The sequence below is a fragment of the Pyxicephalus adspersus genome, chromosome 2, assembly GCF_032062135.1.
Source record: "Pyxicephalus adspersus chromosome 2, UCB_Pads_2.0, whole genome shotgun sequence".
Lineage (NCBI taxonomy): Eukaryota > Metazoa > Chordata > Amphibia > Anura > Pyxicephalidae > Pyxicephalus > Pyxicephalus adspersus.
In genome coordinates, this window is record NC_092859.1 from 40,991,124 (window position 1) to 41,114,211 (window position 123,088).

Below are 123,088 nucleotides of genomic sequence, written 5' to 3' on the forward strand. Positions count from 1 at the left end.
TCTGACAACATTTGATTTTTAAGAAAGCAGAAAAATGAAACATTTGGCCAACGAATTCCAATACATTTTTCAATGCAGTAACTTGGATTTTAAAAGTACCAGGTTTTACCTACAATTGTAACCAGCTCATTCAAAAAATGTTTATAGGGGGATTGCATGACTTTTATATATGGCTAAAGGTATTGCATGTAATATGTATGGTTAACAATACTCTGTAAACCATGTAATAAACCAGGCATTTTAAATTTACAGCTATTATCTTGTATAGGAAACCTAAATAAAATGAATGGGGGGTGTAAAAATGTGCAAAGATTCAGTTTATGGTATGCTTATACTTTTGTCATATGGCAAAGAGGTAAATATAGCCAGGTAAACACAGGTAAGATAGATAAATAGGTAGAGAGGTTGAATGATACAGATGAATAGATAGATAGATAGATAGATAGATAGATAGATAGATAGATAGATAGATAGATAGATAATAGATAGTGAATAGATAGATAATAGACGGAAAATGGAATAGATTGCTAGAGAACACAGATATAGAAGAGGTCAGATAGAGCATTACTATATATGTAAATTCCAGATCTGATGTTCTCCATGAAGAGTTGGACAAGGGAGGGGGGCAGGAATTTGGCACGTGCTTGGCTACCCCTCACCTTGCTCTTCTCACCAGCTAACCCCACCCACATTGTTCCACCTTCAGAGACTCTCCGGCTCCTGGATATCAGGCTCTGGACCCTGCACACAAAGGCATCATCTCTAATACCTCTAGGACATCCTTTCATCCTCTGGTCTCATGTCACACCTCAGCCATGGGATCTGATCATTTGCTATTGTCCCAAGGTTAGCAGGAACTGAGAAGAGCCAAATAAAAGAAAAACAAAGAGAATCGCTTTCCCCTTAATCATAAAATGCAAAATACAAGTATCTCCCATCCCCTCTTTCCCTTTCTATTCACAATTCTCTTGTAAAAATATATAGCTTCTCCTTCCTAAACCTTTTTGCTTCTGTACTTTGCTGCGCAAAAACGCACAGACGCAGCGCTTTGCAGACGCAGGGCTGGCTGTGACCCCATTCTAGCACCTAGGTTGGAAACTAGAATCTAGTCGGGGACAATTAGCAGGAGGATTTCAGGCGACATTAAAGTTAATGCTCTGAAGTGCACAAGTGGCACTTTTTTATCAGTTAATAGTCAGGTCAAAGTACTGTGGTGTGAAATACACTGCTTTAACCCTTCCCAGCCTCCTCCAGAATCCTAGCAGAAAAAGGGAACCCATAGAGCTAAATGTAAATGACACACTTTATGTAACATATTTAGGCAATTCTTATTAAAACAATGAAGATTAATGTAGCCCAATGAATCACCCATAAGACACAATGCAATCAGCAGCAATGTGAAATGCAGAAAAGTGATCATTCAAGGGACCAATCATGTTCCTGAAAATATATTTCTTACCACTTAGAATAAAATCCATGTAATATTGTCACTCACCTATTAACATAAATCTGCCAGATTTTATACATAATACAAAGCATATCTATTTACCATGCACCAAGATCATGTAACAACATAAAAATACATTGTATAATACAGAATCATCAGATTAGCATAACAGATACATAAAGGTACAAAGATAGAAGGATAGATTAATATTCTTTATATCCAGGCATATATATGATAATGACAAACCACAAAACCTTATTATACAGGATTTGCAGATTTCTGCAAAGTAAAAAATGTTCATGGAATAAAGGAATAAAAAAATTCCATTTTCCTTCAATAATCATCTGCATTATGTGTTTTATAGATATCTTCACAAGTAGCTGAACTCTGAAGCTGAAAGACAATTTAATTTACTAAATAGTATGGATTGGTTACTTTGCAAATAAATAATTATTTCAAGATGTATTTTTTATTATTATTAATATTAATATTATTACACAGTATTTATATAGCGGCATCATATTACGCAGCGCTGCACAAAGTTCCATAGTCATGTCACTAGCTGTTTACATTCAATACCCAGTTTTATGCATTGTAAAAAATCAGGATGGCATGCAATTGGTTGTTCAAAGGGAGCACTGCTTAGAATTTAAGTGGTCTTTTCTCTGTTAGTATATAAACCCCAGTAAGTGAGGTTCCTGATGATGGGGTTGCAGGACAGGTTTTAAAAAATTCGCCTAATTTTATTGGTTTTCTCTAAGCCCCCAGATGTCTCCTGATGCTGAGTAATCCTCCTTTAGGGCCCATTCCCAGTATTATGCTAATACATATGCCATAGTAAACCAGCAATGCCAGGCAATGTACTGCTGTCATTTGCTGTGAACTTTAAAACTAAAAGCTATTTTTGGTGCAGAGTGCCACATTGGCATAACACATTCATTTGAAGACACTGCAAAATAATTCACAGAGGTGAATTGTACACAGCTCATAACACAGCTTTAGAATTTAGAAGCTAGATGGACATTCGGCAGGAATAACATTTATGTATGTTTTGAATAGTATTTTTAGGAATTAGTTTATTGTTATAGCATGCATACACCTAATAAACATATATATTTTATGATTTACAAAGTGTTAAACAACATAAACCTTTGGAAGTCACAGTGATAGGATTAATATGTTCTTTATTATCAATAAGCATTTCCCATGGTTACTTTTATCCTTGAACAAGTAGTCAAAACCCCACTAAACCTCCCCTACCCTATTGCCTGCACCTGTACAAAATGTCCCAAAGATAAACCTATATAGCTGGCAATGTATATAATATACTATTATTATTTTTCAAGTGTAACCTGATTCTGAGCATACCACTTTAAAAAACATTCTCTATTAGAATAAATTTTTATTGGTGCCATAAAACCCTTTAAATCAACATGTTGCAAAGGAAATTGTAATCATAAAGTCACTGCTCTATGGCATGCTCAGTAATAATTAATACTGCCGGGAAGTGTTTTTCTCATCAATAAGATAAAACCTGCATAGTTATCAAGCTGCCAAGAGGTAAGTGGCCGTCAGACACTTACATTTTGACCTCTGATCAGTAAGATCACTGTATCTCCTAAGAGGCAGATTAACCATGCACAATAGTATTGTAAAAGTATAAATGTTTTTTACCAATTCACTACAGAGAGAATTCAAACTTAATAATGCAGGTCAGTTCGTTCCTCTATGATTTTGGTGCAGCATTGCTACATATAAATTGTTCTCAACTTGGGGTGAACATCATGGTAGGTTCTCAGTTAGGTTCTCATCATAGGTGACTCATTTAAGAATGGGAAATTATCTCCCCATGCATTCATATGGACTCTTGGAACCACAAAGTAGCACCTAGAGGAAGGCATAAAACTCTAATAATATTAATAATAATATAAATATAAAGCAAGGCCCGATTTACTCAGGGAAAACAGTGCTATTGAAACAGGAGTTACAGGGGTCAAATTGTAACTAGGCCTTTGCTTTAGAGGGCTTTTATAGCATTTCTGCTGCCACTGTCTGCTACATTGGCAAGTCCACAAAAGCATAGTCGCCATGACAAATATGGAACCTTCTTGATGCCAGTTTCTGCTGCCATGCCACAGGAACGGATGAGATGCTTGCATTGGCAGCTGAAGTTTAAGTCCTGCCCTCCTGGAAGGTTGTGAGAAAATACAGCCATGACCCAGTGCCAAGTGCCATGACCCAGGAGCTCAAGATAGAAAGAGACATGCAATGCTGGCTAAGAGAAATGGTTTAGGAAGAGCAGCTCTGGGAGAGAAGCAAGAATTGTAAAGATGGGTGGGAGGGGTGACCCGACCTGACCAATGTTGGGGTGCTGTTCTTTAAGGCACAGACACTGGCCTAAGTGATCTGACCTAACTTGTGCTGTAGTGGGCAGAGAGCACAAACATAGATCAATAATGTAGAGGGGACAAATACCTTAAACACCAATGTAAAGAGGCATAGACAGTGACCCCCAATGTAAAGGGGTCATAGGCAATGACCACAAATATAAGGGGGCACAGAAAATGTCCATGTTGATTACCAATATATTAGGGCACGGTGATTACCAATGTAAAGGGGTCACGTACTCCTGACCACTGCACTCTGAAAGTTTTGCTGTGTAATTAAACAGTTTCGACCTCCTGCACTTCAACCTCCTAATTGTACAACTGTGGCACTATATAGGCTTTTTTACTTTATATAGCCCTGACTGGTGCACTGTATGTTCTACATAATGTTGACTGCAGTGCTTTTCATGCAGTATTCTATATAATGTAGCCCTGTATACCCCTGTTCCCCATACGCTATGTTGAACATTACATATAGTAGTCCTTTCTTTGTATCCCATATGCTATACAGTCCTGGCCTCTGCAATGGACATGTTGACTTGTCAAATTTTGCACTGGGGCTGCAGATTTGTATCTATTTCAGTGAGGGAAAATACATTCTCATACTCCCCCAAGCTGATAGAATACAGCCTGGAGCTATCATCTAAGTGTTATTTCTGGTTACCTTTGAAAGTCATTCTTCAGATTCCCATAGACTATAAATGACAGTCTCTTGTTTTTTGGCCACATGAAACAATGTTTTTGTGCCTATAACCACCCTCAGAAACTGACAGCCACAATTCATTGGGAATTAGAAATCAGATAGGAAAATTTCACTGCAAATCTCATGAGACGGGCAGTTAGAGGCCTAGTATGCAATGAAAAACTGTACACCTTTAATGAATTTATCTAATAAAATGATTGGATCTGTAGTGAATAGGTAGAAAAATATACTTTTGACCTGCACCTTGAATTCAAGTCAAACCTCTCTAAAGCATGCCCTTTTGTTGGCACACCTCTCTTGGGCATATGGCAGGTAGGTTGGTGGCAACATGTGATGTGCAGCAGTAGACTATGCAACTCCCCTTGCCCACCATGTGTACTCATTGAATCCCTGACAAATGGTGGGGGAGAAAAGCTTGTTAAAATATGGATGCCTAGGTACCCTTGCATACAGGGTAATGGGTAGGGACAGTTTTAGAAGATAAGGAAGTGCACTACCATTTTCTGGACAAACACCAGACAAAAGGTACATTTTTCCAATTACCCCTTCTACATGTTCCATATAACACAGCAAAACTTAACTTTTTGATTTCAGTTCCACTTTATTCTAGACAAAAAACATTATATCTTGGCACTAGTACAACTCTGACTCTAAGTCATATTCATTGGGCAGCTGTGTCTAAATCAGGTAGCCATCTTGTCTGGGAAAAGCTGGAAGGTTGGGTGTGTTTAGGATGTAGCAGGTGGGTCTGTTTGAAGTGGCTCATTTACATTAATGAGCCTCATCAACCTCTGGGTGACCTTTAAAAAAAGTACTGACCAGGAAGACCCAGGACAAGAAACCGCTCCTCTTTTACTAGACACAAGAGAGGAAAGGGGTAGTGGATGTTTCTGTGGGTTACAGGAACAACAAACACACAACAAAGCAATAAATGGGAAGTGAATCCTGTTGTTTAGAGTAGTGTGACGTTCTTTTTTTGTGCTAACTAGCTGGCTTCATGACATTAGGTTCATTTAAATAAGCTAGAATACAAGTCTGGTCCTATATGGTTGGATTTTTGCAATCAATGCAATTATTCCAGAAATGCTGGAATAAGGAAATATCCAAATCACTCGCAAATGAGTATCCACAAGCAATATTTCTTGTGACCAAACAACTATTGCTTTATTCAGTGGAGACAGTTTCTTTTGGAGGATCCATGTTATATGCAAACATCAGATAAGCAAGGTAGAAATTTGTTCAGGTCCTGGTAATTGTTTAAAGCTCTTTGTAGAAAATGGATTGGTTCCTTTATTGGGGGTTCTTGAGTTTCAAGGTGGGGGAAGTTTGAATAGGCATGGCAGTTTGCAACGAGGAAAAAGATCATTTTTATTGCCCATTGTGGTGAGTCTGTTTGTCTATGGCAACTTAAACATATACAGACCCAGCAGTCTACATAATTCAGCTACCACAGACTGCATATTCGCTAGCTGGTGGCCACAAATATATCATTACTTGTTAACATAGATAGATAGATGCCTCTTCAGTAATGATCTGACATGATATACATACCCATCTTTGAATATAAAGCTTTGTACACACATTTGCCCAATAATGACTATTGTAGGTGAGCAATAATTCATTTTAATATTTCTATCTATATATAGAATGTTTATAGTATAAAGCAAAGATGTAGCAACATTTTTTAAATACTAAAATCTGTGTATAACAGCAGTGTCCATGATAAAGTGTCTCCAAATAAACACGCAAGGCATTCACAATAGTTTACATGTCTATATTTAAATGGTTTAAAGTTTTAATAAAACACCACACAAGCAGATGACATTTTTCCTGCCTAGGCTTTCGTAAGCGAGATTCATATTACTGAGAGCTAAACTTCCAGATGAGCTTGCATTGTCTTTGGGACAGGAGGTGCCCAGGAAACAAATGTGAGTTCTGATAAACCCGTCTGTGTAAAAGTTTGGATTGGAAGGAGCAGTTGTTTCATATTGGAACAAATGGTCTGAACCTGCCCCCCTGCCCTGTCTGAACCACCATCTGCACATTTGGCAGTCGGTGGCTGATACCATTCAATGCCGCTCTCATTCATTTTCTTTGGGGCTGCCATTGAGGGAAGCTGCTTGTAGGGTCTGCCCTGGGGCAGTGGTTTATTGGCAAATAGCAAACACACAGTAACTCCTTTGCCAGCCTTTGTGCAAGGTGCCAGCTGCTGGGAGCCCTGCAGAATTGCTAAATCCTGGGACAGGTCTGACCCTGCCCTGACACTCCCAGGCCTAGATCTTCTGTGCAGGGGGTTTTAGCAGACTGATATTTCAGATGTTTTGATGTTTGTATTTCTAATCACTAACCAATACATTTTATTTAGAATGCTAAAGGGTAGAAACATTGTTGTTTTTTTTGTTGCTGGCTGTTTCCATATTGGAGAGATTGTTCTCTAATTTCTATCAGGACTGGCATTGCAAACTAATCTCTCAACTCTCATTTATAGTAGTGTAGGAATGAGCCAGAAATGCTAAAAATGCTTTATTTTCTACATGTGCCTTCTTGTCCCTATGACAACTACTTCTCCCATTTGGTCACAGAAAGTAGTAAAAATCAAAAAGTAATATTACCCATTCTCTATCGCCTATTCCTGTAATGAAAGCAAGACATACTTACCTAAATCTGTTATTCAGGTCCCTTGCCAACTGCAAGACTGAAGGGTCTGCAAATTAGGCACTTTTGAGGAGCCAAATTTCAACCGGTCCCCCACAGTCTCCTGGTTCTGATGTCAGCCCCGTAGACTCCTCTTCTGGACCTTGAAAGAACTGCGCCATTTGACAACCAATAGTAGGTGTCCACGTGATGCAGGTAGTGATGTAAGCATCTGAATGAGGAACCTTACTCTTGTATAGAGACAGAAGTGGTCCCACTACATTATCATGGCTTTATGTAAGTAAAATGGGCATATCTTTGAAAAAAACAGCAATCAGTTAGTAGGGGCTGTGGGATGAAGACCAGGTTTAAGGGTAACCAGCTTAACACAATTGGAATACTCATAAAGTAACTATTTTACCAGCCAAATGGTGTTTAGGCCTAAATTTTATGCAGTCCTGCCAGTATGTACAGTCAGATTGTTGGCTTGGTAACCAGCCTGTGATAGGACACCATAAAAGTAAACTTTTCTGCACCCATTGATCATCTCTTTTCGATACTGATGAAGCATCAGTAGGTATTTTTGCTCTGCCCTCCTTTTTGCATGATGCCTGTCAACACATAGGCATGCAAAAGAACCGACCATTCTGCTGTACAAGAGATTACAGAATGTTATACCTAATTCAAATTCTTTTGTTGAGACTATATTTAAAAATAGATTCAGTATTTCCTATTACTTGCACCAATTTTTTTTCTTTTATATCTGCCTGGAGCTATGTACTATAATTTATGATTACGTATATTTTATGGTCAGATCCTGGATTACATTTCTACCACACTGTGAAGACAGAGAGTGGCGTGTCTTTAGATAAAGAATGTGATGGAAAATTATCTATTTCTCTGTTCAGCAGTTCTAAATTTGTGGAGGACATGTAGAAGCCACATTTCTGAAGTCAGGCATATTTCTCGTTATAATGGAGCCGATGTGGAAATCAGCTCTGAGAACAAATACTTTTTTGTGGTCAACCCCAAATAAGAACTGACAGCCCTTCTAAATCAAAACACTGGACAGCAAGTCCTTTTTTTCTTGTAAAATGGGAAACTTGGTAAACATTAACAACACAAAAAAATGTGTCTATAGGAAGTAATTGAAAATGTAGAAAGATAACATAAGTAAGCAAGGGGGATGTTGTGAAGGCCATTGATCATTTCCAGGTGTCTTCCTGTCTGTAAAGAGCCTTGTTCATTAGGCTGTGTTTACTATAGAAGAAAAGATGAACCTGTGATACAATAGACCATAAAGATTCAGCTGATACACTTTAGTTTTTCTTGTGTTGTCCATTTTTTATGGTAGCTCATATAAGAAAACACTCGGCACCTTGTATTTGCTCCTGAAAAACACTGCGTCTTACTAGAGGGGAAGTGTGCAATATACTAGAGTCAACGAAACTGAAGACACCCATAGATGTAAGATAAATGAAACCGGACCTAGCCAAAAACACGCAGTATTTATTATCATTATTATTATAATTATTATTATTATTACACAATATTTATATAGTGCCAACATATTACGCAGCGCTTTACAAAATCCATACTCATGTCCCTAGCTGTCCCTCAAGGGGCTCACAATCTAATGTCCCTTCCTCATATCTCATATGTCATTAATACAGCATAAGGTTGATTTTGGAGGAAAGCCAATTACCCTAAGTGCATGTTTTTGGAATGTGGGGGGAAGTGGTAAGGTGGCATATAGGTTAGTTTTTGGTTTGGAGTTTGAATCGTATGATCTGCATGATATTTCATTCATTGCTGGAGAACCAGGCTGCTTTGTGTGATGGAGAAATGGTCCAATTCTCTTACCATTCTCTTACCCAATTCTCTTCCAGCTCAAGATATTTGTAGGGTTTAGATTTGTTTTAAAGGAATATGAAAATTTGATTCCTTCTGTAGTATGGTCATTTTATCAGTCTGTTGGAACTTGCCATGTTAGGAGAGGTGCCTATTATTTTGTTCTTTTTTGGGAAAAGGAAAAGAATGCCCTGTAGTGACCCCATCATTCAGAAGCATTAATTCTCAAACTCTTAGGAACCATTGAGTGGCCCAGTCCTCAGCTTCCAAAGTCTGAGGTATCAGACAACATCCTTATGCGTGCCTACATCTCTGTAGTAGTCAGATTCAGACATCCCCTCAATGGGTGTCTCCTTTTATGAAATGACATAATCCTTCCCACTGCTTGGCTGAGAGCCTTGCAAACAGTCACAGCAGTCTGTCCATTCAGGCCCTAGGAGGTCATATCCTCATGTAGCAGTCTGTGGCTAAATATCTTATCTGGCTCTATGTACACCAGTGACATGCCCCCTATGGCTTGTTGGACTAGCAGTCCATTGTGTGTCACAGCAGGGGGCAAGGACAACACAACAACAACTCCTGTGCATAATCTGCTAATCCCTGTAATGCAGACAACACACATTAACAAAACCATTAATTCAATTTCACTTCACAGTCTAGGAGATAGCTAGATAGACAATTCACACCAAGCAGTAAATGAGTGATACTGAGAATCTAGCTAGGCAATGTTAATGATATTTTTTATGTAAAGGAACAGTAAACCTGAATTACTTGAATGTGAATCTATGCTATACCTATAAAAGACAAAGCTATAGATTGTCCTAATTGCCCCCTACATCCACATCAACACATAATCCCTGTCATTTCATTATAGGGAAGCATGTGACTTATTGCCACCCTTCCCAATTAGAAGGTCTGGTACTACATGATTGCTCACTGGGGCATGAAGTCACATTAAGGCGGGTGCTTTAGCTCTGTGTATGCCAAGTTGCCAATCGGTGTATGCCAATTTGGCCCAAAACAGCCATAGAGATAGAACATCATTTAATGTCTATGGGTACTTTCAAGTTCATTGTAAAACCTAATTAATTTACTACAATCTTCTTTAGATCTACTAACAATTGTGTAAAACAAAGGGCCTGCCTAAACAGATACAAATAGAATTAATTGTAATTTTGGGAAATCTGAGGGTGACGATTCATGGTTCAATCTAATCATACAATCTCTGTACAGTCTCTGTTAGATTGACAGGTCAGACCAGGTAGTGGTCACACCAGTCACTAGGAGCAGTGGAAGTCACACAGCAGAGATCATTCCACATGAGGAAGTTATGAGCAATCACTTGGTAAAATATAGGCATTGTGTAATATGAGGTAAAGAACACAGAAAGTTTTCACAGATTTTTGGCAGGATGGTATGTTTTTGCATCCGACTAACATAAAAAACAAAACATTAACAATGGTATATTTAATAAACTAAAAAAGAATAAATAGGAAAAGTGCATTGTTAGGCCTTACACACAGTGTAATCTTGTATTATATGCATATTTCTCTACTTTTGCACACATTAGGAAGTTTTTACATTTACACTGGAGACAGGAACAATGAGTTCATTTACATGAAATATGTGTATCACACTTCTGAATGCTTTTGGCACCCAAAAATGAATGCCATTTTTGACATCAGGGTCCCATCAGGGCCTGCTGAGGCCTATTCCCAGACCAACTTTTCAATAAAGTACAGAAATAAAATTTAATTCTCTGACAATGATCTTTTGTGATAATTTCCACTGACATTAGAATGAAGGAGAGCTGTCACACAGCGCTGTTCAGTCCTATGGAGAGGGGAGAGGGGAGGATGTGTAGTAGACACCCTGCTGTGTCCTCCTCTATAGGAAATTACAGTGGTCATTCCCAGTTGGTTGTTTAGTGATCCACCATTGCAGATTGTTAAAATGACATTTGGGGGCTGCTGTAGATATGCTAGATTGCTGTCCAAGACAACCACAATCATTCTTCTTGGGCAATAGTTATCTAGTGTGTGTATGTAGCTTTAGGCATGCCATGCAAGGCTCCCATCTTGTGCCATGAGGGGCATTTTCAGAACTCAGAATAAATAACAATCTCAATGTAGGTAAATCCCTATATGTATAAGTGATGCATGAAAACATTAAAACATTTAGACCAGCAAGAAAAATATTAGGAGTCCTGTACAAAACAATCCATTTCTCAATTCCTATTGTTTGAGTTATAAAACGCAAATTGGAAAATGCCTGGAATTGTGTGAACAAGCCTGGACACACGTGCAATAATTATCATTTGAAAACGAACAATCAACAATTATTCTCGATTATTTTGAACGATCGTATCGTGCACAATTCTGTACATGCTGTAATGATACGATGGTTCAAACATAATCCACCAATAATGTTCACACTAAATACGTTCATTTGAACGATGCAGGAAGTGACATGTACAGGAGAAAAGGTATCACACAACAATCCATGATTACTGAACAACCGTACACACAATAGATTACAAACGATCAGATCAGCCGGCATGGTCGTTCGTTTCCAGCAGGATTCCTCATTTGTTGGCGTCATTGTGCACTTTTTTAGTTAACAATTATCGAATGATCTGTCGTGGATCGTTCGTTTTTTGCTGTATTTGTATTGAACAGAAAACCTTGAACTGGGTTGTCCTGTACAATCAGCAAGCAGCAGTTCAGCTTTATTCAACCTCCAGGATGGATTGAACATAGACAGTGTTTCCATAAAGGTAAACAGATAAATAAAGAAATCCTAAACTGTTCAGCATCTACTACACAAGTCCATCTCTACTAAAGGAAAGGATCCACAAAATAGCAGCGTGTACTTGCAAAGTTGCCATGACTCAGTCTCTTTCTGAGGACAAACATAGTGTTTTGTAACCGAAGATTAAAAAAAGGTTGTATGAGTAGCCAGCACTAGGGATGAGCGAAAATTTCCTTGAACTTCCTTTCGATGGTTCCGCTAAATTTAGGTGAACCGATTTTGCAAAACCATCAGAAGATTGGGGAAATTATAACAGGAAGATTCACAGGGGATTCACAGGATTCCCTGGGAATCCTCCTGTTTGCGATCCCCGGGGCACTAGAGGTTAATTACCTCTAGTGCCCCGGGGATCGCACATTCTTTTCAATGAATGCAGCCACAGCTGCAATCACTGAGAAGATGCCCAGCAAAGGAGAACCTCCTGACATTGTAATATAAGTATCTCCTACAAATGATACAAATGTTACAGATACAATGTATTATTTGTAAGAGATACTTATATTACAATGTCAGGAGGTTCTCCTGTGCTGGGCATCTTCTCAATGATTGCAGCTGTGGCTCAGATAGTTCAGAGGAAAGCCAACACTGTTCATTCACCTTTTCACCACCAAAAAGATTAAGATTAAATACAACAAGCACCCCAACTTGAGTCCATACCAGATGCCTGTATTCATTGGCGCTGCTGTGAATAGAAGGGACAACATTACGAGCCAATCAGCTGCATGCACATGTGTCGAAAGCAGAAGATATGTAAGGGATTTGAGGTGATTCAAGCTGGGCTACTGATACATAGATGAAGGTTTGGGCTGTTTTGTCTGGAAGACACTTTGACCACAAGGCTTGCTTTATAGAATTACATATTCCTTGGCATTAAAATGGTAGCATTTAATTAGACACAAGTGTTCTGCATTGAAATTTCCTGCTACAAATATCAATTCCTAAAAATTCCAGGTGGGCACAGTAAACTGGGGGATCTAAATAAATTGGAATTTGTTGATTAACAACACATGTTCAGTATCCTTTATTCTGCACCAATATAGATGGTTTCCTTCAAACAAAGCATGTTAGAAGGAAGGCTTCCTACACAGGGAGATGTGGATGTGTGACAACCATCTGCTTAGTAAGATAAACATTGCTGACAAACGTCTTCACATGTAGTCTCTCATGAATATTTATTGTAAGAAAACTCGGCATACTCAGCTCTAGCTTATTCTTCTTTTATAGATACATAAAGATTAAGACAATGATTTATTCCCAACATTTACAAAGGACAGACTTTTATAGAGTGCTTGATAAAGTACACATTATACAGAAGTGGCTCTTTCCAAAAAAGGGGTGTATGATCTAATCTTTGGCCTGAACCCTACAAGCAAAGGTGCTGATGGGTCATGAAGTACAGTATGGTTTCAGATTGTAGGAGGAGACCCATGAAAACACAAAGTGAAAATATATTCCGTTTAGTTGATAGCTTTAGTGGAAATTCAGCAAAGACCCCCAGTGCAGCGGGGTAAGAAAGCGAAGTAACAGTGCTGCTGTTTGGATCTTTCTGATCATCCAACATTTAGTTCTATTAGAACTGATAAATCTGGGGCGGCACAGATAGCTCAGTGAGTAGCAATTATTCCCCAAGCAAAATGGACAACAGAGAATAATAAAAAATGATAAACTAGTTACAAAAACTGTTCTGTGCATAGGCTGCTAAAGTGTTATATATATATATATATATATATATATATATATATATATATATACACATATATATATATATAAGTATATATATGCCAAAACTTTCCTTTTTTTGTAAAGGGTATGCAAAGGTTAAATATAGATACAAAAATTTTAAATATTTTAAGCCACATTTCCTTAGAGGAAATCATGACCTCTAGGGTTGTTTGTTAGGATTTTTTCCACATACATGCAGCACAACTAGGATGCTTTTCAGACCAAATCCCACGATGACCAGACAATTAAACATGTCCGTGCATTCCTCCAGGAATTAATGTTCCGGCCTGTGGTTTAACATTATATGGTGTAAAGTAATGAAGGTCACATGACTCATCATAGTGGCAGCATATTAGAAATTCCCTCATGTCCACATCTACAACCAATTAAATATTTTCATATGGTTGTCCTAAAATATGGCAATATATCTATATGAGAGGAAGCAATTTTGTAGCTTAATTGTAAACATTTCAGGATGTGTTTTATTTACATAGTCTGAGCAGTGACAAAGAATGTGACCCACCAAGTCTATCCTTCCATAGAAGGGGAAATGGTTAAGTTAAGTTAGGAAATTGAACATTTCTGAACTGTTCTGCTACAGGTAATACGCATGTGTAGTAAAACTGCCATAAATTGATAATGACCCAATAAAGATCTTTTTACATATGGGTGAACTGGCATGATTGTGCATTAAGTTGGCAAAAAGAGGAACCTATGAACATATCAGTCCCAAACAAATCAGTAGTGGTTGGCTGGGAAAATTCATGCTGATCAAATATCCCTCCCGCAAGTAGACTTAACCAGAGAATATTAGCCCATTTATAGATATTCTAAAGAGACCCTGCCATAAGTTTATATGTGCATTGAACATATGTTATTCATTCATACATCAACAAATGTAAAGCGGTCACTTAAGTATTTCCCCTGTGCTCCCCTCCTAGCAGCTACATAAAAGGTATTATGGGGAGGTGAGGAAAAGCTGCCTGCACAGAGCGCAATAATAATACATGTAATGACAGTCTTTATTGATCCTATATATTATGTGAGTTCATCTTAATTTCACAGACCTTTATTGCTAGCTTTTCTTATTTTTACATAAAAAGAGATGGGGACTTTCAGGCTTTCTACTGGCACCTCCAGTTTTCATGCCAAATTACTAAACCTTGAGAAATGTTTTCTGAATTTTTAGCTTCTTTCCTTTTCCCATCCCCCCCTTCTCTCCTGCTTTTAACCTCCTTTCTGATACATTTGGGTTTCCCATGGGCAGGTTAATGAGTGAAACTGCCCGCAAGAGAAAGTCCTGCGAGAGAGGAGGCCTTGAAGAAGTGGTGGCATTCTGATATGTGGCTGTGGTGTGGACCAGTCTCTGTTAAATAAATGTGACTATACATTATGTTCTAAGTTTAAATTCTAGCCCCCTTACACCACCTTGCAATGATACACCATTGTATCCTAAACATACACCCACTGTATTCCCATTATATCTCCCCTTTCACCACCTGCATTACCCTCTCCCACCTCCTTTATTCTCAATACATACACTAAATCAACTTTGCACCCTTTGTATCTCCCCATACACCACCTGACCTCCCCTGTATCCTCCCATATGCCCCCTGTATCCCTTCATACAGCCAATGTACCCCTCAATTACAGGCAAAGTCACAAAAGAGACCCAGGTTAGGACAATACATATGACAATGTGGGTGGGTGCCTATATTAGTCAGCTCTATGTGTAAACTGATGTAAATCTTTCAATCTCCAAAAAGTAAGTGAAGAGATATCTTTCCTTTGCTGTTTTAGGGCAGATAGGGGTTTTCCCTCTTCGCTATTCTAAACAAAAAAAAAAAAAACCTTAACCCTTGTAGCTGGTCCTCCTCTGCTCTGCAAGAGTTTATTGCTCAGTTTGCCTAGGGGGTGATGAATATACTTGGAGAAGAATATAAACTTATCTTATTCCCACAGATTCCTTCTATTCCTACAACCAGTCCCCCAAAGTGTCTTCCCTTCTCTGCCCGACCAATCCCAGCTATCTAATGTCACCCTTTGCAATGCAGAACCAGCAGTCCTGGATTGTATATAAGAAGGTCGAAGACCAGTCCATAACCCAGAAGCATTAGGCAATGGCATGGGATGACAGCTGCTCAAGGAATAAGGTAAGTATATGGTCTTATTCATCATCACCTACTAATAATTTTACTACTACATAGTATTTATATAGCGCAGACATATTATGCAGTGATGTACAAAGTCCATAGTCATGCCACTGGCTGTTCCTCATATCGGCTCACAATCTAATGTCCCTCCCATGGTAATATGTCCTTAACACAGTCTAAAGTTAATTTTGGGGGGAAGCCAATTAACCTAACTGCATGATTTGGAATAAGGGAGGAAACTGGAGTACCCAGAGGAACACCATGCAAACACGGGGAGAACATGCAAACTCCATGCAGATAGTGTCCTGGCTGAGATTCATACCTGGGACCTAGCACTGCAAAGAGCAGTTTGCTAACCTCTGAGCCACCATGCTGCCCATTACCTAGGCAAAAAGAGCACCAAGATCTAGTGATGAAAACACAGACTTGTGGCCTTGGACATGGAGATAATCTATGAAACAGGATCCTTCCACACTGATTTACAACTGCTAATACACAGACTCATTAGATTCTTGTTTTACATGCAGAACAAATCAATGACGAATCCATTTGTTAGATCTGTCTGCCAAGCCGTAATGAGATGAATCAGTTTTTCCGAGCAAACAAACTAAAGGAATAGCTTGAGTCACTGATCTCTTGGGGTAACTCTATGTTCAATCCACAAGAACTCTGTATTAAGCTTGTCAGCAGCTACAATTCCCCGCATTTGTTTCCAGCAATGCATCAGCAGTGAGTGCATGCCATGCATAACTTTCTTTTCCATCCTCTTTATCATCTTGTTTGTATAATAAACTGATTTGTTAAACTGCATACAATTGTATGATTGTCATTGCTCAAGTTAGAATGTTTGTGATTGTCCTAGGCAAAAATCTAACGTCTGTCCAGCTGTCCCATGTTGTCGCCTAGTAGCAACGTTTAGCAATCATTCATGTTGGATCACTTAACAACCGATAGGAAGGACCACTGCTGTTTCTGAATGAGAAGGATGCAGTGGGAGACCCAGAGCCAACATAAGGTGGGACTAGGGGTTTTCTGTACCAGGCCCCAATCAAAAGAGCTCAACTTCCCTTCTGCATAGAATAACCATTGCCGTCTCTACATTGCTTGTTCTTTCCTACTGATCACTTTCCAGGAAAAAACCCAGTGTCTGTAGATTAAATTGATGCAATCCTAATTCTTAATTATTTTAATTAGAATAAAATGTTTTTGCCATGAAAAACATTTTTTGATGTTTTACATGCAGTGCCATGGAGCTTTGATCTACAGTGCCATCTAGTGGCCAAATTAGGAACTGCATGTCTTGCTCATCCGTTCTTTCAGTTGCATAAAAATCAATCAAAAATATGAATCATTTGATTTAAAGAATTCTGCAATATACTGGTCTAAGTGGATTCCAGGGGACAAATTAGATCAGGGGTGTCAAACTCAAATACACAGAGGGTCGAAATTAAAAACTTAGACCAAGTTGCAGGGCAAACTTTAAATTTATTGGAAAAAATTGAGGAAGTTTGGATCTAAAACATTTTTATATGGAAACAAAGAGATTTTGCTCAACAATAAATCTGGAACAAGCCTATAATAGAGAAAGAGGCCTAAGAATTTTAAAGTTACATTTCAGTGGTAACGTTTTTGCACAAGCTAAGAATATTAATAACAATTTTATTCTATGCAAAACTGCATATTACTGCATGTTCTTCTCGTGTGTTCTTGTTTCTTCTTATAGAGATAATTGTTTTACTTTGCCAGAGAATGCAATGTCAAACCAAATGAATTGCTGCATTCACGTTGCATTTTCTGGCACAGTAAAACAATTATTATAGTAATAGCTCTATGATAATTCCTGATAATAATAATCCTGATAATTCCTGATTATTGAGCTTACCTGTCAGTATAAATTCCGTGGGGTCTACGCATAGGCTGCTGTTCAATAGACACGAGTGATGCCGCTACTACAATTCCCGGCATCACTTGCGTCTATAAAATGTGGGGCCACACATAGGCAGAGAGGCCACTGGTCTAGAGACACGAGTGATGCAGGGAATTCTTTACAACAGCAGCCTAATATGAATTGCAGCTGGCCCGCCATTACTACGGATTGCAGTAGAGGCGAGCCAGCTGCAATTCATATTAAAAATTCTTTTGGGGACCAAAAAAAAAGGCTGTGCCCGTGGGCCAGAGTTTGACACCCCTGAATTAGATGGTCAGGTTCTGATACATTCCTCCACAGGCCTTATTTGGCTTTATAACATGTTTTTAAATAATTCATTGACAAATTATAAATAATTGCGGGTTATGTTAGCTCTTAACCCCATCACTACCATTTCATATAAGCTTAAACATGTTAAAATAATTTCTAGGTTGTTACCAATCTTTTTAAATATGCAGGTTTTATAAGAGTAGCTGGTGATCTTGCCATGTTCAGACATTTCCTAGTATGGGGTGGCAGCTGTCTTTCATCTGTTCTTCTGCTTTCTCATCTGGTGGGAGACTACAACTACAAGCACCCAACATACATTACAAAGGTATGATTCAGTATTGTCACTTTTAGAAAGGCAATCTATAGTAATAATGTGCAGCTGTTGCTGGAGTGAACACACCCAGACAGGAATTGGCTGCAAGAGACTAGAGAAGATCGGCAGATCCATCAGCACTTACAGCACTGAGCAGATACTGCACTACAAATAGATAACCTGTCATGTCATATACACTTTTCTAGGCTGCCATTTCCTTATTTTTATACCAAAATAAGTTCATAAGAAAGCTGACAGATTTTTTTATTTTATTTACATTTTTTTCCTAATGAAAAAAATAAGATGCCCATCATCAAAATGTATAATTTTCAATGCAAGCTGTGTAAGTATTTAAATTTGACCTGGTTTCAGCCTTTTGTGGTTTTTGTACAGTGGGGTGTGGGAGGAAGAAGTAGCAACACCAGGAGCCCAAGAGTTCATGTATAGGGATGAGCGAGCAAAATTTTAAAATTAGATCTCGTGGTGAATCGGGCCATTCTCGCTTACCAAACATGTAAGCGAGAACGACCTGTGTAAATTCGTCCGCTGAGATTGAATTTTTTGGACCTGCAAGAGCAATCAGGGGAGCAGAGCTGACAGCTCCACTGCCCTGATTGCTCTTGCAGCCCTGTAGTATGTGTTCTTTGAAGGAGATTCTCTATCAAAGAACACAGAAGTCTCGCAGCCGTGTGAATCATCTTGTAAAGATTCCTATGGCTGCATTCATTGATGAGCACAGCCGCGGGATTTACAATAACAGGAGGAGTACCAAGGCTGCATTCATGAATGTAGCCATGAGAATCCTCCTGTGCGCGATCCCCGGGCACTAGAGGTTAAAAGAGGGCAAGCCCGGGGATTGCGCACAGGAGGATTCCCACAGCTGCATTCATGAATGCAGCCGCGGAACTCCTCCTGCCTTTCCGGGCACTAGAGGTTAAATAAGGGCTCGCCCACATTTAACTTCTAGGGCCCGGGGATCGCGCACAGGAGGATTCCCATGGCTGCATTGCAACCGCAGTACTCCTCCTGTAATGATTTCCTCGATCTTCCAATGGGTTCCCGAAATCAGTTTGCCTAACTTTCGTGGACCCATCGTAAGTTCCAGGAAATTTCCATGAGAAAGTCAGAGGCATTCTCCCTCATCCCTATTTATGTACTTATTGTACTTACTAGAAGCATGTTGGTAGAAAGAGAAAACAGAGTGACACTCAGATGTGTTCATTATTGTACAGTGCTGTTTACCATTTGAATGCCCTGTCACAGGCTAGGGGATTATATATACCGTGTTTCCCCGAAAATAAGACAGTGTCTTATATTTATTTTGCCTCTGAAAATCTCATTAGGGCTTATTTTCAGGGGATGTCTTATTTTTCTCACAAAAAAATCTATATTTATTCATGTACAAAAATCTGTAGTTACCAAAACCTGCAACCAATATTACTATAGAAAGATACCTCTTTGTTACCTGTGACCTGTCAAAATCACAGATTTCTTCTGTTATATACAAGAAGTCATGAATAAGAATTGACATAAATGAGTAATGAAAAAAACACAGCTTCATAAGCAAACAAGTGAAACATAACAAGAAAATGTGCTGACAATTAACATGTGACTCATAGAGTTACATGTTAAATCTGAGTAAAAGTAAAAAAAAAAAAAAAAAATCAATTAATAAATATGCATTGCTGCTAATGAATAAAATACCAGCAAGGACCTTTTGAAAAGAGAATCAACCAACCTCTTAGTGCTAGTGTCACACCAGAGTACTGTAGGTTAATTAACCCTGCGATTTCTTCACCCCTTGCTCCAGTGCTTTTGAAATCTCCTGCTCTCTCTCTGCTCCCTCCTTCCTCTTGGTATCCCTCCGTGTACCACGTGACCACACCCTCCGAAGAAGCCAATAGGGCTTACTTTCAGGGGAGGGCTTATATTTCACCCTTGCATGAGTAGCCTGCTAGGGCTTACTTTCGGGGTAGGTCTTATTTTCGGGGAAACACGGTGTATATATATATATATATATATATATATATATATATATATATATTTCATGTAATAGTACTACAATTTGTGATTGCTTTACACAAAACACACAATGATTACCTTTGTACACTTCTACAAGTTCATGGTACCCATTTTCTAACACACAGAAGTGTTCAAACCTGGAAAGGGAAAAAAGTTTTCCTATTAGTATTCTGATGTACCACCATTGGAAAAGCCTCCATACATCACTGCACAAATATAGAATATTACAACAAAACCAGCCAATAAGATTTGGTATGGAGTCCATAGGAGGTCTGTTACCTAATTATTACTAATAAGCCTGATAGTTGTACTGCACATCAGTATATGACAGCATGATTGCTCATCAGCTTGTTATATGAATTATTGAAGTATCCTGAACTTGTGTCTTATTTGTTGTGTCGATTCCTCTCTATAAAGATCATCCATTTGGACAGAATAGAGATGTTACCCCACTGACTGTGGTGTTACATTTGGATTGAGTACCTGTTTGTTCCCATACAAACCTGTTTGTTTTTTTCTACCTAGAAGGTTGGGGTTTCAGAACGTGACTACACATCCAACCATCCTCTAATATCCATTGACAGCTTTACAGTCTTGGAAGAGGAAGTCCAGATCAGGAACAGCAGCTGTGTATGATCTCTCTGCAATGTACAATGTTAATGTAGGTTTGGCATTTGTATTGTTTTGAATCTTAAAAAAGCCTGCAAATACCACTGCGGCTCATGAGAACATATTTTGCACATTGGCCAAAGAATGTGAAAGAGAAGAAACTTTTTTTGGCATTGTACTTTTGGAATAGTTTTTTAAAATGATCTTTTATTGTTATCTGTTGGACAATAGCAACAATATTCCAGTAACAGCATAGCCTTAATAGTTGTGCAGGCCTGCTGTCACAAAAAAGTGCTTTTCAAAACCAGAAAAGTCTACACTGGTGAATGGTACTGCACCAGCAAACTTCTCCATTGTAATCACAAACTTTTCAACTGAACTCATGGACTGCCACTACAACAGCACAATTTTCCACTGTATTGACACAAATCTCTGCTTTTTGTATGCTTTGTTTGTTCCCCAGGCTGCTCTGTACAATGTATTATCTATCCATACCACCAAAATTGCTTTTTTGGAATACAATTAGTCATCCTATTTATTGAGTGAGTGTGCTTGTATATAGTTACCATCACACAAGCAATTGTACTTTTCCAAAAACACCAGCTATTTAAAAAATCTGTGCATGCTTGACTTGTAAATCACTAATATTTAGGCAAATCAGTCTCCAGCGTACCCCTCTCTCATCATGTTGTTAAGATATACATGTATATATATACAGAATGACCTTTATCTGCAGTACAGGTACTACTACTTCTACAGGTGCCATTGCTATATTCTTGGGGACCACTGATCTACCTGCACATATACAGCTTGCACATGCTTGTTCCCGACCTGTATCTTGCTGTGAATATTGCTGTTGCAACCATTTCTGTAGTCCCTGAATGTCACCTGAATGCTAGGTAGCCAACAGAGAATAAATATCTGAAAATTGTCATGTGACCACCACGTGAGTGAGAAATTATCATCATCCCAAAGATCATCTTCATGCTGATATGAACAGAAATGTTGCAACATTCAAAGTAAACAGGGATTAAGGTTCCCCTTCCTCCCCTACCTGCAAACACACACAGGTGTGTCAGGTGACTGGCTGCATAGGAACCAAGCACTGAATTGTGTAGGAAGGGGAGAGAGTCGCATCTTTCTCCATTCACTTAAAAATAACATATAAAGCTGAACTGAGTGTCAGTGAAGTTAAGGTAAAGAAAGTGTAAGTAGGTGAGAGGGGCATCAAAATCAACCAGTAGGGTTTCTGAGAATTGAAAGTTATTGGAAATGTTAGGACTACTTTTACTGACCTCCTTCTAAGATAGTAGTTGTCTGGCCATCTGAAGTCACAAAAATTCCAATCAAAGAGTCAGAGTTAAGTCAGAGCCCCTATCTGCATATCTGTTATTAGTGATTCAGAAAGTTAGTGAATCAGCAAGACATCCAAACAATTTAAATGTTTAAAAATACAGCCACATTGGTTACTATATTTTCTAACAGGTTTCCTGGCCTGGGAACACAGGCCAGGGGTCTCTAGGGCCAGGTGGCCCCCCATGTCTGAGCTACTTGTCTCTATCATACTCAGAAACCCTGAGCCTCTCTTTATTATTCCATTGGATTTCAATGTCAGAATCTCTGTGCTGAGAGTTTTCAAAGTAAACCGTCTGGTGCAGGGAGCAATGTCCTACTCTACAGCAACATCCCTACAACACTAACCTACCCTGCAACACCAGTAATTATCCACCCTGCATCCCCAACATTTCCCTTTTAATGTACAGCACTGCGTACTATGTTGGCGCTATATAAATACAGTTTAATCATAATAATAACCTTCTCTAAAAGTTTTACCCTTACTTTACCCTCCTGTAAACTTAGCGCAACCCTGCCTGTAGTATTAACAATAACCCCATTCTCCCTACAACCCCAACCCTTACAATACCTGGCCAAAAAGAAAGACAACCGAGGATGAAAGAGCAACTGGGAGGAATGTACATTAAATAGGTCAAATTTTACAAATTATAAACTCCTAAAGTCCTATTCTGGATGACCTTACTTTGCAAGGCAGGACTTAGTTGTATTCCAAATAATGTCACTGGGGATGGAACTCTTTCATGGACAGATACATTTAATTGACAAACCATGCCTCGATTTATTGTTCCTCCACTGGGTAGTTCAGCAACTTTTGATAAAGTGGCATTGGCAGAAGCATAGACCTTACTTGTCTGGCTAGTAAATCATTTTATGTCTCCCTGCAGTTTCCCATTTTACAGTTTACTCTGGGGACTTTACTGTGCATTAGAAGGGAGTTGTTTTTAAATGTTTTTATGGGTGACAGTGTGTTGTATCTTGATAACTGCTGTGCAGTGACTTGTTTTAGAAACCTGGAAAATCTGTCATCATTTTATATTATTTCGACTACTGTCACCGGTAGAGAATTCAAGTTCCATCCTAACACAGGAAAAGTTCTTCCAGACTCACCCACAATGAGATCACTTTTATCAGCGACATCCACAATTTCTGTACCCCTCCCATGAAAATGAAATAATTCTGGGCAGAATGATTTAGCAGTCATGTGCTTTGTAGGTTGGCTGCCAGTGACTGATTTTTTATGTTAAAATCAACTGCATAATTTGTGGAATCACACTGCTGTATTATTTTATGGAGCATTTACTATGTTTCTTATTTGATGTAGTGGGTTTGTGCCTAGATAGTGGTTACCTCTTTTGAATTTTTGTATTTTTACCAAACCCTTAAACTGATATATAGATTTGTTGAAAGGAAGAATAGGGAAGGCAAGAATTTATTGGAAAGTGGTTTTCTTATATTTATATTGTGTTAGTTACAGTTTATAATATTTTCCAATATACTAGACAAAGTTCACCTAGTATTTGTAGTAGACGCTGCAAATATGACCCACAGAGTAAACTATGGGGAGAAAATAATATCAAGGCGACATAGGTTGATTGCAGAAAAACGAAAATTTAATTGTCCGGTCTGGAGAAAATACCAGCAGCGCTCCATGAGCCTCAGATCAGATCACCCTCTGAAAAAATACCTTCTTTTCCTTCTTCCACTCCTTGGTATCTAATACCAAGTTACCAGAGTTCCCCATGATTCCCTAACCCTCGCCTTATTATATACTATTCATCAACACCTTCCTGGGTCTTCAACAACTTAGGTCTTTCGCCACCAACCTCGAGGAAGCCACTTTTGGTGTCGGGATCTGAAAATATTTTTTTTTTGCATTTCTACAAACAGCCTTTTGCATATTCTTCTTTTCAACAAAACTATATTATGTTTCTTATTTGGTTAAATAAATGAATCTGTGTATATGAGGTTAATTACCTTCACTTTGTATAGATATCCTCCCACTTATTGTTTTGGGACAATGTGAAAGAAAATAAAGCGAGACAGACAGTAATACAAAAATGGACATGGTTTTTAATCCTGTTCTTCGCTATTCAAAGGTTTTGGCTATACACACAATTTAATGTAGAACTATGCTCACTGGTGGGTAGTGAGCGTCTGCCACAATCGATAGGTATGTACAACATACTTGCCCTATTCGGCTTGCTCCTTTCTGCTCCTTTAAAAGAGCACTCTAAACCCATCTTTTCAAACTTGCCTACATGTTTACTTCTGTCTCCTAAAACCCTCACTACTTCCCAATATCCCCCCCACTTCTTATTGTGTGCTGCTTCCCCCACCTCCTAGATTGTAAGCTCTTTGGGACAGGGTCCTCTCCTCCTCCTGTGTCACCATCTGTATCTGTTTGTCATTTGCATCCCCTTTTCAATGTACAGCGCTGCGTAATATGTTGGTGCTATCTAAATCCTGTTTATTATTTTGATAATAATAATAATAATAATAGTAATAATTGGTGGTTAGTAAGCTTCAGCCACAATTGGTAAGTATGTACAGCATGCTTGAGATGACAGGCTCCTTCCATCACCATGTACCAGAAGGCCGCCATCTTTCCCACCAACTGTCCACAGTGGACTTCCAGGTCCATGACAATCCTCCTCAGGCATTGGATGGCCATGAATGATGTAACTTGTCACAAGGCCCCCAAGCTCCACACTACTTGGTGCATGGGCACTTGCAGTGTGGGGCTAAAACGAAAAGTCGCAAAACATCATGCCTTTTTTTATCTGGTGACTTTAGTTTTTCAATTTAGGTTGGCTTTAATTGCAGAAAATCCACTAACAGGTCAAATAATAAGTATACCTAATCTCCTAAAAATAGTAATAATTAATAATAAATTTCTGGGGCTTTCCAGGTGTAACAGAAATTCCTAAAATCATAACCATGTTAATTATTCATTACAAAAATTCCACAAAGCTTGTTAAAAAACAAGAAATACCTTCAAGTCCATGTTTTCATACATAAACTGGCTCTACCACAACTTTCTCTCTCTTCCTTTATTCCTCTTATGTCTCCAAGTGGTTTTCCAGTTCACAACACAAAAGAAGAAATTCTGCCCAATAAAAAACTGTACTGTATGCGTTTTGTGGGATTTTTTCATCACTTCTGGAGTAAGGAGGTGATATTCCATAGAACAACACTATCAACTTATAGAATAAAAAGTTCAAAAAATATTAAATTTACTAAATTACCTTAACAGTAACTTTTGCAATAAATCAAAATAAATTAGCCAAAATATGAACAATCTGTAACCAATCTGAGTCATTTTTTTAAATGTTCCTTATAGTTAAAGATGAAATGCCACTTACTTGATTAAAAACAATAAGTATTGCATATTCCAACCCATGTTACATAGAGTAAATGGATGCTGATGAAAGAAAGAAACAAGCAATCACATATGGGAATGAAACAGACATCGGCTAATCATGATCATGTTCCTCGTTTAGGACAAATTAACCCTTTGTAAATTTGTAGCACATTGTCAGTTAGTAGCGGACCCAAAGTCAGCTGAAGTGAACAAGGAAGAGACAAACCCTCATGCCTCTATGTAACTGATACAAATATACAACTATGTATGTGGTTTCATAATGTATTTCATTTAGTTGATGCATGTTTCAGGTTTTGGCTATACATACACTTTAAAAGAGAACTGTATTTATTTGTGGTGGTGAGCTTCTGCCATAATAAGTATGTAAGTACATCACACTTTGCTGATTTTGGCACAGACTTATCTGGTCACACAGCACATTTTTTCTTTCTGAGGACCACTGACTCCAGGGCATCCCCTTACTGACCCTGGGGGAATGTTCCTCCCTCCCAATGATATATGGTTTTTATTGTTGCACTCTGAACACTGAAGTTCTAATGTGTATTGTTCTGACTTTTATGTACTGTGTACTTTAGTAGTTTGTTACATAGACCTGAATCCTGCACTATATAGTTTGTGTATTACAAATACACTTTATTGTGTATGTGTTGACAAAAGTAGTCAAAAGTGCTTATTTGCAACTAAATTTTTGTTGACCTCTACATGCCCTATATAAAACAATTTTTTAGCTATACATAAACTCAGATTTCAAAAAAAAAGATTTCAACAAAATATACTATCCAAGAATGTTTCTCAGGGCTTGAAAACATGAATATTGTGTCAGTTTTTATAATGTGCTTGTTTTTCTTGTAAATAGAAAGACAACCTTCCTTTCCAACAGGGCACTGAATATTTCTCATTTACACTCTGTACACATCGGTTACTTTGAAGCCTATATAACATATGGTATTAGGTCATAATAATGAAGCACAAGAACATATCACCCTGCCACACACACATACAGATATGGCTTCCTCCCAGCCTGCTTTCATCCATTTATATTTTAAACCACTCTTAGGCTTATCTGAACCCACCAACACATGTTCCTTGTTGGTGGCATCCTTAAACAGCAGAAGCATGCCTATTTCTCATCAATTGTATGGACTACTTTATGTAGTTTGAACATTTTACAGCTGGCGATCCCAGGGGGAACTGAATCACCCACGCACCCTCATTCATTTTCAATGGGCAACCACAGGTGAGGCGCTACAAGTCTAAACCGTGGCTGCATTCACAGGCACGAGGAAGCAGTAACCCCACTGCAACCTCACTGCCTGCCTAAACTAGGCCCAAACTAGGCTAGGTACACACGTGCAATAAATATTGTTGGAAAACGACCGATGTACACACACTAGATACGATCATTTGAACGATGCAGGAAGTGACGTGTACCAAAGAAAGTGTCCTGCAAAACAATCCACGATCACTGAACAACCGTACACACAATACATAGTGAACGATCATCGCCCAATCACATCCCCTGGGACGGTCGTTCATTTCCAGCGACATTCCTCCTAATGGGTGTTGTTGGCCAGTCGTTGTGCACTTTTTATTGCTAATGACTGGTCATTATTCGTTTGTTTCCAACGACAATTATTGCTCCTGTGTACAAAGCCTAAGCCCTAAGGAATTTCCTCTAATTGTGGAACGATTTCCAATAACTTTCTATTCTGTGTGCAGGAGTGGACGTGAAAGGGGGACAGAGACAGACTAAAAAAAAATATGAAGGAATTTCTAACATTTTCTAGTTCTGTTCAAAACTTAAAAATGTGTTTTTACACTTTAAAAGTAAAAAAATTCAAATTTAAATACATAAAGCAAAACAAACAAATGATATAAACGAATATATATATATATATATATATATTTATGGGTAATGCTTCAATATTCAGTTTCAATCCAGAAATTGATGGCCAGCATCATTTAATCAAATAGTCCCCAAACTACAGCCCACTGATTGGCATAGACTGGCACCTGCAATGGCCACAGGTGCTAGGTTTGCAACACAGAAGATGAATGTAACAGGCACCTACGCTCAGGAACTTCAGCATGATGGTGCCTGTATAGTCCCAGTTGTGACGCTAGCTTTATTAGTAGCACAGACATTGGAAGGTAAGTTCTAACACATATGCTGCAAAACAATTTTCGTATTTTGTATTCCCACTGACTGATAATGCACTAACTATACCTACACTAGCAAAGAATTAATTTCTCTGTCATTTTCTCAGCATGGTTCTTTTCAGCACACCACCTGATTGGCTGCTTTTACCTATTCTTTCTCTCACATCCTGGCCCTGCTCTTGATAGACTACAAGATTCTAAAATTCACATATTTATCTGTTTGCATTTTAAAAATACATTACATTTTGGGCTTTATTTTTAATTTATTCCCATCAATTTGAAATTTACTAAAAATAGTCAAATCTCTCTACTTTCTTACTTTAATTCCTATTAAAACAATGATTTGTTCTGCCACCTAGTGGTCAATCTTTAAAGTGCACCACTGTCACAATAGGAAATGCTATCTGTATAAATGAAAATTATGAACTAATCTAGAGAATAATTTTAAAAAAGAGCTCTTTGTATTACAGAGCTGCATTCATTTGTTTTTTTTACATCTGCCTACAGTGCTCATATTTCATGATCTTCAGTGTGGTTTCCCTTTAAAAAAAGAAAAACTAATGTTGCAGAAACTGGCTGCTTATCCTACTCTCATAGTTCAAGCAGGGTGAGAATCTTACCACCACCACTGTTAGATATTGTTTTGAGAAGATGAGAGGTCAAAACATTTCAAAGGGTTCTCCTTGGATCTCCAATAAATCAGAAAAGACCCAGGGAGGGGGGAGGGTTATGAAATAAATGCAGATTTTTTTATATACTTCAAAGTTTCGCCTCAGTCCTTATTTGGCCAAAATCTCCAGCTGAAGTCAAGAAGCGATTTCCTCCCAAACTGTTCAGAATATAGGCCTGGATTGATATAATCTGGCTGCTGGGTTTTTGTTTGTTCAGGGCTCAAGCATCTGTTTTGCAGCCTGTTAGAATTAGCAGAGGTTTCTCTGATTCCTATATAGTTTAGGGCCGATGGGAACCAACATTGGTGATTGTAAGCAATATTACTGACATCTGGTCATTCAAGTTAAAGCAAATGTGATTTTCCTCCTGATAATATGGCATCATATTACAATTTGATTTCCGAAGAACTGCCTCGTGTATCAAAGTGTTTAAAGAATTGTTTATTATGGCATGCAACTGGGAGGATTATTTAACTGTCCTTAGTCCTGGTAGATACTGTTGGATCCTCAAAGTGTTCATTCTGCCCAGTGTTCTTCTCCTGACCTTCTGGAATTTGACCTTGATTCTAACCATGTCTCCTCTTTTCCATCTGCCCTGACCCTGGTTTGTCCTGTCCATGTCACCTATCTGCCACCCCCCTTCCCCCTTCAACCTTGGCTAGTTTTTAACCACTCCACTCTTCTGCCTCCTGCACTGACCTTGGCTTGTCTTCAACCACTTTTCCTTTCCGACAATTTCTCTTGGCTTGTTTCTAAACATGTCTTCTGTCAGCCACCTAACCTGAAATTAGATTGTCCTTGACCATGTCTCCTATCTCCCACCTGTGCTGACCTTGATCTGTCCTCCATCATGTCTCCCATCTGCCACCTGCCCAGACCCTGGCTTGTCCTTGACCACATTTTCTGTTTACCTCCTGCCCTGCCCTTGGCTTGTCCCCATTCACACCCTCTATCTGCCACCTGACCTGACCTTGGCTTATTCCTTATTATGTCCCTTTTCTGCCACCTACCCTGACATTGGCTTGTCCTTGACCACGTCTCCTATCTCCTGTCTGTATTGGCATTGGCTTGTCCTCCCCCTCTTCTTCTGTTTGCCACTGGCCTAACCTTGGCTTGTCCTGGACTACATCTTCTGTCTGCCACCTCCTGGACCACATCTTCTGTCTGCCACCTTCCCTGACCTTGGTCTCTCCTGGACCACATCTTCTGTCTGCCACCTTCCCTGACCTTGGTCTGTCCTGGACCACATCTTCTGTCTGCCTCCTGGCCTGACCTTGGTCTGTCCTCAAAGACATCCTCTGTCTGCCACTTGTCCTGACTTGGCATGTTCATGACCACACTGTACATTCCCCCAAGCCTTCTAGCATCCAAGATCTAAGCCTCTAATAGTTTAGTTGTAAAATATCCCCATTTTGCCATCTCAGTCCTAATAATTGAGTATTCCCTTCTAGACAGCAGTATGTAAACTACTTCCTCTCCTCCTTACTCCAACAACTTCATGAGAAATTTCACCCCATAATCCCTGCAAAATTAAAAGTGTCCCATCAAAAAACAGTTGAAGTGTGAATAACATTAGAGGTCACATGACCCCTTTCCATTTTCTACTTTCTCCAGCTGTTTCTAACCAATGGTTGACACACGGTATACAAACAGATATTTAATGACAGCATTTAATAAGTCACGCCTAAAAACAAGAGAAGGGCAGATTATCTGTGATGTCAATGATAACCAGATTGCTTATTTCTCCACTTAAACTGAACATAAAGCCCAACACTAATTGTTTCTGTTTGGTTTGTTAAACACAGTCATGTGAAAAACTAAGTACACCATGAAATTGCACTAAATCTAGATAAAAGTGATCTGCTTTTTGAAAAAAAAATTTTTGTAAAAAAAATAGTAATAGTTGTAATAGTGTACTGAGGAAAATGTATGTACACCCTGGGCCTTGGGTCTTTTTAGGCTGTTCCTTGGTGGATTTGCAGTCATTTTTAATACACCTTCAACTTCTGATGATGACTTCTAATAGGTGACATGCAAAAGAACTCCAAACCATACCATTTCCACCACAATGCTTCACAGTTGAGGAGTATCAGTTCTTTTTCAGCTCCTGAAATGCTGTTTTCTGTTTGTGCCAACTACCCTTACAGTGGCCAAACAACTTCGACTTTGGTTCATTAGTTCATAAAAAAGTTTTAGAAGGTCAATTCTTTGCCTAAATGTTTAATAGAATCATTGCTTTTTATTCTTTTTAAATAGTAACAGCTTTTTGCACCCCTTCCAAGGGGTCAATATGGTACAGTCTATTTTTGATTGTTTATACATGCACTTTGACACCAACCATTACAAGAATTGCCTGCTGATCATGTAATCTTGGAAAGCTTTAAATGATGTTTTTTTGGGCTGCATTTGTTGGGTCAGCCAGCCCTGGACAAATTAGCAGTTGTTTTAAATTTATGCCATTTTTAGGTTTTTTTTCTTACACTGGAATGATTGATTTCAAGTAATTTGGCAAGATGGTAGAATAAAATATGTTCTCCTTGCATAGTTTGCCCCTCCCAGGAGTTTAATCATAAGCCTTTTTTTGCAGGGATGTGCTGCATAATGTTTTTGTGGGGTTTTTTACAATCGTGACTTGACATGTAGTAATAGAAGAATGTTTAATATAATCCAGAAGAATGTTCACCTGAACAGAACATTTATTTGTCATGTATGATCTGTAAATCTGCTTGTTCTAATAAAGTATAAGTCAGGGCAAAAAATAAGAATAAAAATATTGTCTGTATATCCCTCCACTATATACACATTTCTTATTGCTGCAAGTCATGACAGAACCAGTCCTGTCCTGGTCAGTTCTATTGTGACAGTGCTGATTTTCAATAGATACGTTTTATGAGCATTGTTACCCCATCATTGGAGTTGTTACTGCCAGAATCACTAGGTAAAAAAAAGGAAGAATAGGAGCATGAGAAAAAGAAAGAACTGTAACTATCATTACTAAAGACTGGTAAGTTGCAACACGTATTTTTGTTCTTGGGTTCATATCGATACATTAGTACAAAGGCCAGGTTCTACATCTTTTCCCCAAGTACTATTTGTTTGAAGATGCTATAGAAAACAGCTCTAACTGAAAGGGGAGGAGACATGCTGCAGTTCAACTTTCACTTACAGGTCATTTCTCCACCTTTCCCCATGAATGGACAGTGAAAAAGAAGCAGCTGACTGATGAACTCATCTGTCTATTACTTTGTTCTGGTTTCCTTTCACCATGCTTGTTGCACTGCAGCCTGGGCCAGATTTACATCTCAGAACCCCATAGGCACAGAACACAGTAAACCATGGCAGGATGGAGCCACAATAAGGTACATCCTAGACCTGTAATTCTCAACCAGGGTTCCCCCAAAGGTTGCTAGGGGTTCCTTGAGCAATGAGCAGGGAGAGGAGGGTGGTGTTACAAAAGCCTCACTGCCTTCCTCCATGCCCCCTTCAGCTGGAGGACAGACTAAGTATGAATTGACTTGATAAATGAAGAGACTAGACTTGGGACTCGACCTTGAAGAATTCTTGGTGACTTGAGACTTGACTTGGGACTTGGTGTCAATGAATTGGGATTCGACTTGGACTTGAAGGGTGATGACTTCCAACCTCTGACACACACACACAAATATATTTATTTCTAAATATACTACAATATTAAATGGAATACCAAGACTGAAACAGAAAATCTGTTACATGTAAAACTGTGACTATTTTCCCATTGCTGCTCCCTGAGTTGTCATACTCCACCCCCGAGGAGCATTAAGCTAGTAAACCCAAGTTCTGCTGAGCTTATCTCTGCATAAAAAATAGTTATATTTACTTAATTGATGTAGAGGACATGAAAATGTGAAAAAGCCTTTGGCTTTTTTTAAAGTTGAGCTAAACTTCACAAATAAACCCAATAGGTAGAGGTTTATGACAAGGGACAAGCAAATTGTATTTTGCAAAAAAAAAACTTTTCCCCCCACTTCTGGTGTCTTTTTGTTTTTGCTTACACATTATAACTTATAAAGTGTCTGATTCATAGCACCACCAAATACAGATGTAGATTCTAGGAAAAAGAAAACTCCTGCATATGATCAAAGACTTCCCAATTGCCAAAGAGGAGTGCAGTGGACCTAGAAAAGTCAGCAGTGAAGATGGTAGGTTTAGGGGAAGCAGCAGTGACCGGTTCCTTGACCTGACCACACTGCAGAACTCTTACAAAAAAGGTTGGTGGGTGCCATATTCAGCAAATTTGCTGTGCATTATGGAAAAGGTTCACCCTCACAAGACTAGTTTCACTCCACTTTATAGTGGAACTTAAAACGGAAAAGGAATTAATGTTTTTAGCAGAAAAAGTGTAAAATATCTATTTGCCCTGCTTTTTTACTTCTATGTTCACTGCTAAGCATCCAAGCATAGTGTTGCTTAATGGGGACATTGTAACTCTTGTCTGCATGAATGGGAGCTATATAGTCAGTGGCCATCCAATGGCTAAAAGGACCTATAAGGAGCAGCAGTGAGGATGGCATCGGCCACAGATTGCACATCAACTTTAACCTGCCCACCCCCCCAGAGAAGGGCACACAGGTAAATGTAGGTATGCTGTGCATACTTACACATGAGGGTAATAGCTCCACTGTAACATCCTCCTCTCTGGTATTCCACTAACCTGACTCTCTCCTCTACAATCTATTATGAATGCTGCAGCCAGACTCATCCATCCTTCCCTCCGCTCCTCTTCCGCTGCATCTCTTTGTAGATCTCTCATTGGCTTCCTTTTCACCTTAGAATCAAATTTAAGCTCCTGTGCTTTGCCTTCAAATCCCTCACAGTTATTGTCCCACTTCCATTTCTGACCTGGTACAAAAGTACTCCCCCAACCGCTCTCTCCGCTTCTCCAATGACCTACTAATAACTTCCTCACTCATAACCTCATCACACGTACGGATTCAAGACTTCTCTAGAGCTGCACCAGCTCTCTGGAATGTTCTTCCTCATCCTATTCGGCTTGCTCCTACTTTCTGCTCATTTAAAAGAGCACTCAAAACCCATTTTTTCAAACTTGCCTACCCATCTTCTGTCTTTTGAAACCCTCACTACTTCCCACCACTACATATCCCCCTCCTATTGTGTGTAAATTCCCCCACCTACTAGATTGTAAGCTCTTCGGGGCAGGGTCCTCTCCTCCTGTATCACTGTCTATATCTGTCTGTCATTTGCAGCCCCTATTTATTGTACAGCGCTGCGTAATATGTTGGCGCTATATAAATCCTATTTATTAATAATTATAATAATAAAAATAATAGCTCATCCACACATAATGAAATTTGTTTTCACCAAAAAGGACAAATTTCTAATTTTCCACACATCGTGACTTTTTAAAAATTGGTCATGTCTAATATTGGTCTTTATTTCCAGGTTGTCCATGTAAGGCTGACTTCTCTCTCATGTGCCTGTAGCTTTCACCTCTGCTTTTCATTTATCTCCCCTGTTAAGTATCACAATCCTCTTCCATCTCCTTTACAGTCTCAGGGTTATGTCTGGGTTTCTTCTCTCTAATCTCCCCTTCAGAAGAGTTTTGTTTTTCTGTCTCTCTGCATTCCATGTGTCCCTCTTATCTCTCCCACACTTTATGTCTCCCAAACTAAAACTTCTTGGCCTCAGAGGATATTGCTGCCTCTCTCCTGCTGGGGTTAACTGGTTTCTCTATTAAATGAATCCAGATGTACCACAAGCAGTGGTGAGACCGGATGTCACTGTTGTTTTATTCAGTGTGGCTTTTTTTTCTGAAGAATTAGGAAAAGAAAATCAGTTCTCACGAATTTGTGGAGCGTGTTCTCAGGATAGAAGGTCAGAACTGTAACACTTATAGGTTCCATATACATTATCATGGGAATCTGCACTGTGAGAACGATGTATGTTTGGCAACTCACAGGCGTGCTGTGGGTTTGCATTTTCTTTTATGTGTATAAATAGTGTGTATATATAGCAATGTAATCCATTTAAGCCTTCTGTGGCAGGGCCCTGTAAGGGTCAAATGGATCATTCCAAACTGGTGCCTTCTCTCTCTTTAAACCAAGTTCTCATCAGTTGCCCTACTTTTGGCCTTATACCACTATACAAACATACTAACAAACTACCAGAAAGTGCCCCTTTGCATTAAAACTTGCACCCAAACTCCAAATGAGTGCATGCCATTTAAAAAAAACAATATAAAGGAAAAAAAGTAGTATAAACACTTAGGCATCTGGACAGTCATTTTATTTTCATGGGTATTCTTTGTGGTGAGTATATCTAGGGATGCGGTAAGGGCATGGCCTTTGCCAACATACTTTGTGCATAAAGGTGCCTGTTTTCCTAATCTCACAACTCTGGGAGCTATGTCCAATAAAGTGAACACCAAGTAGATAAAGAAACACCAATTATGAAGTTGTGTATTTATTAAAAATATTTAAAGAGTTCTGAAAAGCAACTAAAGTAATCATTTCAGGTCCCTGTCAGCCTCATGTTAGGGAATGATCAGACTGGAAGGGTAAATGAGTTTACTCTTCAGAATAGATTTGCTAACTGTAAACACACTGGCATGCCCCCTATTGTGTGATACTCCCCCCACCTCTTAGATTGTAAGCTCTTTGGGGCAGGGTCCTCTCCTCCTTCTGTGTAACTGTCTGTATCTGTCTATCATTTGCAACCCTTATTTAATGTACAGCGCTATGTAATATGTTGGTGCCATATAAATACTTGTAATTAATATTAATAATGACAGAGTAGACTGATAACTCATCACCATTCTACTGCTCCTTCAATGGCCAATCACCAGTGAGAGGGGGTGTTTATGACCAATCTATGCCTCTCCTCCAGGACAAGTTACTGAGTTGGGTGACGCTGTCTTGCAGAGGTGTCTGAATCACAAGACTGGCAGCACAACGTTGCAAAACCTTTATATGATGAAGTAGTTTCTGTAGATGTATGCTATCAGCATTAGACTCCCACAGTTGTAACTATATGTCACTCTTCTACAACTTCTATGATTTGCTCATTGGGCCATAGAAGCTGGGCTTTTTAGCTTATTGACACCTAAACATAATAACATGATGGGAAGGAGTGAGTAATATTTGGATTTGTATATCCTCACAACTGCTGTTATGTTTTTCCTTCACTCTGTAAATATACCTATGTGTTCTACAATAAATGCCATATACAATTGTATACTAATTATTTTGTATATTTTCTTGTAAAGTGCTAAAAATATACATTGATCTTGTGAGCTGATAACATCCTGCACTCTCTGCACGCTTATCAGATACATTGTTCCCAGTTATCTCAGAAGACCACAGAACCCTATGTCAGAAAAAAAGAAGAGGAGGAGGTGTTTGCAGCAGTGCCATAGAGCAGGCATGTACAAAGTCCTGCCCCGGGGCCAATTGTGGCCCATGATCAGATTTCCACCGGGCTGCAGCCTCTGTCATCACAGGGAATCCCCTACGTCATTATATAGGGTGTGTGCTGTGCAGGACATGCACGGACCACGCCCACTCTGATTCCAAGAACGTTCTTTGCCTGGAGCCTGCACTGACACCGGAATCCATGCACAGGGAATCCCTCATGTCACCCTGTGGGCGTGTGCTGTGCGGGACCCCCACACATTTTCACCTTACCAAATCTGTCCCTCTATGCAAAAAGTTTAGACACCCCCCGCCCTGGAGTAACAACACTGCTTCTATATAAATACAATATGGGAAGTGAGCATTGTCATCTTGGGCATGTTACTGGCATGGCATTATAGGGAAAATAGGCTTTATTAGGCTTCATTTTTTAAGTTAAACTCCAGACAGGTAAAGAACAAAATTTAATCTTAAATTCCACTAATGTAAATTTCAAATTCTATACATCAATTCTTGTACACCTCTGTGCAGGAGCACTACTGTGAGACATGCAGAACTCTTGGCCTATAAAACAGTGCTGCATGTCCATGCGCCAACAAGGCTCATGAAGCAACAAGAGTTATATCTTTGTTTTTTTAGAAAAAGCCAAACGATACAATAAGTTTTTACACCTTAATATATAGTAACACAGCTGTGCTTTGTGGTCTAAAACAAAAAGGGTCAGATGGGGGTTGGTCTATGGTAGAGTACATTGAAGCCCATTTAGAATAAATGCACTGCCTTAACACCAACTGTATTAAGGTGTCACCTAATTTCTACCCGCTTGCAAGCTTTGACTCACCAGAAAGATTTGATCCCGGCCTTATTTCCTCCAATGAGGTAACAGTAGGAAGACTAAAAATTAATTGCAGTCCTGGTGTTGGCTGTGCTGTTTTACTGGGTTGTGATTAATGTCACTGGAAACGATCTTTGTGATAAATTCCAGTAAAAAAGAACAAACAAGCACTGTACACACAACACAATAGAGAGAAGAAGGGAGAAGGATGAGTTGAGCAGCATCCCGATGTGCTCTCCACCTTAGGTTGTCCCCACCTAGTTGTTCATTGGTTTGCTAGGAGGGATTGATAAATGAAGCCAAGTTACCACAATAATAATACAGTGTGTATATTTAGCTTAAATCTCAGGACTGGATGGTCAGATAATTACAAATTATTTAGCACATAAATATTATCTCCATAAATTTTCCAACTGTATTTGCCTTTAGTCAAATATATTGCATGGTCTTTGTTAATATAATGAAGTGTAGCAGATGGCTGCGACATGTCTGTTCAATATGTCTGATTTGTCTATATCATTTTATTTAGTCTGCACTTCTTCTTTGATTTATCTGCATTGTCTGGCCTGATCCTTCACTTTTCACATCCTTAGAGTTTCAACACAGCAGTCTTTTTTAAGTAAGGATGTCCAACTTGAAGCTAAATGCCCCTTAACAGGTAACACATGTATGCAATAAACATTAACACTCTGTGTGGTGATGTAGAGGAGTCACTGATTGATTGATAACAGGGTCCCCTGGGGGTCCCAGGCTGACAAATCATAACCTGTCAGTATGCCACAGGAGGAACTCTCTCTCCAAAGGAAACTAAGGTCACCATAGGATGCCGAAGAAGGAAATGTAATTAAATGTAGAGTTTACCTTTTTATCAAATAGTGATGTTTATTTGTATATCACAAAAGAACAGATGCTGCAACAATTTACAAACAACATAAAAAGGACAACACATTTTTTTAATGACCTGTGCATTTGTTAAAGCCTAATGCCAGCCACGCCTTTATTTTTAGCTATAGATTTAGTGGGGAAGGGACTCATTTTTGACTACATTGGGCAGACTTTTCTAATTTCCTTCCCTTGTGACCCTTGTGTAAGAAATGGGGGTTGCTCTACAGTGAGTGGCCAGTTTTGTAGCTTACAGAAGCCAGCTACTCTCTAACATATGAATGACTGAATATATGCAGCCTAATGCCAGAAAGCGTTAAGAAAATACTCATATTTACCACTGTGCTGTCCAACCTCAGGGTATGGTCTCCCCAGGGATCTATGTGTCATGCGTTCTGTGAACATGTGGCTTTCACATACAGTTACTCACTACCCAATATTAAAGCTCTGTAAACACAATGGAATTCAAAATAAAGCACATACAAAGTTAAAGTCTCTCTGATGTTGTCTCCTGGTGTGACCGGAGAGTATCAGCCAAGAGACCAAATGATGCCCCTCATCCTTTACAGGAACACATTCCCAATGTGCGTGGAGTGTGCCACTCAAGCTCTTATGTATATGCTTTCCTTTTTATTATAGTGTTTTAGGAATATTATTATTTTTTTAATTTCCTGTCCTTTATTAGTTTATAAAGGAGGATGCTCTGAATATGAAGCAGATCGAATAAGTAACCTATATTAGGAATCTAAATTATCTTATCTTGGTATTGGCAAGTAAATCTGTTTTTGTATTTAAACTAGGTAAAGCTTTGATATTTTGCTTTGGATTTGAAGTTATGGTAGTAGTTTAATCACATTCTAAATGAAAAGAAAAAAACATTCTAAATGAAAAGTTTATTAGTTAAAGGTGAGATTACACATTTGTAAATGTTTAGTGCCCTGCTTGAGACTCCAGCATCATGCAGGGTTCTTGAGAGAGTAGCTTTTTATTCCAAACATAATTGGGGATTACTGTGCAAATATAAATTAGAAATGGTAAGAATGAAAAATGTATAAATCTTGAACTACAGTCTTGAACAATTCAAACAATGCCCCTTTGTTTCATTGGTATACTTAATGAACCAAAAGTTATCAAACTAAATAAATTTATCAATAATGTGTACACACACTCTTGAATACACCTAATAGCTCACCACACCACCATTGGCATAATACCATCTTTTGGTTAACCAGAATAAAATTATTGAGCAAACCAATTTGTGTGAGTCAGAACTAATGAAGCAGTAAATCTGGCTAATTTACCCCAAGCTTAAGTTGAAAAAAGTAGAAATTTGATTTACTCAATGAACCTGAAAAGCTACGTCTTACAGGTAACCCCCAACAAAATCTTGCCTTCTAAGTACCATCACAGTGGGCAGGAACTTTCTTCCTATATATCCCTGCAGCTTTAAAAGTGGGATCCCCGTTAGTTATCCAGGTGGCCAGTCTTTAGGGAAGTCAACTCAAAATGTTAATGTTAAATTAACATTTTCAAAAACCTACATATTGTACTGTGAACAGCTGAATATGCTTTGGGCTGTCTGTTAGAACAATTTTCTTTGCCTTTTATATTTCCTGTAATATGCCCAGCGCCAGCATATTTTCCTAGCTAATCATATGACAAAACCCAGGAATATATTTGTATAATCAGGAACAATCTCTTCCAAACTTTCTGAAATTTGTCCAGCCATGTTAGACGAAACGATAAATAGTCATTCTGGAAATTCTGGTTCCCAAATACTTAAAAAATGTTAGAGGCATAGTGAATGCAGTGAAATTGTTAAAGCTATGTAAGATACAGTATTATGTACAGAGTGCAGTGGTGAGTCATATTTTGCCCCTAATTTCTTGTCAGCAGGAGAAAGGGCCCACAAATGGTGCTAGAATAAAAAGATGAAGTAATAGACCTCCACCTCCAACCTCCAATTGCCTTCCCATACATGGGATCTCCAGTGCCAAGGTGACTGTATGGATGATCATCATCTCATTTGGAAAATGGAAAGTTTTTAGCTGGAGTGGGTCTTGCATGTGTTAAAATTTGAAAATATCATTTGTGGGTAAAGTGACCCTTTGAGGCTTTCTAGCTTTTTGTTTTGGCATTTAAGTTTAAACTTGTGGTTAACATTTAAATTTTTTTCCTTTTTTTTTGCAAGCTGTTGATGGCAGCAGTATTATCATGCTTTTCATGCATGCAGTGTCTAGAGACAGTTTTCCACACCTACGGTCATCTTTCTATGGTGCATCCTGCGGCCAGGTAAAACTTTGACACACACATTGCCATGAATATAGTCTAAAATTTACAATTTACAATCTCAACATTTTTGAGTACTTGTAAGTGTTTTTTTTGAAGCTCTGCTAGGCTGTCTAGCTTCTTGCAAATGCCTAAAAATACCTAGCTGTTACTGTTCCCAAGTGCCTAATGGTTATCAGTGAAGAGTAGTTGCAGCGTTTTTACCACTAGTCTGAGTTTACCCTAACTTTCAGGACTTATTTTAGGACTCCCCTGATTGCTCCTGCAGCCCTAGTGTAACTATAGTATGTGTTCTTGGATAGAGATTCTCCATCCAAGAACACAGGAGTCCCACGGGATCCCTGGGCACTAGAGGCTAAATGGGGACAAGTCTCCCCATTCATTCACCTCTAGTGCTCTGTGATTGGCTGGGGAAAGGAAAACCTCCAGTGCCCTCACAGCTGTGCAGCCGTGGGAATCATCCTGTCATTGTGGGATAACCTGTAAAAATATAAAAGTTAGTTACACAAATCACACACATTCAATAAATCACTTTAACATTAAAGCCTCTTTTTTTTAACACATTTTTTTACACACGAATTTGCAAAGTCGAATCCCATGTTTTTCGGGTCAGGTCTATCCGAATTTGAACAGCCATATTCGGGTCGAATATAAGGACAACCCGAATTTGAACACCAACACTATTTGATGTTGGAATGGTATTATACTAGAACCAATATCGAGAAGATTTGGAGACATAGGTCCTGATTTACTAAAGCTCTCCAAGGCTGGAGAGAATACACTTTAACCAGTGAAGCTCCGTGATCCAGAAAACCTGGCATGGATTTCTTAAAATCATTTGCTATTTGGTAGCAAATGTTTTGAATCCTGGACCAGATCCATTCCATGTTTGTTGGATCACCCAGCTTCACTGATGAAAGTATATTCTCTCTAGCCTTGGAGAGCTTTAATAAATCAGGGCCAATGTCTGTGGCCAGCATATGGGGTAGATAGAAGAGACAGTTACTGTGGACACTTTAGCAGTAGTGGAACATCGGAGATAGGTTTTGCAGCCTATACTCATGAGGCAGCTTACAGCTCATGTAGGGGGGCACTTTCTGTTTTTTTTTTTTATTTACCTTGGATGATAAAGGAACTTGTCCCAGCTTAGTCTACTTTAAGCTCAGTTTTAGGTGTATGGACTCTGAGGTGTCAAAACGGAAACCCAGCCAGATTGCACTGCCAATCACAGAGATAGTTTATATCCATACATAATTCATGGGAAATCCACCACTGACAACCTATGGAACAACTTTTATGTATTACTGCCTATAAAAGGACTGTACAGTGCTGATACAGAAGAGCCTATTGAAGGGACACCAAGTTAATGTTTTCAGCCAACCACACATTACATGTCTATACAAACCCCCTTAGACCAACCAATATTTATTGGTAATTAATTACCAACTGGTAAATATTTGGTAAATTGGTAAATACTTGGTAAATAATTACTGGGAAACAACTTTAAACATTTTTTTTGCCTCATCAGTATAGGTTGCAAAACCTGTCTTCTAAATTTTTAAGCCTATTTACACTAAAATATGTATGCTGATTCTGAAATTGCAGTTAGATTTCTTCTATCACGCTAGGTTTTTTCTCTAACGCTTATATTACTGCAATTACTGTAGCGTGGATAGTAAAGGATTGTATAGGCTATTCATTTACACGCAAGACAGTGTGGTCAGAGGTTGTGCGCTGCTCTATGTAGATGAGATAGCAAAATTTATTTTTCTACTTACACACGTATTTCCTTTCTTTCAGATCATGTCTGGCTCTGCTGTTTCTCCTCGTAAGTTCCTACAACCCTGATTCATTTTGTTATATTTATGGCAGTTTCACCATTTGTAGAGCAAGCCTATATGGCATATTTCAAAGTTAAACTTGGTGATAAAGATAAGTCTTGGGCCCCTCATAAGGTGTGCAAACAGTGTTTCGAGGGTTTACGGATGTGGACAAAGGAACACGTGATAACATGCCATTTGGTATACCTATGGTTTGGGCGAGAGCCAGGAGATCATTTCAGTGACTGTTACTTTTGTAAAGTGAAAACTTCAGGATATAACAAGAAAAATAAATGTAACATAGTAACCAGTGGTTCATTCAGATGAAATCCCAGTGTCAGTTTTCATTACACTACCCTCTCTTGAAGAACAAGATTATGGTGATGAACTAGGTGACAACAATGATGAAGAGTTTGAAATTGAAGAGAACTCTGTTCGTAAGGGATTTGATCAGCATGAGTTGAGTGATTTGGCACGTGATTTGGGACTATTGAAGAAGGTTTCAGAACTCCTAGCATCAGGACTGCGTGAGAAAAACTTACTTGAAAAAGGAACAAAGGTATTGTCATTTCAAACTAGAGAAATTGCATTTCTGCAGTACTTAAGAACTGACAGTGGCTTTGTGTATTGCCATAACATACCTGGTTTAATGGAGGAATTGGGAATTCCAATATTTAACTCAACATAATGGCGACTATTCATTGATAGCTCAAATCAGAGCTTGAAGTATGTCTTCCTTCACAATGGCAATTTATCTGGGTCAGTCCCAATAGGCCATTCAGTTTCTCTTTGTGAAGAGTATACAGACATAAAGAGAGTCCTTGAGTTGCTGCAATATCACCAACACAATTGGGTTATCTGTATTGACCTTAAAATGGTATGCTTCCTTCTTGGTCAGCAACGCGGATATACCAAGTATCCCTGTTATCTGTGCATGTGGGACAGCAGAGCTCGTGAGAGGCATTGGGTGGAAAGGAATTGGCCTCCAAGATCTGCCCTAAAACCATGTGATCCAAACATTCAACATGAGCCACTTGTTGATAGAAAGAATGTTATATTCCCGCCGCTGCACATGAAACTGGGTCTGATGAAGCAATGAGAATGTTTCAAGTACCTCATTTTGGCATTTCCTAGCCGGTCATTTGAAAAAATAAAGGCCGGTGTGTTTGATGGTCCACAGATTCGGCAGCTCATCAAAGATGAACATTTCATCAGGACAATGTCAGAAGTCAAAAAGAATGCTTGGTTATCATTCAAAGCCATTGTCAAGGGCTTTCATGGAAACACACAAGCAAATTATTACACAGAAACTCTTGGAGAGCTACACAATGCTTGGTTGCAATATGAGCATCAAGGTGCATTTTCTGCATAGCCCTTTTCCTAACTTCCCGGAAAATCTTGCTGCAGTCAGAGATGAGCAAGATGAACAATTCCACCAGGATTTGAAGGTCATGGAATGACGGTATCAAGATAGATGGGATGTACATATGATGGCTGACTATTGTTGGAGCATCAGATGTTTTACTGTAAAAAAATGGCATGAGGTAACAATAAATCCTTTGTATGATCAAAAGACATTCAAATAAACAGTACATTTTAGTTAATATTTCATTATATTTTCACTGTATGTAAATATTGTATGTATTTTGACAAAAATGGAGGGTACCTTGTATCATAAAAACTGAATGTGATAGCAAAAAACTTGGGTTATTTCTGGATTTACCACCCAAAAATTAGTAAAAAACAAGTGTAAGATCTAACTCAACAAAAAATGTGTTCCCCAGTGTAATTGCATTGTACAAGCATCTGCTCCCTGAATTATGTCTCATTCCTGGCCTCATTGCCTTCTGTTGCCTAAACTGCTCATCGTACTTGAGCCAAGAAACCCCCCCGATATGCCTCACTAATGGCATCCAGGTAACAAAAAAGTGCCTAGCAGTTCTCCTGTGCTTTCACCCCAACAATACTTGCAAGAATCAAAACCTTGGAGCCAGTTCTGAAAAGTACGCGGAATAAATGCCAAGCTCCTTTTTCATCCCCTAGCCTTTTTCCCTCTCAGGCTTCAACTCACGAGCCCCAAAACGCTCTACCGGCAAAAGGGAAAATAACTCCACGCACTCACCCTTCCAAATCTTTTCTCCTGTGGTAAATGTGCTCCCAACAGGCCCTTGAAGCAGACATGAACCTCGCTCTTTGCACGGTATGCAACGCTCTGCTTACTGACCTCGCTACCACCAGCCTTACGAACGTCCAAGTTCCCAACCCCAGAACCCCCACCACCTTCAGCTACCAAGGACTGAGGAGTGGAGTCACCACTACCACCCGCTGAAGGCTGGTCAACACCACCGCATAAAGTCACATCTTTACCCAAGCCACCACCAACGTCCACCCTGTGCCCCTTCTGACCCTGACCCCAGCATTCACCTGGCCCACCCCCAACCTACAGCTGCAACTCCCTTAAGCCTCTCAACAACCCCCAACAGGAGCCACCACCGCTGCTTGCTGCCGCAAAGGACCACCGCCAGCCCCCTTAACCCAATCCCGCTCAACAAAACGATCCGCTCCGCTCCACTGGATGCTTCTCTCTCTCGCTTGACAGCATCCTCCACAGGAGGTCCTCCTAGAAGGCCTGCTGCAAACTCCCAACTCCCACGGTGCACGGACCTACCCCTGGTGGCAGGGGCCTGGTGTCGGCCTGCTGAGGGGTCCGAAGTGAAGGATTCCTTCCGCCACCCCCACTTGCCCCTTAGTGGGGGGGTCAGAGGGTCCCTTGTGGGGCTCCTGCAGTGGCGCTGGACCCCCAGGGAGGAACTCGGACTAAGACGCTCCGATGGCCTAGACCATTGAGCGCACATGGGGGGGTGACACAGGTGCATCGCCGACCCCCACCAAAAGCGAGGCCACTTGGGCTTCCAACCAAGCAACCCTTCTAGTCTCTGCAACCACCCTAAGGCAACTCATTAAGGCCTCAACTATTATAGAAACAATTTGTGTGAGCACGAGAACCACTGGGGAATCCCCATTCACTAAACTTAAGTGCTTTCCCTCTTCACCCTGTCATGTGGCCCTATGCCTTATTTGCTTCAGGCCTGCCTAATAAATAATGTATAAATCAACACTTTTCTACATCACTTGACCTCCATGTACTTTTGGGTCCAGAAGCAGCTGTAGGTTCTGCCATAGTTATAGTTATGTCTATGCATTCTAAATTTCAATCTATTCTTGCAAAGTTCTCTATTTAGACTGCACTCAAATAGCTCAACAACCACATACCAGTCATGTGGCACATGCCCGCTATTTTCAGGGCTGCCGGAGTTACCAGTAATTGTGGGCAAACCGTATGCTCATACTGCAATTTTCCACTATTATTTCCTCTAAACAATAGTGCCTTGTCATTGGACACTTTTGGTTTTAGAGATTATATCATATATTCAAGGTTTGTTATAAGAGATTACTGTAACAAGCTATTACAGATTACCCAGTGTGCCACCCAGCAGTCAGAACAAAGTGTCACTGAATCAGCATTGTAATCACTGAACTATACTGTACATAACGCATTGCTGGTCAACAAAGGCCCTCTGTTCCAGTCAGTTAACAAATAAAGCTGCATAATTGTGGAACTTGTCCTCCGAATACACTGCTGGCATTTAATCTATAGATGATATGTGAGTTAGCGGAAAGCCGCTGCTTCTTACTCCTCTTTCTATTAAATGGTCAGAAATAAACACAACATACAGTATACTAAAACTTAGTTCTAAGTCTACTTTTTTGTAATTTAAATATTTGTATCTTCTAAAAAATCTAAAAAGTCAGTGTTATCCATAGTGAACAATTAGATTATACTTGGTTTTGGGGATCTTGAATTTTTTTAGATCCCAAAGAGTATGTAGTTTATAAAGATTGTATTCACATTAGTGGAGGTAGACCCCTTAGTCATGGAGATCCTTTATTTATTTGTTCTTCTCAAGGGCTTATTTTCCCAGAAATGTTGGCTGTGTGACTTGCCACCGTGTGCTCTAGATTCTTCCCACAATCAAAAACATATTAGAGTAATATACTTCCACTTAAATTGGTCCTACTTTCTGAACTGAGCTTGAACTGATATTGTGACTCCCTTTAATTACAGGGACAGATGTGAAATTTGTTGGAGGTGTCCAGTTCATATAAGTATTAATGTAATGTTGTATTGATTAAGTATTTACATTTTATGTTGAGCTTGGCTGTAGGAATTTTCCCCTAGCTCCAGAAATCTAACAATAACTGTTGTGGTGAAATCTTCTGTCCATCTCGGAGTACAGGCTCTTTCCATCTACAATTGTTTATTATATTTTGCATTTGTATACTTTGCATTCTCCATAAAAATAAATACAGAATCCATTAGGAACATTTTGTATATCTTCAAAAATTACCGCTTTGGATTTCCCATCACTTTTTGCTTTGGTAATAATAGCTACAAGAACAAAAAGTGGAACAAATGTACATGCTAGTTATGGGGCACATACTTACTTTTCTGTAAGCACCCTACTACCCTATACCTACTGGTATAAGCTATACCAGTTCATGGATCCTGTTACAACTGCATCACCCAAAAGGGTCATCCTCGCCACCAGGTCACCTAGGTCCACCACAGTCCTCTTTTGGCCATTGGGTGGCCACTGATTGTCCCTAGCATCTAGATGGGGTTCCAGAAATAAAACCTAGATCTATTTTGTTTGACACATATGAAAGCAAAAAAAAAAAAAAAAAACAAAAACAAAAAGCCACCAGTACAAGGGAACTGTTTTTTGGCAAAAAAGACATGCCAAGAACATCTTCCCCCTGGTAACTTTTTGCTTTTTGGGCTTATTTCCACTCAAAGCACAATGTACCTCAGGCTGAAATATTAGCCTAAAGTGGATTGAGTACTTAACTATAGAAAAGAATACCTACCAGGGGGACCCACAGGTCAGTTGGTATCATCAGTAATAATACTATCTGCCTCCAATAAAACCATGAGTCAGCAGCTGGCAGCAGTCATGGATTTTTAAACATCCCCTCATATCCTGAGACAAAAAAACTGGAGAAAAAAAGGACAGGGAAAATCAGGCTGAATTGAAAACAGACTCAGTCACACTCACACAGAGGGGAGAGCAAGGGGTGGGGAGGAGCAGCAATACCAAAAGAGCAAGAGAAGAGTGAGGAGTCAGACAGTACAGCTGAGGAGGCAGAACTGTTTTCTTTGTCAGCTTCTTTAGCTTTTCCAATCATTTCCAGCTGCCATCAAAGCAAGACAAGGCAACTTTTAACTAAGACAAAAAGTTTTTTCACCCCCCTTTTCTACCTTTAAGTCAGTTTGGACCAAAACAAAAACTTTCAAAAAGTGTTTGAACTCTAAGATGCTGCTCTGGTATGTTTCCCTAGCCTATCCGCAAGATCTTGGCAAGGTGATCCACTTTTTTCCTCTTTCTTCCCGGATCTCTCTCCTATAAATCCAGTGGAAAAGTTTGTGAAACATTCCAGCCTGTGAAAAAAATTCACTCCCAAACCTCGGCGGAGAAAGTCAGACAAGACAAGGAATAGACGGTGTTTTTGGATGTCTCAAAGAAAGATATAAAAGGCAGCGATTGGGGTAAGTTGTGCGGTGAGCGAACGTTTCTGGACGTTGTTGTTTGACAGAACGCACGTATCTTGGAATGTCTGGGACTGACATAATGAAAATGAAATGGAAAGTCAGCTATGCAGGACAGTGGTGAATAGAAGTGACTGCATTGCTTTCTGGTCTCAGTTTACAAAAACTGGAATGATGGTGAAAATGAAGCTTGTATTGGTCAAATACCTTGTTTTATTTTTTTTTATATATAGCATGAGAAATGTGTATGTGTAAGAAACTGATTTATATATATAGACATCAAATCCACATTTATATTACCTAAAACATAGAACAATTTACCTGTCATGTGAGCAACATGGAGGATGTTATTACCATCATCCAATTCTACAAATGCCAGTTGCCTGGCCACCGTGCTAATCTCTCTTTAAAGCTGAACTCCAGACAAACAGCTAAATACAGAAATGAAATATCTATCTATCTATCTATCTATCTATCTATCTATCTATATATCATTCATTTTACATTTCTGTTCATACAGTTCTGATTTGAGGGCAAAAGACCTGATTTTTCTCTGCTGAAGTTAAGTAACACTTACAGGTCTTGTCCCTCCTCCAGCCTATTACTGGACAGCAAAAGGAGCAGTAGTAGACCGATTAGCTCATCCTTCTATCCCTCTGCTGCCTCCTCCTATTTATGTGCTTATAGTACACATAAAGTTTATTAGTGATGGTGACACTCTTACCTGGGCAGTGAAGAAGACGCCAGGGCTGAAGACCTGATTAACACTGACAGGTCTTGTCCCTTCCAGAGACTGTCATTAGACAGTGAAAGGAGAAGCAGAAGACTGATAAGCTAATCTTTCGGTCCTTCTGCTCTCCCCTCCCACTGTTGTGTTTATGTGTGTATGTAAAGCCGAGCAGTACATGTTGGCACACATTTGTTCCTGCTCTACCCTAGCTATGAGTGCTTTGAATTTAAAATACTTCACCTGTAACATATTGCAGCTTACCCATCCTTAGATGAAGAATACCACAAGATTATGTTGGGACTACAGAACATCTCCCACATTGATCTATAGTCTGCAGAGATCTGGAGACAATGATTACTGATATAATTACCAGAGCAAAAAGAAACAAAATAAAGACTCTGTTATTGTTTACTTGCCCTTTCGGTGAGCAACAGTGGCCAGGCTCCAGATTAATGTGACGCCTTGTTTGTAAGATTTGGATTGTATTTAAAGGCACGTTATTACATTTCACAACTTTTTGGCAGTTGCAGATGCCTTTTTTTAAACAAATGCCTGAATGTCTGAAGAGGCAAACTGATAGCCCACTAGGGGAGAGGACATAGTGGAATGTGTATGAACCCCGGGCAGGGGGAATGCAGCGTAAAGACAGCTGATGGTTTGTGGAATTGATGGATAACTCTACAGCTAGATGTAAGTCGGTGGTCTGATGAATTAGGTGACACAAACAAATGTCATCAGAAACTTCACTCAGATTAATGTGTTGGTTTATTTCCAAAAGGGGGAATCAGCTCTGGAAGCTGTAATTTTAAAAAAAAAAAGCCTGGAATAGAGCACATTACTATTACCCAATATCTCCCCATTACTGACTTTCCAATCCTTGCTTCACACTGTGTCCCCATGGAGGCCGCCATCTTGGTAGATGCAAGGTTTTTCTTCCCTATGTTAGAGCCTCCAGTGAGGAGAACAATGAGCTGTAAATAGGTAGTGATGGGGTCTCTTTAAGCCTCCTAATTTGTAAATACAATGAAATGGCACATTAAGTGTCATAATAGCATTCTTCACCTCTTACATTCTGAACTGTTTTGACAAAAGTTGATGATGAAATAGTAAAATATGTCCCTTAATACCATCATTGTCTAAAGCTGGTCACTAGGCAAACAGCTGAATATAAATATAGGCAATGCCTAACCTGCCAAAATGTGGAATTCTGTTTACCAGTGATCTAGACAACCTGCTAGGCAGCATCAGGAGTGTTTGGATGGGTCGCAACTCAGAAATGGATTTTCCTATTTTACCTCCTGGTTACTATGTCAAGGAGGATAAATCTTCTTTGCAGGCAGGCAGCCATAAAGTTGGATGTTCTAAACCTTCACCCCTTTAAAAACAACAAGTATATTGTTTATATAGGATCCTATATACTTGCAAAAGAATTTTTATGTCTTACTATTTAGCCTTAAGATTAATGCAGCTTTGCCATGCCAAACAGCACCAATGTAATTAAGTACAACTTGCCCCTTCCATGCCGGTGACTGGACAGTGAAAGGAAAAGCAGCAGACTATAAAGCTTATTTCTCTGCCACTTTTCTCTGCCACTTTCACTGCCACTCCTATCACCTATCTTGCACTACTCTACAAATGACTGGCTTCCTGTGCTGCTTCCCCCTATCAGACTGATAAATAGACTGTAAAAGTTTATACCACACCAAAAGTATTTTTTAATTTGGAGCTGTAGTAATCTGCATCTTTTATAATTTAAAAGAGTTCAGTAATGTATGCTTCTATAAAGAACACCACTAAACAATAAGGCATTTATCCTATACCCAGGATAAGGATTATTGAAATTTGGACAGGTTACAGTCACACAGTCAGTCTGCTACTTTTAGACGTTAATCTTTTAAAGCTGAGAAGTGACAATGACAAGCAGCGTGCCTCCCAGCCTGGGAAAATGACGTCAATCAGTACTGCAGAAGATCTGCAAATAGTTTTCTTAAATAGCTCTGAAAGTCTATTACTGTTAGATCTGGTTTGTTTGTTTCATGAATTGGATGTATTGTATCCTGGTAACTGTTGTTGTAGCTCTGTGCTGTCTGTAATGGTCAGTGAATGTGTTCAGGGTGAAAAGGACACCTGTGCAAGCACTAAATACTATCCACCAGTAACAAAGAGCATCCAAGGCTTCCCATAAAGTTCTCATTCCCACTGATCCCACACAGGAACGGGCTGTGTATTGGAACATTTTGTGTGTATGGGGGGGAAGTAATGCATCTAATTTAGGAAGCAACTGATTTTTTTCATTGAAGATTTGCCAGATTGACAGATGAAAATGAAATGTAAGTTGTGAAATGCGTGCGGTGGGCATGTTGTACAAGTATAGTAGCAGGTTCCAATGATCAGATATATAAAGATGTCCACTGCTTTTTACTCTCAGTGACACTTTTGCTTCTTCCATAGTTGAACACACATTAAAATATAATAGAGTTGGGGGGGGGGGGGATCAGGGGTAGAACGTTCTTGTAGATTTTGGCCTGTGTCAGACTTATCTCCGGTTACAACTCCGGAAAAATATTGCTAAACAAGGCAAAGAAAAAAACGTTTCTCCTTCACAGCCCAGATCAGCAATATGTTGCCTTCTGGTAGTAGCGGAATAGTTTTTGTGCTACAGAACCTACAATTGGTACCTTTTCCATGGATGATTGATTTGTACAGTGGCTCAGTGGTTAGCACTCTTGCTTGTAGCACTAACGTCCTAACTTGCAGTCTTGGCCTGGACACTATATGTATGTTCTCTCCATGTTTGCAGGTATGTCCACTCACAGTTTGGAAAGTTTACTGGCTTCACCACAAAATTGGCCCTAGACTGTGGTTAAGACATTTGATTGTGAGCTCTTCTGAATGGCTTTGTAAAGCACTGCAATTTTTGTTGGCACCATTTAAATCCATGATGATATCTATAACACTTCGGATTTCCTATCAGCTTCTTGCTCAATGATAATGTTCACCAGGACCATATATTTTTCTGGAGCTGAAGAAGATGAAACAGTATAAATTATTAGTTATAAATGCCTAAATGATACATAACAAACTATAATCAGCCAAATGACACAAGTGATATCATAAATGATAAAGTTAAGTGAGGTAAAGTCTGACAATGGGGATCTAGACCACGAAAACCAAGACAGATGATTGCAGAAAGGTATGTTAGCAGACAGGACTTTTTTCCTACGCACCTCTATACAAAACATGCCTGAATGAATAAAAACAATTTTAATTGAATTTGCTTTGTCAGGTTAAATAATTACGTAGTGCAAAATATCCATAGAAACTATTTCATCAGTTTAATAAGTCACACCAATGAAAGGTGCATTGTATTTCATTACAATGGATTTTGGCACATAACCTTTTGTACTTGCAGAACCTGGCTAACTGATAGGAAAAAACATAACAAAGTTGGGTGAATTAGGTTTTAGGTATTGTTTAATTGTTTATATTTTTGATATGTTTTTTAAATGTTTTGTATACACACAGTCTTTGCTTTACAAATATTTGCAAAGGCAGTGCCATCTTACCCATGTACTTCAAAGTACTCATCACCTTGCCCATGCTTTTTGATGCCCGCTATTTTAATGTGCTCCCTTGGACCACCATATGCTAACCTTACAGTTGCTTCCTATTGCTTCCATTCCATCCATGGTTTGGTCTAGCAACCAGTTGCACATCACATGACCAAAGGAGGCCAGGTATGGTGAGTATAGGTTGAGGGGCACTTTTACGGCCATGGTCATTTTGTAATCTGTGGGAAAGAAGTGTCTCTTTAATGCAAGACAAAAGGTTGATAGACTATGAGCAGGATTTGCAAAAGTGGTAGGAAACAGCTCACTTCCAGTTCACACCAACTTTCATTATAGTAATACATGCTCTGTACCATCCAACAACCCCCATTGTGCATTGTGGTGTGCTATAGCTCATGTGTGCTTTCTAGATGCATTAGGATGCCATTAAAAGTGAATGGTATTGCAGTACATATCACTATACATGAAGCATTGCAATTATTGCAACATAATGGTGTGAACATGCACCGTGTAAACATTTATATTTTGTGAATATTATTAAATAGGGTGATCTTGTGTTCACTTTATTTGCTCAATATTGTGTGATAATAAAGCACAACTAGCACATGATCATGATCAGGTATTCTATAATTGTGTACAGACACAAGATTTTAGTTAAACCCAGTGGAATATCAGTGATCATCTGGGTCAAAATGTAGTGTCTATATATCTGTTCCCAGAGTTGTTACCAGGAAGTTTGGGGATCCCTACAAATAAAATCTGACAATATTTCCAACATTTCTCCACTCTATCCAAAAATAGAAAAATTTAGATTAGATTAGTCTTGACATATACTATCCATTGAAGCCCTAATGGATCATATTGGGTAAATGATGCCCAGTGTATTCTGTCCACAACAAACTTCTTCCATATAGCTGAAACTTGTATGTACTCAAAGCATTCATCTACACTATTTTATATTTATATAATTTAAAAAAGTAAATAAAATAATTTTAAATATATATTTATTTAAGCATACATATACAATACATAGTTAAATAAGTAAACCACATATGTGTTTATATACAGTATGTAGTATAAAACAACAAATGTCGTCCACTGATGTATCTGATTCATTGTTTTACAGTCACAGTGCAAGAATGATGTCCTATTCACAAAAATCTGATTCCCAGAATCTTGGAGATCCCCTTTCTTTTCCTAGCCTTTTCTGAGCCAAAGCAATAATTATTTAAAGGTTGGAAAGATACTCATCTGGATCCAAAAGCTTGAAACAGACCTATCACTTATGCAGTTTCCTTATGAAATTAGGAAAAACAGCTCAAAACTAAAAAATGCACATACAATGGATAAACTTGCATCTAAGTGTTTGTACTGTCTAGAACAAAAGTGAATGAGAATGAAAAGTTACATTTTTTTTTTTATATTTTTTTCAGGTGGTGATAGTGTCTCTCGTGGCAATGCTCCATTATTGTACCATATCCATGAAGGGGCATAGTTGTCACCCTACATCAGCCATTCCCAACCAGGGTTCTGCGGAACCCTAGGGTTCTTTTAGAGGTTGCAGGGGTTCCTTGAGCTATGACTTTCACCGGTTTAAAGGGGAACACCACAGTAACGGGGACATTTTTCACACTGACCATCAATATAAGGGGTATATTTCTAAATTTATTTTAGCGGGGGTTCCCTAAAATCCTAACTTTTTTTTAGGGGTTATTCAAGGGTAAAAAGGTTGAGAAAGGCTTGGCTACACTGTAGAACACATCTACTTATCTCCATAACACAGAGTGTGGATGAACTATGGAAAACTATGCAGAACTGATAACACTGTTGAGATTTTAATACAGCAGAAAGCAATGAAAGTTCATAGGATCCCTGATATCATAGTATTTCTAACTTTTATTTATATAACCAACATATTCCACAGTGCTTTATGTGCCAGTCCATTGGTATGTCATCAACTGTTCTCAAAAGGTTAACAATATTTCTGGAAAAGTCATTATGTTTTTCTTTCCCCGTATTTTGCCAAAAAGAAAAAAAAGGATTATTTTTCAGATTTACTTACACTTTTAAATACTTTTCTGCATATGGCTGCATTTAAAAAAAATGCATATTAAACACACCTAAATGCGCGTTAAGGATAAATGAGAAAACTATACATACATACATACATATATATATATATATATATGTATATATATATATATATATATATATATATATATATATTTATATGTATATATATATATATATATATATTATAATGCCATAGGATAAATGAAAGCATGATAGAGATCATAAATATGCCAGTATAAATTCCATGTCTCACTTTTCCTGTCTGATTTTTGTATTAACTCCACAATATGGAGAGTTTGTTTTATCCCCCCAAGATACCAGACTAGCTTAACAATTCCTGACTTTGAAGCATCATATAGTTAAAGTAATTTTACAAGTTACCCAGTTTTATTTGTTAGGATTATTTCTTGGCAGAAAGAACTCAATAGCTGGTAAACATTTATTGGACCAGAGCTTTATTTCAGTTTTAGTTAATATAAGTTCGATCTCCTACCAGACCTTATTTTCTGTAAAGCCCCCCCCCATACACAAACCTAATGAACTAAACTGATGATACCATTTTTCAGAGTGTACTTTCCTTATTTTTTTACTTTCTGTCTCAGGAAAATTATACAAACAGTGTTAAGGGATGTTTTAACAAAACATGATCAGAACTGATGAGCACAAAATGTCACTGGCTGAGCACACAGTTGGCAACAAATCTGATCATATGTTCTGGGCCCTAAATCAGAACTGAACCCTTTGATCAAAAAATTGCCATCTGGCAGGTCCTTTATTGCAGAGGGGACAGGTTATGACTGTTCTAAAATATAATATATTTAAACTGCCTGATCACATTTTTTTTTTAAAAATACACTGACCTGTTCCACTGCTGGTGCCGCCATCTTTTTCCTTCTTCTCTTCCTTGTTTCAATCTTCAGTCATCTTGATTGGCTGGGCCAGGATGACGTAACTTCTGGCAAAGGTGCATGGGAGTTCAGTCAGTCCCGACAGGTGCAAGGGAAGCCAGAATGTGCCAGGTATCCCAGTGCATGTGAAGCTCAGTGATTTTGACAGTTGAGGGGAGCGATCAGGCAGGTGATTATGTTTTATTGCAAAATAGATCACCTGTTACTTTCTACAATACATTTCTGTTTTAAGCTAAAGAAATGTTTAGGCTGCTCTTGTTACAACACTGATCATTTCTGATGGTAATACAGATGACAGGTTCTCTTACTTAGCAGTCAGCTGTGCATAAGCAACATTATTTGCTTTTAAAGAAGAGAATGTAAGATTGATTAAATCCTTGCAGTGTATAAAGTTCACCTGGAGGGAGTTGTTGTTTTATTCTCAACAAAAATAGTGTGTAACTTTAAGCCAATCTTTTGAATCTTTTATATTTGGCCATAAAAAAGAATGCGTGGCCAAATCAGTTCCAGGTTTTTGTCAAAGTAGCCCTTTTTGCAAATTTTTATCCATATTGGAAACATCTGGCCACTCAGCACTCAGTTTGCCTGTCCAGGACGTGATAGGAACTATTATGCTGTAATTGCTTACAATGATTTGGCTCTTCTATTTGTACAGCCAATATATAGCCAGTTTTTTCCTCTTTACTTGCAGAATACACAGATTTATTCTCATTAGTTATTTTTCATAAGGAACCAATAGAACAATCCTACTTTGTCAAACCTTTATTACAATATACTTTTTACAGTCACACAGGTGGACACATAGAGCCTGAATTATGAAAGCTCCCCGAGACTGGAGAAGATACATTATCGTGGGATGACCTGAGTGATTCAGCAAATCAGAAATGGATCTGATCCAGGATTGAAAACATTTAACAACTAACATTTTTTTAATTATATCCATTCCAGATTTGCTGCATCACTCAGGTTCTCCTTTGATTTTCTATTTTCTCCAGTCTTGGAGAGCTTTCATAAATCAGACACATGCTGTACAAGGGTAAGGAGAGAGATATGGCAGAAGCAAAAGAACTCGGCACTATTGTTTTCACATTGTGGGAAGAAGCTGGAGACCCAGGTGAATGTACTCAATAGGAATTCCTCACTATTCTTAATCCAATCAAATTTCAACTGAATAAAACAAAATACATCTCATTCCTTTGATCTCTGAAGATAAATGAAACAGAGTAGATACAAAAGTAACAATGTTATGTTATAAAGCTCTGGCTTATATCTGAAAATGTTTATAAGTATCCTATTTACATAGCAGTTAATGGCTGTTGTTTTGACAAATAGGAATTGCTGTCAAGTGCAAGAGACAAAAGCAATGGGGCAGATAGGCAAGACTTATTACAGACATACTACTCTACATATTATGCATGCACCCTCATGGCTTGATTTAATAAAGTTCTCCAAGGCTGGAGAGAATACACTTTCATTGGTGAAGCTGGGTGGTCTAGCAACACTGGAATGGATTTCATCAAAGTAATTTGCAAATGTTTTAAATCCTGGACCAGATCCCTTCCTGGTTTGCTGGATCACCCAGCTTTACTGATGAAAGTGTACCTGCCCCAGCATTAGAGAGCTTTGTAAATCAGGCCCTCAGTGTCCATATCAGGATTAAACCCTAAACCTCCAACCAGGCATCAATTCTAGCCACTGTTCTACCTTGCATGGGCAATCATACAGTTACCATTTTGATTCTAGCTTTTTGTCATCAGTCTATTTACCCAGGGCAAGAAGTTCACATTATTGCTCTTTTCTTGGTAGCACATTTTCACCTTCTTTTGATCCCTTCTTTTGATCCCCAATAGTTCAGGAGATGATTTGTGTTAGACATTTGTTAAAATAACCAAAAACTGTACAAGTTATATGTTATAACATTATAATTGATAATACAATTATAATAAACATACAATATAACATTAAGCAATGATGACTGATCCTCTCCCTCTGCAGAGAAAAGCAGATGGAAGCATTACAAGGGGCAAGGGGAGAATTGTGATTTCTTCTCCAATGCAAAATAATACAGTACATTTGTATGTACATTGTAAGTGTTTTTCTTAATCATTACTTTATATGAAAAAATATAATTTTGGGGGTGGGAAATGGTTAAACTTTCTGACAGACTTACTTTCTGACAAAAATATGTTCTGTGTTCCCCACTCTATTTCCTCCTCTCTCTCTGCTCTGTGGCAGTGATCACTGTAAATAAGAAAGAAACTTAACAAAAAGCAGAAGGAAATCCTCCAATGGGTTCCATGGACAAAAGAGGACTCCCCTAACTTTGGGAGGTTTCCTTTAATATTGGTTTTAACCCTTTCCTACACTATCCAGAAAAAAGGTTTTGGGTACAAATATATGACGCTTTCTTACATCTCATGAACCTTTTAGGTGATATGTGTGATGGAGCTTTAAGGTCTGTACACATTCTGCTACCATTATGAAGGTTTCTTAGTTCCACAGGTAAATTGTATATTAAGGAACACTTCCTTGTAAAACTTAGGATATCCAACATTTTTAGGTGGATAGAAACATTTAGATATTTTGGCAGAGAGATCTCACTGCTAAAGAATCTCTAAGAATTCAGAGGCTGACTCAGCCCATTTTTCTTCTTTTATAACTTAAATATTACTTTGGGTAGATTGACCCTTTAAGAATGTTGCAACATTTGCTAGTTTGACATTTACATCTGGGAAATGCCTCTGTTAAATAAAACAAGAAATACATACTGTTATGTGTCATCTCCTGTAATAGGCAAAAAAAAAAGTTGGAAATAAAACCAACTCATACATGAACCATGAAATCGACCTGGAAACTAAGCTTAGCCTCTATTTCTCATGGGATACCAATCCATTATTTTCAATGAAGCAATAACAGATGTTCTATGGAATCAGGACAGTCAGGCTCTTTGTCTTTGTACTTTTGTCTGGTGCTTTGATGGTCTTGGCTGACGCTCAGTGTGCAGCGCTCTTTGCTGCAGTTGCTTTACATTTCTGCTGAGTCCATGACGTGCGGCTGGCACATGGGGGAAAAAGAATTTCAGTTTGCATTCCCCAAAACCCATAACACCTCTTTACACTGTGATTGGACCACTGAACATTAATAAGTCTATGCATTGCAATGTAATGAGTCATTTTCAATTAACTTGCTTGTTATGCAATCATGGAAAATAATACACTTCCTTCCTTCCAACACAAGCGAGATGGATTCCTGGGCATGTTTTAAAGGAAACTTATATTGAATGAAATATGTAGGCTGATCACTCATGAAGATGTTAGCTGTCTGGCTGCCATGTTGATCCAAGGACTTCAAAGTCCTCCGAGTCTTGGAACAAGTATTTAGGTTATGATGCATTTTGAGTTGATGCTCAAAATGATGATTGAGTTGATATCTTTACGGGTTTCTTTGTTAATGTAATTGAATAAAATCTTGTGTAAGCTTTTACATTTTTCTCATTTTTCTATTTCAGTTTAAACATTTATTAATACCTTATACTTCTGTTAAGAAGTTCTGGCTTTTTTATTTCTTGAGGCTTTTTCCTTTTGTGGGGCAGCCATACTGTATACCATTTGTTTGTCTGAGTTGTCACCCTGTCACATGTTCTGCATACTACAAATGATCGTCTCGATTTATAATACATGGCTAGGTTTTATTCATGTCACCATTAAAAATCCTGCTCTGGAAAATGACATGGGCGGTTTTAAAAGTAATACCTACGATTATTACTATTATAAAGCAGTATTTATATAGCGCTAACATATTACACAGTGCTGTACATTGCATAGCGGTTGCAAATGACAGACATATACAGAAGAAAGTGAGAACCCTGCCGTGAAAAGCTTACAGTCTTAAATGTGAACACCCTATTTACTATCAAATGAACATATCCTTTTTAAAGTACCCAACCTCCTGCACTGGACTTGTATAAATCTATCATCTGACAAGCTTCTGGAATTACACATATATCATTGACAGGTATATTTGATCCGCTTTAAGCAGGTTTTGCATTCTTTTGAACTTGTATAGCAATGCAAACCCTCCTAAATCAATTAAAAGCACAGACCTTTAGTAAATCCACCCCTCTGATTTACTGCATAGCATTCACTTTACTATACCTACTGAATCAGGCCATCATTATCCTACAATGCACCTGTGCCATGCTGGGTAGTGACTCACATTGGGCGCAGTGGTTATGACATATAGAGACAGGTGCACAGTGGTGGGTAATGGGCTTAATAACAAAAGCAAACAGATGCATTGTTTGGCATTTATCACTGTCCAGTGTGAGGTCACATTGACTATTGGATATATGAGATTCATTACTTGATATATAGTGGATCTGGCTTTTGGAAACAACTGGATTGTAGAAATGGGCATTACCTATTTTTTCAGCCATGTATTGATATATAAATTAATTCTGAATATCCTAATAAAGCACAATTTTATTTAAGGTTTAGATAGGGACAAGTTAAAAACTTTGTCAGTTTGTATTCCTTAGCCTTGGGAAGAAAAGTAAGATTTTTTTTTTTTTATACAGTTTGTGCATCACTTGATTTGTACTTTAATGCTGAATTAAATTATATAAAGGACTTTGGTATTAGGTTTGGTATTAATTGAAGTACCTAATTAATGTAATTTTGTACAAAGGAGTGTGTTACATCCAGGCATAAGGCATACAACTGTTGCTGTGTTTAAACAGTGCTACTATTATGAATCTGCCAACAAAGAACCTTAGGTTCTGCTGCAGCTTATAGAATTTTTCAACTTCGTCCTCACATACCCCCAAGACACACAGCCAGGTTTCATTAAGCCTTCATATTTAGTGGCTGACACCTCAGTGGTAGGAAAACCTCTGTACATAATATTCATGTTTCTAGGAACGACAGTAGCATTGAAATGGAAATAAGGCGAGTTTAAACCTGCTATGGGATCAAGCCATCCAGGGCGGCTCCAGGCAGCTGTTTCGTTGCCAGCTGATTGGTCACTTAAAGAACCAGTGTTTGCACATTTGACAGCTGGTGGCAGTGAGGAGTACTGGTACCACTCATTGCTGCCCCTATTCATTTTCTTTGGAGCTGCCATAGTGGGAAGCTACTTGTGTGTTCACTTTAGGCTGACAGTAAATTGAATGAAAAGTCAGTTATTGGGTGCCTACTGCACTTAAATTGTTCACCTAGGTGGACTACAGTAAAACGTTGGCAAAATTGTTAATTGGGATAGGTGTGCAAACTGTATATTAAGAATCAAACATGCTTGAAGACTTGAGAAGCAGCCTCAGTTGCAACCTTCAGTTAAAACAGCACTGCCCAAATCCAGTCCTCGAGGGCCATTTTATGCAGACATTTTTAGTGTTTCACCAACTGGCAGAAAAGTGTGCTTTACAAAGTCAGAAAGTGGCCCTGTTCATATGAGAATCTTGGCCTGTATGTGGTCCTCAAGGGCTAGAGTTGGACAGTCTTGGGGTAAAACATGGATGCAGAAAATTATTGTCCAAAATGTTTATTCATAAGAAGTCAAACCTATATCTAAAAAGACATGGTTTCAAATTGAATTGTGTTTTTATTGATGTTGTAAAATTATATTGGGCAAATCTTAAAATGTTAAAGTGTTTATGAACACCTGGCCTGGATACTGTAATGTGAGGTAAAAAAGAAAGTTGTTTACCTCCCCGAATTTCCCTGGCGAGGAATGGAGTGGTTGAGGAGCATGGGTAAACTAAATAAATATCAGTGTGTGGGAGGTTGTTCTTGTAAGTGAATTTTGTTCTCTTTAGGCAAAAAGACAGTTTCTTTAATCCTTTGGATTCAGTAGCATCAGTTTTTTATTCCTGCATTGCAGTACTGTACCATTGCACCCACTCCAGTTAGCCTGTAATCTAGTGACCTTGGTGCCCATCACACATAGAATGTCTGATGCAACAAAACCTAGTGTTCATTTTTCATTCACCCCCTAATATTTAAACCCACCTTCAAAGTTTGAATGTAATTAGTGATTTGTGAATCTCAAGGACATGCTTCCCTCCTGCCCTGCTTTTGAGGTCTGTGTGCTTATTCTGTAGGGTACTACGGGAGAGAACAACTTCAAGGTGATAAACAATGATACAAATTGTAATAGGTGCAGAGAATTTGCCCTGTTTGCATTGTCTATTGTTGTGGCCCCATCAGGCACCAACTGTACATCCTCCCATGTGAAGTGACAGGTGCACAAATGTTCTAATCCTGTGGATAACTACTGGAGAAATGATGGCTGCAGCCTGGCCTCTACTATTCCCATTGAGTTTAGGGCAGTACACACATTAGATTAATATTTTTTTATTGTTTCTAGTGACATTAGAATGAACAAGCACTGTACCTTTTGATTCTTTAAAGAGGGAAGTGGGGAGGATGACTGAGCGACAACCGACCTTGCTCTCCTTTACAGTAAAGTACAGCACTCATTTCTGCTTGGTCGTTCATTGATCCACCAGGATTGATATTTGACATTGGGGAACTATTTTTGCTCGAGATTACCACAATCATTTATCAATCATCCAGGCAACAATCATCTAATGTGTGTACAAAGTCTTAGGCTGCTACCTGCTTTGCCTTTTGGATGATGCATTTCTGGAAGCTGGTGAATGTAAATCTACCAAAAATTCTGTTTAAATCCCAAACTAGTCTAGTGGTATATATTTACTTTAGCTACATGCTAAATGCAAGTAACCACGTTAAAACACCAAGAAAGTGTTTACTTAAATATTTTAATATCTCCTATAATATCACCATCTCCTCTTCTTCCAGTGGTCATTTTCATCCATTTTGGCTCTAGCATTTCTAAAGCAGTCCCATTCTACCTCCTAGACTCCCCACAGGAATTCACGAAGATGTCCTTATAGCTGAGTAAATGTCTTGTCTTCTCCATTAGGAAATAAGCATAAATTTGAATAATCTGAGTGCACATGACCTTAAACTACAAACAAAAAAAGTGACCTTAAAGCGTCTTCAAACAGGCGCCTGTTCACATGCGTAGTTAGGAAGACAAATAATAAACATTTTCACACATCCAGCAAAGAAAGCCGAGCCAAGAAACATAAACACTGCGAAACAAGACACACTTCAGAAGTACAGGGAGACGGCAGACAGCATAATCCACTGCAAGGCCAAAAGTCGCCCTCAGCCAAAGCGATGCTGTTTTCACAATTTGGGAGAGGGAGCAAAGTGGCTTTTGCCTGTAATCCTTCATGATTCCGACCCTTCTCTGGGCCTTGCTCTTCATGATTTAATTGAAAGTTGTCTGAAACCTTAACATCGGTGAGGTTCGGTAACTGGCACTGTTAAATCGTTACATTCATGTATGAATTGTTTTAACTGGCGAGACACACTGTCCTATTTGTACTAAAAATATGTTTGCCTGTGGGATTTTGTGAATCGAGGCCAGGAAAAAGCAAAACTACCATTCCACGTCACTATGGTAACCGAAAAAAGAACTGAGTTTGCAAAAACGCGGCCAAGGGTGCCCTCCAAAGCTAGCTGGCAGGCAGGGTGGTTTTCTTAAAAGGCAAAGCAGAAAAATAAAATAGCCTAAAATCGAAATCCAGACAGGTAAAAAAGAGATAAAATACATATAGTGGAGCTGTTTTACCAGCCATAGGATTTGTATTTCTGTTTATATTGTCTGGATAATTACACAGCCCTGTCTAGAAGAGGAAGGGATATTTATTGCTGTTTCATTTTTACTTACAAGTCAACTTAAAAACAAACACTGAAAGAAAATTGTTAAAAACACTTACTGTACATCCTGGTTTCCTGTGTGCTTGCCTAGGCATGGAGAGTATCACTGGGCCTTCTCGTGGTATGGCTTTAGGGAGCAGTGGCCTTTCTATATTGGTCCAAACTAACCCCTGTTGTATTAGCTCAGCAAACTCAAAGTTCATGTCATTTGTTGATTGTCATATTCTGATTTTGAGCAAATGGTGTGGTGAACATCTACAGAGACACCACTGCTTCCAAAGAGAAGGTAAAGCGTAGTCTCTGCAGTATGCTTGAAGGGGACAGACTTTCATACTGAAACTACTTTTCTGTTCAGATTGTGGAGGCTTTTTACAGTAGAATTTTGTAAACCATTTTCTTTGGATGCAAAAACAAAACAAAAAAGTCTTCAATTAATTTTTTTTCTCTTTGTGAATGTATTTTTATATTATTATTATTATTATTATTATTAATAATAATAATAATAATAATAATAAACAGTACTTATATGGCAATAGGAGAGAAGTAGCACACAATCAGAGGTGTGTGTTAGTAGCAAGGGTTTAAGACAATGGTCGCCAACCTTTTCAGTTCTGCGGACCACTAAAATTACTGCCTCCTGACTGCGCATGCGAAGAAACCTCCTCATACTGACGTCATGATGACATAACCCTGCCCACTCTCCCAATGCAGATCTGAGCCTGCGATGGGAGAGTGGGCTGGTTGTGTGCAGGGACACAGCCCACCACTTCCCCAAGCCTATGAACTGTACAGTGGACGTAGTCCGTGGCTCTGGGAAACCCCCCCCAGCGGGGTCCTTCTCCTGACCCCATTCGGGGGTGCACCGACCAGAGCCATGGACCCCAAAAATGTTTCTTGCGGTTCACTGGTTGGTGACCGCTGGTTTAAGAGACAGAAGAAGACTGGCAGGAAAGTTTACAAGATAGGTGTGAGTTCCCTTTTAAATGAACAGAAAGTAGGAGCAAGCCGAATAAGACAAGGAGGAGCATTCCGGAGAGTCAGGGCAGCTCTAGAAAAGTCTTGGAGTAGTTAATATATTATAGTAGGGTTATGGGAGAGGAAGTCACTAGTAGGTTATTGGAGGGACAAAGAGAGCATCTAGGTGTAGTGTATTTTCTAGCAGGTAAGAAAAGGAGGTGAGACAAGAGCTGTGGAGAGATTTAAAGGCAAAGCACAGGAGTTTGAATTTGATTCTAAGGTGAAATGGATACCAGAGAATTGGAAGCCAATGGAACCAACTCCAGGATAGCCTTGTGAAAATATCCCTTCAGCTCCACAGTTTAGGTGTAATAGACTGTTATCTGTAATAATCCCTTCAGCTCCACAGTTTAGGTGTAATTGACTGTTATGTGTAATAATCCCTTCAGCTCCACAGTTTAGGTGTTAGGACTGTAATAGACTATTGGCATCCTAAAACTTGTAGCCATGACGCATTAGCTTGCAGGAACTATAGATTACTCTATATATCATTGGGTCTACAACATGGGTAAATTGGAGCCATGGTCAGCTGTTTGAAAATATGGTTGGGTTAATACCAAGTACCATGCGGTGCCATTAGTGGGCCTAAATTTACTATGCAGAAGCAGACCAGTGCAACTATGCCGATGTGTCCCTGCCCAGCTGAGGAAATTTTCCCTCACTTTAAAACTTTTCCAATAAAAAAAACAGTTCAATACAATAGTTTTCAATACAATAGTTCAAGCATAGAATGCTTGAACTATTTTATATGTGTTTTATTGTTAAGTATTTACCATCACCATGTTTTCAGTTCTATCATTTACAGTAAATGTCACTGCTTTTGTTTTAGCTCGTCACCAAAATGCCACTATCCTCAGGGTGAGCTGTAACATAATGGCTGTAATCTTGGTTGTGATATTATTATGGGCAGTAATTGGGGACTGAACCTCAGAGAAGAGGTTGGAATTTGAACATTTATTAATAGATGCTTGTACCTTTTAGAAGAAAATTCAACTAATTGTACTGTGTCCAGTTTTCACCGTAGCATTTCCTGAGATCAGATTTTTTATTTTTTATAAACTGACAACCCTCGTTGAAGGAACTATTTTTGCAATTTAGGGAACCTCATATATATTTTGCAGGGTCTTGGCACAGGTTTTACGTACATAATAAAAACTGTGAATTAATTTATTGATACATCTTTGTTCAGTAACTTGGTTATTTTTTCTCTCTCTTGTATAATTCTATACTGAAAGTTGTTATAGGAATCTTTTGTATTTATCTGATGTATATTTTACACGCATTACAATGCATTTATATTTTACTATTGTAAAATATATATTTTTGTCTTTTTAATAAAAAAACTGTGATAATACAAAGTTTGTAAATTTAATTTTACTTTCATTGTAGTTTACTTTCTGTACTGACTGCTGGTAGCCATATACTTCCAAACAATTAATATCTATGTCACCTTGGAAAGTTTTTTGTTTTTTTAATTAGGTCAATATTACTATTGCACCTGAATGGTGCTAAATGAAATCCCCAAAAGGGATGATTTTATTTGCAGATGCTTTTATGGCACCCACTTGCAGTAATTTCCACATTTCCTGGCTGGTTTATAACCAAACTTTGTGTGGCCTTAATGCAAACATTTCCTAAGAATCAGTTTATGTATTTAAATACTATTACCATCCACACTGAGCAGCTATGCTTTATATTTATTAGTGCCAAATTCTACAATGTGCTCAAGTAGACTAGCTAAGTGTGTGGCCATAAAGGAAGTTCATTCTGTCACTCAGCACTCAGGCCACACTGTAGATTTGGCTAATGTGCTGCCATCTTTATAAATCTACTTCTGGTTTCTAGATTAATTATGCATTTTACTGCCTTGTTGGTATATTTTGGCAAATTGAAGCACAATATTAATTTAATCATCCCTGCTTGTAAAAGTGTTTGTCCTGTGACTTAAAAACATATTACCTATATCCTCTCCATAGCAAAAAAAAATCTGCCAAAGTTTAGAAGTCTCTACGGCTGTATCCTACCCAAGGAAAGGATTTTCAATAATCACCTGTTTTTCAATAATCACCAAAATCTTTGAAAATATTTTCCTGCTATATGGCAAATGATAGGTAAAAAAACATTTGTGAAATGGCTATTAATTTCAGTGTTTTCCTGTTTATTATTAAATTTTGGCTGAATGACAGGGTTAAATTTGTTACCTCTGTGCAGATCCTCTTCCTCCTCCTATGAGACCAGACGCTCAGCAATGTGGACTTTGGCTCAAGATATATTTCTTATTTGTCCCCATGTAGCATTCACCATGGGACACGGGACCACATTGCTCAATGTTTGTTTCAAGCAGTATGAAGGAGAAAGTCAGAAAGTCTTTGGATAGGTGTTTATTGACAGTCTGTTCAACCACTTAAAGCCCAGTTGATAGAAGCAAAGTGGCACAAAGAATACTTGCTTAATTGGCCAAATGTGCTTGCACACTTCATTACATTTTTCCTTCATCTCTGAATTCAGCTAATGAGATGGTCAATGGTCAGAGCTAGAATAGATGTCAAACTACATTTTTTAGCATCCTGACTGTGTGGTAACATTCACAAAGCCAAACAAAACTATACAGATGGGTTTTAAATTTAACAACTTGATTACTAAAGGAAATTGCCCCCCATGCAAATAAAGTTATTCTCTGACCAATAAATTACTAGAAGTAACCAAAACACAAATGGTGGAACTTCTCCTGAAACTAATTACTGCATTGACTTTTGATTTTATGCACCAGTATATGGAACTTCTACCTTTGGAGTGGGATACACAATCATTTTAAGCCATCAAAATTTAAAATGTAGTTGACACAAAATATTTAGCAGGCTACAGTGCACAGAATCCATTGCAGGGTATTGTACATGAGCTAAAACAAAAAGCGCATGCCTCAAACGTGCTGTTTCCTTTCCTTCTGCTACTGGACCCTTCCGCTTACTGTGAAGTCATGTGAGATCAAAGCTGTGAGCATCTGACATACTAAACAAGAAGGAGAACAAAGTTTTGCCCATCTGGACAACCCATTAGAGGAACCAATTGTCTGGGCACACTCCAAGCTGTAAACCTGTTATTCCTGGATCAAAGCCCTTAAAAATCTTGTATTCTTTTTATGGAAAAAATTATTTCATGCTCTGCTGTGGTTCATTAGTGGCCCTGTAAAATGTGTGATTCAGCAACTACTGTACTTTCCATCTTCTCCTGTATAGCTAACTTAAAGTATTGTGAAATCTAGGCCATGTGTAGATAACCAGACATAGGATGATATTTCAAATCCCTATACGGTTGTAAAATTAGTCACAGAAGCTTTAAACTCCCATTTAGAAACTTGTCAGTAAATATTTTGTGTATATAGAAAGCTAGTGCATTTTTTAGGATTCTTTGATAACTGTGAGAACTGTCAATCAAAGTTTAGTTTAATATTCTATAGTAATTATGCAAAATTACAGATTTCCAGCAAATTGTAATGTTTCATAAATGTAATTAATTAGTAAGATTACTTTTAGTTCATTGTGGTCTGTACTATGAGTCAGGCATGACTCTTTATACTCATGTGTTGGAAGATATTATACTTTTTCACTAGGTCACCAACAAGGGCTTTGCTAGACCCAGGCAACTGGGATGCATGTCCTTGGTCACTTGCTTGGTTCTCCAGGTCAGGCACACTAAGCTTGCTTCTGGCAACATAAGGTGGACTGGTCTGATGCCAACATTACTTGTCAGGTCAGTGGAGTGGGGCATTTCATCTTGTCACTCAGGAAAATAACCATTATTAATATTCATGGAATATTCCTTCCTTTTACGATTAATGCTAGGGCAAGCTTTTTCTCATGAAGACTGATGCAAACACCATTCTTCACATTGTGGTAGTCTCCATTCCATTGGCACTATTACAAGAGAGCAATCTTTATCCTATTGATTTTCCAATGTATAGGGTTATTCTAACCCTATTCGGGTTCACTAACACTAATGCCAAACAATGTAGGAAAACATACTTCCTCTCAGTGATGACCATTATAAATTGCATTCTTCTTCCTGCTTCCAACCAATGTCAGATGGTCTTTTTCTTCATACTATTACAATTAGAGGCTATTATTCTGCTCAATGAGCACCAATGTAAGTGCCAATAGATTACATACACTTGACCTCCGCAGTCTGTATTGTATGCATATTTGTAATACCACACCTGGCTGTTTTCTCTTTGAATGTGTATTTTTATTAGTGAATATAGTGTATGTATGGTAACATCCATTGTCAGTGACCCATGGCTCTTCTTATTTCCTACAGCTGTCATCTTCTTGACTAACAGATAACTGAAGGACAAAATAAGGTAATGAATCAACGAGTAATACCTGCAGATGGTTTAGGTGTGTTTAAATATTCAACATGCATGGTAAATTTTTTCTGCCTAGAACTATGCCTGGTTCAGCGTGTTACAGGGGATGTTAGGAAGAGTCACAAGGCTCTTCACAGTTTTTTTAAAGTCTTGTCTTAGGTCTGTTGCAGTTATATAGTAGTGGGGAATTAATGGTGCACAGAACATTGCTACCAACAGCACAATCAAGCAGTAGTCTTTACCGGTGCATGATAAGAAGGGCATAGGTTGGACATCATTGGAGTTTGGACTGGTGGGGAACTCATCTTAAAAAAATGAAACCACAAAATATGTAGATTAATTTGACCAGTGGACTTGCCATACAAGTGCCAGAGTGAAATACCATACAAAAACTTGAAGAGAGAACAAACATTGGAACTTCTGTCATGTTTATATTGCTGTCTCTGTCCCCAAGAGTAAAACAAACCATACTTCTAGTCCTGGTGACCACACAGGAAGTAAGGGGAAATCTACTCAACATAAGTTGACAAAAGTTATTATCCTTCCTCCCTCAATTCAGCAAATTTCCACTATAACTGGTGTTCAACTGGATTACTTTCCAATTTATAAATTAATCAATCAATTCACCCGATGGTGGGAAACTCCGCTTAACACTAAATCCGCAAATTTCTTTGGGGCCAGTTACTCAAAAAACATTGAATCCACTGGCTTAGCATGGCAAGCAAGAATCTGTCATTAACAGAAAATGGGTCAGCAAAGGCATCCCTACATTTCTTTCTGCACAGGCTTCCAATACATTTTTAACATGCACTGGAAGAAACAGCTGCGTCCTAATTAGTTGCTGTGGGCAACACCTCCCATCTTTTTTTCTTTTTTCTTTTATTCTCTCAAAACTGACAGAAGAACAAGCCAGAAACAGAGCAACGGTCCAAATTTAAAGGGAGGATTTCCATACGCCCATAGTAGCAGAAAAACAGGGATCCCCACTAAGGGAACTGAGCAGTCAGTGTTCTATTTAGGGTTACATATAGGTCAGCCAAGACACAAAATACTTGTCTGTTGTAACAATATACACTTGAATTTTTGAGATTGTCTTTACATGTGTTTTTAATGAAATCTCAACCTTTTAAAATTCAGCTTCAAAACTTTTTTGTAACATGTAGAAAGTTGATAAGTAGTTATATCTATGTATATTCCAGTAAGGGGGTCCAATTAGAAACAATTCAGTGTTTTTTCTATAATACTCTAGTGTGCCAATGAGTGGGAGTGGGAGGAGCAAGGGACTTCAATTACTAAACCAAAAATCACTCTTTGTACTTTCTAAATTACAGAATTTGTTAGTTTTCAATGTTGCCCTTCAAGCATAAAATTGATGTCCATATTTTCCTCTTTTTTTTCAATAAACACATAAATTTGTTGGATATCCTTTGCAAAAGGACTGTATTCGGCTCCTGAAGTATCTATCATGAGACTTTAACAAACCACCAGAATTTCTTACCCATTGATTTCAATGGTGTTCTGTATAGGGTTCAGCCTGAACCCAATTATTGGGGCACGTTTGACTCAACAAATCTACAACCAGAGATTTGTGTAAGCAACAAAAGTTAGTTTAGATCACATAAACATTTGGGCAAGTTACCAAAGTATACCATAGAGCTCACTCCTTTTAGCTGGTGGCTAAATTAATAATCACACACAAGACAAGACTGGCCCACAGGAGGACTGGAAAAATCTTCTAGTGAGCCCCAGTCATGTGTTTCTTAAATTACTTTTTGTGCCAACTGATGGGCCCCTACTGCCCCTACTGCCTACTGCCATGAGAAATCAATATGCTTTGGTGGGCCCTCCATCTATTTTCTTCTAGGACTAATTTCCCTGACCACACATTAAGCAATAATAATACAATTAATTAGCTTTGGTAAGTCAGGCCTAGACCTTGTATACTATTCCTAACCCTCTAAAGTAGGTTCTATAGTTACCGCATACATAAGAAAACTGCAATATGTAATCATCAATAATATTTATTATATAAAATAATATATATATATAATTTTTGAATTACCCATGTAAGGGGCAGTTACACATTTGTTAATGTATAAAAAAAATAGTTATTAATAAAGTAGGAAGAGAGGAATTAAAAAAGAGAATAAGGTTAAGATTACAAGAAGAGTGGGTAAAAACACTGTCAAACAAGCAAAAGAAAAATGTAATGACTGGATGCTCACTGTAGGAGAAAAACATCACGTAGGACTGACCATAACCTGAGTGACCAAAACCTTGCCAGAGGCCATGGTCCCTACTGCATATGGCAGATGTTCATAATTTTCCACTTTATTACTAAATAAACCCAAAGACCTTCATGTCCCACAGAGATACAAAGATGTGGCTTATTCCCATCCATTGTTTTACAAAGTTTGCATTGACTTAATGGTGGGAATGTAATGTGAGAAAATATGCTTAGTGCAAATAGGTTCCTCAAAACCACCAATATGTTTCCATTATTGAGTAAATGATGCCTCCAAATAGTTTTGCTGCCATATACCGTTATCTTCCTGGTCTAAAAGCGTCTCACTTTTTTGCCATTTAAATGTTTGTTGCTGAGCAGCTCAATAAAGCATGCCATAAAAATAGGTAAAGTAATAGAGTAATTAGTGTTTCTGCAAACAGTCGGGTAATCCCTTGTTTTCCACCTTATTGGAAATGTACTCATACATCCCAGAATGCTAATACTGTACATGTTTCCATTATCCAGAATCCTTAACGTTATGTGGTTGCTATGGCTTGGTCTAAACATTAGGATTTTAAGTCTGCAAACAGTAAAATTATGAAGACATAAATCAGGTTTAGTTTGGGGACTTCAGGGCAAACATTTTAAAGTTTTATTTTTTAGAATCATGGGACCTCACTACGAAAGCAACAAACCAATTCTTAGGTATAGCAATAGGATAAAAGATTCATCAAAACCAACAACATTTTAACAGATATTGATCACTAGTTTTAGCTTTAGTTTATTTTTAAATTAAGGGAGCCACACAACTGCTAGGACCAACAGATGAGCAAATGAAGGAAAGGAGGCAGTATTAGTGTTTATTCCTGGTTTCCTTATAGAAAATCACAATTTATTCTTTGTGGTGCCAATTATGGGGGCATTGCAAGAATAATTTCAGCAGCCTGGATTTGGGCAATAATAAGAGTAGAATTAGCACTCAGTGGAGGGGAGTGCTGGTGTCAACAGAAACTTCCCCTAGAGTCACGTCGTAATGCCTGAACCTGTCCACTTTCCCATCCCAGGTCTAAGCCTACGATAGGAGAGTGGGCGGGTTGTTTCCAGAGACCTGCCCACCGTTCCGAGCCTGCAGTCCCTATGGGGGACATGGCTCGCAGCTCTGGCCAGTGTGCTTCCCCCAGTGGGGTCAGGAGAAGGGCCCCACTGGGGGGGCGCACCAGCCAGAGCTGAAGACCACTAAATTTTTCCACTTTGCGACCGCTGCTTTACAGGAACTAAAGAGTCCACTTTAAACATTTCTATACCTCATAAAAAATATGTATTGTGAAGAGTAAAGTACAAAAGCATATTACATATACAATAAAATAAAAAGTAGTAAAAAATTATTTTGCCTTTCTCTGGATCAACGTAGGTTTAGTTCTGTGGGTTTTTGACGTATATATTAATATTTTTAATACTTATTGGGTAAACTTGTTCAAGCCTGTAACTATGTAACAGTTTAATGTACTTGTGGTTTCTCTATGTTCTGTTTATTCTTCTCTATGCTACAAGCTGACTTAGTAAATGTGTACAAATTAATTTGGGTATAGTATTGCACAATGATTGTCTTGCCCTCCCTATATATCCTGCTGTTTGTTTTGACAGCTCAGCTACACCTTTAGTGAATAGGGCCTGAAAAGTTTTCTTTACATAATTTTGTTTGTTAGCATGTCTTCTTTCATGACTGCAGAACTCTTCTTCGACCTGTGACTAAGAACTCACATGTTACTGTGTGATCCTTGGTTAAAGCAGACCCTTTACACTTTGTAGTTGTATTCCCTGTTGGGCAGTGACCTATCTCTGTGTCTCATTTGTGAGTTATTACATTCCCAGTTAATCATCGTGCTGGAATGGCTTAGAAATTCTATCCAAATGTTTGGAGGGGTATTCAAGAGGAGGAAGCCTCCCACACTACAAAATGTTTCCTTAATTGCTGCACAAAGATGATGCCTAATTGTAAGAGACTTCCTGGGACAAATGAGAGAACATTATCAAACCACAACACATCTGAGAATTGTCTTTAATTTAGACTCTCATGTGTCCAATTTTTTACCACATGTATTCCTATTACTGTATCGATGTTAATTTTGATTTATGTAATAAATTACTTTTTGTGAGAGAATGCAGCTTAACCAATAAACTGTAGAACCCAATAGGACTTTTTATATCAGGGACAACATAAACAATAACTACATTAGAAATTGGCAAAATATAAAGACCTTGTTTATCGATGAGTCTGAGAATATTTTTTGTCTGTACCGATTGGCTTTTTAAGCATCAGTTGGATAAAAAAAAGGAAATCAAAATATGATTCCTTACAGGTATCAAAGCAGAACTCTACCAAAGTAATTTGGAAGAGGTATAAGAAAGGTGTATACATGCCTTAGTTTCAGCACTCCTACTGTCCTGGAATTTTTCAGTAAAAAGAAATTCCCATTGAAATGTAAAGGCAAAATTCTGTCAGGCTTAGTCAAAAATAGAATGGAATTGGCAATTAGGATTGGGTTTGTTCATCATCCCTTTATGAAATCATCCTCTTGAAATCACATCATATAGTAAAGGAGTGGAGAAAAGACATAAGAGATGAAAAGAGAGTTTTGGAAAAGAAAGAGATAGACTGAGGAGAGGGGAAGGGAAGGATGGAAGAGAAAATGGGAAGATGAGAAGGGAAGGAAGGAGCGGTAAAGAGAAAGAATGGAAATGGAGACAGATAGGGGAGTTGAGTAGGAGATATGGGGCAAATGAATGTCATGGTCATATATCATAATATTTTTATACCTTTTCACTTGTATATATATATTTTATACATTTTAGACTTTCTTGATTTTCAGTTTTACTCTCTTTCATATATTCATTGGTTTGGTAAGTTAGCAAGGCGATCACTAATAGCACTTTAAAAATATAGACATCTCCTTATATATTGCTCAGGAACAGCTGGCAGCTGTGAAGTATAATTAGGTGTTGGCATTGTATATGGAGGTTCAACTGAGTTCCATCACATCATAAATTCTTTAGAAACAGACACAGATACATTTAGGGATATGACATATTACCACAAAAAAAAAAAATGTTATAGTTGCAAGTCTAGAACTATTCAAGTTTTTTAAAAGGCTACAGTAGTAATGCATAATTTATAGAGTTAATGAATTAAGTCTATAAACTAATTAATCTATATTATTGAAGAGCTGCAAAATCATTTACTTTTTTCTCAAAAACTTAGCAGATATGCTTGCATTTAGTAAATTTGTGGATGTATCATGGCTTCACTTACAAAACATGTCTCTCATAAGCAAGTGTGTTCAAAAAATGATATCTTAATATGGAATCAGAGGCCTTTCTGGCCATTTGGATGTCCTAAACATGACACCCCCAGATTTTGCCCTTTAATTTACCTGATCATCTTCAAAAATGCTACACCAATAGCTAAACTTCTGTTTTGAATTCCAAAACAAATTAGTACTAATCTTGAGTTATCAGAATGTTTAGTTAGGGGCCCACCATTACCAGAGATCAGCTACCAAACTCCCATTACTTACTCTCAGTTATGTGTTTTGGATAACATTTAGACAGTCAATTAATCAAAGCTCATTAAATACATTGGCTTCTTTACAGCAGTCACTAAACTGACTATTGATAACATTATTCTTCACATAAATCTTCCTGATTTTTATTTTTGGAAAGTAAAATATACTTTAGTGTTCAGGGGACATTTAAACACATTTTTTTTTAGATTACATACATTGCAATACAAACTTTCAATATATTCACTCAAAAATCTTATCTTAGAGCTAAAAGCATATTTACAATGTATGGATTTTTTTTATTGCAATCTATTGATTTATTCAGGTTGATGCATTTCAATTTCCTATGACTACATCAAAGGTTCAGTTTTCCCATTTACAGTTTCTTATTTCATCATATGACTTAACAAAATCATATGAAGATAAATTGTATCTGATAGAGAACTGGCTTATATCTGTGGAGTATAATGCACCAAAAGAAAGAAGAAGATGTTATTTACAGAAATAAAAAATTCAGTATTGAACTATTTATACTATTAATACCTGTCTGTAGCATGGAGGTATCTTCTGTCAAATGATATAAATGGGCATAGGTTTTAATCTCATGTGTTCTTTGTTTAGGATTATAATATTTACATGTAGACACTGTTTGAATATGGATATTTGTTGCTGGTTTTATTGACGTTTGGATTTACATAAAATGTGTGTATAGTGGTAAATACATATGATAGTGGTAAATACACATAATTAATAATAATGTACATAATCCCAGACAAAGTTTGGTACCATTGCAGTGCAGGGAACATAATTGGGTAAAATTTTGAACAGCACAATACTTATAATGCAGTTTTATCCAAAAGCAGCCCCCATTCACACAGGAAGTGTGGCTACAGCTTAAAACTAAAAAAAAAACAATTCTACATAAAATACACATAGCCGGGACAATAATGTAAGTGAATTGTTAGTTTTACAGGGAGAGAAAATGAGCTGGAGTGACCAGTTATTAGGACTTGGAACCAACTGTGCCTGTCCTCCGATATTGAAATGCTTGATTAGCAAACAGAAATATCAGCAATATCCATTCCAATGTTTTTTCACTTCAATTTACACGTTTTGCTTATTGACATTTTTTAAATAAATTTGTATACTACTAAAGCTAGCTCAATATTCTCAATATTCTCAATATTCTAAATTATGTAATTTAAATATAGGCACACAAACACACTCATTGTTCACGCAATTTAGGAAGCCCTTGTAATCTAATGCATGTTTTGGAAATTGTACCCATTTTTTTTACTGTTTAAATCCTCATCCCCCCGCACTCTGTGGAATAACATCTTCCCACTGAAGATTTTTGAACCCATTTTTCAAATGTAAATCGTTATTTGTATCTATGGTAAGAAAATGCAGGAATGTTAACAGGCCAGCAGATTGGTGGCTGCCTTAAAATGTGGTTATTTATAACAATGGAAGGACGCCAAACAGATGTTTTATTTTACATTACTTTTAAAAGGACATTGCCTTTTGGACTTTGAGAGCTGCCTAATGAGACAACATACTCCCGCAGGCCTTTTTTTCTTTCTAAAGAAGAAAAAAAAAGAAGAATGATGCTAACATTGATAAAGAATGGTATTGCTCATAGCATGTTTCAGCCAATTAGTCTACATAGGACTATGAAGGAAACATCTATAAATTGTAACCTTTTAACTCTAAAAAGGTGTCATGCAGTATATTATTATTACTATTATTATTATTATTATTATTAATAATAATAAACAGGATTAATATAGCGCCATTTTACCCAGCGCTGTACATTTAATAGGGATATTAATATTCACCTAACAATACAATCATTCTATAAAGTGATTGCTTCAATGAAGGGATCATACCTTTCCCAAATTATTCAATCAAGGTTCTTTAGGTCTATGAGCAACTATCATTAAACAGGGACTAATCTATCAATCTAAGTAGAAAATCATCAATTAATTTAAATCAAATCAAAACAATTTTTGCCTAAATTGATCATTTGAAATAATCAAATACTGGCTTGGTCATTTATTGATACATGTATGTTTCATGTGTTCAGCAGACTGAAGTCTAACCATACACACATAAATGTGCTAGTAAAGCATCATTTGGGCTCTATGGTCTCATGGTGGTGCCAAATTTCACCAGCAGATGACACTAAAGGGTCCTATATTTTTTGGTTTTACCTCTTAGAAAAGCGACAATAGAGGGGGAATACATCCCCAAAATTCATATTGTTGTATCTATCCCTTTTCCAATAGTAGCATTAGATGTCATCATGTGTCACTGACTCCCAGTGTGAAATTCTTGAATATTGTCATCATTTTTATCTTGCAATGGGCAATTAATATGGTGACGATGGTATATCCTGTTGTTCTAAGATTGGACCTAGGCAACTCACAGATCTGTACAATTGTTGCACAGCCAATCTTATTTCAAAGGGCACCACTACGAGTACTATGAGAAAATAAATGAAATCAGCTCACCTCAGCACATTGTGCAGCAAATTGTAGTTGGATTTTATTTTTATTTTTTTGTCCTCAGCACTATGCCCCCTAAAAGAATATCTTTAAAAAAAATCTTGAAAAAAATGTAATGTATTGCAGCTTAACAGTCCTTAAATGTAATGGCTTCACTTGTTTTCTAATTTCAGCTATTTCTATTTTAAAGTCAGTATACAAAAATATTTTTGATACTAGAATCTGCTACATGTTACATTTTCTTGTTTTGAATTTAGATACAATTTAAACAGTGAAAAGCCCTAGCAAAGTGAAAAGTGCAGTGTTGGGGCCAATGCTGTATTCAGGACCGCCATCGGAAATTACTTGGCCCCATACTAGGTAAACTTCCTGGGCCCCTGTTCCCAATACCAAAATGATCCAGCATTGCAAAAGTCAAGCTTTATAGATCAGGGCCCAGAACAGAAGTTCCCCTGATACCCCCCTTCCACCATGGTTGCCCTGGTTGTATTAGGTGGCATTAAATTTGCACATTCTCCTGATATAAAACTACCCATATATGTCATGCCACCTAACTGAGCATTGCTAACATATCCATATACTAGGAATGGTGATGGATATACAGATATGAAAAGTAGATTAGTGATTCTGGCGAGAGGGGGAAGCTGTTGATGAAAGTGTGGAATGTGGGTCATGTAGGAAAGGACAAAAAGTTACATTTTTCCCAGGGAAAACTAAGGCAACTTTCAGTGGCTAATAAATGGTTGTATGTGTGTACAGCATCAGTTTACTTTTCTCTCAGTTAACAAATTAAACAAAGATTGACATTTTTTTCTTTCCCATCCTTGCTTCTGCTGCTAATGAACTGCAGAGCTTTTGATAAACAAAATGTTGGTTTTCCAGGCAGAGTTTAACATATGGCACACAGGAAATGGTCAACTTTCTACATCTGCAGAGCAAACTCAACGTTCACAAAGCTTGTAATATTTCCCTTAACTTCTTTCCCATGTCAGCCGTCTCATCCATCTGAACCAATTACTCCAGCACTTAACTCCTTCCAGCCACTGTCTATACTATAGTACTGGAGATAAACGCATGAGAGAGGTCCAGGTATTGTTCAGTAATTTATTTCTCTCCTAGGGTCACTGTACAGAGTGGGGCCCATGTGGTCAGTGTTATCACACAATTCCTGTAAAATAAACATCTTTTCACATTCTGATTTTCTCGGAGGGATGCTTTTTTTTAGTCCGGTACTTTTTTTGTCTTTCAGACTTCTAACTGAGTTGTAGATTTTTCCCACGCTGTGCGTCCATAGGTGAATTTAGTGGGGTGTTTATATGGCTTGTTATGGTCCAGCTGTTATTTGCTGAATGCTTGGTAATAAATATAGTGAGGGCAATCCTTAATGTGAGCCTCTGGAGACACACACATAGACAGCAGAGGATGCATCATAACAAGCTTGGTCACACTTGATGTTATTATTATTATTAATATTATTATTGTTATTAATATTAATAATAAACAGTATTTATATAGTCCATATTATACATATTATACTGCGCTGTACATGAAATAGGGGCTGCAAATGACAGAAAGATACAAATAGTGACACCTTCAAACATGTTTGCTGGTAGAGCCTTGGGAAAAATAGTAATTCCTGGTATGGGACATATTTGGACTTTCATCCACTCCCTCACCCCAATATCCAACATTGCAGTGGTTGGTGTCATTTGCTTTCTCTTCCTACCACCATGCTTCTTTGCAGTTCATGAACTCTCACACTAGATGATTGTCACCTGGGACAAACGGTTGGGTCAGTCTTGGGGGAAAAAATCTAGCATTTCTACAATGGTCCCCCTGACATTGTTCATCAATCTGCCCCAATCAGATTAATGTATGTTGATTAATGTATGCAGCACAGTGGCTCAGAGGTTAGCACTCTGGCCTTCGTAGCGCTGGGTCCAAGGACACTATCTGCATGGAGTTTGCAGATTCTCCCTGTGTTTGTATGGGTTTCCTCTGGGTTCTCCGGTTTCCTCCCACATCCCAAAAACATGCACTTTGGTTAATTGGCCTTAGAGTGCATTAATGACATATGACTATGGTAGGGACATCAGATTGTGGGCCCTTAGATCAGGGGTTGGCAAAGTTTTATGGCTACTAGGCCATTTATGGGGTGGGCGGGAGCACACTAGGCAAGACCCGCCCTAATGGCCCCGCCCACCACCAAAGAACGCCCCCTGAAGTGAAATCCCTCTCCTCCATATGCATTGCGGAGGAGAGGGATTTACCTTCAGAGAGCTTTCCCTATTTACAGCGGTGGCGGAAGTATTAACACCAGCCGCGGTAAACAGGGGAGCAACTGCAAGGGGGCGGCCCTGGAGCTCCAGAGGCTCCGGTAATTCCTAACGCTCCCTGGCTGATCCGCCAGCAACTCGCGGCTCCGGAGACGCGGGTTGCCAGGCGGCATTAGGCCGCATCGGCCAGGGGGCGTTAGGCCGGAACGAAATACCGGGTAGGCCGTATCTGGCCTAAAGGCCGGAGTTTGCCAACCCCTGCCTTAGAGGGACAGCTAATGATATGACTATGGCTTTTGTACAGTTATGTGTAATATTTCGGTGCTATATAAACATTGTTTAATTTTAATAATAATGTTTTAGCAGGAACGACTATGGTACTGTCCTATAGACGGGAGCACAGCAATAATGCTGCTCCTATATCCTCCAACTTCCCCTTATCATAAAACAGAAAGGTGCTGTGTGTACAGTTCTCATTCATTCTCCTGTCACTGGAAATGATCATGAAAAAACACTTCTAGCATAAGAAATCTGTACAGGGCTTTACAACCTATAGTACCTTAAACTTAAAATGCTGGCAACAGGTCTAATTTTGGTACTTGCATCCAAATATGATTTAATGGGTGTGATTTACTAAAGGAATTTATGTTGGTAACTTTCCAAGATGAATGAACAACCTGCAAGGAATAATTAACTTAACAAATGTGATGATAGTCCAAAGAAATGTCCAATCACGTGCAAGCAAAATTTAAAAAAAACGGTTCCTTTGCAAATCAACCCCAAGGAACCACATTATGTATTTTTTATCCCTTGAACTTTGAGGATAACTATTACTTTTGGTAGTGTTCTGTAATTATGAAAATTTAAACTGTTCTTCATAGCAGCCAATCAGATCTTTCTGTCTATTGCCAATCCTGTTGAATATGAGATTGAGAATATACCTGATTATTATGGACAAAATCTCCTTTTCTCACTGTTTTATAGCACCCCTGTTCATTTGCGACAATGCGATTGGAAATGTTGTTGACTTTTCTCATATGTAAAAGCGACCATATGAATGACTTTGTTCTGTACAGAATGACAGAAGGGAATTTAACTATAATTAGTCGTAGCAGGAAACAGAAACCTGTGCTGCACACTACATAAACTAGGTTATTGGATTATAACATAAAAGAGCCAGGAATCTTTTCAAGTACTAATTATCTCAACTTCAACCAGTAACTTCTGCTTTGCCATCTACTGGCTGCATTCCAGAAGACTGTCTTTGCATTTGAATTCATTAGTGAATGTTCCTGCCATCAGGTCTCCTACCAGTCTGTTCAGTTCAGCCTTTATAATTGCTCTAAAAACACACTCCTGTTGCTTTTCATTTTGTAGATGAGACAGTGCCAGATTCCGGGGAAGTTGTACAGCTGATGATCTCTTCTTGGAGTTTGAAATTTGAAGCCGAAGTTCAGGCAAACTAATAAATACATAAAAGAAAAACATATGTTTTACTTGCCAACAGATTTGTATTTCTGTCCATCCAGCCCAGCTATATTTTTGTCCATGGGCCCAGCTCATTCTGTTCACTCCTCCTATTAACTTGCTAGACTTTCCTTGGACCTAATTTTAACAATATCAATAAATTGTAAATATTTATATATATCAAATGTAACTGTATCCAATTCAGTATAACTAACAAATATTTCAAAACACCTCTTGGTAGAAGTATAGGTATAAACTTATGTAGTACTAAAACATTTCAGGATTTCAAGTTATTGTGTATTTCTAAGCTGTTCTCAAACAGCACATTCGTATGTAAGGCTAACCAACCCGATCAATTTTTCCAGTCAGTTATCAGAAATCTCAAGACATGGCAAGCATGTGTACCATGGTGTGAGGATGATGTGAACCACAGGACAGATGTGTACATTTAATCAATATTTACAATGTAGGTAGTCCCTGAGTTACATAGGAGATAGGGACTGTAGGTATGTTCTTAGGTTAAATTTGTATGTAAGTCGGAACAGGCACATTTAAATAAATGCAATTAGGATAGATGTTTGTCTCAACATAATATTAGGCAGCGTTGTGTCAGTTACTATATATTATCCTCATTGTGAGTTAATCACAAACAAAGCAAAAAAGGCCCGTTAGGTTAACTTCTGCATCAAGCAGTGCTTTCATATGCAAAAAAAAACAACTGCAGATTTTGTCTCATGGTCATTAAAGAGTTACAAGAGGTTGCAGAACAGCTCAGCCCTTAAGGTCACCCACAACCTCAGTTGTGTTTACCAAAAGATTTCTTCTGGAAGTCATGCAAACCGCTCCCTCCCACTTTAAGCCTCCGTTCTGCACACAAGCGAGCAGGGAAGCCCCGTTCGTATCCAGGAGTCTTCCATATGTCAGATGTCCTTAACTCAGGGACTACCTGTATATACATGAGATCTGGCCATGTCCAATCGAGAAACCAAACAATGTCCTAAATTAGGAATTACAATTGGTAAGATTTAGATCTGATTATTTTACTGGATGTGATCAGATAAAAGTGTCCTCTGTATACTAGGTCTCTCTGTCTCTCCAGCAATAGCCAAGTAACTTAATGGGAGGTTTTCGATCCCCCCAATTCCTGAATGTTATCAGTATAGCCTGCTATTGTAAAAACCATTATGAGAGATAGGTGATGGACCAGACAAGTCAGAGTGAAGAAGGTCAAAGGGGTAGTCTGTTTCTTGGAAATTCAATATTGTTATTATAACAAAACAGAAACTAGGTGATGCCAAGTCTCAGTTTCCTTACGGAGGCTATGGTATCCTGGTCCTCTATATGCCCAGTCTCATAACGTCTTTGAGTTCTGTAAAATGTTTGCTTATATATTATTATATATTATAGATACCAATTCTTCAGCACTTTAGTTCTTGTAACTATTCAAGTAATGTAACTATTCATGTAATACCTGTGTTCCTAAAGAATATATCATTCTACTGTAACTACCATAGTAATACCACCTGACCTTTGCATTTCAGATAAGAGAGCGAAATAACATGTCCTCCTGTGTCATTGTATCTGTCTCTCTCTTGCCACCCCTATTTAAAGTACAGCGCTGCATAATATGTTGGCTCTTTATAAATAAAGTTTATTAATAGCAATATTAATGTACACAAGTCCTTACAGTCCTTTGCTATGGGAAGTGATTGTATGTAAGATGTGTATTTTAGGCACCCAGTAAAATCCAACATCAAATGTTACGTTCTTTAGCAACACATATTTCTTGTATATTTGTGTTTAACTTATGTGACACTCCAGGGATTAAGCTCCTTCTGGTTTCATATTTCAAGTCTCTGCTTTTTGTCATCAACTGCTTACTGCCCCTGGAGATTTTAGGTCCATGCGAACATGTACTTATGTTTGCTTAAAACTTGAAAAAAGGGGGGTTGTGATAGAAAAAAAAATTCCATGATAGTAATCAGTTCTATGAATAAATCCTGTGTCATGAGAGTCTGGAGACTTTGAGGATGGGATGTTGCAATTACAGGAAGGTCCAGCCAAAAAAAAAGTTGTTTGGATTTAAGTAGAAGGCTCAGGACCATATGGTCCTGTAGTGGGAGGCAGCGAACTGCTTGAAAAGATATGACAAATACGTGGTAAATAAGTCACACTGATATGGGGAGTTATAGACTAAATAATGATGCCAGTTTGAGTTTTTTGCTATCAGGCCTGTTTTTGCTGGGATAATATGTGAACACATAAAACATCCCACTGAGATCATTTCCTGAAATTCTGTAAATATGATGTTTATCATCACTTACTGGAGTAGAGCAGCAATTTTCACAGAAAAATTGACCTCTTATTGAGCTTTGTATTTATAGTTTATATGTTTCTGATGAGTTTTTTTTTTAGATGACCAGCCCTACGTGGGTGCACATTTTCAGATTTTAACATTTTAAAAACTTCTGATCGGACTGGTGGCCTAGATGGTACTGTATATGCAACTGTATAGCAATAAAATATTCTACCGTTCTTTTTCACTTTCTGACGTTATACAAACAATGAACTCATTGGTAATTGTAAGCTTCTGCACCATATACTTGCCGATCATGGCACACCCTTACCCATGTCCAGGACCTGTCATATCTGAATCCTCGGAAGGTGCCATGTTTGCTGCTGGCCTCACAGTGGACTTCTTGGAAGACAGCAATCCACTGTGGCTTTTGGATGGCAACTGAGGATGTAACTCTCAGCTGGGTAGCTTGGTTTGTGTGAGCCACCTAATGCACAATATGGCACATGCACCATCTAGTGTAAGGCTTAAACCAAAATTCTCCAGGAGCTAGGACACTGAATGTCTTTTTTGTTAATTAGTACTAACTCCTGGTGACTTTTTGTTTCTTTTGAGTTTAGCTCCACTTTAAGGCCCTGATTTATGAAAGCTCCCCAAGGCTGGAGAGAATACACTTTCAGAAGTGAACTGGGTGATCCAGAAAACATGGAATGGATTTTTAAAAATCATTTTCAATTTGCTAGCAAATGTTTTGAATCCTGGACCAGATCCATTCCAGGTTTTTCCGCATCACCCAGTTCACTTCTGAATTTGATTCTCTCCAGCCTTGGAGAGCTTTCATAAATCAGGGTCTATGTATCAATATTCACCCACCCTCCATCTTTCCCCCTATCAAAGTCCCTTTATCCCTTTAAAATCTTATGTCACTTACCTAAAGAGATTCATAAAAAACAGTGTCTGTGCGAACCCCCAACTCACTAATCCACACCTCTACAGTGATCTTCCACTGCACTGTCACATAATGTTGTGAGTGACATCACTAGGTCCCGATACCAGCCAGTACTTGGCATTCTGATGATGGCTGCAGTTGAGGAAGGAGTCATAAAGTTTGGGTGAATAGGAGTGGGGAAGGTTGATCAAAGTGTATGTATAGGCAACGTTTCTTTTTTGTTTTGCATAGAGAGAAACCTGAAATTTTCCAATAAAAGGGTGTAAATCTACCCATTGGAATCCAGGCACAAATGTAAAAAAATTTTTTAACCCTTTGCTTACTATTTTGGCTAGGACAAAGCTGGTTGTATTTTCTGGTTGTAGCTTTTCTATTCCTTGAAACCACATGGTATGTAGGGATGAGTAAACATGAGTTTTAATCTCGCAATTTTGTTAAAAATCAGTATTTCAGTAAATTGTTTCAATTGAATTTCAATAATAGAGGTGAACTTAATGCTTTTGTAAGCTTTAAAGGGTAATGTGATTTAAATGACTCCTGTGGGTTAAGGAAGATGTTTATCATTTATTTGTACAAAGTTTTTATGTATTTGTTATGATTTGAAAAAACAGTATACAAAAAGCTCACTAAAGTTCTCAAATCCCCAAATAAAGAGACACTAAGGGGTTTATTTATAAAATATTTACCCAAGATTCAAACATTTTTTTTATATTGAGATATGTGGAGAAGGAATAACATTATATATTATATATATTTATATACTTTAATGACTGCTATATTTTTAATATAATTGGCCACTAGGCAACAGAATGGGCCTTAGTTTTATTATGCATTGAAGAGAGGATTCAAATGCATCTGAACAAGAAAATGGCCAAATGCGCAGGTGGAGAATTTATAAATAGAACCCTAAAGGAAAGAATACTACATTTCTGAAAGATTCACTGCAGGTCAATTTAGACCCTCTTAACTTGAAAAAATAGAGGCTTTGTACACAATTACTCCTTTTTTTTTTTTAATTAGACTTAAGGCTCTTTTAATAGTCCTTCAGCTTTAAATTTAATTAAACATATTACAATTTTAATCATCTATCCCAAAAAAAAACCTTCCTTAGATAATTACTTTTCATTATTAGTTATTGCTTGTAGCCAGAGCATTCATGAGACAGTCGTTTTTTCCCCACTCCTCCATATTCTCTGTCTTCCTCCGCAGGCTTATAATTGTGTCTATTCCCTCAAAGGCCACGTCAGCTTAATCATGCAAAAGAGGAGAACATACCAACAGACAAAGCCATCTACATCTAACAATGATAATTATGGTTTTAATCTTATTTAGTTTTTATAGTGTAATGAATTATCACTGCCCAAAGCAAGCAATCAATTTATGTAGCAATAATGGAAATCACAGCCTCAGTACAACATTCTTTCACATTTCAAATTGAAAGGAAGGAAACCAGGTCAGTCAGTTTTGTAAATTTTTTTGCAAGCTATATTTCATCCTCAGTAATGGCTGTAATAATGGACTAGGAACCCCAGCATAGAATCCTAACACTTTCTTTAGCAAAATTTCTTTTTCTACTACATACTTTTCTGGGATCTACTGTTTGTAGCTATTGCAAAGCATTATAAATATAAATTATATAATATAATTACAGCTAGTGAGATAGAAAAAGGGCAAAGTCAATCTAGTTTAACTTAAAATAAATGAAAAATACTTGCATGCCCCAGATAGAAACCCTGATGACCAGTTGGTCTAGAGGAAGGCAAAAACACTTATAAAGCATGGTATAATTTTCTCCAATGGGGAAAAAAACATCCAGATTCCATAAGGCAATCAGTTATTCCCTGGATCGACAATGTCTTGTGTAATTACTTTTTAACTTTAATACTCAGTTTATTAATATTTTATTTTTTTTTATTTTATTTTTTTTCTTTAGTTCAAAAAAAGTCTCTTATACTCACTAAAACTTACCTAAAGTAGACCAATAGTCAGGTGTGTGGGTGAGCTTTTGCAATTATTAGTAATTGTATACAGCATAACTTTTTCTGCCTGCAGCTATCATAGGTCTGGGATTAGACTGTGACCCTCTTTAGCTATTGGGCAGCCATTGATGTAACTGATGTGTTTATGAACTACATTGTCTACAGCGGCAAGATCTTTTCCAGGAAAAAGCCAGACTCTACACCAGATGGCACAAGTGTGGTACAATGTAAGCACTGTAAAAAACAGAAGCAAGGGGAAAAGTTTTTTTGGGGCAAAAGGAACTTTGGACATCTCTTTTGCCAAAACTTGACCTCCTAGTGCCTTTTTGTTATTTGGGTTTACTTCCACTTTAAGATACATTCCTTAGGAGCATTTAGAAATGTTAAATAAATGTCAGAAGCATTTGGTATTCAAAAGAGGGAAATAACAGTATTTTAAGCTCAGAGGGCTGTTAATTGTTTGCTTTAGTATGAAGCCCATCTAAATAGGAAGAAGGCTGTGAATATCGGCCAGTGCAGGTGAGGACAAACCCATGTCTCAATATCTAATGCTCTTAATAAAGCTAACTTTCCCCTTCAAAAGATAACAGGTCAATAGTTTGTTTAAAAAGATAATTTTGTTTTTAAATAGTCTTTAGTTGTTTTACTCTACTGCAAATTATTTTTTTTTGTTTTTTTTACTGCCATAAAATGTTGGCCCTTCAGTTACCAAGAACACAATTTTCATTTCTTTCTGTAACAGCTTATTTACTGCAATATTCTTTCCTCTCTGTATTCACTCATGCTGCTCAAATATCTGTGAAACGAACCAATGTGATTATTACGTACCAAAAAAAGTTTATAGTGTAAATAGTGGAAAGTACTGTAAGGTAAAGACATTAAAACAGGCCTTTGTGTTACATAAAACATTCACAACAGGAATGTGCCCTGCACAAGGTCTAAGATGAAGAAATAAGTGCTGATCTAAAGAGATCTACAGTAAAAAAAAGGATGCTCCAAAAACAAAACCTTATAAGTCCAGGGACAAAAAAGGGACCGAGCGATGAGAGAGGGGGCTGTAACATGTCATGGTATGTGTACTACAAAAAGGCTTAACTCACAAGATGCAGCAAATATTTTACTACTGTTTTGTATATAGTATCAGTAGATAGCAGTAACTAAATAGACATAACAAAGAGTCAAATAACAAAATCAATAGACAGAGGAAATTAAAAATGCAGCATATTGTTTTATGATGGGATCTAAAAACAAACAGTTTTTCCTGTATTTACTGGACACTCAAGGGCTGGTGCATAAGACAACTTTATGCAAATAATAACAATTTAATACTATATTGGTTTATATTTAAAAGTTATGCCGAAAACCTAACTATGACTTCAACTTTGAATAAAAGAAAACTATTCGTTTTGGATAGAGTGGGAAAAGGAAAGATCCTCAACTCTATTTAACCACTGTCACAAGGAGTAAAAAAAAATGACAGGAGAGTCCCTTTGTTTCTACTCTGTGAATTTGGGAGAATTTCTTAGACCCTCATTGGAAACACACTGTAGCCTGACTTTATTTAACAAGTTGGGCTGCATTGGACAATGTCAAATTTAATTATAACCAGGTCCCTTGGAAAACATATTTCCTCTAAATAGGTGTGCTTGTTAAATACAGATACCCATAGTGTAATATACCTGCAGCTGTTACTTTTTTTAAAATAAGGATCCTTATCCTTATTCTGTGTGTGAAATGGGCCTAATGTCTCCTTACTCTCTTTAAATAATATTTGCTAAGTTAGATTTTTTGATGTAAATAGCATTCTAATTACAAATGTGCAGCATAAGTCCATCTGCTCTTACAGATTTTTTTAGTCCCTTTGCAAAGCCCAACCATTCTGAAGTTCCCCTATTGCAGCTTCGTGGGATGAGGTGGCAACAATGCTGAACAGCTTCTGAACTCAGAGTAGAGTTGCCACTCTCATGCAGGATGTGTCTGCTTACACTACAGTGGGGTGAATAAATGTTGGGGATGGAGCTTTTGGATGCAAAATTCTAAGAACTACATCATTAATAACAGACATTCTTTTGTTTCCACAGGGTATTCAAGTTGAAGTAAAGAGGTCTAGAAGATGAATCTGTATATAATTACAGGTAATTTTTAGCGTTCAGGCTGGAAAAGGAACCAACAGAATTCCAAGACTAGAAAAAATGAACAGAACAAATAATGAATAAACTAAAATAAACATTTAAAAGGATACCATGCAGATTGTGAATGTAGCCTTCTATATGTAAATGTTGTGTTAATTAATAAATGTAATGGTTTCTGTATGGAAATTATGACCATTCTTAGGGGTCTATTTATAAAGCGAATCTAATATTTTTAATATATTCTTTAGTGGAGAAAATACCAAGTTCATGTTTAAAAGCAGAGATTCATTCTCCGTCAAGGAATTTTTTTTGTGAATATTATGAAAGATAATATAATATAAAAAAAGAAATAATTCCTTATATTAAAGTTACTGCATTTCCTATGTTGAGGTCTTTAAAAGGGTTAATCCCTTGGATTCTGAGTAACCACTATTTGTGCAATGAAGTGTTTCCACAGCAGAACTGGCAAAACAGAGACAACAATATTTTCTTTAGTCCTCTGGATTGTTCTGGTAAACATTTCGGGTTAAGCACGTGCTCAACTCCAGCCAAATGCACAAGTTAATAGAGAAGCTTGGAACTTCTTTCAAGATATAAATGCTGTTATTGGCCACATTGAGGAGATGATTTTATTTGCTGTTCGTATACATAAAAAAATGATTTATTTTTTATCTCTTCTCAATCTAAAACCCATCACTTGGACTAGAAATGAGGGAAAATGCAATAAATGTGCATTAGGGTTTGGTTTATTATTATTTTCCTGCATGTTAAGGATTGTGGTAAATGCATAAAAATGCATTACTGGTCAATATTTATTACAGTTCTGCATTGGTGTAAAGCCAGACTATATCATTCCTTTATCAGCAGTGATTATCAACAGTTAAAAAAACAACATATTAACAAAATACATTAAACTTTATATTTCCAGGTTTGTTATTATTAACTTGGAGAACTTCCTCGCTGCAAATCAACCCAAATGAATCAGAAATAGTGCTAAATCTTGACAGCACCTTTACTTTAACTTGTACTGCCAATGCCAGGATAGCCTGGAAACACGATGAACAAATTGTTTCCTCAAGTCTGGAATACAACAACGGTCTGTATACCAATACCCTGACTCTTTATAATGTAAGCGGTCTGAACACCGGACTCTACTCATGTCTGTACCAGTCAGCTAGTCAAGGAGATGAAGAGGAATCCGTCTACATCTTTGTACCAGGTAAAAAAAATACAAATATGTGACAAAATGAACAGTGCTTATCTTAAAACAATTTAAAGTGGGATTTTTTATTATATATATTTATTTAATCAACACAATATATGGGTCCCATTCAAACAATGTGCTGAATGGTAGAACAAACCTTAGTTCCAGGCACTTCTACACATTGAAGTTGATTTATTACAAGAATATAGATTGTTCACATATTCAAGTTTTAAATCCTTCTAATAGGTAGCTGAAAGAGCACACATGGCAGGCTCAAAACACTGGTAATTGTGGGGTAATCTTATGGTGTTGTCAATCGTTCATCAATTATAGCTAAATACTTGGTCTGTTGCTTGCATGATTTTTGAACTATCAAGTTTTTTTCTTTTTGTCTAGATCCTGAAATGTGGTTTTTGCCAATTAAAGAACATGGGGAGTTCCTGTTTGTTCCACTGAACAGCAAAAATACCATTCCATGCCGAGTGACTTACCCTAATGCCACTGTGACTCTTCATGAGAAGACAGGAGATATTGAAATTCCTTACCAATATGACAACAAGAAAGGTTTTACCGGATATTTTGAAGACCGGAATTATTATTGTAAAGCATCACTGGATGGGAAAGAAGTCTCCTCCAGTTCATTTTATATCTATAGTTTGCAAGGTAAAATGCTGTGTTAAATATTACAAATACAGTATAGTCTATAGCACCAAAGTGTTTTCTTAAAGATCTTGAGCAATCTGAATTCAGGGACATTCAAAGATTTAGGTGAAGATCACAATAAAGGAAGTGCATCCCCATAAATTTTTTACATGCGAATTTGCTATTTAGTGGTCTAGTGATGCATGGTTCAAAGGATGTACAAAAAAGTTCAAGTGTCCCTAGGGCCATCATGGTGTCTAAATATGCCCCTGTCTACATGGATTACAAATGTACACTGGATTTTACGTTTGAATATATGTAGGGCTAGTCTAATGCCTGCTGGCTAAGCCTGATTAGAAGATGGTTGGCGGGGTGAGATTTTCTCGGTCAGTCATTACTTTTTTTCAGAACTTGCATAGACCCCCTAACCTCCAGATTGGAATTTAAACTAAACGTTGAAGAATAGTAGGTGCAGTTAACCTGATGCTTTGCAACATGTTTGCACAATTGTTCACTGTAGCTGAAATCATCTCAATACTCCTATCAATAATGGACATAAATATGGCAGTGATGTATAGAATATAGATCCTTGTATAGAAAAAATTGCTTGCGTATGTAGAGTACCCTAATATTTCAGACCTACAAGGCAGGACTGTTACCCATTTGCAGATTTGTTTAGTTTGTGTTGAATTACTTCTTTTTATATGCATTTCAGTATTGCATTATTACTGCTTGTAAAGTAACTCTTCCTTTTTCGTTTTTAAGTTTCAACTCTCAACATGGATGTTTCCCCCATACAAAGCACAGTGAAAATAGGAAACAATATCACTATTATATGCACAGTTACTGATAATGAAATCCTGAACTTCACCTGGGAGTACCCTGGTAGGGAGGTATGTATTATTCTTAATCATAACCAGCCTAGTTCTTGTCTCTAATTTAGGAAAGATACTGCTGCTCAGCCACCTACAATGGTTTACATTTCTTAGGGTAATATCTTCTCATCTGATATGTAAGACACTGCGTTGAAAACAATTATTGTTAAGTGCTCTCTGTGACATCTTGTCCCAATTGGCACAGGTCAGAGACAGCAATAAAACCAATTTAAACTCTTTTTCATTGTAGCACACATCTATTGTGTTTTTTTTTTGCATAACAGGCAGGAAGGCACGCTGTTTTAGAACACTCAGTTACATCTGGTAATTCTGTAAGTTCTGTTCTGCATATATCAGACGCCACAATGGAGGACTCGGGAACCTATACTTGCACAGTGGAGGAAGTGTATTCTGGAGATTATGAAATTAAAGATGTCAACATTACTGTTCTAGGTATGAACACACATTGAGTTTAAAGGGAATGTTTTAGATGCTTACATATATTGTAATATTAATATTTTGTTCTGAACTATAAACATACTTTTTTTTATTTATTTTTTTTAGAATAAATGAAATGTTGCAAACAAATAAATACAATTTTGTTTTTTTTCCGTTGCCTGATTCGTTATGAGTTATGTTGGGAATAGCTTTTGCTGTGAATAGGCTTAAATAGACAAAGAACACTACCCTCCCTCTTTATTCATGACCTGGATTTTCAGTTTGACAGAAGTGATCAAAAACCAAGTTGATCAAGCAGGCAATGCTAGATATAATAGAAAGAAAGGTGTTCTCATTAATGTTGTTCTCATTAATCTGGTAATGGGTGACATCTGTAAAACTAGGTTTTCCCTTCACTTTCTATCCTGCAAAGTTTTATGGCCACTAGGCCATTTATGGGGTGGGCGGAAGCACACTTGGCCCGACCCGCCCTAATGGTCTCGCTCACCACCAGGGAACGCCCCTTTAAAAGTGAACTCTCTCTCCCCGCATGCATTGCGGAGGAGAGGGATTGACCTTCAGGGAGCTTTACCTATTTACCACGGTGGCGGAACTGCAAGGGGGTGGCACCAGCGCTCCGGCGAGTTGCCGGCCGGCATTAGGCAGTATCCTATTACCCCTCAAAGTCAAAATAGTCAAAATGTAAAATAAAATGTTAATGGTATTGTTATTACCGAGATAATCTATAATCTGTGGGCCTCCCCAAAAGGACTAGGTATATGAAAATGTGACTTTATCAACCAAGACAAGTATATAATCAAAGACTGGAGGTTTTTCCACAAAACAAGATATACGGACAGATACCCCACAGCCCTACCTCACTAGTTCCCAACTCTGACTCAAACAGCAATAGATCTATACTGCACTAGTTCCCTAACTGCTCAGCAGGGCATACATTTTCACTTGTGACACTAGACCCACTAACCTATTACTGATGACCATCTCATGATTTTTTTTATGTATAGGAACTGCTTGTTAGCATTATTATGGCAATTAACTGTTCCGCTGTTAATGAGGGTTCTGACAGAAAAAAGGTATTATTCTGAAGAATAACTTGACCTTATACTTGATACTGCAACTTGACAACTTCAATTCCCGTTACCACAATGGTGCTCCAAAGCATAAGCATGATGCCTATATGCAAGACCCCCTGATTCCTAATAATAAGGGGATATGATTAGGTAGCATTCCATGTTAGCTTTAAAGTAATGGAGGATATAATGTGCAAAACCCAACAAAATATGTTGACAAAAATATCTCCTATTTTCATGGATTGCTGAAGACCTAAAAATTAATTGTAAGCAATTGTCTCCCATATGGAACATCCAGTAGCTATCATATGCTAATGGTTTTTCCTTTTTGTAATCATTAGAAGATTGTGATTTGTGTGTTGTACTCCATTATATTAGAACAGTATAGCTGTTTTAGTATTGCTTGTTGATGGACACATTAGACTGGAAAAAGTAAAGCTTACCGTGGTACACATAGTCTAAACCAGGGGGTTTCAAGTTCCGTCAGGCCACTTGCAGTACAAATTTTAGTAAAAACAGTACATTTCTGAATTTTTAATATCCTTCTTCACTTCATTTACTGTTGTCTCTTGGAGAAATATAAAAAAATGTTTGTGAATCCTGACCACCGAGGACAGGAGTTGAGGACCCATGGTTTAATGCTATAATAAGTGTATTACTACATAGTGAAAAAACTTTCCATCTACTGGCACTCTGGTTTGTGGTCACTTATCATTTGCCCATCACTGAAAACACCAGCTTAATATTATGGTTGTAATATGGTTAGTCCAAGGAAGAGCAATGCAATTTCAATTATTATTAAACTAAAATCTAACAGGATGTTGCACGTTTGCACTAAATATTTGACAATGAATATTTTAGGCAGAGCTAGGAAAAATACAACAATGTACATACATACAACACATACAAAAACTTTCCCATGTAAAATTAATAAATAGATATGCTGGTACAGAATTTGTAAGGGAGGAACCTACCTTGTTTCCCCGAAAATAAGACCTACCCCAAAAATAAGCCCCAGCATGAATTTTCTGTATATTTGAGGATGCTTGAAAAAAATCCCTACCCTGAAAATAAGCTACAATCTATATATAAATACATGGTCAAGGGGTGCTCATTTAGGAAAAGCGCTATTGCTAGACATTAGAAACTTGGGGCCAATGGTTTTGAAGGAAATGGAGTCACAAGAAATTAAAGATGGAATTCAGGGTTTGGAGAGTTATGATGATGTTCCAGAAGATGATGACATGACTATATTTGAATAAATGTTGATTTTTTTTGTTCAAGAAAAAATGTTGATCTTTGTTCATGAAAAAATAAGACATCCCCTGAAAAAAAGACCTAGTGCATTTTTGAGCAAAAATTAATAAAAGGTACTGTCTTATTTTCGGGGAAACAAGGTATCTGCCTTTGCATAACTGTTGTATAATTTAACCTAGATAAGGGGTACGTGAAGATGAACATGGAAGGCACATTACAGCCTATTAATCTACATCAAAGTACATCCATTGTGGTATCCATCGAATCTTACCCTAAACCTACCATCGAGTGGCTAAAAGGGGACCATTTGTTAACTGGAAATAACAATAGCCTTGTGAACATTGAGACTGAGAAAACTGATGAAAACACGTGAGTTTTTGAATATCTTCCCCCTGATTTCTGTTCTAAGCAGTTCTTTGTTTTTGGGGTAAATGTCAATGTGCTTTGTGGGGTTATATGAATGCCCAAAGCCAATGTTCAGTAATATCTACCAAGAAAATAGGTAGGATATGATAATGAAGTATCATTGCAAAAAGTTGGTGGTGTGGCTAATTAAATTAGAATGTCTTAAACTGAATACACATGTTCAAACGTAATTATTATTATTTTATCTAAATTTTATAATATATCAAAAATTTAATATTGAATATATACTATAAGCACTACACCAGTGGCAGTCTCCCATAAGCCTCAGATTCAGCAATGATGCAAAGGAAGAGCCTGCTGCAGGATTTAGCCATGATGGGAAGAGTTAGAAGGCTTTGCAGAAGTCTGAGTATCCGTTTGGTCATTCTAAATGCCCCCTGCACACCCTACCCAGAAAGGACAGTGTTGGCAACATTGTAATTGCCTGTTCTACCTGTTCCAGTCCTTGGGGCAGTGTTGTGCTTTGTGTTCCCTCAAGGAAGCTCAATTCAGCCAATATTCCCCACACAAATCAAGTCATTGAGCCACTTCACATAGTTGCATGTGTCGGTGATCTTGATCACCAACACATGATGGAATGGTTGGTGTTATTGCTTGTTTTTTTTTTAGATAAATGATTTTATTGGTGATTTGGACAGCCTATAATATTGGACACTCAAAAGACTTGCTGAAGCTACTGAAATAGGACTCACAAACAATGAGTGATTTCCAGGTTTCCAGTGTTTAAAAAATGTAATTTAGAGTATTTAACCAATCCGAATAATTTTTAATTAGGATATGATAGACTTAGGGTCCTATTTTTAAAGCCAAGATTTTGTTTTCCTTTAGAGCTGGGGACATGTCAGAGATGTCATCAGTTACCACTTTACTGAGACAAACTAATGGTATAAAAGACGTTGATTGTAGAACTGGGAAGAGTTTAACCTAACATTTATGCAACCAACATTTGAATTTCAGATATGTTACTACATTGTCACTTGTGAGGGTCAAAGAACAAGATGGAGGTTCTTATACTCTGAAAGCCTATAACGAGGACGATTCTGCCAACATGACATTTAACCTTCAGATAAATGGTGAGTAATCAATACTTTTATCACCATGAACACTGTCAGAAACCTGCTCAATAGTTTTAAATTGAACTTTTCAGTATACAGTATTTATGTCTGTGTTAATAAATTCCTCTTAAATCACAGTTTAAAAAATTTAAATCAAAAATGTAAAAAATTATAAAAAAAATAAAAAATTATCATAAAAACAGTCCTCAACTCTATACTAATGTTTTGCATATATTAGTATGCTTCAGAAGGAAGCAACTCCTCGGTCTCTTCTTCCCAGGTGATTTAACCGCAACATTGCAAGTTTATAACAAAAGTCTGGAAAATTACTTATAATTTATGTTATAACAAGCAGTATTTTTTATCTTGGGTTCAAGGTTGATTGATCACATTGTGTACTTCCAGTGCATGGAATAAAAGTTACAGCTAAACTAAAATGTTGAAGTTTTTATGGCTGAACCAGTTCATATGAGAATATTGTTTGGGTTAAACATTTGTGACCCAATCATTATCATCACTTATAGCAGTGGTACAGCTTCAGACCTAAAGGCCAATGCAGAATTAGGATCTATCCCATCCTCCACGTCAACACTCCTTTAAAGTGAAGACATCCCCCTTCACATAAGGAGCACCTCCTAACCTGTCAAATATATGCCCATCCCTTTTATGTTCAAGTTCCTCCTTTCGCATTAGAATTCCCCTAAAATCAGATATACCAACTTTACATGAGAGTCCTCTCCTTCATGACAGTCTCTGCTTTCACATCAAGGACTTCCACCTTTTTATCAGACCCCCCCCCACCCCCACCCCCACCTTTATCCCAGGGTCCCCATCACCACCATATCAGAATGGCCCACAAGTATAACTTCACAGCCACTCACTGTTGTAATTATGAGTGGCAGTGGAGATTTTCTATTGCTGTCTTCTTTTGTTGGGTTCTGACAGACGAGACCTTCTAATGCAGAGATAGAAAGAGAAAGCCAATGGTGGAAGATCTCCTATTTCTGCTTTATCTACAAGAGTAAGCAACCAGAGGATTATCATGAAGATGGCTCCTATAGGAGCAGTAAGGGCCAAGCCTAATTCAAGACTTCTGCAACCCTACAGCACTAAGTCAAAGTTTACTGCTCTGTACATTTAAGACACCCAATCATAGGCACTGAAGGTAAAGTTTAACGCTAATGGAGGATTAACATAAACAGAACTTTAGTAAATCAACCTATATCCTTATGAAGAATCTCTGAAGCTAATGGTATAAGTAACAAAATGTCTCCATTATATGCATGATTTTTGTTTTGTTTTTTGTATTTAGTGCCAGTTGAAATTAAGGAAATGATTGACAGTCATCCTACAGGAGGTGGACAGATAGTGACATGTGTTGGCAAAGGGATGCCAAGGCCAGATATCACTTGGTACATCTGTACTGAGATAAAAAGGTATGATTTGGTACTACAGTGCTTACTGAAAGCAAATATGGAGCCTGGGATTACAAACCTTTCAAAAAATCCTAGTTCATATCATACAGTCATATATCTAGTTCATATCATACATAGTTCATATTATACAGTCATATATGTAATTGTGTGTCTTCAGTACTCTGATTCAATGATCAGATGCAAGAATGCAGACTTAACCGCAGACAGTAACTTAAAAAGAACTGTAACCAAAGACAGCCTGGCAGCTAGCATTTTGAAGCCCACATTTATCAAAATATTTTTTGTGTAGAATTATGAGGAAAAAACATGATTTCATCTGTGATTTTTTTATTGACAATGTTATCACCAACAGGTGCAGCAGTAAGGGATGGAACCAATGGGAACCTCTACACAACACATCCTCCCAGATTAAGTACGATATGAACATCAGTTATTCACAGCCAGAAAAGTATGGAACCTACTATGTGAAGAGCATTCTCCATGTCCGCAGTATTGAAGATTCCCTCTCCTTACGTTGTTTTGGTGAGAATTATCTTGCAATGAGCCACCATCGTGACGTCACCCTAGTGCCCCATCGTAAGTAGATATCAATCACATGGATGTTTGTTAAAGCAAGTCAAATATACCTTACTAAAAATACAAGTTGCTGACAATAACTAACCCAGGTCCTTCACTGGCTGAACTTTTAAAAGATTTGAATCATTTTGGAAAAGTCTCCTTTTACAAACTAAATATGTCAAAATGCAACATTCTGTATATTGGGATTTCCACAGGTGTTTCATTAGAGCTGAAACATAAGTTTCCCTTTATGTGGGAGTAATGTGCCATACCATACTTATTAAAGGTATTAAATTGACTAATTCCAAATCAGCACTAAATAAGCATAATAACATACGTGTACTTTTGTCAGTTAAGTAAGAAATCCTACAGCTAGATAAAGCTGAATGTGTGTTTCATGCAGTTCCCATACAATTGCCTAAAAATGTATGAGCGTTCACCTTCTTTTGAATCCATATATCTGCTTTATTAAATAACCTAGGATTTTACATAAAGTGTGTATAAGGTCCAAGAGCGTAGAGTAGAAAGAGAGGTATAGGGTGTTCAGATTTGAAAGATTATTACATTGCATCTCTTTTGGTCCAGTTGACACACTGTAATAATGCCAATTCAGATAAACATTAGGCGAAAATGTAAACAACATGTTACCTACTAACAGTCTCTCAACTTTTTGTTGGCCAGCTCTTTAGACCCCTCCCTAAAAGTACCAAACTATCCTTTCATCCAAACCCCAAGGTCAATATGGAAATCTATAATAAATCCAAAAGATCACCAACATATTTTCTGGACTATCCCATGTCCCCTACACTATTGAAGATAGTGAAATTTCTGAAATTTCCCAACTACCTTACTGCAACTGATTACTACAACTGCTTACTAGATCCATTTCAACTGTGCCAAAATAAACATTGGTCTGAGAGGAATGCTAATAAGAGGGTGAAGATTTCCCTTAAAATCTGGAGCAGACTTAACTCACACTCCTTAAATAAAGATTAATTTTTTTCCATTTCAATGCTCTTCAGGATAAAGATATTTGGTTGAAAACGAGAGCTACTTTTAATTTTACTGGATACTGCACTGGTATAAAAACACTTAACCAATAAACATATTTATTATCAAATTTTTCTTCCTTTATCAAATTTCTTACCATTGGAGACAATATCATACTCTATGGTACTACAAGAATGAAGCTAGCATAAGGAAAAAAGTGTAGAAATGTATCTTGGACATTACTGGTTACTTTGCCAAACCAGACCCTGCACTAGCCTTTCTGACAATAAAGATAGAATCCTTTCCCCTCAGTTTAGAGTCTTGGTCTATATTATTCTATCTGCGGCTAGACTCAGAATTGCTGGCCTTTGGCGATCTGAAGCCTCATGAGAGTTGTAAGACGTGATTAGTAGAAATAATGTTCAATATAAGTAAAAAAAAAAAAAACAATACCTAATAACCCTTCTTCTGTTACCAGACTCAATAAAAAATAAACTCTTTGATCGAAGTTAGACAACTCATAACATGTTTCATATAGACTTTAGTAGGGGTCATATAGTCAGGCTGTTAGTTACACTTGCTTAGAGGTTATGTTTAGTTTATTGACTTTGTTCAGAAGGCAATAATACATACTGTATATGGGCAAGTATAATTTTATTTTGTGTGTTTTTTTTTTTTATTTCACCTATATTTGGCTGGCTAATCCAAATTGTGCTTGTTTTTAGATTCTGTATTCAAATATTTTCCTAATTTTCCAAATAATTCCTTGCTATGTCATTTTGTTTTTTTAATGTATATTTACTTTCTAATTTAGTTATATTTATGTTAAAAAATCAATAAAAATGTTTGGGGAAAAATATTAGTTTGATTTCTCTGGCCTAAAGGCCTTTGCCAGCTTTAATCCTGCTCCCAATTATTTTAAAAAATCTCGCTTTGCATACCATTTTGTTTTGGATGAGACTTCTTGCCAGCTGTCTTGGCATGCTTTTCTCTTTGTATGGAAGTGAATAGTCTTTAATACATCAGTTATCGGCCCTGATTCACTAAGCAAAATCGGAGGCTCGGTCACGCATTCGTATTCACGATCGAAAATCGGAAGCCTTCACTCAATTCACCAACTAAATTTCAGGTGCTGGCGTAATCCCGCGGAAGTTAGTAACAGAAAAGAGCTCGCTGCTGGAGCCGCGCATCCCTGGCAGTTTTACACTGGCGAGCTTGCATTAAAAGTCACTGTTCCCTTAAAAAAGCATTCTTTCTAATTACACACGTTACCCTAACGTTACGTTAGCCCTAAAAAAAAAGTTTGTGCTGTTCAAATGTTTAAAACATCTATATGCGCTAAGAAAAAAGCATATTTTAAAATGACTTATTTCTTTCCTGTTGGGCAAGAGTTAACTGAGTTCAGCTCCTCTACATATCGCGTCTATCTAAACGCTTACCATGCCTGATGGGAGGAGCCGCCTGGGGGTAAATCTTGCGACTTTCCGTGGGAGAAGCCTCGGCTTTGCCATCGGACTAGATTTTCCCACAAAAGTCACAAGCACACATATATATATATGATTATTGTAGGATCCTCCCCAACTTTATTTAATTTTTTTAATTATTAGAATATCTGTTTACTGGTGTACAAATCTAAAGGATCATATCAATCAATGATAATGAAATGTCCAATTGCAAAAAAAAACAAACAGCCAACTTTGACAGAGGGAGGGGCTGTTGTTTTGTGTGTTATCCCAATTAATCTATGTTGCTGCATTCGATACTTTGCTTACCATTTAGCACAATAGCTTCTTTTTTTATTTTATTTTACTTTGAATGTTTTAATGTCCATTTTGCAATTTTGAAGTGTTATGTTATTGTGTTTGTGGCCATATTGTTTGATTGAAAAATTCTGCCTTTTCAATGTTTGTGCTGCATAAATATTTTCTAGTCCAGTTTTCTACCCTTGATAGGCCAAAATTGCATATTGGTTTGGTAAGTATTTTTTGAATGCAATATTTGTTGGGTCATTTTGGAACTATTTTGGCTTTACATGGAAGTGTGGGTTTACATGTGTTTTGTTTGCTCTTCTTAATTTTTTTGTCATTTAGGGTGTAGTTTAGTGATGTGTGTTTTTGTTTTTGGTTTTGATGTTTTTTTTATATTTTATTGTGACCTTTTAGCAAATGTTTCTTTTGAATAAAGTTGTTTCTAAAATGTTGTCGTTTATTTTTTGGGGGGTTTGTTGTTATGTGATCTTTCCAATCTCCTAGGACACACAGTTTAAAAAGACAATTGTGATTGTTTTTAAGCTGTTCCTTTCTCTGAATTATTTGTAAGGCTAAAAACAGCACAATTGTCTTGTTAAAACTCAGTTGTTTGATGCGCATAGTTCTGCGCCAAACTTTAGGAGCGTGTAGCTCATAGTTATGTGCCACGGTGGACCCGCTATGTGCGCCTGAACTGTTTTATCAGTTGAAAAATGCACTGCACTTTTGCACAGTCCTCATTAAGGTAAGTTTGTATTTTTTGTGTATATTGCTTGTTTTGCTTCATATGCACTCTTGTATGTATAGACGTGCACATAAAGCCAAACCTGTATGTATGCATTTAGATGTGTGTACATATACATAGAAAAAAGAAATTAGAAGAAGAAATAGGCAAAGAGGGCTTTTTGGACCATATTGCTTCACATTGAAAAGATTTCCTATTTCTTCCTATGATTTCTGATATCATGGGCTTGGCTTCATGGAGGATATTGCTTCTGGTTAAAAGAAGCAATCCACATTTATGTGCTTCCACTACCAAGCTGAGGGGAGTGGGCCAATTATATATAGTGGGCCAAGATCTAAAATGTCATTCAAATCTGCAAAAACACCCTGAAGGGATGGAAAAGCAAGAAAATCTTTGGCTCAAAGTGGATTTGGCCTTGGAACTTTGATATACTAGTACTATTTGTTTTGTGGAAACACCTAAATAATGCATACACTCCACTATTTCACAGCATTAAGTTAAGCAACAACACAACATCTGTTCATTTCTACATCTGATCCTGCTTGTGAGCTTGGCAATCAATGAGCTTTGATGTTGTGCTTGGAACCTGGACCTCCTTCCATCACCATCAGGTGTGTTACAATGAGTATGCAACTCAGCTGGACAACTAATTCACAACCAGTTTGGACAACAAGTGGAAGTGTGTTTGTATACAATAGTGCTAAGATTAGTCAGCACAGCACAATGACAACAAACTTATAACACAACTACAAATGAACACAGGAGTTGTGTGGGGACAGATCAACATGAGTGCAAATGTCAGGCTATAAAAAAAACAAAACAAAAAAAAAAGAAATAAAATCATAACAATTTATTCAGAAAAAGAATATGCACATAACACATTCAAATACCAATATGTGGGTTAAGTAGGAGTTTGGTGTGGAAACCGTGCAGACATTTGTACTCAATACTTGTGGAAAAAATGACAAAGCATTGCTGAAGAATAGCTTAACTACAAAAACTGGCATTACAAACCAAGCACAAAAACATTGCAGCAACAGATGAAACTAACAATCATGAGGATTTATAAATAATCACATCAATGCATAACATCAAAGCAAACTTACCCCCCCCCCCCCTCCACACACACACACAAACCAGTCCAGTTAAATGAGTACTAATTAAAATGCATATGTATTTGTATACATTTAAATGTATTTTGACATACACACACAAGTGAAATCATTAAACGTTCCTTAATACATGTATTATAACGTGTTTGCCTAAAATCCTTTACTAAAATATTTGATTTCTCTAAAGTCAAACTAGAACAAACTATTGTGTGATGACATATTTGAAAGTGCCACTTAGTATATATCCAGCTTGATAGAAATTAGTTTGCAGCCAAAAGAAAAAGTAACAAGAAGTGCAACAAATGTAACGATAAATGAAGCAAGTTTGTGATTGAGTAGGATGTAACATAAAAAAGTAACACGCGCATTAAAGATTCAAACTGACCTGTAAAATGGACTGGAGATGCTCACAGAACAGGGCAGAGATGTGCGCTAATCAATTGCTATCACCTCATCATTGAGGTTAACATTCCTTCTGAATCGCACAGCTGAAAATTATTCGCCTTAATTGACGTATTCGAGATCTTTGCAGGAAACCGGCAGGCGAGTTCACTAGAACTCAGGCCCGACTCGCGCTAATAGAGGTTGCTGACCGGCGCACATGTACGCGCGTCAAGCCTACGCACATTTCATTGATGAATCAGGACCATGAAGTCAGTGTTGCTGACACTGGTGTATTGCACAAGCTGGTGTGATGACACAAATGTTCACTAATAACGTCCATGACAACTTGGACTCACAAAAAGTGGTTTGAAATACACTGGTCTTCATTTAGCCCAGAAAAGGAACACCACTGAGACAAATTCAGCGTATGCAGGGGACAGTGCTGTCCTAAAGCTGAGTATTGCAGAAAAAGCTGCAATTTATTGTTAGAAGCTGCTTGCCAATTGAAAAATAAAAATTCTGTCTTAAATGCTTTATGAGTCATTGACCAAGCATGCAGCAAGCCAGCCCTGATTATTCTGAGTTAGCAGGTTAAATTATCCAAAAAAATGGTGATGCTTATGTGCAAATCTTTACTTTTCCATAATATTTATTAAATTTATTGGTGCCTTTGAAATTCCCCAAGCCTCTGTCTCCTTGCATGGCATGGCTCCTTTTCTCCCCCTTCCTAACCTCCCTACGTAACCTTTTATATGGCTGCTGGGGAAGGAGGGGAAGGCAAATACTGAAGTGTGTCATTTAGGTCTGGTGGAGCTTCTTTTATCACGTCTAAGATGATGGCTTTTGGCAGCAGTCTAGGCCTTCTAGATTGCTGCACATGGAAGATTTTTTATAGTCTATTTTATACATACATACAGTGTTTTGTACATTGCTATGAGATGATTTTTGTTATAATGAATGGCCTGGTGACAGGTGCTCTTTTCTATCTATTCTAATCTTTCTATTCTGTTTCCACAGATTTGCCTTTTAAAGTTGTGTTCATATCTGCTATTGTGGGACTGGTTGTTTTGGCTGTAATATTCCTTATAATACTCATCATTTTGTGGAAAAAGGTAAGTGTTGCTCTGCTGTTTTATTATTGACTAAATATTATGTTGTCATATTGTGTGATAACAAGTCAGCACTTTTATTTCTTTGTCTACAGAAACCTCGCTATGAAATCCGGTGGAAGGTTATTGAATCAGTTAGCTCTGATGGCCATGAGTACATCTACGTGGACCCTCTGCAGCTGCCATATGACTCCAGCTGGGAGATTTCAAGGGACAAATTAGTTTTAGGTAAATGCCAAACTTGTTTTATAAGTGGACTCCATATAACATAGGGCTCTTAACAGTCAAAACAGAACATGAAAGCCTTTTCTACTGACCAGTGAGGACTTTAGTTTAGAAACCGTAATTAGATGTTTGAATGGCAACACTAACAATGACAGACAAGTTGTCCCACACCAGAAAAAGTTTAGTAGCTTGGAATACTAGTATGTTGGTCAGCAAAGTGGGAAAAAAATAAATGGAGGTCTTTATTAGAGCATATCTTCATCTATAAATTCAATATGTAGAATGATTTTGAATAAATTGGTGGCACAGTTGTTTATTTTTTAATGCTGTCTAACTTTCAAGTCTATTTGTACCCTAATTCATTTGAAATGATGGACCTGGGTTGACACCTTTCAGGCTTATGTTAATTGCATAATTGTAACATCATTTTAAAACACTTTTAGATCATTAGGAATTTATTGACATAATCATTGGACTTGTAGTTGACCTCCTTCTGATCTGCATTTGACCTGCTTTAATTGGGATTTGCTTTCTGTATATAATGTCACTCTAATGCAGTGCTAGGTATTGTAGATAAGTAGCACACATTGGCCCTGATTTATTAAAGTTCTCCAAGGCTTGAGAGAATACACTTTCATCAGTGAAGCTGGGTGATCCAACAAACCTGGAATGGATCTGGTCCAGGATTGAAAACAATTTCTAACAAATAGCTTACAAATATCTTTACTTTTTGGAAATTCATTCCACGTTTGCTGGATTACCCATCTTCACTGATGAAAGTGTATTCTCTCCAGCCTTGGAGAACTTTAATAAATCAGGGCCCTTAAGTCTTGCACATATCACTAGATACCACTTTATCTTTAATTTAGTACCATAAGGTATCTATAATGTCTGTATTTTCAAAATGTGCCCAAAAAAGGCTAAAGGCTATAAAAGGAGAATATCTGCCCATACATAATACAAGCAGTATTTAGTAATGTTCAAGTCTAAAGATGCGTTTGTTACAAGATATAACTACATGTGTAGCTCATTACATAGGCCACTGGTTTTATCTGCTTAGGTTTATCCATCAACCACTAGTGATTGATCGCTAGTTATTTACATAGCAAGGCTAAACTGCTAAAAGATACCATAGCTCTAGTCTAATAAGGGGACTGCCAGTGATGAATGTCTTTCATGAAATTAAAGAGTGTGGATTTCCCTTCTGCAACTTTTTGCTTTAACCTTGCATAGGGTTCTAAAACATGTCCATTTTGTTGGTTAGTAAAGTTGAGTGCTGGGGATTGTTGTCTTATGTTGTACACACCTCTTCCCCCTATTAAATTGCTATGGGTTTACATAAATTGTACTTTATTTTTGTACAGTTGTGAAATTTTAATTTCTTCTTTGTTAAATAAAATGTGAACATATGTTTGTAAAATTGCAGTATCTTTTAAACATATGGCTCTGGAACTGCTTCATCTCCCACTTAAATTACACTGCCAGTGTTAATATTCCCAGGCATATGCTGCACACTAACTATCTTATATAAATATATCTTTTCATTAGTTGTATAACTTTAAATGACATTCCAATAATATTTAACTGCAACCATTTCATGTTACATCAACCCTAACTTTCAGGATTAGGGATGCAGTAGAGGAAATAATACTATGCTTTCTTTTAAGGCCCAAATTTATCTTTTGGCAAAGGAATGCAGAGCCATCGCAAATTGTGCTTTTTCTCTTTTAAACTATAATGTTTCCTTTTAAAAATGCTAGTTGGCTGGCTGCCATGTGGACTCCCTGTCCCAACAGTCCCAAATATTCTGGAGGAAGTTTAGATGATTGGTTCTGGTCAGACTGAAGGTATCATGTGGGGGAAAAAAGCAAATTACTTTGAAGAAATCCATTCCAGGTTTGCTGGATCACCCAGCTTTACTGATTAAAGTGTATCCTCCCCAGCCTTGGAGAGCTTTAAAAAATCAGGCCCACTCACTCTAGTCTTTACCCATGGTGATCTGTGTTCTAGCACCTGTACAGAGTTTTTGACATATAGTTTTTGTCGAAACGGTAATGACTGTAAACCTTGTGCCCCTACCATCACAACAAGTGCTCAATAGGCCTTAAAAGTCAGAATTTTAGTCCTGTCACCATTCCCTAGCAAGTTCGACATGACACAGGACAACTGTTTCCAATTTTTTTCCTACATGGTTCATTCTTTGCATTTGGTTCACAATAATATTAAATTGTCATCACCTCTGTTCACACATTCCACAACTGGCTCACTAAAAGCTGTAGTGACTCATTAGTGGCTTTATTGCTGGTTGCTCGTTATGCTTTATTGCCAATGGAAAAAAGAGGCGGCGTATAGCTACATAATGGGAATGCAGATTGCTTCTTTGCAGTAAGATGTCAATAGTAAAATAAAACTGCAGCTATCATTATCTCCATGTGCTGCACACTAGGCTGACAGTGAGTTGGCAAAGAGTGCCTCCAAGTGGTTAGTTGTGGGTATAGCAATGAGCCAGTAGGAATTCAAGAAACATTCGCTTTAGAAGTATTTACACCCCTCAAAATATTCAATAAATACAACACAGCATATTTCTAACTATCCAGTATATACAAAACTTTACAGTACACAAAGTACTACACCACTGACAGCTTGTAAACATCTGTCCTGAAGAATGACTATTTTCTCCATTAAAAAACACGTTCAGCATATAATAATGTGGTGATGTAATATAACATGATCATAACAAGACCAAGGGTCTTCTTCTTCCAACCTTGAGTATCCCACCAAATCAATTGTGTGTGCACCTCACAAGAGGAAATCCATTGATGGTGTTGCGAATCACATATTTTTAATTGTTTTAAAGGTCGAACGCTTGGATCTGGGGCCTTCGGTAGAGTTGTTGAAGCTACAGCTCATGGATTAGGCCATGCTCAATCAACCACAAAAGTAGCTGTGAAAATGCTGAAATGTAAGTTTCTGAAAAATGAGAGCACAAAACAAAATCTGTTATGTATTAAATGTTATGAAACAAAGAATGTTTATTTACTAATACACCTATGCTGTGTTTTACAGCAACTGCCAGGAGCAGTGAGAAGCAAGCACTCATGTCTGAGCTGAAGATTATGAGTCATCTAGGTCCACATCTAAATATTGTTAACTTGTTAGCTGCATGTACCAAAGGAGGTAATTTATATTGTTCTATTGATTACATTTTTCTATTTTTGCATACTCCAAGGCTTACAAAGGGCATTTTAAAATATTAAAGGCCCAGACAAATACAGAAATCTACAGGAGATACTAATTCTAAACTGCTGTATGGTATTAGCTAGTTAAAGGGTCAATTGTCTCAAAACCTAGGGCTGTAGGTTGCTGATGGCTGTATAACATATATATTTTTGGAGTTTCTGCGTTTGTCTCAGACAACCTCTCAGAGGACTTTGAAACCTTATGAATATATTATGGGAAAAAGCAAAAAGAAGAAGATTAAGAACTAGGCTAGTGGACCCCTTAACCCAGAAAATGTATTTGGGAGTCGTTTATTCATTAGACTGGGGACCATATGGCCTTGCCAGATTCACCAAATGTGAATATAGTGGAATGTCCCTTTAATTTATTTCAGTGTGTTAGTTACTGTCAGTATTCTGCAAACTGCTGAAGTTATTGTAAAGATTGCATGGTTAGGGTTTGTGATCTGCTAAATAAGAACTGGGCATTATAAAAAAGGGAAAGCATATTTCCTGTTTTCTTATAAAATTGGGAAACTCTTACAGCTAAAGCTAAATCCATACAGCAGTACAGCTATAACACAAGTTAATATTCACAGTTATAGTACATAAAGTTCCAGTGACACAAAGTAGCTCTCGCTGGTACTACTGACTTCATGGCCCTGATTTATGAAAGCTCTCCAAGGCTAGAGAGAATACACTTTCATCATTGAACTGGGTGATCCAGAAAACATGGAATGGATTTTTAAAAATAATTTGCTATTTGTTAGCAGATGTTTTGAATCCTTGACCAGATCCATTCCAGGTTTGCTGGATCACCCAGCTTCACTGATGAAAGTGTATTCTCTCCAGCCTTGGAGAGCTTTCATAAATCAGGGTCCATATAGCATACTAGGCTAATTGAGTCAGTGTAATCTGCAACTAACTGCTTGAATTAAACCAAAAAAAGGAATGTTGAAGAGACTCTATCACCAATTCAAAATATTTGCAGGTAAAGACACTATAAAACCAAAAGTTTTTAACCTTGGTAAACATTCCACGTCCCTTTCCTGCCCTCTCTTGCGAATGTATATTTACTCCCTGTGCTGATCTAGCTACTCCTACCATTCACTTTCTTACATACCTTTTAATGTACCTGCCAGGGCAGAAAAGACAGAAAATACAATAGAACAGTTTTTTTCAACCTTATTAACATGGGAGAACACTTTGAAATAACTTTCAGCTCCTTAAGGAACTTACTACATCCAAAACTCAGACATTATTAGTGTGGTCAATAGGAAGAACACCCCCTACATTGTTTTCCTGTTCCCTGAGCATGGAGACCTAGGGGAAGTAGGAGTACTTATAGAACCTACCAACTTACTTCCTCCTAATCTTTAAAAATGATTTAGTCCTCTCATATAATTCTTGTAATATATTTTGCACATTTAACCCCCATACATTCAGAATAATAAACTAAAATATAAAAAATATGTTTCCTTATATTTTTGGATTTCACTTTAATCCAAATCATTGGGGTTGATTTTTTAAAGTTCTCTAAGACTGAAGAAAATAGACTATCAAGGGAATACCTGGGTGATATAACCAACTTGGAATAGATTTCTTAAAAAGCATTTACTATTAGTCAGGGGGAAATCTGAGTGACCCATCAAACCTGCATTGGATATTGTCCAGGACAGAAAAAATTGCCAAAAAATAGCAAATGATTTTAAGAAATCTATTCTAGGTTTGGTGGATCACCCAGGTTCATCCATAATTGTCCTAGTGTGTTTTGTTTAGGCTTAGCATGCTACAGCTATTCTAAAGACCTTTACAAAGCATTTCATGAGCTTTCAACACATTTCTTTCACATTTGATTGCACCTGTACATAAAGGCTGGTATAAGCTTCTATGCTTCTAATTACAGCTTCTGTGCTACCCTTAGATAGAAGATGAAAAAAAGGTGAAAAACTGAAGCAGCAGGACAGGTTCAATTAGATCTGATGTGGGCAGTCTGTTTTAGTACATACAATATTGTGGCAGTTCTTTGGGTTGGACCAATAGAACTGTTTGAGCACCTGTGGTTCAGGTGGGTTAAGCAAACTGTGGTGCAGGTGGGTACCTGTGGTGGGGCTAAGGTCTTGGCACAAGAAAAGTTTAAAAATAGCAATTGTTAAGGGTTCTTTTTAATTTTTTATGTCATGTACTGAAAGGTTTATATATGATTACCCCACATAATGTGGTTTGTGATTTTAATTCATGTCATGCGGTCCATGTTGTTCTTGACAATTTTTGTAGGGGCTCAAAATGACTGATGATCTCCTAATGCCAAGTTGTATATCAAAATAAAATATATACCATTTCTTTGGCTATCAGGACCTATCTACATAGTGACAGAATACTGCAGATTTGGAGACCTGGTGGATTATTTACACCGGAACAAGCACACCTTCTTGCAGTACTACGCTGACAAAAGTAGAAAAGAGAATGAGGTCTACAGTAACACCTCCACAGGAGAGAGAATGTCCGGGTGAGCATTTCATGTTTTTAAAGTTAAGTAAGAAAATGCTATAACTTCTGCTGCCTTGTCCACATGCCAAAGTGAAGGAAAAGCTCTCTGATGGAGCACCGGGATTCTAACCTTTCCTCATTCTAGCAAAAAAAAAAAAAAAAATGAGCATAGATACACTTTTACCTTCCAACACAGAACACTAAAACATACAACTGTTGCAGCTATTGATATGGCTGCAGTTATAATATATGGTTTGCTTTACAATGTGCTCTATGATTCACCAGCTTTAAGGAATGAGAGTTACTTACAGGTCCTAGATTTTGTCTTCACCCATATAAGCATAATAGAAATTGGGGTAAAATCACCCAAATCAATCAATCTTCTTGAAAGGTCCTGACCCTTTACCACTATTAAAAGCAGAAAACTTTTAACTTTTTAATTTAACAGTTTTTTTAACTTTAGCTTTAAACTTTTTTTTAACTTTTTTTGCTTTAACTAATGGTAATATATCCTCCATATGCAATGGATGTCCTCTCACCCAGTTTTTTTAATAAAATGATCATTTCTATATCTTTATAAGTTGACTTGCATATATTAATACACGTTAGATAATCCTACAGGCATCTTTTCATTTTAAAATAAAAAAGGTCAAGTCCTGACCTTCCATTTAAAAAATGAATGTAACTTTTATTTTGAAGTTATTAAATTTGTGCTTTCATTACTCCCAGTAATTGTCTATCATCTCTGATTTATGAATACAGGGCACATCTATGGTACCTGATTTACAGAGCAAAATAGAGGCACGATGTAGAACATAGGAAATCGGTAATGGGGATAAGTTCAACTGTAGAAATACTGTGCACCATGCTTTGCCCTCTGACTACTTTATGTAAGCGCAGATTCCAGAGCTAATATTCTCTTTAAAGACAAACTTTAGGACCAAAGAAAAAACAGTTAATTTGGTGGCACCAGACAGGGAGTGAATAAGGGGTGCTTAGATCCACGTTATATTGATTTTTTGTCTTTTCAGCCATTTTTCAATCCCGATAGACAGCGATGGAGGTTACATGGACATGAGCAAAGATGATATCTACTATGTACCTATGTTGGACCTCAAAGAAGACATTAAATATGCAGAAATTGAACCATCTGGTTATGGAACAACATATGAACTGGAGAGTTACTCCACTTCCGGTCAGTAGAAAGCATACTTCTGCAAAAAAAACCACATATTTAAAATCCACATGGTTACATATACTATTAGCTCTATATTTCTTAGGAAAAACCCTATATTTTAGGAAGTTTTCTTCTAAGAATTGTTTATGCAACGCAAAAACTAGTAGAGGGATTGCATGTAGTTTTAATTAAAAAAAAATCAAGCAAAAATAAAAAATACTAATTAACACAGCTCTGCAATCATGAATATGTTATTAACTATAAGTAGTGTACATACCAATAATATGACCGGGTATCAGCTTCTTACAGTCTGCTGTACAGCAGAGCAGAGGGAATTTTTTTTACAAGAAGCCAGGAGCCAACAGACTCTTTGTATTGTATGACAGAGTTGTGTAAATTATTAAAAACTAAAATTAACTAAACTTAAAAACTAAAATTAACTAAAATGAATAAACTGTATTTAGAAAATGCCAACATTTTATGCAGCACTGTACAGTAATAAGACATTGCAGAAGACCAATACAAACAAGAGAAGGAGAGGTCCCTGCCCCAAAGAGCTAACAATCTTATGGGGGGGGGGGGGTCCTAAGGTGGTCATATACTAATTAGCATTTTAATAAATTAGATGGTAAATTTGATGAAAACATTGAATGCGACAAAAACCTACTCTGAATAGATATTTGATAGACATCTAACATTGATTTTGAATGCCTATTCTTTAGTCAATGGATCAACACTTCACCAGTTAAGTGAACTATTATGGTGGTGAACTGGTTAATGGGATCATCATTTACCATACAAACACTCCACAGATCTGCCAGTTTTAGAACAAAAGGAGATCACTCCGATTGGCTAGTGGTTGTTAAGAGGTGCTACTAGCTGAATTAGGATAAAACGTTGAATGGCCTGCTTGATGAATGCACAGAAATAATCCAGATAAATGGCCATTATCAGGTAGAAATTAATTGATTATCTGGTTGTACACCCATCAACTAGTCTATGGCAGGCTTCAGGACTGAATAGGCAAAAATACAAATCCTGTAACTGTAATCATTTCAAAACTGGATGGAACTACTAATCCTTCAAAAGGGTAAAAAAGCTCCTTTTTATGTTTTTGACATGCAGTTTGTCTGGAGTTGAGATGTTAAAAAAACTGAATAGAGAAACAGGTTTTCTAGCTAATAAATATAACTTCTTACCAATTCTTTGTGCTTAGAACCTTTAGATTTTAAAAGCATAACATGAATGAAAGGTTCATCTAAAGCATGGCACTATGAAATCTTTGTCTTGTTGTACAGACTATTAGATGTGCTATTTATATTCTATATATTTCAAACTAATTATACTTCTTTCTTCTCATTAAAGCTCATGAAAGGACCAATTATTCCACCTTAATAAATGAATCTCCAATCCTTAGTTATACTGATTTAATTGGATTTAGCTACCAAGTTGCTAATGGGATGGAATTTTTGGCTTCAAAGAACGTAAGTTTCTTCAGTTCTCTTTAAACTTAGAGTTAGAATATTGATACATTTGCTGACTACATGTATAGCACTCATGTATTTAGATGACACGGAGTGCCCATTGCCATTTATTTACACTTTTTAAATTATGTTTGCACATTTGAGTAGTGTTTAATATAAATAATTTTGCTTAGCAGCATCACCTATTAAACTGCAATTATAAGAGAAACTTGTCAGCATTGGCAACCTATATATTTCTCAGTACAGTTTTCTGGTGTACTCATTTCATCTTAAAAGTTTATCAAACATAATAATTAAATCATATTATATTGTAAGTTACCAGTCCCTATACACAGGTTACAACACACTCACTGTAATATGGAGAAGCAGTATCGTCACCTTGAGAAAGTGTGTTACCACCTTTTCCCATCTCACTCACATAGGGAAAAAAAGAACACCTCATTTTTATAATAGGATGCATTCCTACTGGCTATTTCCATATATTGTCTCCAGTTTCTTACTTAAAGTGGAGCACTATAAGAATAAACTGTGGACAAAAACTCAGTACATGCACAAATTCTTCACCTCTGTGGACAATGATTGAAAATTACTGATTTTGTATATTGATCTGCAGTGTGTTCATCGTGATTTGGCTGCAAGAAATGTTTTGATCTGTGAGGGAAAGCTTGTGAAGATCTGTGACTTTGGACTAGCCAGAGACATCGTCAGAGACTCCAATTATATTTCTAAAGGCAATGTAAGTGTTCTGTAAGGGCATTTATAGTTATAAAAAAGGATTGTATTTGTAAGATCTTTTAACTGCAGGAGCACCTGTCAGCTGTCTAAATGAATCTTTGTAAATATGTATATATTTTACTAAATAATCACTGCAATTAGTTGTGGCGTAAAGTAAAGATTCAGATTTTATAGTTAAATATGTAAGGAAAGTATCAATTTGTTAAAGTCTATCTAAAGCCAAATATTGATTTGTTTAAGGTAGATTAAGATTGGGTAAAAAAACACCTTTCATTTAACTTTTTGCTGACTTCTGTGTCCCATTGAGATATTTATTTTTTCTTCCCTGAAACACGTGTCCCATTATTAAGATTTACCATCACCTCCTGTTCTGAGAATGTTAAAATTTCCCACAATGGCTGCCAGGACAAAAAAAAGACATTGACTCCCCAGATAAATGTTGACAATTGTTTTAATCCTTCTCTATCCTATCCAAAATAAAAAAAAACAGTTTTACATGAAATACACTTGAACTATTCATTCACTCTTTCTGAAGAAATGTGGAAAGTACCACATAATGCTTCATGTAACAGTTTATTACATGCTTTTGCTGCATCTTCCTTACCACAAAGTTTGCACAAAGCCATCCTCAAGTACTTAAAAGCAAAGTTAAAGCAGAAGTTTGGAATTGCAGATTGCAACTCATTTTCTTATAGCTTTAAAATTGTTGGAGGTGCAGAATGTCAATATAGTGGCAAGTCAATAGGAACTGTCAAAAAGAAAATATTTTCCAATTATTTTATTTAAAATGATTTCATTTATATAAATCTAAAAAGTGCACCAATCTCACAAAAATGCAGGCACTTTTTTTAGTAGCCTGAAGCCTCAGCCTTAGGATAAGTAACGCTTGTATCCCCAGAGGCTGTGGGTTTTCCTTTAATCTCACCTTCATGGTGATGAAGACAGAAGGAGAGGGGTCATCCTCTTCCAATTAAAAAAATAAAAATAAAAAAAAACAAACAAAAAAAAATCTGATGATAGGTCCGCTTTCAAACTGACATGCACAAGTCAACAACTAGTTACTAGTAAACTATTTTCTGTCTTTACCATATTTCCTTTTTTTCATTTTCATGATTCATCACTTTTACTTCATCTTTTTCACTCCACCCATTTGTGTCATACTGGTTTGTATGGGTGATATATACACAAAAGAGCCCATACATGTACAATACAAATCAAAATGCCAACTGGCATCCCAATAATATAACTGTAACTGGCAGCTAGGCACAGAGCAGTCCCTAGAAAAAGAAAGTCATAAAAGTCATAAAAGTCTAAAAGCAAAGCAAACTATCTAAGGGTGAACTTACTCTTTTTATTTGTGGTTTTGTGGCATTGTGGGAACCCGCCAATATGTGCACAAAAGGTGTTCAGACCCTGAACGTAGAGCTATTTTAAGAGATATTAATGAGATATATACCTAAGAATTTGTAAGAATATTTAACTGTTTATTATCTACCATACCAGTCTTTGATGGACTGACATTTTATAAATTACTGCTTCCTTTGTGTTTAGGCCTGTTTTCAGCTGGAGACACACACTTTTTGGATGTTTGCCAATAATAAAGCAAGCTAAAATTGCTTTCCTCTTTTTTAGACTTTCCTTCCTCTGAAATGGATGGCACCAGAAAGTATATTCAACAACCTATACACTACTCTCAGTGATGTGTGGTCTTTTGGAATCCTTCTTTGGGAAATATTCACATTAGGTATGGACTGTCTTTGAATTTGTGATCCTAAAGAGTATTTAAAGAAGGTTTTATGCTGTAATTCTCAGTAAAAAATATATTAAAAATGTATACTGGTGTTAAAAGAAAACCTGTTGTAACGAGGTATGGAAGATCCAATTGTCAATCCTTCCCTCTGAAAACACTAGTTCACTAGCTGTCAACGTGATCCAATGGATTCTTTTACTGAGCAAAAATGAGTATTCACACTTTCCAAATCTGAATGCTTATGCCAAGTAATTATCTTAAAAGCTAGAATTATGAGACAGCCAGGTAACCTGCATGTTTAGAAGGACATCAATAATGGAAGCCCTAATAATATACTCATTACACGTTTACTTTATTTGGCAATATGGTGGAGTGGAATAGAATATTATCCATTAAATAGGATTTACAAGTTGAGCTTTAAAGTTAAGAAAAAAGCAAGTCCCCTTTTGATTGGCCTCCGGTGATGTTACAAAATGAAAAGGGGCCATCTTCTAAAAAAACCTCTATATAGCTGTACATTAAATTACATGTCTCAAATTAAATCTGAACTGATTCTTGTATTCTTATGGATGCACTGCAAAACATTGCACATCCTGTTTACCAAAGGCATCACAGCTGGTAAAATTTAGGAGATCTGACAGATCTCTTGCCTGTAGAACCAAGGACTTGCAGGTTGAATGCTTTGGATGTTTTTTTTATAGAAGGGGTTACAATAAACCAAATTTCACTCAGTATATAATTAAGGCTGCAATTATCGATGTCTGCTAAAACTGCTTTTGTAAATGAAAAGCAATTATGAGATTGATTGACTTTACATTGGGGTTTATGTATCAAACTTTTGTGGGTGAAAATGTTAGTTTTGCAGCACAGGAGCTGTTAGCTGAAATTTAAATTCCATTAAGGCACGTGAATTTAAATGTTTCATCAATATTTTCTGCTTTAATAAAGTAGATCTGTCTATTTTATGTTAACTATGGCAAGATGTGTTCCTTCAGCAAATTCTAAAACCTACTTTTAAATTCACTTATAATTACTTTTTCTCTTTAAAATGAGATTCCATTGTCACTTGCAAGGTAAATCTGCTTTCTTATAAAGGAAGGATACATTACATGCATTTAAAGGGATGGATCAATTTATAGACAGAGCCTTTGATTGTCTGACTTTACCTGAACATCAGGTCAATTATTGAAGGAATAGGTTAAAGGGCATCTATAGTCTATAGTTGCTATATATTTGCCGCACCACTTTTTACATCTCGGAACAGAAACCTTTGAAAAAAATGTACTTGAAGTTAAACTTATCTTCAGTTTTTAACAGCCTTTTAACATCTCCATAGGTGGGACACCCTACCCAGAACTGCCAATGAATGAGCAGTTTTACAACGCTATAAAGAGAGGCTATCGGATGTCAAGACCTACATACGCTTCAGAGGAAATGTAAGTATAAAATCTTGATCGATATCTTTTTTACAATTCTTGCCTGCTTAGAGTTTGTTATTTTTTTCTTTCCCTAGCCCTGTTGTAAAATCCAATCTTATTTTTAGGTGATTATATTAGTATACTAAAGTATTACAGTTTTCACCAGAACAGGAGTATAAATGAACTCGTCCAAAGTGGAGACCTGTTCCAGTGATAGATGATATAGATTTTATTAACACTTACTTTCAGGACTTCAGGGAACCCCTGCTATATTTACTATATCTACAGCTCACAGTACATTAAATAAGTGGTCAGTAGGAAGAATACCTCTTTAACTTGGGAAACTCCTTGAAATAAATTTCAGGTCTTCAGGGAACCGCTTCTATAATTATTATTTTTACAACTCACAGTACATTGGTGTGGTGGTCATTGGGAAGAATGCCTCTTACATTGCTGTGCACTGTGATGAATGTCACTCTTACAGATTACCAAAAAGATCAATTGTCTTGGGTAAACTGATCTGAGCTGCTTTCCATGCATTTTTCAAATTGGTGGCCACCTGTATCCCTATAACCGGAGACAGATGACAAAAACTATTGCAAAGATACACTAGAAAATCCAATAAAAACACAGTGAAATAAACCCCCAAAATTCATGTAAATACTTACTTTTTCATTTATTTTACCTTAGCAATCATTTTGACATTTTAGGTAACTTTGCTTGTTCTTCTTTATTCTTTTAGATATGACATTATGCAGAAATGCTGGGATGAGAAGTTTGAGAAGAGGCCATCTTTTAATGCCCTAGTAAATATGACAGGAAATCTTTTAGTTGACGGATATAAACAGGTATGTTGTCTATTGACTATATATTCACTACTTATTCACTAAAACCCAATCTGGTCCATTTTCCTACTCAAAGAAAGTTGTTTATTATGATATAAAATAAAGCCAAGCAAGCATTTGAAGCCATTTCTATAATTGTTGGTTGATGTACAATAAATGGACATACATGGTACTGTTTAAATAACAGGAGATGGAATAATTTCTACCTTTATGTATTTTGCAGAGATACAAACAAGTAAATGAAGAATTTTTAAGAAGTGATCACCCAGCTGTGGTTCGTGTTAGACCCAGAATGGCAAAACTAAATAACGGGGGAGAAAGCATTTCAAATATCTTATATTCAGCTGTGCAACCAAACGACAGCGACTATATTATTCCACTGCCAGATCCCAAGCCTGAGGAGTCAGATAACATGCTCAATGAGAACTCAGAAAGTCGTCCAAGGTAAGTAGGGTTTTTTAACTTGAGGTCAGCCAATTAAAATTTACTTTACTGAAACCACGCCAAAACAGTCTGGATTTAAACTGATTACTGAGGCTCAAAGAGTGCAGAATGCCTGGGAGTACCTTGCAGGATCAGTTTGTACTATGGTAATAATGGTATCCCAGCAAGGAAGTAGTAGAGGGTGAGGACAGAGGAGAAGCCAATAAAATTTAGTAAGGGTCAAACCTTGTGTGCGGCAATCAAATAGTTAATCAGGATCAGCAGTTGGCAAGTGTTTTCTACCCCAGACAAGTACACAATAGCCTAAAGCTAAATTACTTTCCACTTGATAATAGGCAAAGTGGACAGTCACCCAAGGAAAGTTTCAACCTAATTTGTGGCAGTGATGACAGTTTACAGTGATACATCAAACAAGCAATGTATAAATCAGAGATACCAAAGAAGGAGTCTGTAGCGGGTGTGTTTGAGGCTACATGACCTGCATTACAGATTAGAATTTATTATCCAAAAGTATGTTGTGCAGTGACAAATCTGCGGTGGTGACTGAGCAGCTTCACAGCCTGCTGTACAGCTGGCTGTAGTTATAACAAAAAACTCAGATCACCGTTCAAAGTGGAGGTTACTTGCTGGTAAAGGTGCTACCATAAGGACTAAGTCCTTACCAGTAAAAGGGTTAGGTAAACCATTTTAGACCTAACATAATATGATTTATTTTAACAGACCATTATGCATGGCTATCTTTGCGGAAATGCTATTTTATTACAGTCTCTTTTTTCACAATTTATCACACAGTTCTACACTGCAAGAAGGGAATACATCATCTACAATCTCCTGTGACAGTCCTTTAAGACAGCCAGAACAAGATGTTGAGAGTGATCTTCAGCAACCTGAACGGCCTCAAGAAGAAGAGGAAAGTTTCCTGTAGCAAATGCAAAAAATTAAGACTTGGCACTTACCAGGAACTGCAATGAAGTTTTATGTATTAAGGTACAAGAAAATGTTTGGTACTGATTCTTACAGCTTTTAAACGGTACAAACCAGGTCCATCCCCTGGATATGATGACCAAAGAAATCATTAAACTCTACAATCTTGGCACACTTTAACTTTTAAATCCTGGACTATAGCCTTTCGTGTTGTTTTTTGGTTAAAGTAAAGGATGGCAAATCCACAGAAGCCAGAACAGTATTACAAAGGTCGACCTTCCATTCTCTGTAAAACTATGAATAAAATGTGCAATATAATGGAATAATTCCAACATTTATTTTAATGAATTATTGAATGGTACTTTACTTAAAGCATCGCCAGAAGCACAAAGCATCGTCAGAAGCACAAAGCATCGTCAGAAGCACAAAGTAAGGACCATCTGAGGGGTATAAGTGTTCATGTGTATCACTTTACTGCTGATTATACTTCCTTCATAGAACAAAAAGACAGCACAGGCCGATGATTTGGCTGCCAACAAGACTGATGCACTCCTAGAACTGAAGGACATCTCTAACTATTAATGAGTGGAAGTTCAAGAAACATCATTCCATAACTTTCCAACTGTTCCAGAAGGCATGTGACTGCTATAAATAGACATGGTTTGATCAAATATTTACATTTTGGAGAAATTGGATATAGGATCCATGGCCTTCACTTTTTTCTATAATTTTTGGGAATTTATAGTTGCTTTAGGATTGTAAAATCCATACTACCTGAAGATTTTATGACGTGTGCTTTTGTGAAATTCTACAGTTCTAAAGTATAAATATTGCCTCAAAAAGTCTCATTTGACTATTGAGGCTAACATTGATTGTTGAATGGCAAGGTTTGAATGAGGGTTCTGCATTACTGTGTACAGTTCTTGTATGACCATTTCTGATCTTTTATCAGGATTGAATAGGCTCCATCATCTGGATTAAAGCTTAATCCATCAAATATAACACCATAGATAGCCAAATCTAGGCTTCTTACAGCCATAAAAGGGAAGTGGCGGGTAAAAAACAATGCCTGTCTAGCATAATCCTTCAAACAGGACAGCTCTGTACTCCTGTAAACTGAACGCTAAAAAGTGTAAATGCAGCTTTGTACACAGCTCTATATGTACTAAAAAAGCCTTGGGAATATAATGTTATGGTGACGGCTGGACCGCCAGCCAAAATAAGATAAAAAAAGGAAAACATTACAGGGAGGGCAATATGCTTTACCTAGTAATAAATATAAAAAAACCCTAGGTCTGTCTGTGACTGACTCCATGGGAAAATGTTTAACTTGTAGCATCTTTATTACACTCTCTATATATTTTTACTTTTAGCAAACCAGCCATAAAAGAATATTTGCATGTCCATTTTTATTCACTTTATTATACTATAAAATATATGGAAAATGTTTGACGTTGTCTGTATTCACATTTATCCACTGATTTTAATTTCAATCATATATATCAATCACTGTAAAAAAACAGAATCCATATACAATGCAGACTCAGTATTAGAATACATATATATAAAAAAGAGCAGCTTAAACATATCTCCAGGTAGATAGCAAACAACAATAAATGCATTCATTTTAAATTCTTTAAATATATTTTTAAATCAACTAGTGAAAATACCAGAATTTTACCTGGTAGTTTCTTGTTATATTATGGACAGTAGCAATAACATTGGGAGAGGGAGAGACACTAGCAGCGACCAATCACACTCTGCTACATGAACATGTGTTTACAAGAGATAAAGGGCACCCCAAGTTCACTCTCTTTCTTCCCAGAGACCACTTACAGTAATGGTATGATATAACGTTCCTAGCTGTTAAAAATCATAAGTCATAAGGTACTATATTTTGTATTTTCTCTGTCAGCCTACCCTTATCCCCACTTCCTGAGTTCCCATAATTCCCTTTAAAGATCCTGTGCATTAACCCTTTATATATACCTAGCATGAAGCACACAATTCATCCCCCTTAAGGCAATATTATGGTCTGGTCTCCAAAGTACAGAGTAGTGCATTGTGGGAAGGGCTGCGCGTATTCTTCTTTTACCCAGAATTTGGTTTATTGAGGTACCTGTAGAGAAGTGGGCTGTACAGGGAAGATATGATGTGACACCTACTGTTATCTTTTCTTCAACTTCAGCATTACTTTTTAATCCTATAAAAAGCACTACAAAATTTCTTTAAGTATACCTTCACATTATGCTCGGTAAGTCATATGGAATGTTTTTGCTAAGAATTATTTTAGGCTATTAGACCAAGGGTATACTTCAACAAAAACTGTTTTACTTACAAGAAAACAGATGGCATAATCTCTATAATGTTAGTACCTCCACTGAGAAAACCTTACTTCACTTCCAGTTCCATAGACATAAGAAAAGTGAAAGAAAATATTCCCATAGTTATGTGAAAAGTAATTCTGACATATGACACGGGAGCAGTTAAACTCATTTGAAGATATCTACTCTGCATTCTTAAGTGACTACTCTAAAACGTTTGATTTCCCTCATCCTTTGACTTTTGTCTCCAAGACAAAAGGTGAAGAATAATGGGGACACAGCAATACAAAGCTGAAAGAACTCCGAACCCCATGCTAATTTATGCAAACCTGAAAAAAGTATCAGAGCTCCATGTTATCTGAATCTATAATTAGTTTGATAAGTTGGGAAAGGAAAGGTCAGGGTGTTACATTTATTGCCCAGAGTTCTTCTGTCAAAGCTACAGATCTGCTGTCAACTATCTAAAGACTTTACAATATGTATTATGTTTTTTAAATCGTTTTTTGTTTGGTACAATATTTATGCACAGAACTTTCCACTGAGTCAGTATTCTACTTCACATTCACTTCCTATAAAATATACAGAGGCACTATGGGGAGACAGATTACAGAAGTCAGTATGTGCAATTTTTTATAAGGGTAACTTCACCTATTGATGTACAGGTGTGAAATCTCTAATCTGAAATCTATGCTGCTCAACGCTTGTCCAAAAAAAGGGTATTTTGGCTTAATAAATTGTAGTTTCTAGAAAGAAAGTAGGAAATAAATTTGAGGGTTAATGTTTTCTTTTTTGTATTGAAGATTTATTAGGAATTTTTTTCTACGGGAGTTTTGAAATCACATTTAAAAAAAAATGTTAGTTGCCTTGGAGGCCAAATATCTTCATAAGTGTTTTTGTCATCAGTCCTGGCCTCTGTCCTACATTGTCCTACATTCAGAACAAGTCTTGGGTTCTAAATGTCTAAAAGTGGTTTTCAGTACAGGTTGATCAGATAGACAGTTAAACAGACGGTTTCTTGAAGAAACATCCAACCTTTTTTCATTATTATTGAAATGAATTAGCAGTTAAAAAATCTTTTTTTGGAGGAATTTAGCTGGCAGTGCTTTGTGTTGTAGTTTTTGGGTGAAGTTTCTCAACCTCTTCCATTGACTTTAGTAGGAACAATTTGCAAGAACTTGCTGAGCGGTTTTTAAATATTTGTAAATGTTTTAAAAATGTTTGTGTGAAAGAAGTAAAAATTATTTTATATTTCCTATGCTTTTGTGTAAGACAACTGCAGTGCTAGAAAATCACTGCTAAAGCATTTGCTAAAGCCTGGAAAATGCCTATCTGTATGTAAAAACTTCTGGGAGTTGAAACTGGATGTCTGGCAAGCAGCATCCTCACTGCAACATGACCATTGGTATGAACACGGACCACATGAGTCAACCTGCCATGGCAACACAGTAAATTGCAGGAAAAAAAGAAGACTCCTTCTGAGTCACTCAAGACTTCATAGGAAAAATGGATCACCACCTGACCTATGATATGGCAAAGGGCAGGGGCCAAGATTCATATGGGAATTATAGAAGATGTTTAAACTTTAAAGATTGCTTTAACCAGATGTTTTCACCTGATTGATTGTTAAACTCATCCTAGACATAAAGGAGAATAATCATCTGGACTCTTTATACTGCATCAGCAATTACTTTTGGACAACAGATTTCTAGATACCAGATTTCATGGCTATGCTGATTTCCATAGGTACTATGTTAAATAAGATTTTATATGTTCATGATATTATTCCAAATTGTATACATAATGTGACCATATTTGAAAGAAAATATATAACTTTTTTGAAGTTCATACATTCTTAATAAAGTGTAAAATTTTGTATTGATCAGTCCTCACTTTTGCTGCTATTAAATCAGTTTTATCTTGATGCTAATTAAAGTAACCTGTTAAGTACAAAATGGTGACGTGAGGGCCTCCAATAGCCTCCAGATTTTGCTAGTTCTGATGGGCATAGTCCTGTAACTTCCTGCTAATATAGTGGCATTTCACTGCCCCCACACATGCCTATTCATCATCATGTTGGGCTACCTCTGGTCTGGCCTATAGTTTTTTTTTCTTTTTTTATGATATGGCAGAGTTGCTTTAAATAGGGATTTTATGAAATGAGGGCTATATGGCATATTTATTATGTATATGTTTTATAACAGGTTGCTACATGGATAAAACGTGAAGTTAAATAAAAAAATAGGAACCAAAACAGTAACAGTAGATGTGAAAATGTGTAATAATTACGTGCAAAGACTGTTGTTGCTCAATACGTGCAGAAAGTATTGTGCAATGATTTCTGGTAAAGATTTCATAGGTAACTTTGGCATAATCCCCAAAAGCTTCATTGTTCAGACACCTCCACTGCTATTTCTGTTTATGATGAATGCTAAAGAGCAAAGCTCCCTGAATCTCTGACTCGGAATCCTTTAATCTGTTTAAATCAGGGCACAGATGGAAACCAGCTGTACCTATTATAGGAGGTTCTGAAAAAGGAAAAGGTTGGTGGAAACACCTAAAATTTCTAGATGAAATGAAACATAGTTGGTAACTATGGCAAGAAATGTTTGGAGTATCTGGGACATACAGTAAATAAGCTAGGGGTTCACTCAGCTCATTAGGCCTCAGCAATAAAATAACACTTTGGGTAAATTGGTCCTTTAGTAGACCCCATCTTCAAAAATGTTTCTTATTTCATATGCAAAAAACACATTTAGATTCACCTCCCCATCTATTCAAAATAAAGAAAAAATAAGTAAAAAAAAATCTCTCTCCTAGCCACTTCTAGATGCCCATAGTTAGGTATTATGCAGTTTTGTATTGTCATTTGTCAACTACTATGTTGTGCAACAACTACTTGATGTTATAAATGGTATGTGCACCATTGTCACTAGGTGGCAGTGTTCTAGTAATCAGCTATGTGAATGCGCAAAATGGTGCAGGGTTGAGCCGGCAGTAGAACGCTGGGGTCAAGCAGAAGGCTGAAATGGCCCTTAGAGTTCTTTTCACCTCTTCACTATTGGCGAGCAATCCTTGGTGATGCAGGGAGCTATGTTGTCATTAGCTCCTGTGTTTTGTCTTAAAATCCCTCCACAGTTCTTGTCCCACTTACCTCTCTTCGCTCCTCCAGTAACCTACTAATGACTTCCTCAGTCATAACCCCATCACACGCACGACTCCAAGACTTTTCTAGAGTTGTCCTGACAGTGGAATGGTCCTCCTCACCCTATTCGGCTTACTCCTTCTGCTCATTTAAAAGAGCACTCAAAACTTATCTTTTCAAACTTGTCTACCCATCTTCTTCTGTCTCCTAAACCCTCACTACTTACCCATCAATCCATATCCCTCCCTTCTATTGTATGTTCTACAATATTGTACAATGCTGTACACCTCTGCGCTGCATACTATGTTGGTGCTATATAAATACTGTATAATATTTATAACATTTGTGCCATTCTCCATGAGCCAAGGCATGTCTATGACCCTGGGCCCACAGAAAGAGGGTCAAATGGCAAACATAGTAGAATTTTAGTACTGCATAAAATAAGGAAACATAAAAAATATGAATTTCTTCTAAAATTACAGACAGTTTTGAATACCAATGAGCAGTACACAGATATACAGAATACCGTGTTTCCCCGATGATAAGGCAGGGCCATCAAATAAGACAGCCCCCCCTTTTTAGGGAAAAATGAAAAATAAGCCCCCCCCCGCAAATAAGCCACCCACCGATTACTTTCCAGAATCGGGTGGTACGGTGGGTGACTCCATGTGTGGTTCCTCCGTGTGTGCCGCGCCTCTTCATGAAGAGGAAGTGACAGGACTGCAGTGCGCGCACATGACTCCGCCCAAGCAAACACAGGCAGCTTCCCTCATCCCTCCCTAA

General features: G+C 37.4%; 1 protein-coding gene across 1 annotated transcript; it reads left to right on the plus strand.

Annotated features, from left to right (window-relative positions):
* The first annotated feature begins 46,796 nt into the window (after positions 1 to 46,796).
* On the plus strand, positions 46,797 to 121,042 carry PDGFRB (platelet derived growth factor receptor beta). Its single transcript, XM_072400562.1, has 24 exons — positions 46,797 to 47,258; positions 67,618 to 67,660; positions 87,009 to 87,062; positions 87,988 to 88,278; positions 88,660 to 88,926; positions 89,671 to 89,798; positions 90,065 to 90,233; positions 92,746 to 92,935; positions 93,950 to 94,065; positions 95,360 to 95,483; positions 95,836 to 96,059; positions 102,038 to 102,132; positions 102,225 to 102,357; positions 105,212 to 105,316; positions 105,421 to 105,531; positions 107,928 to 108,081; positions 109,094 to 109,257; positions 110,605 to 110,723; positions 111,337 to 111,459; positions 113,091 to 113,202; positions 114,545 to 114,644; positions 115,369 to 115,474; positions 115,695 to 115,915; positions 116,708 to 121,042. Exons 3-24 carry the CDS (start codon positions 87,041 to 87,043, stop codon positions 116,838 to 116,840), a joined length of 3,207 nt encoding a protein of 1,068 aa, XP_072256663.1. The 5' UTR covers positions 46,797 to 47,258; positions 67,618 to 67,660; positions 87,009 to 87,040; the 3' UTR covers positions 116,841 to 121,042.
* The last annotated feature ends 2,046 nt before the right edge of the window (positions 121,043 to 123,088 follow it).

Excerpts from the sequence above, each read along its gene's own strand:
- PDGFRB (XM_072400562.1), top strand. The coding sequence starts at position 87,041 with ATGAATCTGTATATAATTACAG. Across the intron at positions 109,258-110,604 it reads GGAGAGTTACTCCACTTCCG|CTCATGAAAGGACCAATTAT; the intron begins GTCAGTAGAAAG and ends TTCTCATTAAAG. Across the intron at positions 113,203-114,544 it reads TTGGGAAATATTCACATTAG|GTGGGACACCCTACCCAGAA; the intron begins GTATGGACTGTC and ends ACATCTCCATAG.